This window comes from Artemia franciscana, chromosome 2, assembly GCF_032884065.1.
Source record: "Artemia franciscana chromosome 2, ASM3288406v1, whole genome shotgun sequence".
NCBI lineage: Eukaryota > Metazoa > Arthropoda > Branchiopoda > Anostraca > Artemiidae > Artemia > Artemia franciscana.
Window position 1 is genome coordinate 44486795 of NC_088864.1, and position 109321 is coordinate 44596115.

Consider the following 109321-nt stretch of genomic DNA (forward strand, 5'->3'; position numbering starts at 1 on the left):
CCATTTGATACCTTGAAAATCATTTTCAAATTCCCAGTGTCGGCTGACCCTTTGTCTCAAAGACAAAGGGCCCATTAGCAAATTTCCTAACACCACATGGAACTCCCAAATCGATTCGGTAGATAAAGGATCTTAAATGTGTCAACAGTTCAAAAAGCTAATCAAGAGACAATTTAAAATAAAAGAATACAATCTTTTACTAATTGTTAAGTAAAGCGCTGTCTATTCGATACAAATATAGCAAAAATAACACGTCTCCTGTGTCGACCAGGTTTTCAATCAAAGCGGCAAACACCAGAGGGAACTCCCAAAGCTGTCAAATTACTCAAAAGATACTTTTTTGAACTTATTTTTAATGTTCTTCAAGCAAGTATGTCCAAATGTTTTTCAGGAATGCCGTTTTCTTAAATTTAAAAAGAAAATTCAACTCCATTTCATCAAAAAAAAATTTACACTTTATAATGATCTAAGTTTCATCAAATCTAAATACTTCATCTCCAGCACAAAACGTGGGGAGTCGAAGGGTTTTTCTAAGTTTTCTGAGATAGTAGGTGTCAGCTTTTAGTTTATTTTGATCCGTCATTCAAGCTCTACAAGTAATGGCAAGACAAACGCCCAATCAATTATAAAAAGTTTGGCCACACAAACTAAAAAAAATGATAATGGACGAGATGGTGCGATTCTTGAACGTACCAGATCCTCTTAATATTTTTTACCGCACTCATAAACTAAGTTCAAGTTTGTGCATTGGCCAATAAGTATATTTTAACAGACATGCTCTAAAATATATGAATTAAATTTATACCAGATTCACTTGCCTTTGTTTTGTTTACTTTTCTCAAGTTTTGCCCTCTTTAGTTTCAATGCAAATCATCGATAGTCACTTAAATTTCTAGCAAAACTATTGCTGAAAATGAGGATTTCAGACTATTGATCATATAGTGATAATAATTTTTGCTATTTCAGAAAGTTACTAAACTGTTAAACATAAGAGTTCTATTATAGAAGATTCATCGACTATTTTTTATCGAAATCTTTTTACTTCTCCAAGATAAATAAATCAATTTTCATCCGTCATGTGGACTTCCTTGTACAATCTTGACTATATTAGAACAATTGAAACTGATGAATAATTATAATAAGTTTAACTATGAATTTGTTCCCGAGCTTCAATTTTTCCATTGGGCTTGATACAAGTTGTTCTATGATTTTTAGGTGAGATGACTATATAAAAACTTAACTAATAATTGCAAAAGTAAGTTATTGCGTTGCATTATTCTTTATAATTGTTGTGCAGCCACGTGTATGAGGACAAATTTTCATGTTCTAAAACACGTTAAAAACAAATGAAAGGTACACAAAATTAGCAGGAGTATGTAAGTTCCCACCCCCTAAAGACGGAAATGGTCTATGATTTTTATTAGAAGTCACTACGTGATAGAAATGGAATATAATTTTCTTGTCGTCAAATATGTTTAGCCAACCCATAATAGACACTTAGTAGGACTGTCCCAGCTGTCCCACCTAAAGGTGAAAGTGCCTCTTTGCTTACAAGTGACTCTTTATGCTTGAGAAAAAGCCTTCAAACTACGGAACTTGAAAACCTGCTAGAAATTTAGGCAAAATTTTTAATTCTCAGAGAAAATATTCCACTCTTCTCTATTGAAAGATCCTTCTATCAACCTTCGCTCATGTTACATCTTTTCAAGAAAGGAAATTTGGGAAATATTTTTCTCTACTTTCCTACCTGACGTATGATTATCTAACGACCCTTGTTTTCTTCATTGAAACTTGAGAAAGCGGTCTTTCCAATCTTTAGGGCTATGTAACTTTATCTCGTATTCTATTTTTTATCTCTCGATTTTTATTTATTATATTGGTGAAGTTCACTGCAGTTTCAGTTACGCTCAATTCTGCCAATGCGCTTTCGCAGGTTGTTTCGTTATATACTATAATTGTCTATTAAATACTGTCAATGTCTAAGTATTTACTTTAATTGAGACTTATTATGCTGTAAGATGTATTGATTGGAAATTAAGGAGCATAATTTAATGACCAGGTCACGTTTTACGATTACACATTGCCAGAGATTACGCTTCTAAGCCATCCATGTGTGTTCCAAACGAAAATATGTTGTTCTAAATAGGTGGAAAGAGGTCTAAGGAAGTATTTAACGGTCTAACAGTCTAGGGAAGGATTGTTTTTGATTGTCGTTTTTATATCCCAGTTCTGTCGACGAACAAAGAGCATAACAAAGAGTATGAGTAACTTACAACACTTGAAACTGGCGTGAAACTGTGTTTGTTGGCATTTTTTCGGTATAATAATAAGGCAAACTAGCGTAATTGGCAAAATGAGTGCAAAAATAAATGTTTGATCTTAGTTTCTAAAAAAAACACAATTACAAAGCTCGAATAAAACCACCAAGACACGCCAAATGCTGGATGGTGCTAGTAGATTTTCGACATTACTGCCAGTTTCCACTATTATAAGTTGTCAATGCTCTTTGGGCGTAATCAAAACGATCATAATATACAAGAAAAGGAAAATGAAATTATCTGAGCAAGATTTTTCTTTGAGGGTTGATCTAATTGCGAAAAAAAATTTAGGTTATGGAGTATAGCTGCACAATGTGACTTCAGTTTATTATGTTGTACAACACATAGTTCTTTGTTATCTCTCAGCTCAATGCATACTTGTGTCCAAATGATGGACGGTTCTTCTTATCTCAGACAATCCTATACAATCCAATGACGTATGGACGAATGATAGATAGACTTATATAACAACAAATGAAATGGCATCATTTTTATACAATCCTAAAAAGGGCTTATGCCAGATTTGCCTCTCACTCACTCGGACTATCTGTCTTGGTTTTTTCTACAATTAGCCATGGCTTGATGCCTACAACTACTTGATTTTAATTTAAAATCAACGAACTCAGTCCACTCAGTTTTTAGTTGTGTCCAGGTATTTTGGACATAATATTCTATCGCTTGGTTCCTTAAAAGTCAGAATTTTTGTACCACCCTCTATGCCCTGTTGTGCCTTTCTTACAATGTCATATTAAAATAATTAATTTTATTTATGATTTGTAATAATGCATTTTTTGTAATTGAGTTCATTTCGACTTTCTTAAATTTCAATATAAGGTAAATTCAAAAGTTGAAAGGCTTCAGCGTAGGTTTGAAGCAAATTTAAGTTTCCCAAATATAAGCTACAACAAACGGATAAGGTTTCTTTTTCAAATAATTCGTATATAAGTATTTTTGTCTTCTGTAAGAGAAAGAGAAACACGTTTTTGTCACACAGTAAATGCCATTTCCATTTCCAACCGTATACTGGCATGAAGCAATTTTCTAGATTGGCTGATTCTGAGGTGGTTAGCTTAGGAATATCTTATCATAGCCTTTTGTGCTATAGATTTTTCATCACCGTCATAAGAGTCACAAAGAAATGTCTCTGTTTTTACTGTCATGAGACAGAGCGTCATTGTTTTATTTGTCATTGAAAAATGTAATCATTTTTCTTTCAGCAGAGAAAAAGTCATTGCAAAATGTGTCAATACGTCATTTGCTGGATGTTTCCCGGAGATATTGCCTACGGATTGTCTTGGGTACCTGGCTGACTGACCGTATTTCAAATAGTAGGCTCTATGAAAAGTGGGGTTCAATCCTGCTTTCTAGGGCTATAATGAGATAAAGGTTGAAATGGCTAGGGCAAGTTCTAAGGACGACAGATTAACAAAGACTGTCCTTTTTGGCAAAACATCTAGGGCTACACGGAAAGCAGGTTGTCCGCGGTTGGGGTGGGAGGATTTCAAAAAGAAAGAAGTTCATGGGAGGGTGTAAAGAGGGAGGCTTTGTATAGATTAGGATGGAGGAGGAGCGTCCGTAACTGTGCTGGCCTCAGGCGGCTTGGTGCTGCGGTGAGTTGATAGTAGTAGTAGCAGTACCATTTTTAGCCCCAATCTTAAGGCTCAACTTATTGCAACAGTAAGCAAAATATTTAAGGCTTTATGTGTCCAAATACATCCACAAAGATTGCATCAAACGAGACACTTGATTGCAGAAAATTATTGAACCCATAAAGGAGACATTTGGGAGGAGCTGTACGATGTAATGTTATACCTAAGTCATAGATTTTATTTATACATTTAAAAATATTTAAAAGCACAGATTTTGCAATGGCATGTAAAATTGAATAGTCCTCTTCAGATTACATAAAAAAAAAAAACCAGCAACACTTTCAAAAATGTCATTTGTCCAATCAAACAGTTCGTGGTAATGGCGAACTATGGCGAACTATAAGGAGCGACCCGGCTCAGTAGCAAGCAAAACTCTAAAAAACAGAATTTTGATGCTAATAGCTACGACAAAAGAATCGGATGTTTATGTTGATTTTAAATATATAAGTTTAATCAAATTTAGTCTTACCCATCAAAAGTTACGAGCCTGAGAAAATTTATCTTATTTTGGAAAATAGGGGAACCCCCCCCCTAACAGTCATAGAATCTGAACGAAAATCACACCACCGCATTAAGCGTATTAGAGAACCCTACTGTAGAAGTTGTAAGCTCCTATCTACAAAAATGTGGAATTTCGTATTTTTTGCCAGAAGACCGATCACGGGTGCGTGTTTATTTGTTTTCTTTTTTTCCAGGGGTGATCGTATCAACCCAGTGGTCCTAGAATATCACGAAAGGGCTCATTCTAACGGAAATTAAAAGTTCTAGTGCCCTTTTTAAGTGACCCAAAAAATTGGAGGGCACCAAGGCCCCCTCCCAAGCTCATTTTTTCCCAAGTCAACGGATAAAAATTTTGAGATAGCCATTTTGTTCAGCATAGTCAAAAACAACCTAATAAAAATGTCTTTGGGGACGAATTACTCCCTCACAGTCCCCGGGGGAGGGGCTGCAAGTTACTAACTTTGACCAGTGTTTACGTTTAGTAATAGTTATTGGGAAGTGTACAGATGCTTTCAAGGGGAATTTTGTGTTTGGAGGGGGGGATAAAGGGGAGGGAGTCACATAGAAGGATCTTTGCATGGAAGGATTTGTCGTGGGGGAAGAGAATTTCCATGAAGGGGGCGCAGGATATTCTAGCATTATTTAAAGCAAAAACAATGAAAAAATAAATATTAAAAAGTTTTTTCAACTGACAGTAAGGAGCAGCATTAAAACTTAAAATGAAAAGAAATTATTATGCATATGAGGGGTCATCTCCTCCTAAATACCTCGCTCTTTACGCTAAAGTATTTTTAGCCAAAGCTCTTTACGCTAAAGTATATTAGTATTCAACTATTTATTCTACGGCCTTTGTGATTCAGCGGTCATTCTTAAAGAATTGGGATAAAATTTAAGCTTTAGCATAAAGAGCGAGGTATTAACGAGGGGGCAAACCTCCTCATATATACGTTATGAAAATATACAAATATAGAAGTTCGTTACGTAAGTTAATTCGTAAGTTACGTATATTTTCTACTAAAAAAAACTTTCGTACAAAATTAAAAGTTCTAGTTGACTTTTTAAGTAACCAAAAGATTGGAGGGCTACCAGGCCTCCCCCTCCCCCTTTTTCTCAAAATCGTCCGATAAAAACTAAGAGAAAGTCCATTTAGCCAAAAAAATTAATGCACAAATTTCGTTTTAATTATTCATGTGTGGAGAGCCAAAATCAAAACAAGCATTAATTCAAAACGTTCAGAAATTAAATGAAAAAAAAAGTTTTAACTGAAGGTAAGGAGCGACATTAAAACTTAAAACGAACAGAAATTACTCCGTATATGAAAGGGGCTGTTCCCTCCTCAACGCTCCGCTCTTTACGCTAAAGTATTTACTGTTTCAAAAAGTAAAGTTGAGAGAAAGAGTCAAACTTTAGCGTAAAAAGCGGGGCGTTGAGGAGGGAAAAGCCCCTTTCATATACAGAGTAATTTCTGTTCGTTTTAAGTTTTTAATGTTTCTCCTTACTTACAGTTAAAATAAAACTTTTTTTTTCATTTAATAACAGATAAGAACCATGACACTTTCTACTTATACTTTCAACTATTCTAGTGGTAAAATGTCTTAAAACCGTAATGAAGTACCAAAATACTTAGAATGGATGGGAGAGAGGTATGTTTGGCTTTTTGTCCCTGGTTAAATTAGCACAAACCTCGGGGAGAGGACGTCCTCTGAAAATGGCAAAATCACTAAATGCAATGAATATGGACTTTCTAGTCTAAAATCTTACCTTTTCTCAACAATAAAAAATTATTCAAAACCAAAATTTTGCTGTCTGTTGTCGCCGAAGTTAAACTTGGTACTACGTCGTGGTAAAAAAAAATAGTTAAGTTACGAATACATAAAGTATAGTCAATAATTGTTCCTTGGACACACCATTTCTCTGTCCCCTATGCTAACTCCTACTGCTACCAACAGCTCACTGCAGCACTAAACTGTTTGAGGCCAACACAGCTGCATACGCTCCTCCTTCACCTCAAACTTTTCAAAGCTTCTTTTTTACCCCTCACATGAAGTTCTAATTTCCTTCAATCCTTACTTGTGACTTCCTCCCTCGATCAAAACCCAAAGGAATCGTAAAGATTCAATAAATCCAAACTAGAGAAATATTACCAAATTGACGTAGCAAGTTGGTTGTCCTTTAGTTAAGTTTATACGTGGATTTAGTTACGTTTCGGATTTAGAAACGAGTAATCCAATTGTATTTTGGTCTTGACCTTGATTTGCACCTTGGTTCTGCTTCTATGTTACAGTTTCTATTAGTTCTTATACTTTTACATGCAAGCATTTGAACAGTGTAGGTTGTAGCTCCTGGAAGCTGATAGAGCATGAACAGGTTCCCTGACAGTACCGAAGAAGGGCCAGTATGACTTTCTGAGTAGACTCGCATATATAAATGTATATACATTCGTTAAAGAGGATCTGTTGCTAATTGTTTTATTTTTCTTTTAGCTTGAAACGCAGATTCAGCTCTTTGTAGCTTGTGACGTTTGACCTTCAGTCTCACATCATGTTTTGTCACTATGCGATCTTAGACCAAAAGGCAAGGAGTTGTTGCACAAATCACTCCCGACATATTAGTAACCGTAATTTTAGGGAGGATAAAGTGACTAACAAAACACAGAATCCTTCCAGTAATGCATGACTGCATCTGCCTTTAGCTTTCAATTCAGAATACTTTCTTCTAAAGATTACAAATTACTCCCTTCGTCTAAACTTAGACATTTGGATAAAAAAAGGTCCTTTAAATTCCAGGATTGTTCCGGGTAAAATTTCTGTACGATCCGAATTCTAACAATGTATTAAATAAAAAAACAAGTTTTTTCTACTGAAAGTAAGGAGCGACATTAAAACTTAAAACGAACAGAAAATATTCCGTATATGAAAAGGGCTGTACCCTCCTCAACGCCTCGCTCTTTATGCTAATGTTTTTTATTGTTTTAAAAAACAGAGCTGTGAGAAAGAGTCAAACTTTAGCGTAAAGAGCGAGGCCTTGAGGAGGGGACAGCCCCTTTCATAAACGGAGTAATTTCTGTTCGTTTTAAGTTTTAATGTCGCTCCTTACTTTCAGTAGGGAAAAACTTGTTTTTTATTTAATTTCTGATTGTTTTTTAAATAATGCCAGGAAATCTGACCCCACGTCCATGGAAAAACCCACTCACCATGGATATATCTTCTAGACAATTCAATCTCAGTGAAAATTTACCCCACTCCGCGCGTAAAATTGAGACGGGAAAGAGAAAGCAAGACATACAAAAATAATTTTGTTTAAGAATTCAGGCAAATTCTCGCAGTGTATAATTTCCCCCTGACAATTTCACTCCCCGGAAACTTTCGTCCCCATGGAAAATTCCCCCGTGGATAACCCCCAGCAGAAAATTTGTCCTCCCTCCCGAAAATATATGTATGCATCCCAATAACAATACTATGCGTAAACAATAGGGACATTTTATAATATAAAGACCCTTCCCCTGGGGCTTTGGGGGGAGGATCATGTATACCCAAAGGCATAGTTATTGGGCCTTTCAACTGGGAAGAATAAAATGGCCATCTCAAAATTTTGGGGAGAAGCGTTGGGGGAGGTGGCCTAGTTGTCCTCCAATTTTTTTGGTCACTTAAAAAGGGCACTAGAACTTTAATTTCCGTTCAAATGAGCCCTCTTCTGATATTCCAGGACCACTGGGTTGATACGATCCCTCCTGGACAAAAAAGAAACACGCATACCTGATCTTTCTTCTGGCAAAAAATACAAAATTCCACATATTTGCAGATAGGAGCGTGAAACCTATACAGTAGGGTTCTTTGATATGCCGAATCTGACGGTGTGATTTCATTAAGATCACTTGACTTTTAGGGTGTGTTTTCCCCTTTTTTCGAAAATCAGGAAAATTGTTCTCTGGCTCATAGCCTTTGATGGGTAAGACTAAACTTAATGAAATTTACATATTCGAATTCAGCATAAAAAGCCGACTCTTTTAACACATCTATTGGTATCAAAGTTCTTTTTTTTAAACCGTCTTTTTAGAGTTTCGATTACTATTGAGCCGGGTCGCTCCTTACTTACAGTTCGTTACCACGAACTGTTCGAACCGCAATTTTCTCAGATGATTGTTTTGGTTGTTATTACGTATATGAGGGAGTTGCCCCTTTTTCAGCTACGCTAAAATGTTTGTGATTTTTCAAAAAGCTTAATATTCTAATTAAACGGTCCTTGTGAGTCAAGAGTCATTCTTAAATAATTGGAACAGAAAGTCAAACATAGCGTAAAGATTGAGGTACTGAGAAGGGGGCAACCCCTTACATACGTAATAATTTCTGTTCGTTTAAAGTTTTAATGTTGTTCCTTACTTTTAATTGGAAAAAACTTGTTTTTTTTTATTTACTAAAAACCACAAGCCGAAAACATATAATATCTTTTGTTTATCATCACATAAAAATCACAGTTAAGAAGCTGCTTAAGATAATATTAAATGCTAAGATTGGCCGAAAAACAGCACAGTCAAATTATTGTTTATATCGGTCATTATTTGACAAAATTCTAACTTTAGTGTAAAAAGCGAGGTACCGATGAGGGGAAGAAACTCCTTCATATACGGAATATGAGGGGGTCCACCCCCTCGGCAATACCTTGCTCTTTACGCCACTGTTTGAATTTTGTTCCAATTCTTTAAGAATGCCCCCTGAATCCCAAAAGCCATTTATTTAGAATAAATAGCTCTTTTGAAATTACTAACAATACTTTAGCGTAAAGAGTGAGATATTGACGAGGGGGCGAACCCCCTCATATACGTAATAATTTCTGTTCGTTTAAGTTTTAATATCGCTCCTTACTTTCAGCTGAAAAACTTGTTTTTTTTTAAATTTAATTTCTGATTGTTTTTTAAATAATGCTAGGAAATCCAGGACCCCCTTCATGGAAAGATCTCCCACGTAACCCTCTCCCCGAAAACCCCCACCAGAAAAAATCCCCCTTGAAAATGTCTGTATACTTCCCGATAATCAATACTATATGTAAAAAACGGACTAAGTTCATAACTTGAAGTCCTTCCCCCGAGGACAGTGGGGGATTAAGTCGTCATCAAAGACATTGTTATCAGATATTTTGACTATGTTGAAAAATGAATATCTCAAAATTTTGATCCGGTGACTTTGGGAAAAATGAACGTGGGAGGGAGCCTAGTTGCCCTCCAATTTTTTTGGTCACTTAAAAAGGGCACTAGAAATTTCAATTTCCGTTCGAATGAGCCCTCTCGCGACATTCTCTGGGTCGATACGACCTGAGAAAAAACAAAACAAATTAACACGCATCCGTGATCTTTCTTCTTCCGGGTCGCTCCTTACTTACAGTTCGTTACCACGAGCTGTTTAAAAGAGCGGGGCGTTGAAGAGGGGACAGCCCCTTTCATATACGGAAAAATTTCTGTTCGTTTTAAGTTTTAATGTCGATCCTTACTTTCAGTAAAAAAGAGCTTGTTTTTTATTTAATTTCTGAACGTTTTGGAATAAATGCAGGTCTAGAATTTGGTTCACCGTACTAAAACAAAATTTAAATATTAAATTTACTTTTTCCAAACTAATAATAACCTTATAATAACCTAAGTTTGATTTTTGTTTCAGTTGTTTAAGAATGACTCCTGAATTACAAAGGCTATTTAGTTAGTATAATAGCCTCTTTTAAAAGTTAAAAAAGAAACTTTATCGTAAGAGCGAGCTACTGCAGAGAGGCAACCCGTCTCATATACGTAATATTTTCTGTTCGTTTTAATTTTTAATGTTGCTTCTTACTTTCAGTTGAAAAACTTGTTTTTTATTTAATTACTGATCGTTTGTTAAATAGTGTCAGGAAATCCAGCCCCCCCTCCATGGAAAATTCCCTTCCCCCACGAGAAATTTCCCCATGGAAAGATTCTCCAAAGTAACTTAGATTAGTCTTATTTGTGGAACTAATTTTGTAAGGCATATAATAAAACGACCAAAGAGGTCGAAACTATTTTTATGAAAATGAGAGTCACAAGTTGAGTAATTCTCAAATGACAGAAATGAATGAAAGAAACGATATTTAACAGATATACGTAATAATTTATGTTCGTTTTAAGTTTTAAAGCTATTCCGTACTTTCAGTTGGCAAAAACTTGCTTTTTCTTATTCAATAACAAACACAAGACGAACACATACAATATCTTTGGTTTATTATCACATAACAAGAGCTAAGAGCTCATATGGCACTTGTGACGAGGCGAGAAGAGTTAAGAGCCAAGAGATCATATGGTATGAGCTCTAACAAAATTCTATGAATCAATAGATTGATTTAAAAAGGAAAATAAGATGCTTAATGCCGGTCAGGATTTAAAATAAGAGCTCTGAGTCACGATGTCCTTCTAAATATCAAAATTTATTAAGATCCGATCACCCACTCATAAGCTATAAATACCTAATTTTTTCTAATTTTTCCTCTCCCTTTAGCCCCCCAGATGGTAGAATCTGGGAAAACGACTTTATCAAGTCAAATTGTGCAGCTCCCTGACACGCCTATCAATTTTCATCGTCCTAGCACGTCCAGAAGCACAAAACTCGCCAAATCACTGAACCCCTCCCCCCAACTCCCCCAAAGAGAGCGAATCCAGTACGATTCTGTCAATCACGTATCAAGGACATTTGTTTATTCTATCCACCAAGCTTCATCCCGATTCCTACACTCCAAGTGTTTTTCCAAGATTTCCCCCTCCAACTCCCCCCAATGTCAAACGATCTGGTCGGGATTTGAAATAAGAGCTCTGAGACATGGATTCTTTCTAAAAATCAAATTTCATTAAGATCCGATCATCTATTCGTAAGATAAAAATACCCCAATTTTCACGTTTTCCAAGAATTCCGGTTTCCCCCTCCAACTCCCCCCAACGTCACAGGATCTGGTCGGAATTTAAAATAAAACTTTAAAGCACAAGATCCTTCTAAATATCAAATTTCATTAAGATCTGGTCACCCTTTCGTAAGTTACAAATACCTCAATTTTCAAAATTAACCCCCCTCCAATTCCACCAAAGAGAGCAGATCCGGTCCGGTTATGTCAGTCACGTATCTTAGACAGGTTTTTATTCTTCCCATCCAGTTTCATCCTGATCTCACCGCTTTAAGAATTTTCTAAGATTTCCGCCCCCCCCCCAATTACACTTGATCCGGTTGAGATTTAAAATAAGAGATCTGAGTTACGAGGTCCTTCTAAATATGAAGTTTCATGAAGATCCGATCACTCCTTCGTAAGTTAAAAATACGTCTTTTTTTCTTATTTTTCAGAATTACCCCCCCCCCCCCCCCCAATAGATCGGATCCGTTCCAATTATGTAAATCAAGTATGTAAGACTTCTGCTTATTATATCTGCTTATACTATCCCAAAGAGAGCGGATCCGTTCCGTTTATGTCAATCATGTATCTAGCACTTGTGTTTATTTTTCCCACCAAGTTTCATCCCGATCCCTCCACTCTAAGTGTTTTCTAAGTATTAGGTTTCCCCCTCCCAACTCCCCCCCCCCCCCAGTGTCACCAGATCCGGTCGGGATTTAAAATAAGAGCTCTAAGACACGATATCCTTCTAAACATCAAATTTCATTGAGATCCGATCACCCGTTCGTAAGTTAAAAATACCTCATTTTTTCTAATTTTTCAGAATTACCCCCCCCCCCCCAACTACCCCAAAGAGAGCGGATCCGTTCCGATTATGTCAATCATGTATCTGGAACTTGTGCTTATTTTTCCCATCAAGTTTCATCCCGATCCCTCCACTCTAAGTGTTTTCCAAGATTTTAGGTTTTCCCCCTCCAACTCCCCCCAGTGTCATCAGATCCGGTCGGGATTTAAAATAAGAGCTCTGAGACACAATATCATTCCAAACATCAAATTTCATTAAGATCCCATCACCCATTCATAAGTTAAAAATACTTCATTTTTTCTATTTTTTCCGAATTAACCGGCCCCCCACTCCCCCCCAGATGGTCAAATTGGGAAAAAAACTATTTCTAATTTAAGCTGGTCCCGTCCCTGATACGCCTGCCAAATTTCATCGTCCTAGCTTACCTGGAAGTGCCTAAAGTAGCAAAACCGGGACCAACAGACAGACAGACAGACCTACAGAATTGGCGATTGCTATATGTCACTTGGTTAATACCAAGTGCCATAAAAATCATAGTTATGAAGCTGTTTAAGGTAAAATTAAATGCTAAGATTAAACAGAAAATAACACAAACAAATTATTGCTTATATAGGCCATTATTTTACAAAATTCAAACTTTAGCGTAAAGAGCGAGGAATTAATGAGGGGGCGAACTTTTTCAAACACGAAATATGAGGGGGTTCACCCCCCTCGTCAATACCTTGCTCTTTACGCTAAAGTTCGAAATTTGTTCCAATTCTTTAAAAATGACCCCTGAATCACAAAGGCCGTTTAATTAGAATAAATAGCTCTTTTGAAATTACTCAAAATACTTTAGCGTAAACAGCGAGGTATTGACGAGGGGACGAACCCCCTCATATACGTAATACTGGCAATTCTTGGTCAACTCTTGGCCTGAGACTCAAGGCAGGCATGACTTGCTTAAAGACAACCAACAAGAATTGATCCAATAAGAGAGACACACTTACTCTCGCCGCTTACCCGCGCCATTTAACCATACACTTGGAAAACTATAGGTTCTATCACTATCTTAGCTCTATTACTATCTAACTTAGTTCTACTGCCCCAGGAATGACGCATGGACGGATAATAGATAGACATATTTATTAACAAATGAACTAACAACATTTTTATACAATCTTCCTCAAACACGTAATATGAGGGGGTTAGCCCCCTCGTCAATACCTTGCTCTTTACGATAAAGTTCGAAATTTGTTCCAATACTTTAAGAATGACCCCTGAATCGCAAAGGCCGTTTAATTAGAATAAATAGCTCTTTTGAAAACGAGGTATTGACGAGGGGACAAACCCCCTCATATACGTAACAATTTCTGTTCGTTTTAAGTTTTAATGTTACTCTTTACTTTCAGTTGAAAAAACTCGTTTTTTTTTATTTTATTTCTGAATCATTTTTTAAATAATGCTGAGATATCCAGCGCCCCCTTCATAGAAATTATCTCCCCCATGGAAAGATCCTCCCACGTAACCCAGTCCCTCCCCCCAACACCAGAAAAAATCCCCCGTGATAACGTCTGCATACTTACCAATAACGAATACTATATGTAAACAATGGGCAAAGTTCATAACTTGCACCCCTTCCCTCGGGGACTGTTGGGGGATTAAGTCGTCCTCAAAGACATAATTATCACATATTTCGACTAAGCTGAACAAAATGGCTATCTCAAAATTTTCGTCCGGTGACTTTGGGAAAAAATGAGCGTGGGAGGGGGCCTAGTTGCCCTACAAATTTTTGGTCACTTACAAAGGGCACTATAAATTTAATTTCCGTTCGAACGAGCCCTCTCGCAAAACTCTAGGACCACTGGGTCGATGCAATCACCTCTAGGAAAAAAAAAATGCATCCGTGATCTTTCTTCTGGCAAAATATACAAAATTCCACATTTGTACATATGTGGAATTTTGATGTGGAACTCTGATACGCTGAATCTGACGGTGTGATTCTTATTAAGATTCTATGACTTTTTTTTCAAAAATAAGGCACATTTTCTCAGGCTCGTAACTTTTGATGGGTAGGACTAACTTGATGGAACTTATATATTTAAAATCAGCATAAAAGTCGATTCTTTTGATGTATCTATTGGTATCAAAATGCCATTTTTTAGAGTTTCGCTTACTATTGAGCCGGGTCGCTCCTTATTTGCAGTTCGTTACCACGAACTGTTTGACAACATTCTCACTTTTCTTATGCGTTCCACCAATAAAATTTTTGATCTGAAATAAGTCATTTGCATAACGTGGGGTCATTCCTCCAAAATTTCATAGAAAACCTAAAATAATATCGTCAAAATATCCATAAGATACTCATTTTAACAATTTTTAACAATCCAACCTTTACTTGATTATTTATTTATAAATCATTTTACTGAAAACGAGCAACTTTCACAGTTATGGGCCACTGCTAGAGTCTGCATGGGTCATACTACCTTCAGAGATATATTTTTTTTCTCATTTCGACATTTATGATTAAAATTGCTTCCTTAAAATTTTGACGTGACACCATGCTTGGCTATGAAGTCCCCTGTGCAAGAAAAATTGCACGGGAGGTGGTCTACAAATCAGCTCTATGACACAATAAAATATGAAACTTCGCATTTCTAGGAGGTTCTTGATCATCCAGAATCTAATGATACAATGCTAATCAATACCGGGTAATTTTGGTTTATTGTTTCATCCCTTTTCTGAAACTGATAAATTTACTTATGCTAAAAACTTCTAGTGCGTATCTTTAAACTGTGAGTACCTTATCACTTTGGTTATGGTAACCAAGACTCGAATCTTGAATTAGACAATTTTTTGGAATAAACATTCTCTTTTAAGTGCAAATTCACTCCCAACTTAATTCTGTACCGAAAATTGGCACGTCTGTCAAATTCAGTCGATAACAAGAAGTTTACTGAGCTACAATTAGCCTTGACATCAACGGCAAAAAAGCTCTTAATGAAGGGATACCTAATTTTCCTTAGCAACAGAAAAGTAATAGAACATATATCCAACATATGAAAGACTTCATTTATATATAAGCAATATAAAACTTTTAAAAACAAATAGGAAACCTAGCTTTTCAAGCCTGATTTGGCTGTTGCATTTGCCACAGTGTTGGAGCCCCCAATTCGGATCTGAGGGGTAATATTCATAGACTGAAGTTCTTGCAAAAGCAACTTGCAGGCATAGGGCATTGTAGTTTCTGTGAGATGCTTACTAGTTTTACAGGTCCAGCAGAGTTTCTTGTGAGAAAGGTAACCGCAATTCGAACAGATGAAAACATTGAAGGCATCAGCGGAGATCATCAAACGTTCCTTCAATAAATTCCTACAAGGGAAATAGGGAGATGATTTGCGAGAACAATGCTGGCCAGACACGGCAAATAGTAACTGATTAACGACGCTTGTTGGCTAATAAGGTCCTTACGTCAGCCCGTAGTATGTTGTTACAGCTGGGTTTGAGCTCTGAGACCCGTACTACCTAGCTCAGGTCAAACCCACTGCGCCAGCTCAGGATACGCAAATAGTAATATCAACGAGAATTAAATACAATCAACTACAAACGACAGCTCAGGCTCTACTCACGACGACTCAGTCATTCAAGAAATAGAAAAAAGGCAGAAGGGGCAAAAACATTAAAAGTGTAAAAACGAAAGATGAAAAATCAAAATTTTATTGAAAAGTTTAAATTAAAACTAAGGCGTTTAAGTGTACAGTAGAAAAAAAAAAAGAGAAAAAAACCAACACAACCATTCAGAGTAAATTCATATATTCCACTTTTTCTGAGCTAAAACAATGGTCTCAGATCGATTGGATGATGCTTTGATCAAATTTTCTACTAACCTTTACATGTTTTTCTTCTTTATTTTATCGGTTTTAGACAATCACCTCATTATAAATCATTACAGAAATAATTTTGATCCCCATTATATCATCATTTCCAGTTATTGTCTTTATTATGAGTGATTAAATAGCATAATTCAGTGAATCTTTTTAAATAAACAAAGAATATTAGACCATGTTTAAGCTAAAGTTAATTTTAATAAATCTACGTTCTAAAGCTAAGCTCAGAACTAAAGCTGCAAATTTATCAAGCGAATACGACAAGCGATATTCTTAAAACTCTCTAGTAGGTATATTATATCGAAAGCGAAATTTCTCAAACCGAAAATTCAAATTAAAAGAAATAATAAGAATAAAAGAAAAAACAGTGATTAAGTTCTTAGGACTACCTGGTAATGGTATATACGATTTCAAAAGATTTTTTCCCTGAAAAATTCCTCTAAAAGAGAAAAAAAAACCTTGAATATCTATCTATACGAAAACATCACCAATAATTTTTTTGAAAGCCATTTGACCAAGCCCATATCAAAATACACTCAAGCGAATTTTTTATACTCAACCAAATCAGCAAATACCAGCCCCATGTTCAACAGAGCTTACTAACAATTTATTGCGATTAATTGCAACAACTTATTGAAGAAGCGCAAACCAAAAAATCAAAAATTCAAACCAAAAATTTGAAAATCAAAATGGATTTCTTAAAAAAAAAAAAACAACAGCAACAACAAAAAAAAAAACAAAAAAACGACAGAATCTAGAACTGTAAGTAAGGAGAGATTCGGCCAAATAGTAACCAAAATTCTAAAAAATAGAAGTTTAATAAAAAATAGCAATATTAAAAGAATTAGCTTTTTATGCCGATTACAAATATATAAAGTTGACTAAGTTTAATTTTACCCATCAAAAGCTATGAGCCAGAGAAAATTCACTTTTGAAAAGGGGGAAAACACTCCCAAAAATTCAAGCAATCTCAATGAAAATCACACAACAAGATTGAAAATATTATAGAAACCTACTGTAGAGGTTTCAAGCTCATATCTACAAAAATGTGCAGTTTGTATTTTTGGCCAAAAGAAAGATCACAAATGCGTATTTATTTATTATTATAATTATTACTATTTATCCCCAGGGGCGATCGCATCGAACCAAAGGTCCTAGAAGGTCGAGAGAGAGCTCATTCGAATGGACATCAAAATTATAGTGCCCTTTTTAAGTGAACAAAAAGATTGGAAGGAAACATGTCCCCATTTTTCCCCAGATATCCGATTTTATGGCCCCCCTCATATATGGAATTATTTTTGTTCGTTTTAAGTTTTATTGTTACTTTTTATTTTCATTGTAAAAAAGTTCTTTCTCTTTGTTTAATCTGTAAAAGGACGAATTACAGCTTATTGAGCTCTGAAGAACAAGAAGCAAATAATCCATTGTAATAAGTAGTTTTGAACGCAATTCCAAAATTTAACTGGCTATTGAACGCAAAAAAAAGTTGTAAAAATCAATTACAATAATTATATCGAATACGGGGTCAGAAATTCTTTCTACAGATAAAAGAGTAATTAAATATGCCATAACTAATACTCACGTTGAATCATAAGAAATAAGACAATCTCGTTTCATTTCACCAGCGCGAATTATTTCGGCGAATCATTTAGATAATAAAATATTATTAAATAATTTTAAAAAGAAACTTGATTTGACTGAATCCCTGCTCTAAACCTAAGCTCAAAGCGGCAAATTTGATAAGCAAATATGAAAAACCAATATTTCTATCACAGCTCTCTGGCTGGTATATTACATTGGGAGCAAAATTGTCATAAGCTTCCCATGAAAATGCGTAAAAAAAACACTCCCAGCGATATTACTATTAGAACTGTATCTGGTATTTATGATAAAAAAATGAATGTATCTGTATAGTTTCTAAAAAAAATCCGAAAAATTTATCAAAACAAAGATAGAAAGGAAAAAACACCCTTGAATACCTATCTAAAAGAAATACCAAAATTTCTTTAGAAAAATTCGTTTCGATCAAGCCCATACTAAAATACACTTGAGAGTATTTCTTATGCTAAACCAAATGAGTAAATACTAAGAAATCCCTTTCCCTGGTAAAATAGTACTTAAATATATCCTAGCTAATACTCACGTGGAGCCATAAGCAATGAGACAATCACGTTCCATTTCACCAACACGTAGTCCTCCTTCTTTAGCTCTACCTTCGACTGGTTGACGGGTCAGTGGTTTCACAGGACCAGAACTTCGAGCATGCATTTTATCTTGAACCATGTGCTTCAATTTTTGATAATAAACAGGTCCAAAATAAATATAGCCAGTTAAGGGTTCGCCAGTTAAACCACAAGTCAGAACTTCTTTCCCAAGATAGTTGTAGCCGTGGCGTATCAAGTCATCACTTACATCTTTTACCTGTGATTTAAATATAAGTTTATGAAAGTCAAACTGAATCCACTTCAGAAAAAGATAAATAAACACTATACCACAGCATTCATGGACACAAAAGGAGAAATTTTTAATTTCTTGCTGTTTTCCATATTCTATCTGTTCTTTTACTTTGTTAGTTGCTCATTACTACAATGCCTTTCGACAAATATTGCACTGTGAATGTCATGGTAAACAAAAGTGAAGAATCTAAAAAGAGTTAAGACAGTTTTAAAAGAAATTAAGAAACCTTCATGGTTATTCCCATAAGGCATTACTTTTTAGATCTATGGGAAAAACAATTTTATCTTAAGATGTTTGTTGTATGTCCTTATCAAAATTTCTAGGCCTTCAAACTTTGAAGGAAATTAGCATTAAAATCCGATACTAGCTGCCTAGTTTGCATAAGTCGCAGAAGCACGTGTTAACCAAAAGTTGTACCCATCAAGTTCTACATCATCAAAACCTACGTAAGTCTTCAATATTTAGGGAGGCGCACACCCCTCACCCTCCCTTCACAGACAACGAGTAGTCTCATTTTTTCTAATAGTGACTCGCATGAAATTTCACACATTTGAAACTTAAAATGAAAAGGACTGAAATCGGCCCAATATCGTTTACGGAATAATGCTCTTATAGAAGTTTATTAGCACTTGAAGATTAAACTAAAAGCATTTCAACCTGAGTGCAAAAGCCAAGTAGCCTCCAAAAAATTTTCAACTACTTTTGCCACGTAGATCCAAATTGTTTAGCATTCTCAGGAGTATCATTTGAAAATCAGAGGTAATTCTCCGCTCTTCCCTGAAAGTAGGATGCTCACCTCTTAATCACTATATTATTATCTTTACTCCTTTAATGAAAATTTACCACAACGGCTGCATTAAAAATACTCACCTTTTTAGATACCAAGCATTGTCAAAATAAAAAACCCTTTACATTATCTAAATAGTTTATACATCACCCGATTTTTTTTTTGCCGAATTTCAGTCTTTTGGGGCCGTAAACGCATAAAACTTGACAAAGACAAGTTTTATTCACATAAGTATTCAGCTTCAAAAATTATCTCTAGAGTACAGTGAAATGGAGAGGAACTGCTTGCCAAGGTGATGGCCTCAGATGGCTTACCGCTACGACAAGTTTCTAGTAATGGTAGCAGCAATACATGGAACTATTCAAAATGAAATCACTGCTCAAAGTTTCAAATACTACCCGTAAATTCAAGCATATACCTGAAAACTACCAAGCAGGTCTACTACGAGGACTGTCAAATCCTCGGTAAAAAAAAAGGACTGTCAAAAAAAAAACCGCCTAAAAATAGCCTCATTGAAAATAATATTCATTTTTGGAGACAAGATAAGCAGAATTGAAGAGACATGAAGAAAAAAAAACGACTGCTCGATTTGTTAAACATTAATTTTAACATAGTTTCACTACCCCAAAATATCCATTACTATTCCGCCAGATTAGATATGTATACTTACCATATTTTATGCACTAAAGTTCACTTACCTTGGATCCTCCGAAACAGGTACCATAGTGCTGTTTTCCGTCAAGCAGGCCGGCCTTTCCAGCAAGCAGTTCAATCAGCTTCGCAACGGTCATTCGAGAAGGAAAACCATGAGGATTCATGATCATATCAGGAACAACTCCATAGCAACTAAATGGCATATTCTCTTGAGGAACTATAATGGCTATAAAATATTAACTGAATAAATTCCAATATCCAAACTACAAACTAATGAATACAATTTGATTGAAAAAGCAATATAGCAAAATATCATCTAGAATTAAAAGAACAAAAAATGAATAAAAAAAAAACGCTTCTGCTAGCATAAAAATTGTAAATATAAAAAAAAAGCAATCTAACAAAGAAAAGAATCACGGACCGTATTATTATTATTATAGTGCAAGTTCAGAGGAGGTGGGAAACTGACGGAACACTTCCGGGGAATTTGATAAAAAAGTGTTCTAATAAAACTGTGCAAAAAGGACTTGTCTGATTTTTCTTTCACCTCATAATCAGTAAATCTGAATGAAAAATAACACTTTATTATGAAAATGAGAAAACATTCGTAAAACCAAGAACTAAGTTTAGAATGTGGGAGCTTTCGTATTTTCATATCCTATTCAAGCCACGTCAAATCGCATAAGACAAAACAATAGTATTCATAATGTTTTCAATAGCGTCAATTCACGATTTCTTTTCTCTTTTTTTTGGGGGGGGGGGGGCGTGTGCAAATTTTTCTTTTTTAAATATTTCTAATCACAATTTTTTGTATAAAAATGTTTCAATGAAAATATTCAATAAGAAGGAACTTTTCATTATCTAGAAGGGGGCTTTGCCCCTCCCCCATTAACGTCACTGAATGTTGCCTGTTCTTAAGTTGCTTCATTTTCTTTATTGGACATTTCACCTTGATTTTCAAATAAATTAAAAAAATCAGAAAAACCAGGTGAAATACACAACAGGAGACAATCTCACAAAAAACACAAAAATATAATGGCGCAGTGACACCTTAACACAAGAGCTTAAACCGAAGAATCTCAACAAATACATTCAACATGAAATATCCGGAAGTCTTAAAACAGCCCTATTACCATTGATTCTAGACAAAGTCTTTGTCAATCGCAAAATAGTTGCATTCCTACAAGAAACAAACGGCTATTTTTTGTTTTAAAGAAATACATAAAAAACTTAAATGTCTAAACTTCTAATACCCAGCGATTATATATTTTCAAAAAAATACACACCCTAAAATAAGACTCGAATACATTTCAAGCCGGAAATTCAAACGTTCCATTTACTTCCTAATCTAAATTAAATAAAAAAAAACAAGTTTTTTTAACTGAAAGTAAGGAGCGACATTAAAACTTAAAACGAACAGAAATTACCCCGTATATGAAAGGGACTGCTCCTTCTTCAACGCCCTGCTCTTTACGCTAAAGTTTTTACTGTTTTAAAAAGTAGAGTTGAGAGAAAGAGTCAAAGTTTAGTGCAAAGAGCAAGGCGTTGAAGAAGGAGCAGTCCTTTCATATACGGGGTAATTTCTGTTCGTTTTAAGTTTTAATGTCGCTCCTTACTTTCAGTTAAAAAAAACTTGTTTTTTTTATTTAATTTCTGAACGTTTTTTTAGTTAATCCATGTTTTGATTTCGGCTCTCCGCAGATGAATAATTAAAGCGAAATTTGCATATTTATTTATTTGGCTAAATGGCTTTCCCAAAGTTTTGATCGAATGATTTTGCGAAAAAAGGAGGGGAAGGAGGCCCAGTTGCTCTCCAATTTTTGGGTACTTAAAAAAGCAACTAGAACTTTTAGTTTTTACGAACGTTTTCATTAGTAAAAGATATACGTAACTTACGAATTAGCTTACGTAACAAACTTCTATGTTCGTATGTTTTATTACGTATATGAGAAGGTTCGCCCACTCGTCAATACCTCGTCAATAACTCTTTGCATTAAAGCTTAAATTTAGTTGAAATTACTAAAAATCCTTTAGCGTAAAGAGTGAGGTATTAGGAGGAGGTGAATCCCTTATATGCGTAATATTTTCTGTTCGTTTTAAGTTTTAATGCTACTCCATACTTCCAGTTGAAAAAAACTTTTTCATATTTATTTTCTCATTGTTTTTTTAAATAATGCTAGAAAATGCTGCGCCCCCTTTATGGAAATCTTCTTCCCCCATGACAAATTCCTCCATGGAAAATTTCCCCCACATAGCCCCCTCTTCTCAACCCTCCCCCTCCCAACCAAAAATCCCCCTGAAAACGTCTCTACATTTCCCAATAACCATTAATATATCCAAACACTGGTCAAAATTTGCAACTTGCAGCCCCTCCCACGGGGACTGTGGGGGAGTAAGTCGTCCCCAAAGACATAGTTATAAGGTTTTTCGACTATGCTGAATAAATGGCTATCTCAGAATTTTGATCCGACTACTTTGGGAAAAAAATGAGCGTGGGAGGGGTCCTAGGTGCCCTCCGATTTTTTTGGTCACTTAAAAAGGTCACTAGAACTTTTCATTTCCATTCGAATGAGCCGTCTCTCAAAATTCTAGGACCACTGGGTCGATACAATCACCCCTGGAAAAAAAAAACAACAAACAAATAAACACGCATCCGTGATTTGTCTTCTGGCAAAAAATACAAAATTCAACATTTTTGTAGATAGGATCTTGGAACTTGTACAATAGGGTTCTCTGATACGCTGAATCTGATGGTGTGATTTTCATTAAGATTCTATGACTTTTAGGGGGTGTTTCACCCTATTTTCTAAAATAGGGCAGATTTTCTCAGGCTAGTAACTTTTGATGGGTAAGACTAAACTTGATGAAACTTATATATTTAAAATCAGCATTAAAATGCGATTCTTTTGATGCAGCTATTGGTATCAAAATTCTGTTTTTCAGAGTTTTGGTTACTATTGAGCCGGGTCGCTCCTTACTACAGTTCGTTACCACGAACTGTTTGATGGCAGTCCAGATTGTGTTTTCGCATCCATTTATGTAAACAGGTATCGTAGCACTAAAAAATGAGCGCTAAATTAAGCTATTTTTACAATAGCAAAGAAAACACAAAAAAGCTAAGTGCATTCAGAATTTTCTTTTATTCATAATGGGGTTAAAGCTCGGAATAATTTTGATGATGAAACGAAAAGTCTTATTAATTTGGCCAAGAAAAACGTTAGAGATTTATTACATTCAGAATTTGAGTTTTAGTTCTGTTGGTTTTCCGTTTCGCTAAAACTCAGGTTTCGCGTTTGGACAACAGCAAGGAGCTATTTCTCGCTCTTTCCTATTTTTTTATTACGTTAACGAAGCATTTCCCACCTCATCGACAAGCTCTGCTTCTTGGTGGTTTATTTATTATGTTGAATGTTTGATTTAAATAAAAAATTCCACAACAACTTGCAGTGTCCTTTGTTTTATAAAGACTATCGCATTGGCACAATAAAATGGTTATCAATTAGGTAAATAAGACAAACTATCATTTTCACTCTTCACTTTCTTTTTTATTATCAAAATCATATGTTGAAACACAGAGGGAAGTGGCAGACTCGCGAGAAAATAGCATATTTTTTCTTTTCTTTTAGAAGTTACTTTTTGGGCTAGCAATTGATTAAAAATGGGAAGGGATGGGAAGAAGCTAACTACTGATTAAACACGGGAAGGGATAGAAAGGAGCTAACTACTGGTTATTCCTACACAATTCTCATTGATCCCCATAAAAGCAACGATGCATTATTAGTACTAACCAGTGACACCCTTTTGTCCGTGTCTGGAGCTGAATTTGTCCCCAAGTTCTGGTCTTCTAACCTGACGTAAACTTATTTTGACTAGCATACTTGACTCTTTATTTGATGATAACAACACTTGTTCTGCAAAAGACTCAACATCGTGCTTATACCTGCAAAGCACAACTGATGTGAATATTGAATTAAAAAATGACCTAAAAAAAAAAAAATTCACAGCTCAAAAAATAAACTTTGATATGGTCTCCCCACGAGGCTTAATCTTCTTCTTTTCGATCGTGCAGCAAGACCACGCGTTTTCTAGCTCACCTGGCATCTGAAATTAGATTTCTTTTTGGAATTTGTTTACATGTAAGCTGCCCGGGAAACAACAGGAGAGACAAAATACCAAAGAAAAAAGAAATGCAACATACTAAACACAAAAATACAAAGCGCACTTATCTCAAGAATCCCTAACATCACAAGCAATGCAGGATAGTATCCCATTATTAGCCCAATGCATACATCAACACCAGGGAAAACCAGAAAAAAACTCAAGTATTGGTTAGAAATTTCCTAATATTCTCTTTAAGATGCCGAACGATTGGCAGCTTCGTGCAGACTCTGGAAGCGTATTCCAGATCACGTTAGAAGCTATCAGAGTATCGAACTCAGACCGCATTAATGGAGGATGAGGAAACCCAATTAAAATATGTTTTTATTGGACAGCATGACGTTCCACTTAACGAAATAAAGTAGGAGAGTTGGCTATTATTAAAATTTGTTATACAGTACCTGAATGCTCATAGTACGGCTTTGTCCCTAATCGCAAAGAAAATTTTCTAGAAAAAAGTTAGACGAATGGCAGTTGTTTTTTTATAAAAAAAAAAAAAAAAAAAAAATGTCGACTTTCACCAGCAACTGGCCTAGTACCACCAACAAAACGAGACGTCCAAGACTAATTCTGCTGCAACATTTGCATTTCGTTTTCGAATAAAAACTCATACGCGCCAGTTTTAGCTCAATCACATGCAAACAGCAAGAAACAAGAAAGAAAAGAAGTAAAGCTAATAAATGAAGAGCCCAAGTGAGTAAAGAGAAGAAAGCACGAGAGTTTCCTAAGAATATATATATATATATATATATATATATATATATATATATATATATATATATATATATATATATATATTATATTATATATATATATATATATATATATATATATATATATATATATATATATATATATATATATATATATATATATATAACGAAAAGAGAAATCACCAATGCAACAGCACAAATACATTAAAAAAAAAAAAAAAAAAAAAAAAAAAAAAAAAAAAAAAAAAAAAAAAAAAAAAAAAAAAAAAAGACAGAAGGAGAAAAAGAAGACTTTTCTGAAATTAGTGACTAATATAGACCAGCACTTGAATGAGGCCTTAACCCTACTCATCCATACAATCCCATAGGTCAAACAGCATAGCCATACACAATCAACCATAAAGAATAACCCACGGACAGGCAGTCATGTCGTCAATAAGTATAAGTCGTCATTTACCCTCTATGTCTCCGGATCCGATTCGAATTGAAAATGGAGCATCTGAGACATGAGTTTCTTCTATATATCAAGTTTCATTAAGATCCGATCGTAATTCGTAAGATCCCATTCGTAAGATACCTCGATTTTCACGTTTTCCAAGAATTCCGGTTTCCCCCTCCAACTCCCCCCAATGTCACCGGATCTGGTCAGGATTTAAAATGAGAGTTCTAAAGCAAAAGACCCTTCTAAATATCATATTTCAGTAAGATCTGATAACCGGTTCGTAAGTTACAAATACCTAATTGTTTTCTAATTTTCTGAATTACCCCCCTCCACCCCCCCCCCCAAACTCCACCAAATAGAGCGGATCTGGTCTGGTTATGTCAGTCATGTATCTTGGACTTTTGCTTATTCTTCCCACCAAGTTTCATCCCGATCTCTCCACTTTAAGCGTTTTCCAAGATTCCCCCCCCCAATGACACTGGATCCGGTGCGGATTTAAAATAAGAAATATGAGTTACGAGGTCCTTCTAAATATGAAATTTCATTAATAATAACTCCTTCGTAAGTTAAAAATACCTCATTTTTTCCAATTTTTCAGAATTAATCCTCCCCTCAACTCCCCCAAAGACAGCGGATCCGTTCTAGTTATGTCAATCACGTAGTCAATCACCAAGTCCGGTCGGAATTTAAAATAAGAGGTTCTGAGACAAGACATCCTTCCAAACATCAAATTTCATTCAGATCCAATCACTCCTCCGTAAGTTAAAAATAACCCATTTTTTCAAATTTTTCAGAATTAACCCCCCCCCCCCAACTCCCCCAAAAAGAGCGGATGCGTTACGGTTATATCAATCACGTATCTAGGACTTGTGCTTATTTTTCCAACCATGTTTCATCCCGATCCCTCCACTCTAACCGTTTTCCACGATTTTAGGTTCCCCCCCCCCCCCAACTCCCCCCAATGTCACCAGATCCAGTCGGGATTTAAAATAAGAGCTCCAAGACACGATATCCTTCCAAACATCAATTTTCATTGAGATCCGATCACCCATTCGTAAGTTAAAAATACCCCATTTTTCTAATTTTTTCGATTTAACCGTCCCCCCCAGATGGTCGAATCGAGGAAACGACAATTTTTAATTTAATCTGGTCTGGGTCCTGATAGGCCTGCCAAATTTCACCGTCCTAGCTTACCTGGAAGTGCCTAAAGTAGCAAAACCATGACAGACAGACATACCGACAGAATTTGCGATCGCTAATACCAAGTGCCATAAAAACCGGTCAAATTAGGTTACGCCTTTACGAGCATCAAATTTCCATCCCATCGAACTTAATATATTTCTTTTAAACCTTCGCTAATCTGGAAATTCAAGAAGAAGAAAACAAAAATATCAAAATAAAGTTTAACAGTTGGGCGAGTAATTATCGATGACGATATCACTATTCTTAAGCGTCCCAGCCTGGGTTTGTATCGTATTAGATCTCCTATTAGTATCAAATTCGTATGTAGCGATTGACAATTTTTTAATTAATTAGCCACTTGGTGGGTCAACTGAACTTTGCAGGTGAACAAAACAGGTCAATTGAACTTTGAGACTGATCTTAGAAAGATATTAAACTAAAAATATTGTTACTTTTGACTGAACTTTAGTTTTTTTTTGTATGGTTCAGAGAGTTTTTTTTTTGTATGCATCAATTCGCAAACTGACGAAGCAAAAAAAAAAAAAAAAAAAAAAAAAAAATGTAAATACAACAAAGTCTAGAAAAGTTATTCATGAAAGTTTTTCTTGTGTGAAGCAGGGTATGAGGGGATTGAATTTCCACAGGGGAGGGGGAAATAGGGAAGACACAGTTTTTATGTCTAAAAACCCCGAGCAAAGCTCGCTCCCTTAGCACTGCCAAGTAAAACTAGGTAAAGGTAAAAAAGGAAATCACACTAGACTCTTATAGTCCAAACCGGCAGTGCTGATCTCTGTTTCAAGGTCCTTCAGCCAGGGAGTATAGTTGGGGTTGGGGACCAGCCACCCCCTGCTTTCGCATACCCTTCCTCCTTACCTTCCCCGGATTTTTCCAGTTACCTATTTTGAGCTAGGTCGACTCTGGCTGAGCTTATAGTCAAATATTTGCTACATATTTGCTCTCTAGATGATTTCAAGTTGCAAAGAAATAAAAATATATCTATATGTATTTCTATGAAATGTTACTACATTGTCATTTTGCATCCTACTAGTTGGACTGAAATTGAAATGAAAGAAAAAAAATATACTTACGAAACTGGGACATCTTGATACCTCGCTAGATGGGCTTCAGACAAGGATAAATTCAAGGAGCTGGCCAAAGGGACCTTCTTGTTCACAAGCACCTTAAAGTAAATAATCAAGTTAATATGACCTGTTGAAAAGGAATAACAAGCCAATAATACAAAAGAAACAAATACCATGAAAAGAAATTATACTGAAGAATAATAAACAAATTTCAAAACGAAAGACAATCCAAGTCTCGTGAATGCAAGCAGTTTTTTTGAGCGTTCTTTTTATTGAAGTTTTGGGACTTAATGCAAGTTTTATATGACACAGGAATTCACATGTGAATTCTTTCTTCTAACATTTATACCTAATCCCTAAATGCCCCTTACTCCATTTGTCATTATTCCCTCCTCCTTGGACCTGGTTTTTCAATAATATTTTGGAAAAGTGATGCAAAAAGATTACATCAAAGACAATGGGTCAATATTTCATTATTTTAGACACCAAAGGTTATCAGTAATCAACACAACTAGTATTTGTAACAGATAATAAAAATTAATACATAAAAAAGATAAATAAATAGATACAACCCATACTGATAAAAATTAATTATCTAAGTAGTGCCCATCAAAATCCTTTGGCATTAGAAAAGAAAAATCAAGTCCCATAAAACGCTATCTAAGAGGCATTCACTAAGCAATCTCAGATTTTTACCGAAGCAGCCAAGCACATCTTACGATGGTTTGGACACCTGGTGCGAATGCCTTCACAACTACCCGCTAAGACGATCTACCACTTCGACCCCTAAAAAAGCCTACTCGAAGCGACCCCGCGGCCGACCAATGAAGCGATCGTTTGACAGTCTGTCCGAGTTTCTGATGATGGCAAACATCAGACTGAACGAGCCGCAAACGATCACCATGGACCGAAGTGGACAGAGGAGGCAGACATCACTCCTTACGCCAATGAGTTCCAAACAGGAGACATAAATCAAATCAGGTATGAGGCATTGCCATAAATTCTAATTGAAATTAACATTGACGGCAACCCTAGGATGGACTCATTTCCGTAGTTAATTATGATTTTTTTTTATACAGAAATATCAAGTAATAATAACATGACATGGATTATTACTAATCTCCGTTTATACATTGGTATAAATTTATTTAAAATTAAATTCTTTTAAAGTTAGAGTTGAACAGGCAACGGTTGGTTTTTAGAGAAGTCGTGGCGCATGGTACCACGAGAAATGCAATTCTTTTCTGTTTTTTTTTTTGATTAATTGGGCTGGTATTTGGATTGTTTTACTTAAAAATCAATTTAAGGTGCGTGTAGTTATTTGTAATTATTTCTTAAACAACAAATTTTCAACTGTATTCGGAAATTCACTTGACGGGAATAGTAATTTAAAAATAAAAAAGGCTATCGACTGCAGTAACTCGGCGTTTTGGGTTTAATTTTAAATAAACATAAAAGGGAATTCTCATACAATATTTAAAGGGACAGCACACTATAGTGGATTAGCCGAATAGTCTACAAGCTGGATAGTATTTTGAGATTTTTTTTGCACTATATAAATCACAAATATTTTATGGTTGGCAACACTTTTTATCAAAAATAAATCTGAAAAAAAAACGTTTTTTAAAATAGAAAAAAACAGAAAGTCCCGTTTTGAGTTAAAATGGCCGACAACACTTTTAATAAAAAAAAAAATTCTTAAAAAAAATTTATCGTTTTAAAAATAGAAAAGGAGAAAGCCATCCCCTTCCTTTTTAAAGAAACTTTTAGACACTGTTTGACGTAATTGACTGATGTGAAAGAAACACTGATAAAGGTTAAATAGAAATGTAAAGTGATTAAGATATGATTAATGCAATTTTTTAGTATTTTCCACTTAAGCACTCCAAGTCAATCACTTAGGATTGACTTAGAGTGATTAAGGGGCAATATTTACCATGAGGAGAACAAATTCAATTGCATTCTTGTATCAAATAAAAAATCTTTGAGTCACAACTTGTTTGTTTTTTCCCATATTTTTCTGTCTGCCATTAGTCAGCAATACTACTCGGCAAAAAAAAAAAAAAAAAAAAAAAAAAAAAAAAAAAAAAAATAGTTATTGGATAATCTAGTTATTCAATTTTAAAATTAAGTTAAAGGATTTACAATTGAGATAATTAGAGCCCAGAAAATAAATGGAAGACCCTGCATACGATACCCAATCTCTGCCCTCCCGCAAAAGAAAAAGAATGATGGAGCAAAGCTAGTTGTAAATTATGATTTTTAAATAGAGAATCAGATTGAGCAAGCAACTAAATTCGACGAAGATGGAGGACGATAACCAAAAAATTTCTTTATGTTCTTAACAAGGGCTTACATTTCCCTGTTGTATACGAGAGCCAGGCTCGACAATTCCATCTTTTCCGAGTATAACATGTCTCCTATCAGGCTCTCTAGTCACTTTATCAACAAGAGGTCCGTCAATTTTGTCACACAGTCCTTTATCATAGCTACGAAGTTGTATCACTTCATTTTTGTAAACTATACACCTTCCATATCCTGTAAAAAGAGTAAGTTCAGTATCTAATATTTAAAACAATTAAAACATTCACTTTTGATCAAAATTAGCATCAACGAACAAAATTGTTTACATAATTAAGTTCTCTTAATATCGGAGCACGGAGGAGGGAACCCCAAAGAAGCAATCGCACATCAATAAAAATCACACCCATCAAATCGCTATGTAAACAAACTCCATGTTCAAAATTACTGTACGGTCTCTCACACCAGTGTGAAGCTCTTTCAAATATAAAATCTCATTTTTTTTTTGCACTCTATTGCCTTTTTTAAATAACACCTGAGATTACACAACAGCAAAGTGTCGTTCGACCATTTTGTGTCGTAAAACAGCAATTTCAGCACCAAAAGGGCCAAACTTACGGAGAAAAAAGGAAAAGAAAAGAGCTAATTTAAAATTACTAGAAAGCTCACACCATCAATCATATTCACTATGTCTAAGAAACAAAAAACGGAGCTTTCATCCACTATTTACAAAAATACGAAACTTCGTATTTCCTCCATAAGGACGGTCCAATTACTCACGAATGCATGCTTAGTATATTCGTTACTTTTTTTTCCAATGGTGACCGCATGAAGTCGCTAACCGTGGAAAACCGGGAGAGGGCTGATTGGAATAAAAATTTTGAGGTGAAGTGGCCTTTTTAAGTAACCAAAGCATCAAGCAAAATAAAAATAGTGCTTTAAGCCATTCTTTGTCACAAATCGCCAGTTTTTTCAAATATAAAGCAATAAGGCAACCAAATGGTGGACTCTCAGCTTCCAGTAGCGTACTTCTACAAAGTGGAATATGTCACTCCAAACAATGACTTGAAAATTTCACTCGTATGTGGGAATATCTGTATACAACTATCGAGGCTGTATCCACGCGCGAGGGAGGTTCCCCTCCCCCCAATCTTGCCCGACTTGTGAAAAAGTGACAAAATGGAAAAAACAAATTTCTGGCAGTTTTTGTGAAGTTTTCTTGTACCCCCCTCCTCTCTCTGAATAAAAACCCTGGACACGGTCTTGAAAACGATTACACATCGTAATTTTTGCTGCGCAATTGCACATCAGCGTGTGATGGGAATATCAGAAAGAGTAAATGAAAGGGGGGGGGGGGGGTTCAAAGTTTCAGAAAGTATATTTGTACGCTAAAATTTCCCTACTTTTGTTGGAAAGTCTCCTCTTTCGAACGATCGCAAATTAAGAATAAACACAATTAATATTTGAAAATTTTTATTTTTCTTAGATTTGGAATTTTTTTCACATGAAAATAAAGAACGATGTTAAACTAAAAAGAAGACAATTTACCTAATATACAGACAAACCTGATGTTACGCCATTTACGGTAGTACCTTTCAACATATTTGTCCCCTCGTCAGTTGAAAAAAAAAAACATGTTTGTAAATGGGAATTTTCACATTATTCTTAGTAAAAGGTAGATTTTATCGTTAAGAGCAGAGATACTCTGTCATATGGGATAATTACTGTCCATTTCAAGTCTTAAGATTGATGTTTATAATCAGAAGAAACAAAACTAGAATTTTAACTTACATCTTATTCTATGAAGACCTAGCTTTTTTTTAACAGACTTGACACAAAATACACTCAAAAACATTTTGTCTTTGTACTCTACGCCGAGATATATTCTTGAAGAACAAAGCTAAAACGAAAAGTGCGTTATCATTTACCAAGATGCATTCAGAAGCATCACGTATATTCTACAAGGGCTCAGGAGAAACAGTTTTCATGATATTCATGTTCAACCCAACGGCGATTTGAAGCGTTTTCATCTCGCGTGTCCGAAGCACAGTGAATATAGGTTCTTCAGAATTAGGACAAACTTAATAGCAATTTTTGGCACAGGCTCAAGAAATACTGGCAAAAAAATTAAAAAAGACGAATTTTACAGGAAAGGATTTTGAAGGTGCAAGTTTTAGCCATTAAATAAAAAAAGCCAATTATAATCTAATTTTACTATTGTTTTTCATTTTGGTTTTCGTACGCATCGACACAAAATTTCGTTTGTCAAAGTACTTCTAAAATATTTCACATTTATTGGTTTACTAAATGAATTTATTTACAAATTAATACATATCCCAAATATAAAGTTAGAAGCATAAATAATCAGTTATTAATCCTTTTCTCTTTTCTTTAAATAATGCTTACTGAGACTGCGCACGGAGGTCTAAATCGTTTTGGATTTCCCAACTTTCCAAAATTCATACTCCAATAAGCGAATGCTAGTAGCACAAGAGAATACACTTCAAGATAGGGAGAAATAAAGAATGATGCACAACCTTCTGCTCCTCACAAAAAGATAATAAATCAAACAAGAGGTATTATTATTCGTAATTACAAATACCTCTGTCAACAGATGCCTGGTTTAAGACAATGGCATCTTCAATGTCATATCCAGAGTAGCTCATGACAGCAACAATGGCGTTCTGTCCAGCAGGGAGCTGTTCAAAATTTATCAAGTCGATTGTCCTTGATTTCACCATTGGCTTCATAGGGTAAACTATATTATACTGTAGACTATCGATCCGCATTCTTTGATTTAGTCCTATTACACCTAAAAAGAGAATTTCATAAATATCTGCAGGTTTTGCACGGCATCTGCAGAGTTTGACCTTGGAAAGTTCTAGTCTTCAACAGTCTAAAGTAATAAATATTTCATCATCATTTTTTTCTCTCTAATTATTTCTTTTTGCCGGCTGTTAATTAAAAAGTTCTACTTGAAAACAATACGAATGAAACCCCCCAAAAGACTGATTTATCAATTTAAATTTTTAAAATTATAATTTTTATTCAGAATTCTCGTAGTAAGCCAAATTTCGGATTTCAGAGTTAAAACATCAATCGCATCTACGAAAACTATTTTAAGAAAAAAAATTTACGAAAATAAGCACAAAAAACTATTTAGATCATGGGATACTTTATTATATAGCTAGCAGCGGTCCCTACTAGACAATAGGCATGGAAAAAAATCACAAAGAACCTCTAATGCTAAGAGATTATTCCATTACTAAAAGGCAATAGAATATCATCTGCAAAATAAACATTGCAAATTTACACTCCCCATATCTAATAGACAAAAAGAGATCCTACTGTGAATAGTGACAGCTAGATCTCCGAAATTCTAATACCTATAATAAATACAGCCGAAAAAACTTGAGTTTTTGCAGCTTTCCAAATTTCGGGCATTTTAATAGAATATTATGCAACGCCATTGAGACCACCCACGTAGTCCATAATTAAGTCAAACGCATTTTTAGAGGGACATAACTTGGATAACTTGGGGGCTTAATGGCTATAATTCCAATCCACAAATACAACCCTATTAAAAAACAAAACAGACTGACAATTTAATACTGACTATCAAATAAACCGCATTCATTTGGTACCATTAAAAGCTATCTAAAGAGCCTATAGCCTACAGGACAAAAAAAAAAAAAAAAAAAAAAAAGCATATTCATTCTAACGTTAAAAGCTTCCAAGGATCATACAGCCTGTAGGACAAAAAAAAAAAAAAAAACTAAAAACACGCATTCATTCTAACATTAAAAGCTAGATAAAGAGCATATAGCCTGTAGGACAAGAAATAATAAAAAAAAAACGTATTCATTCTAACATTAAAACCAGCTAAAACTAATTATAGCCTGTAGGACAAAAACACTAAAAAATGTATGCAATTTAACATTAAAAGCAGGCTAAAGCGAGATTATGGAAGTGACATAAGTAATTACAAGGACTCCATCTCGTCTTTCAATAAAGTCTCCCTTTCAGTCGTAACTGAGTTTCCTTGGATTGATAATATTAAGGCTCCTTTAAATTGGTTTTTATCACACAGTTTTTGATTCTGTTATTTCAATGCTGTTTTTGGTGTTTATTTTTATATTCATTCTGTTTTTAGCTGTTTCTTTATATTTATTCTTATTGTGGATGGCTAGGTCTATTAGTTATGTAACCAATATATTTGCATATACTTGCCTTGAGGTTTCGTGGGAGGTTCCCAAATGAGATAGTTTAAAAAACGCCGAGATGAAAGAGAGATGTTAAAGAGCCTGGGGAATTTAAGGGTTTAACAAGACATGAATCAGTCGTAGTAATAAATAGCGATTTTTAACTCCAAATTCCATATTTTTTGTATTTATACCACAAACTAAATAAAAACAAAGAAATTTACTATTGTTACAGGAATAGTTAGTGAGTAATAGGCCCAAAATAGTTTTCAATTTTTTTTAAGCATTAAAAAGCACTAGCAAGTCGATTTTCTAACCATTTAAGTTTAAACACATGAAATAGTAAAGAGAATAATAATAAAAGGTAAATTAATAACACCACGACACAACGGATCCTGGAGCAGAAATGGCAAATTATTGAAAGTTGGAGTTGATTGTCACGGATATAACAAAGAGCTAACGCCGTCTAACATTTCCTAGTAAAGCCCGAGGAATTCCCAACTCATATTCGGTTTTGCTCTGCATCCACCATAGAGCAAATTACAATATTATTACAGATGTACAACAACTGCTTGGGGTACCAATACACTGCAAATGGGAAACTTAATTCTGAATGATGAGTATTCTTAAAAGAATAATAAAGTAAATTTTATTTTTTTCGTGTATACTTGCTTATCTTTAATATTTTCCCCAAAAGAAATTTTCAAAAGAAAACACCCCATTATGCTCAGACTTATATGCCCTTACTGCTGACTTTATTACTAATTAGTGACAAATTATTAATTATTGGCAAACTTCAAACAAAAAAAAAAAAAACTGTTCTTTTAGGATACTTACCCATAGCTTGTTTACCCATGGCACATTGGTAAGTATTTCTGGGGGACTGATTATGATGTGGGAAGGGAATGAGACCAGCAACGACACCTAATATAGTATAAGGTTCAATTTCCATGTGAGTATGAGAAGGAGTCACTTCAAACTCTGAAACGGCGACTAGTGACAGATTCTCTTCGTTGACATCTAGATATTCAACTAACCCTCCGTCAACAAAGTCCTAGAAAATATGAGTCAGTTCAGGTAAAAATTTATCTTTTAAAGTGTATTCAATAGAATTAGAAAGCACAAAGCCAAAACTGCCAACATAGCCTAAAGATATTTTCCTTTTGTTATACAGATATTTGTATAAAATAAATACTTATTTATAATAAATATGAATTTTCCACTAATTATTTTCATTACGTAACATCGCAGCATTACTGTCATAAATTCGACCTCAAAACTGCACAGTGCATAAATTCCCTGCACAGTCCATTCTGTTGAATTTTCAGCTGCTCTCCATCCCCGTAAATTCCAAAGCGATTAACCCAAGATTGATAGTGGACTCTTTTTATTTATGGCTTACCAAAAACTCGCGAAATATCAGTACCCAATTTATCTGCTAACCTCACACGAGTCTCCGCCTGAACTGGAAGTTCATCATCTTTTGACGATCTGTTCTGCAGGAAGTTATCACACTTTTTATTTTCTGGAAAACTGCTACTTCCCTAAAGAAAATGTTGAAGTTTTACTGCCTAAAGCCAAACGTCCTGCTGCAAGTCGCACCGCATAAGTCCCCAATATTTTCAAAGTACCAGTGCTCTACATCTAGAAAAGGGTGGTTGTGCTATGATTGAGCAATTCACCCTTCTTCGACTCTCTCCCAAAGGAACCTCCACTGGACTGTCTTTCAAAAGGTTTGATGTGCTCTCTTCCACCCTATTACTGTTTCTACTACACTCTGCAAACTTTCTAAATTATTATATACTGATGAGTTAGAGCAGAATTATCACACTCCTTCACACCAGTTTGGGTTTCAACAACGCATTGAATGTGTATATGTTTCAGCAGCAGTACCTAATAAACTAATTGAAACAAATGTCTCTAGTTCTCTATAGAACCAGGGAGGAAACACCGTAAAGCGTGCTTTCAATTCCCTTATTCATGCCACTAAGTTGTGAACAATGTTGCTCAATCCTGCAAACCGCTAAAAAATATGTACCAGAGTGCTAATATTTTCACCACGATTTCTCAGCCCATCAATAGCCCTCCTGTTGCTAAAGGACAAATTTCTGTTTGTAAGGAAATCAAGCAGGTGGCTGTCACTGCACTTACCCTCTTAACAATTCCGTTTTTGAAACAAAGGGTAAATGCCCAACACTTTTCCTATTCTTCAAAGCATCACCATGCCTTTTGTCTCATATGCCAATGATATCCTCAACTTCACCGTCTCATGCACGAGTTCAACTTACTACTACTACTACTACTAAAAACTCACCGCAGCATCAAACCACCTGAGGCCAACACAGCTACGTTTGCTCCTCCTGCAGCCAAATCTATCTAAAGGAAGTTCCCATTTCCTTTAAATCTTTCTTTATGACCTCCTCCCACCCCAACCACGGACGACCTGCTTTCCGTTTAGCCCTAGACGGTTGGCCGAAAAGGACAATATCCGGCAATCTGTCATCCTTCATCCGCAGAATGTGCCCTAGCCATCTCAACCTTTCTCACATTATAGCCCTAGAGAGTAGAATAGGACCGAACTTTTCGTGCAGCCTACTGTTTGAAATACGGTCAGTCAGCCGGGTACCCAGAATAATCCGTAGGCAATTTCTCAGGCAAATGTCTAGCAAATCTTTATCCGCTTTTCGGAGCGCCCATGCTTCAGAGCCATAATTGACCACTGTCATCACTGTAGCTTCCAAAATTCTAATCTTGGTCTACAGACTTATCTTCCTATTCTTCCAACCTTTTTTTTAACTGTGTAAAAACACCCTCAGCCTTGGCTATTCTACTTTTAACATCTTCACTGCTTTCACCGTCTTTACTAATAATACTACCAAGGTAAGTGAAGCTATCCGCCTGATAAATTTTTTCGTTACCCAACGTCACCTTTTCATCTTCACTTATTCCTAGCCTTAGTGACTTAGTCTACTTAACATTAATTTTTAAACCTATTCTAGCACCTTGAACTCACAAAAGCTCTAAAAGTTCATTCATTTTGCTCATACTTTCATCTAGGAAGCTTAAATCGTCAGTATAATTTAATTCCAAGAGAGTGTTTCCTCCCCATTTGATTCCTTGGTCTCCCATTGCCATTCCTGTGTTCCTTAAGAACACAAAATGTTCCTTAAGGGATAGAACACACGCCTGATTAAATCTTGAGTTAATAGGAAACCCGCTACTAACCTCATTTCCTACCTTAACCGCAGCAGTGTTATTCTCGTACATAGCACTAATAACTTTAATGTGTTTGTCTGGTATACTATACAAGGATAAGACCTTCGCTAAAGCTCTTCTATTAACAGAATCGAACGCTTGGTCATAATCTATAAAACTGAGGACCAAAGGTGTTTCATAACTCAGGCACTTGTCAATTATTAACGTAAGAGTAAAAATTTGTTCGACACATCCTCTACCTTTTTCAAAAACCGCACTGTCCTTCTCTTGTAACATTGTCTACAGCATCTCTCAGCCTAAAAAGCATCAAATTACAAAGCAATTTGCTACCTATAGAGACCAGGCTAATGCCTCGATAACTACCACACTCACTCTTATCACATTTCTTGCACAGCGGTTTGATTAGGTTTTTTTTTTAAATCGCCAGGTACTTCCGGTTTTTCAAAAATTGTATACATAATCTTCAGTAGCCTATTTCTAACACCAGAGCCACTATATTTAAGAAACTCATTTACCACACTATCAGCACCGGGAGCCTTGTTATTTTCAATCCTTTTGCTGTCGCTTATTCTTCCTCACAAAAAAAATCTTCCTTCACATACAAAGTATCACAAACTTTTTCATTTTCCTCTACATCTTTTCCTGCCACTCTATCTCGATTTAGCACATTCTCAAAATATTCTGCTCATCTCTCTTTAACTCTTTCCTTATCATTAATTGTGGCCCCATTCCTATCTTTAACTGGCACATGTTCGGATTGACTATTCCTTCTCAATTTATTAACAAGCCAGTACACTATTTTATTATCATGCCGTCTAAGTGCATCTTCCATATCCTCGGCAATTTTATCCATGGCCTCTACTTCACACCTCCTTAGTTCATGTTTTAATGCTTTCTCCACTTTATTTACATTCCGTTTGTTTTAATATGATATATCACTCATATAATTCTTGTAGAAGCTTCTTCTCCTGTCTATTAGACATAAAGCTTTTTCACTAATATTCCTAGCTGCGCTCCTAACTTTTTTTTACCTAAGACACCATCAGCAACTTCACAAATTGTTTCCTATATTATTCCATCCATTTTCCACATAGTCAAATCTTAAACTCTCCAGTTTAGTATTGGTTATAACTACATTGTTATACCTACAAAATTGCAGCAGTTTGCAGCCATTACTGTTTTCTTTTCCTACACCAAATTTACCTAGGCTAGGATACCATCTAACTCTATTACTACCAACTTGGGCATTGTACTCTCTTAATAAAAACACCATATTTCTAACTAGACCCTGTCTATTTGCTCCAGTAACTGTAAGTAAAATTCATCTGAGTCATTAGTATTTCCGTCAGTTGGTTCTACAAGGGTACATACTACTATGACTGATACCCTGAACTTTTTAGTCATAAAATGAGCGATTAGTATACTATTATTAATGCCTTCCAAGCAAAACCAGACTTGGCAGCTTCCTTATTCATCATGAGCCCTACTCCCTGTCTGTGTATACCATCCTTCCTGCCTGAGTGGACAAATTATAAATCACCTGGTTTCATGCTTCCTACCTCCTGGGATATTCGTTTCTGAAACTCCTAATAAGTCCAGTTCGAATTACCTGAATTCGTCAGTCAAAATGTCGATACAATAGTTATTTTTTAGCGTCGTAGCATTCCAATTTTCAAATCAATGAAATTATTTTGGCCTCATGAAAAGCAATGGTCCGGGATACCAGTGCAGGGCAGGGACCAGCACATCTCCTCAAGTCTACAGTGAAACCCTTAAGCCGGCTTAGAACCGGGCAGCAAGAAGTTCTTGGGACCTCTAGTTGACTTGACAAATTAGAACTTCGACAAACTTAGACAAATCAGAAGTAATTCATTTTGACTGCCACGTCCCTTGCTATCTCCGTTACTAAGAAAGTTGACTGTATTGGTAGGCCTGTTGGTATCTCTTTCCTCCACCCTCGCAGTCTTCTGATCGTTCACATTTGTCTTCCTCTTCTGTTTCAGCAAAAGAGGGCTTTTCAGTCGAGATTATAGAGCCCTTTTCCTTTTGATTCACTGTGTAAGATGAACAAAGCTACTGAATTGATTGCTTCTTATTTATCCTAAATCTGCTCAAATTTCTTTCAGTAAACCTTTTGATTCTAGGAGTTGGAATATAATAAAATAAACATTGAGTTCTGAGCTCTATGTGCAGGTATAATCAGATAGACTCTTATTTGATAGTGAGGTTTTGTGGTGCTTGAAGCACTTTAACAGTTTACAGTGCAGGATATACTGTGCAGACGTCAGCATATTACATTCAAATAGGCAATGGTCAATTGTTTAATTTTTTTTTAAATTACAATACCTGGAATGAGAGGAAGAGGGAACTGAGCCACTTGATGAGCCACTGATATGAAAATGCCTGAAATTTAGCCCATTCGAGCCAGACCGAATTCTATGGTAAATTTAATTAAGCTTACTGGGGATGGGAGATAAAATTGGATTATTCTTATTTAACAATACTTCTGATATCTCCAACAGTATATGTCTCAAATGGGGATTAGTCTTCCACTTGGATGGTCAATATCTAAAAAAAAAATTGAAATTTTATCCGCCTGATGGTTACCAGTTATACCTGAGTGACCTGGACCATACTGAAGGTAAGTTCTTATGCCTCTTGAAGCAAGAATATCAATAATGCTAAGACGATGAAATGTGTGTATATTCATCTTATACTGAGAAGCTGAAGACAGCAGCTCTAGGCTTGACAGAGTCAGAATAAACTGTAATATTTTGTAAATTACTAATCAAAGGTTGATTATTCATGAGGTGCTCTAATGCGATGATCATGGCATTTAGCTCTGCAGACGTTACAGATACATTCTCTCACACATTGCAATATCAAGGGGTAAAAGAAAAGCTTATTAAGTAGTATGTCTGCTGATTTAGAATCTCAGAGAGCTATTAGCAAATATCCATCACGGTTAATGTTTAAAGAAAGCATCGATTTGAACAATTTGAAGATTGCAACCCTTATTAGCGTTATCTTATTTACCTCAAAGAGGTTATCAGGAGAAATTTTAAGTATATTCTGAGGTTTTGTGAACGAGGAGTTGGCGCAAGGGGAGGGGAATTATTTTTGATTGGGGAGGTTTTTTCCTTTTTTGGAGCTCCTAGAAAGGACCTCTTGAAAATCATTTTCCTTTTCATCATGGATAGTGACTAACGTCCCAACTTCCACCATTGAATTTTACCCATCATGTGAGCTTTGAGATAGTGAGCTCTACCAACCAAGACGCAGAACATTTTCGGTAGTATTTGGGGTAGAGTCCGGGGGGACTTTTTTTTGGGGGGGGGGTGTTCTATGCATTGCCTATTGGAATAAGCTTTAATACTACCAAAAAGAGATTATAATACCAGACCGTCTGCATTCTTGTGAAGGGAGGACTTTACCATCCACAAAAAAAAAACCACCAGTGTGGTCCAGAAGATGGTTTGGTGCACGATTGATTGGATTGACTGCTGATAAATCGAGATAAATATTCACAAGAACTTTTATTATAAATTCCTTAAAGTGTTGCTGTTCTTCAATGCTGTTCTTGAATCTTCTTGAATGTAAATCTTATATTTCGTCTTCTTTGTCGCCGAATATATGCCTCCTCAGCTTAAAATGCTTCCAATGAACTTCATTTAAAATGTTGTCACCTCGCCAGTTGTGGCAACACTGTGACGTTTTACACGCTCTCATATTCTGTAGATTACACCTTTCTGGAAGGTATTCACTAAAACTGATAAAGAAAAATCCGTTGCACTTTTTATCTTTCACTAAATATTTGCTCCTCACATCACTATGGACATGCAACTCAAGATTAGTCACTAAATATAGCACTGAATACTCAGAAATCGCAGTTTCGAAACTTTGTGAAAAATATAAAAGCAAACAGCAAGTCACCTACGGTTTATTGGTTCTGTCCAACTTACAAGTGATTTTTTTTATCTCTCGTGGAGCCTCCACGTACATGCTTGGGCCGCCTTTTCATTAATATAAATGTTCATTTTGTTTTTGTCGTTTTTTCTATTTACCCCTGGTCATTTTTAGGTTTTTCTTGACGGGTTTTTAAATAAGTAAAATTAATTAAGTATGGTTGTGAATCTTTTGAAAATCTGAAAATATACAGTAGAGTTTCAAGAGGAGCTGTCCACGAATAGTTTTAGGCAATCGCTTGAACGACTGAGCTCTTTAAAAAGCTACAGCGATTAAGCTCTAAAAAGCAGTTCGATCGAACTCTCTAGTGCCATAATGAAAAAGAGAAATCCAGACGATTAAGTAATCCTTTACCAATGAAGGATGAAAGATTACCAAAAACCATATGTTTCGATAATCCGGCTATTGCAAGACGAAAAACAAAACATCTTCAAATGGGGTGGGAAGCGGTCATAAGAAAAGATTTAATGGGAATGGATACTTCATAAAAAGGAATATAGAGCGAAGCTCTGAAGAGTGGGGGAGGAGGAAGAGCGTAGCTCAGCTTTGTTGACCTCAGGTGGCTTTGTGCTGTGATCGCATGAAGTAGCACCAATGCATCTACAGCTTCTTCGGCCAAAGTTCACCAAGGGATGTTCTTGAGAGCGTTGCGTCTTTTTCTAGACATCGTCAAACTGTAGCCTTCTGTCGCCTGCACCATCAAAATAATGGAGGAGTCCAAAAACAAACATCATGACGCAGGCGATTGCTGCCCAATCGTCTTTTATTCCTTGCAAGTAGGGAAAGGGGCGAAGCTTAAGAAACAAACGTCGGAGCCTAATTTGTGCTGTTAGTCTACTCCTGAGAACTTCATACACCTAAAGAACAGTTTGTCCAACACACATTCTTGAGAAGCCACTTTTACCATGCTATTATCATATATTGAAATCCTTGTTATAATGTTCAGTTTAATATTCTATGAACGGACACAACTTTAGAATACCACGTAAACCTTTAAAAAATAAATAATAGTCAAAATAATAGTCAGATAAAAAAAAGTGACAGGGACTTAACAAAACAAAAAACTGAATTTGACATTTGGGTTTCGATAGGTCGAATCAACTGGCCCGAAATGCAGGGGATGTGGTGAGTCCAGACTACTACTACTACTACTGCATATATCTCACTGAAGCACCAAGCCGCCTGAGGCCAACACAGCTACGCACGCTCCTCCTTCAACCTAGCCTATACAAGGCCTCCCACTTTACACTCTCCCAGGAAGTTCCCATTTCCTTTAAATCTTTATTTATGACATCCTCTCAACCCAGCCGAGGATGACCTGCTTTCCATGTAGCCCCAGATGGTTGGCCAAAAAGGACAATCTTCGGCAATCTGTCATCCTTCATCCGCAGAACGTGGCCTAGCCTTCTCAACCTTTCTTTCATTATAGCCCTAGAAAGCAGGATTGACCCACATTTTTCGTACAACCGACTGTTTAAAATACGGTCAGTCTGTCGGGTACCCAGAACAACCCGTAGGCAATTTCTCTGAAAAATATCTAGTAAATTTTGTCTGCTTTTCGGAGCACCCATGCTACAGAGCCATATTTGACCACTGTCATCACTGTAGCTTCCAATATTCTAATCTTGGTTTGCAGACTTATATTCCCATTCTTCCAAACCTTTTTTAACTGTGAAAAAATACCCTGAGCCTTAGCTATTCTACTTTTAACATCTTCACTGCTCCAACCGTCTTTACTAATAATACTACCAAGGTAAGTGAAGCTGCCAACCTGATCAATTTTTTCGTTACCCGACGTCACCTTTTCATCTTCACTTATTCCTAGCGTTAGTGACTCAGTCTTCTTAACATTAATTTTCAAATATATTCTATCACCCTGAACTCGCAAAACCTCTAAAAATTCATTCATTTTGCTAACACTTTCAACTAATATGCTTAAATCATCAGCATGTTAGTCGAGACTACCCTAGTTAAAGACGGGAATGGCTGATATGTGTGGTTAATTAGTCATAAAGTAGCATTAAATGGAAATGGCCTGAAAAATACAAAAAGAGAGATGGGCTGAAAATTTGAGGATGTTAAAATATGATCGTGTTGCAAGAAATGATTTAGAAAATAACGAGATAATCATTGAACACTTGGAACGGTTGTTAGAAAGGGCACTATAATCTCAAAGGATTGGAAAAATAATAAGGCTACAAGTCCTGATACTGTGGTAAGTGAGCTTTGTAATATAGCACTACCTAAGTTAAAGGTGAGATTAAAGAGTATGGGTAACTTACAAGAGTGGAAACCGGCACTAGTGTCGCGAAAAAAAAACAAAAAAAACAACTTAAGTGCCTAATCTCAGCTCCAAGGCTGAGCTGCGAAGAAAACAGCTGTGAAGCTTGACAAAAATAAGAAGAAATGAAAAACACTAGATTGCGAAGACACTAGCGCCAGTTTCTGCTCTTGTAAGTTACAAATACACTTCGGGTGAGATACTGATAAAGGGGTGTAACTAAAGATTTTAAGAAAACTTTAGTAAAGACCCTTTATAAAGTGATACGAGTCATTGTAATAAATTTAGACATCAAATAAATTTTGGTTGGAAGCAAAATATTCATAGAGTGATGATATATAAGGCTACAGAATACTGAAGACGAAAAATTTAAGGGAAGAACAGTGATAATTGGGAGAGGATTACTTGATTAAACTGCATTTCATGACAACCGGGACAGCAATGAAATTTTTTTTCTTTCGGATAGAGGACAATGATAGAGAAAATTCCGGACATGTGTAATGTCCCCCAATTGGTTCAATTGAGCCGTTATAATAAACACCCAGAGAGTAGTTGCTGCTTGGAACATCTAAGTCAGCACGGCAGCTTTGAAATTAACGGTCCGGGCGTTCAAGCGACTTAACATTTTTTTTTTACTTATTCAAGCTAATCACAGAATAGAATAGAGTATGATAATTCACTGCAATAAACTTTAAGCTAAAAAAAACTAATGTCAACAGAGAATCGTAAAACTCAATAAAAAAAGTAAAACAAAATATTGCGACACAAAATCAAGATTACTAAGTGGTATTTTCAAGGTCAACATGCTTAGTAAACAGAAATGTCGAGCAGTGAAGTCGCTAGCCACCAATGACGAATAAAATGCTCTACAAAGGGAATTTACATCTTTCCGTCATAAATGTGGATTTTTTGGTAACAACCCTTAAGTCAAATAATTGTCTTTTTAAGGACTTGTTGTTAGTTAATATTAGTACTTATTAAGCAAAATATTTATCTCTAAACGAAACATCCTGTTTTAACGTAGAAATTTCTGATTAATCTGAAAAATTACCTAGTTCTTATAATTGCAGCAACAATCTTGAATCATTTACCAATGATCAGTGATTAGAAAATATATTCAAGCAAAGCATAAAAAAGAAAACAACCTGAAATGTAATCTTTCCGTTTGACAAGTCTTGAATATGTTGAGTAGTAACTTTGGGTTTTCCATTTTCTACAATTATATAAGGACGACAAAGACGGCCACCATCAGTTGCAATGTAAACACATCGATGTCTGTTCTCCAAATAGACGGACACAAACGGCGAACCATAGCCTTTTCGTCGAAGATGTCGAATTGCTCTCACCAAAGCTGCAGGTTTATCTGTAGCTGCTACTAACGATCCTAAAAAGATATGAATTTTGAAGAACCAAATATACACAAAAGTTGAATCCCGCGATTACTCAAATATAGTACGGAATCGTACATACCTCTCCAGGCAGCACCTGTCAGTTCTATTCAAGCAACGCCAAGATTCTCTAGTTATTACTTGTGAAACCACAAATAGTTCCTAAGTTCAAGTTAAATATTAATCTACAAATATAGAAAATGGACGATAGTAAACAAAAAACTATAAGATTTTTCTTATTAGGCGAAACTTAAGAAACTTCGTAATGAAGTTTATCCATATACTTAACAGTAAATCTAACTTGATCAAATAATTACTCACAAAGAACACAGAATATCAAAATGTCCATTATTATAAACGGTAAGTCTAGAGTGACTCTTTTCTGTAGTAAGATAAACTATATAGACTCTGAAAGTACCAAAATAATAGGTACATTAATAGTTAACTTTCATGCTTATTCTAAACACGCAAAACACATTATTTTCGCAGTTATGCCGAAGAAGTTATTAAAACACAAATGTCTGCTTAAATTCAGATAAAAGGAAAATACCCACAAAACGAGAGCAATATTAATTGAAATTACGCCACAAAATTCAGCACGTTTAAGAACACTAGAGTGGAGCTTTCAAGCCTTTATCTACAAAAAAGGAAAGAAAAAAGGTTTATATTTGAACGAAAGATCACGGATATATGTTTGTTTATGTTTCTTTTTTTTTTTCCAATGATGGTAGAATCGAAATAGTTATTTTAGAATATTTGGAGAAAGGCTCATTCGAGCGATAATATGACGTTCTAGGGTCCTTTTGAAGCAACAAAATATCACGCCCCAAAATGGTGCCGCTTTTACAATTTTGTGCTATAAAATATCAGTTTTGGGTAGAACAGCAGCAAAATGCTACCAAACAAAACAGCCAACCAGTTCCAGGGCAAAACAGATATTGTCTTATACATAAGAAGGAATGCTGTCAACCTTTTTCTCTACTCCTTTTGCTGAAGTTTTTATGTCAGTACCGAAAGAATGAAGGCTCTAACTAAAAAAAAAAAATTTAGTCAGAAGGCTTTGAAACTTAAAGATTTTCGAGTTTATATGTTCTCAAAGGTAAAACAGCAAATAAAGTACTTGCAATTACAAACAAGTTATATCTACAGCATTCAAAGTACTTTCAAAAAGTCAGCAGAGAGTTGAGAGGGGTATTTATAAATATGATTATTTTTATTCGTGTTTAAATTTAAGCGTCACTCTTTACTGTCATTTGAAAAAAATAATTGTTTTTTCTACTGAAAACATAGGAAACATGGTTTTTTGTTCTATACTTTAAAGTCATCACCCATGTGAGTGTTCTTAAATATGTTCATTGTACATGCTAGTGTAACAATAGTGTTAATAAATGAATTGATTTTTCAACATTAATAAAGACTTTTAATCTCAAACCACATTTACGTAGATTTTTTTAAAATTGCTTTTAAGAAACATAAAACAAAGCTTTCTTATTTACAGTTCATTTTAGCAATCGAATTAAAATTTAAAATTAAATAGAGAAAATTAATCAGTCAGTTCATTGCTTCTTAAACTCTAGCAAGGGCCCTTATTAGGTCCCAAGAAAATTATATCTTACAACCCCTCAACCTGGAGAGCCCATTCCAGTGATTGTTACTGTGTAACAGAGCCTGGTTAATATACATTTTTGTTATCGACTTTAGACCCATAACTCTACTAGAGATCCTGAGGCCACTCGTTCGAGTTGAGTTTTGTCTCCTGTGTACCAAATTTATCACCTGGTTATAATTCTGGTTAAAAATAAGCAATTAAAACCATTCGGCTTTGTACTCTGTGCGGCAGGATATGCTTCACGGCTCGGCTGTGGGATCTTTGTTTTTCCCTGCAAAAAATACTCTGCTACTCAATATGTTGATATCAACCAGAACATTATTGTTGCTATAAAATTTTAGCAGGGCTACACCACCTCAAAGCAACATCCAGACAAACAAAAAAAAAAAAATTATATAAGCAAGTCCAAATTATAAATAAAGGTATTGAACAAACCTAAGACTACAGTAAAAATACTTCATTTACACACCAAAAATATTTTCTGCGTCAAAGTAAAATGTGAAAAGAAGAGTCACTTCTTAAGAAAAAAAATGCCAAAGGAAAAACTATTTGCGCCAACAACCCTAGTTCGTTACACCTTGTTAACCTGCTGCTTGGATCACCTTCGAAAAGAAAAACCTTTTTTTGCATTTTCATTCTTAGCCATTTTAGTATTCTCGTCCAAACTCAAAAATGACTTTTTTGTAGAATGTTTATTAAGCCTAACCATGGGCCACTGTCTTTGTGTATACTACGGATAAGTCCGAGCCCCTTAAGCTACTCTTCCATGAATTAAATTTCAGGCATATACTAAGTACTTGATTAGATACGATATCATAGGCAGCGCAATAGCGCTGCCTACGTAAAGATCGATGTGGGCACAATGTATTATTACTATTATTGTTTTTTGTTTGTTTAGACCAGGGCATTTCGTATCAAAGAAGTTAACATAGAAACTTCGATTGAAAATTGAAAGGGCTAGTGCCCTTTTTAATAGTCAAAAGTGATTGGAGGGCAACTAGCCCCCCTCCCACGCCCAGCATTTCCCCAAATCCATTCAATCAATATTTTGAGATAGCCATTTGTTTAACGTAGTTGAAAGATCCGGAAACTATGTCTTTGAGGATGACGAACCCCCCCCCCCCCCCCCCACAGCCCTCTGGACAAGGGTTTTAAACTATGCGCTAGGGGAATTAAAGCTTTACATAGAAAGGCGATCATATAAACTTCATAAAGGACTCATTTGATTGCTAATCAGAAGTCTAAGTGCCTTTTTTTGAGATTTAGAGTGATTGGAGGTTGGATACCCCCCCCCCCCACACACACACACCTCGCATTTTCCCGAAATTCACCTGATAAATTTTTTTTAAGATGGTCATTTGTTGTCGTAATAACTTCAAAAAGAGCTCAATCGGTTGAAAATCGAATTGGCTAGTGCTCTTTTTAATAGTCAAAACCGATTGGAGGGCAACTAAACCCCCTCCCAGGCCTGTATTTCCCCAGACACATCCAATCAAAATTTTGAAATGGTCATTTTGTTCAACGTAATTGAAAGGTCTGGAAATTACGTCTTTAAGAATGGCAATCCCCCAGAGCCCCCAGGGCAAGGGTTATAAGTTATGCCCTAGGGGCATATAAGGTATATACAGAACGGATGATCGTAAAAACTCTGGAATGGGTTCGTTTGATTGGAAATCAGATGTTCCAGTGCCTTTTTTAAGATTCAGAGTGATCGGAGGGTGGATACCCCCCCCCCAACCTCGCATTTTCCCGAAATGCATCTGTTAGAAATTTTGAGATGTGTTGCCATTTTGAGATTTTGTTGCCAAATTTGCCATTTGTTGTCGTAAAAAATTCAAAGCGAGCTCATTCGATTGGAAATTGAAGCAGCAAGAGCTCTTTTTCATAGTCAAAAGTGATTGGTGGGCCACTAAACTCCCTCCCACGCCCTCCATTTCCCCAAACACATCCAATCAAGATTTTGAAATAGCCATCTTGTTCAACGTAGTTGAAGGATCAGGAAATTATGTCTTTGAGGATGACAACCCCCTACAGCCCTCAGAGCAAGGGTTGTAATTTATGCCTTGGGGCATATAAGATATATACAGAAAGAGTGATCGTATAAACTTCGGAGGCGTTCGTTGGATTAATAGTCCCGAAGTTCTAGAGCTCTTTTTAAGATTCAGAGTGATCGGAGGGTGAATAGACCCCCCCAGACACCTCGTATTTTCCCGAAATTCATCTGATAGATATTTTGAGATAGCCATTTGTTGTCGCAGAAACTTCAAAACAGCTCATTTAATTGAAAATTGAAAGGACCGGTGCCCCCTTTAATAGTCAAAAGTAATTGGAGGACATCTAACCCCCCTCCCACGTCCACCATGTCCCCAGACACATCCAATAAAAATTTTAAGATAGTCATTTTGTTCAACGTAATTGAAAGGTCCGGAAATTATGTCTTGAGGATGACAGCCCCTACAGAGCTCTCAGGGTAAGAGTTGTAAGTTATGTCCCGGGGGCATATAAAGCATATATAGAAAGTGTTATAGTATAAACTTCGGAGGGGGCTCATTGAATTTGTAATCAGAACTTTTCAGAGTGATCGGAGGATGAATACCCCCCCCCCTACACATCGCATTTTCCCGAAATATATCTAACAGAAATTTTGAACAGTGCCCTTTTTAATAGTCGAAAGTGATTGGAGGACAACAAACATCCCCTCTCATGCCCACCGTTTCTCCGAACACATCCAATCAAATTTTTGAGATAGCTATTTCGTTCAACACAGTTGAAAGGACCAGAAATTATTAATTTGAGGATGACAACCCCCACACCACAAGGTAAGTTATGCCCTTAGGGCACATAAGGTATATATCTTTGACAACCCCCATACCTTCTCAAAACCAAAACATAATTTGCACTTTACTGAAAAAAAAAATAGCTGTGGATTGTCAGTTTAGTATACATATGCTGATATATATATTCGTTAGAGTTTTAATAATTTCTAATTTATTAAAGTTCAAAAAGTCAAAAAACTTTAAAAGTATTTTTTTTTTTATTTAAATCATACAATAAATAACCGAGTCAAACTCAAAACAAGCAAAAATTAATATGAGTAGGGCTGACAAACCCCATGCCTTCTCAAGACCAGAACATAGTTTGCACTTTACTGAAAACAACTTACATTTAAAATGTTTTCACTTATTTAAAATGTCTTCACTAGATATATGAAGAGGGAAGCCCTCTCCCTTGCACTCCAATTACAGCACGAGTCTCAGGTATCTTTTTTAAGAGTAATAAGAAATTGGAGGGTAAGCAGCACTTCTCTCAAGCCCATTCATTTTCGAAACGCATCCAGTCAAAATTTTGTGACAACCATTTTGTTTAGCATAGTAGAAAGGTATTCCAGCAACTATGTCTTTAGGATATTAGACATGTCCACCCCCCACAATTATGCAATTGATCCATTATGATTTAAAATTAAGTGCTGCTTTAAAATGAATAAAAAGGCGGTGAAACTTTTGGAGATACTACTATTACTTCTTCTGCTCTTACAATTTAAATAAATAAAAAGAGTGTAAGTTTATCAAGGTTGTCAAAGAGCATAGATAGAATCTTTTGGGAATGATATTAAGTTTATTTTTCAGGTAGTTTTCAGAAGCTATAAAATGGAATTTAAAAATACTGTTTGTGGCAGGATTAAAAATTGTTGAAAAGTTTCTCCAACATACAAATAGAAACCCATGTTAAGGATTCTTATTGAAGAAAACTGAAAAGATATACAATATAATTTGTCAATGAAAAAGAATATGTCAATAAAAAGCGAACGGAAATTAATTGAAAAGCTTTTTCCATAAGACAAGTTTTTCAAGAAAAAAAAAATAAAGAGCTCCATTAAGCCAAGAATGAGTAAAACTAAAGTCAAATAATCTTCCAAGCATAAAACTATCTATCACAAATCTCTATCAACAAATAAACGAAACTCAAAAGGAACAGAAATTAAAACAAATAACCGAGTCAAACTCAAAATGAACAAAAATTAACATGAGTAGAGCTGATAATTCCTGTGCCTTCCCAAGACCAGAACAAAAGTTGCGCTTTACTGAAAACAACATACGTTTGAAATGTTTTTCGCTTTCTTACTTTCATAAATGAAAAATTATCAAAACCATAAGGAAGAAATGTTAGTATATGTAATTAAACTGACAATCCTCGGTCATTTTGTTTGTTTCTTTTTCCAGTGAAGCACGAGTTTTGTTCTGGTCTTGAGAAAGGCAAAGGAGTTATCAGCCGTACTCATGTTGATTTTTGCTCGTTTTGAGTTTGACTTGGCTATTTATTTTAATTTCTGTTTGTTTGAGTTTCATTTATTTATTGATAGGGGTTTGTGATAGTTTTACGCTTAGAAGATTATCTGACAATAGACCAAAATTGTCACTATGGTCTCGAGCACCTTAGGAACAGCCAGCAGATACAATGGGAAAGATATGGTTAAAATGGTAGGCGCAAACCCAAAATTTAAACACAGGTATAGTGCCGTATTCAGAGGTGGGGGTAAGGGGTTTCAACCCCCCCCTGAAGTATTTTCCTAAATAATAAAAATACATACAAACATATTTTTGATGAGTTTTTAAGGGCTTTTTTGTATCCCCCCAACTAAAAATCATGGATAAGGCCCTGCATAGGTGGCTACAAACATAGATTTCGAATTGGAAAGAGGATAAATAGGAAATAAAAGAATATAGTTGATGAAGATGTACCATTCACAAGGACCATATAAGTTTTGCCAAGTTTGCTCAAGTCAACACATTGAATGTCTTCGGCTCCAAGACTCTTAACCAAGCTTCTATGCTCCTTATCGTCAGATGGGGTTGTAATATGAGCTAAAAGAGCAAGGTTTTTCACCAAGCCACATCCCTAAAATAGAAAAAGACGAAACTTTTAATAGTAATCATCATCAACTTAATCAACTTATCCCCCCCCCCACTTTTTTTAATTATGCATAATAACATTACAATCACCAACAAAAGAGCCACAAAAAGAATTTTAACGGTTTAGATGAAGTTTAAAACATTAAACAGTTCGATTAGACATAATTTAAACTTACTAGACCACTAAGAACTTTGAAGGTTTTACTCAGATATTATACCTCTTTCATGAAGCTAATGTAGTCATAAATGGCAAAATATTTCAAATCTTAAAAAAAAAATAACTAAAAGGTATAGACAATATCTGTTATCACGGGGCAATATGCCATGCATTGGACCCAAACAAATATTCGGTATCAGTGTAGATTTAGGGCTGTTGAAAAGGAAACACTGTAAAGTTCTGAAAACAACTTTGAATAATTCTAAGATACTTACTTATATCATTCCTATAAGCCACTTCAGTTTCCTCCGCTCCTATAATGTATAATCATACCGTCTAAATTATTTATTTTCCATATATTTTTTGGTCCTTGATTTCGTCAACGTTAATTCAACTTACAGTTATTAATTTGAAAAGAGTGATATATGGCAAAATGTATGGGAAATATAAAATTTGGGCTATATATTTGCACATTAGGGGGGGGGGTAAATTGAAGGGCATTTAGGAGTGATATAATTAAGTATTTTAAGGTTTTTTAAAGTGTTTTCCAGGTTTTCATAGCGTTTCCTTCTCAACTGCCCCAACTGTACACTAGTACCGAATATTCTTTTTAATTTGATTGATCTAAACGGCAAAGATGATAGTATGACTTGTCAATAGTGCATATGCCTCGTTAATGGGGCACTAAGGGCAATTTAAAAATTTCAAATAGCAGCCCCAGCAAAAGGTTAAGTTCCTGGGATTTACAGGGAATAAGTAACACGTTTTGAATGAAAATATATTCGGGGAATCGTCCATAAGAATGTATCCAAACATTCAGACCATAAGAGTAAAGTAGCTTGAAAATTCACCGAAGTAACTTTACAAACCAAAAATGGGTTATGTCCTCAAATGTACTCGGTATACAACCCAAAATTTATCTATTACCAAACAGGCCAAGTCAAAACTCCGTCTAATTCTAGAACAGACAGAGGCACATGTCAATAATTTGGGAGGGAGGAGGTCACGAGAGAAACCTCAAAATTTCAAGTACTAACCCCTATTACATTTGTTACTTTTGAAAACTCCCAGAGCCTATATTTGATGTTACATACTTGAATCATAAACGTTGCGTATTTAAAGTTTCAGCATTATGAATCTGAATATTTATTTCAACAAAGCGGCTATCACAAGCCCAAAAGGGCCGAATTCGTTACATGTTGAATCCTCAACGTTACACGTTAGTAATTAATATGGAAAACAAACATGCCTATAATTTTAAATATATGTAAAGAAAACGATGAGCCAAGGTTTTTTTAAGAACAAAAATTCTTCAAAAAGAGTCTTAAAGCATTTAATGGTCAAATAGAAGTAATTACCACCTTAAGGCAAATCGAGTAGGTTCCTTAACTTTATACCACTTACAACTTTGTGAGGAGCGGCTATCTTATTTAATGAATGCTTAACTCGCTTTCTAGCTTGTATGTCTAACTCTTATTGAAACTCGACGACAGTTTACTCCATGGTTTGATTGCTCGAAACCTCAATAGGAATATTTCCCAAACAACACATTTTCACGCAAATTGCTCCTGACATGTTAAATGTGTAACATTTTAGAAGGCTTGCTATCTGAGAATTCTGAGTTGTCTTTCAATACCCCCCCCCCCCCCAACTCAGTGACGAAGAACTCACCCAGAACCAAAAATAGATTTTCATTATTACTTCATTTTATTTAAATTATTTCATTTGATTATTCCCCCTCCCCATTATCCAATCAGCATTAAATAGAATTGGCTAACTCATGGTTACTGGATTATTGACTTCTCACCCTCTTCAGTGGACATCCTGAATAAATGAAAATAGCGTACACAGATAGTAAAAATAAAAAGGAAATAAAGTAAAAACAAGTAAATGTCTTTGAAAATCCGAACCATATAATTAATGTGTTGCAGATTATACTTAATAATTAATCTCTTTGTACACCAGAATACAAAGGTAATTTCTATAGTGGACACAATATGGCCTGACAACACAACTAAGGGCAAAAGAAAAGACAATGAAACGTGCAACTTTTAGGTACATGCAATAGGGTAGATATGAAAAAATGAAATGGCAATCGGCTTGGTGCTGTGGTGAGTTGTTAGTAGTAGTAGTAATAATGATAAATATATTCGCAAGGAGATCAACAAAATTATTCAGAATACAGGGCGACAAAATAGACATTCGAAATCCAACATACGATCCTGATACGGAAGTAACTCACCAAGTCGGCGTCAAAGTAAGACCTAAATATCCCACTGCTTTCTTTAATACAAAGATTTATAATCCCGTGAATTACTTCATAATTAAAAAACATTTCCATAGAGACAATATTCCTAACAAAACGACCAATTATGTTATATCCAACCTTCAATAATCAGGCTGGACTCAGAAACTATCAGTATTTTCAGCATAGACTTACTTCTCCTTCTGGTGTATCTGAGGGACAAAGAACACCCCATTGTGACCCGACAAGGGATCTGACACCTCCAACTTTTCGAGTTTTTTCAAACTGTGAATTGACACGCGTCAACATTCCAAGCATAGATATGTAAGAAAATCTTGACAATACTTGGCTTACACCTTTTCTGTGCATACCAAATCGCCCAATAATCCAATTACCCTATAAAAAGAAATAAAATAAATATTTGATATAAGAAACGATACATAATAATTATAAGTGTAAGAGGAAGTACATTAATTTATCATTAATGTATAATAATTTATTATATATATATATATATATATATATCAATAATATTAATAATTTATTGGGTCGCTTCGGGCATGTTTTTTTATGAATTTTAAAAATCAAAGTTTTTGGAATGGAGGGGGGGGATATCTAGTTATGGATCTGGTTAATCAAATTGTAAATCGAAATGAAATTTTACAAAAAATTGTCACAAACGAATCACTATCACGATGACCGTGCTGCACAGATCTAAGAAACACAAAAGAAACTTTTTTGCTGTTTCAAAATTACTCAATTACTATTATTTGTTAATTGAGATATTATAAGTTATCTATAATATCTGTTAATATATGCAAAAAAAGGAGATTGAATAAACAAACCTCAGACGCCAAAGTTAGTAACCAGTACACAAAGGCTAGACTTTTTTAACTGTTCATATTTTGAAGGTTAAAATGTTTAGTTTTATGTTGTTTTTTTTTCATTGTACTATCTCTTTTTAAAGTTAATCAGGAAAATCAGATGATTTTTTTTTTCAAAATTACCAAGAATGGCTCTGAATCCTCGTATAATTTTTCGCATAATCTGATTCAGCGTATAATTTTATACGCTAGCTTATGAACGTTTTAATTTTAAATTTGCTCTCCACTTTTCATAGATTTATTCTCTTTTTTTATTCAATTACTAAAATGATAGTTAAATGGGTATTTTTTGCTGGCCTATTATATGACCAAATGATTTACCCCTAAAAGGAAATTCTTTATATAGTCCTCCTGGTAACTACATTTTTTACGATGAGACAGCTGAGCTACGATTATTGTTAGGGAATTCTCCCTAAGCCCGAAAAACCATATAAAATTTAACTCCCTATCCCCTACCGGTCCAAAAGCAGCTCCCCCCACTTCCCTCGTTAAAAAAGGAGCAATAACAGTTTGTCCCAAAATGGAATCACAGGCATGCCACTTCCATCAGTCTTAAGCAAAATTAGATCGTTAAAAAGAAGAAGAAACATGAGAAAAAAAAAATAAAACAGTAGGATTATAAAATAAACAACACAACCAGAAAAAGTAGAAAACTAACATAATGTTATAAAAAGGGAGTTTCCCCTGTCAAAAATCGAACAGCCTAACTCCCCTGAATTAAGAGCAAAAATAGAAATAGCAAAAATAGCGACAAAGACCACAATGCCTTTCCATAACAAACAAACATAATTCAGAAACAACAGCGAAATTTTCTCAAAACAGTGGAATTCAATGAAACGAATATTTCGGCCTTATGTCCAAGGGCCTTTTTCAGCACAACACCAATATATATGTATAATATATATATATATATATATATATATATATATATATATATATATATATATATATATATATATATATATATATATATATATAAGAACTTACATTAGAATGCAAACTTTAAAACTAAAAATGTTTTTTTTAAACTTTGTCTATGTCTTCTTTATGCTGGTGTAGCCGTTAAATACCATGCGATGGTGTCAATTACTATGTTGGCAGAACTCATTAGAATCTAAAAAAATGGCTACACCAGCATAAAGAAGACACAGACAAAGCATTAATTTCTAATAGTTCTAATAACTCATATGATTCTGCTTTAGCTTGCTATATATCTAATAATCCCAGCCACACAATACTTTTTGAAAATTTTTCTCTCATTAGTAATGATTTGGGAATAAAACAGGTGATTCGGGAATCAATCGTAATTAGTCTCAAAATAAATAATAGTGTTTCCTTAAATAGGGACTTAGGGGAATATTCACTAAATTCTTTATACTGAAATTTAATTGAAAATGATCTAACAAAATATTTTACTAAACCAATTTACAATAGTATTGAACCCGTTACTAGAAGGCCTTTTAGGCTATCTGCCAATAAAGGAAGATTAGCTTTGAAATCTTGTATTCAACTGTTTTATTTTATTTCATTTGAATGAATTTATCATCTCACAACATTTTATTTATCAGTCCTACTAGAAATTTGTTGAACTAAACATTGAACTGAAACAAAACATTTTTATTTTTAAAGTTTGCATTTTAATGTAAGTTCATATATATATATATATATATATATATATATATATATATATATATATATATATATATATATATATATATATACATACATATATATGTATGTATATATATATATATATATAAATATATATATATATATATATATATATATATATATATATATATATATATATGTATGGTATATATACATATGGTGTTTTTTTGTGTGTGTGTTGTGCTTAAGACGGCCCTTACACATAGGGCCAAAATATTCACTGAATTGAATTCCACTGTCTTGAGAAAATTTCTCTATTGTTTCTAAGTTGTGTTTGTTTGTTAAGAACCAAAATCAGACTTTCCAACTCCAACGATGTCAGAACCATAGTTCTTTACCGTACAAATTTAGTTAAAAAACACACACTGACTGAAATCTGATCCATAGTATTTGGAGTATTTACACATATTTTCTTCACTTCAGCCTCTATTTACATTATGCGTTTCAATCATAACACAGCCAAAATTAAGCCTTGTTCCACAGCTCAGCCTTGCATGCACGAATATTTATATCATCTACGAAATTGGAAGTTTTATATGCTTTTTTGCAATTACAGCGAAACCTAAAAGTTAATTACTGAGCTACATAATATAAGCAGCATATATAAGACCTTGAGATACTGTCTTAAGGAAACCGTTTTATTTTGTTGTTTTTTTCATTAGAATAAATCTGGAAGTTAATTATTGAGCTTTATAATTAAAAATACATTTTATTCTAAAAAAAAGACGCATATCAAAAAACCTAAAAAAAAAAATCGTAATTAACTTTTATAACCATCTTACAAAGTTTTTGTAACGTTCTGAGGCTTTTAGATATTGTCTTAATGAAATTGGGTGTTTTTCATGCTTATTTTTGTAATTAGAATAAACCTAGAAACTTTTTAATATCATGTTATAACGATATTATAACAGTATCGGTCAACATAATAGCACTCACTCAGATTACCTAAAATTAAAGAAATAAAATCGTTCGCTAGAACTTAGTTTTGACAGTTCTCGTCTAGAAATAGAGGGAGAATTAATGAAACACTTTCGATTTGCCCTTAGATATATGAGGCCAATTACTAAGCTTCATAATATAGCTGCACTTCATTTTATTTGAATTTTTTTGTTGTTGTTTAACCCCGCCTCTACTCCTTCTCAGTGACGACATCTTTAATAAAATTTACTGTTAACCTTAGAAGTCACCTATATTCCTTTTTAAAAAGATTAAATAGCCGCCGAACCAAAACCACCGGATGCTACAAAAAAAGTAATCCATAAAAAAAAAAAAAATGCCTTTCGCGTAATAAAGGGCGTCCTCCCACCACAGGTCTTCGTCGCTATTTATATTTTCCAAATAGTGGCCCATCATGTCTCCCACACTAGAAAAAGAAAAATCTATTTATTCTCAAAAAGGAAAATAATGAAAAGTAATAGTCAATCAGGAAACATGTATCATCACTGCACTTCATTCTTTAAAAAAAAGACAAATATCAAATACTGCCAAAAAATCAAAAGTAAGTTTTTATAACCATCTTATAATAGTTTTATAACCGCTTTGTTCAACATAATAGCACCCACTGATACCACAGACAGTATCCCGTCTAGGAAAAGAGAGAAAATGAAAGAAACACTCATGATCATTTAAGTTGATTACCGTTCCTATAGCAAATATAAGGCCTTGAGATACTGTCTGTTTGGTAATGAACTCAGACACATCAAAAGAAGTTGCCATAGTTGCACCCGAAACTTTTTCCGCGTGCATTGCAATGTCCTGACACAGTCGCTTGAACAAATCCTCAAAAACTAGCGCAATTAAAGAGCCAGCCAACTCCACTCTTTTGTTACCAATATAGTCCCGATCATCAATAAAACTTGGATCTAGCTGGGCTTTAATGATTCGTCGCACCATCATACCTATAATAAAAGTATTGTCGTGCATTTAACTGTGGAAAAGTGAAAGAACAAAACACCAACATCTTAAAGATACTAGTTGCAAAGCACAGAAAGCTGCCTTATAGTGCTAGTTTATTATCTGTTGTACAGTATCGTGCTTAATATATGCTTAATTAATACACTATAAACTTATATATGTAGTATAATATACAGTGTATATATACTATACATATGCATGTAGTATTACATAGCATATAAATATGCATTCGAAACACGCGGCTAAGGAATAGGCTGGCAACAGAAAGTCAGTAACTCTGGCATCCACAGTAGAATGGGCCATTCCCTCAATACTGCTCAAAGGAAGAAGAGGTGGATATATTTAGAATATATACTCCGGATGAAAGGAGGCTTCCTTCCTAGGACAGCATGCCATTGGAAACCAAGCGGCAGAGCATGACGTCGTGCAAAGAACACCTTACCGCGAACTCTTGGCTGAGATCAGAGGACAGCTGAAACATCGTTAGTACCTGAATAGAAGACATTACCACTGCAGCACCGCTTTAGTACGACTGGAGAGGCTTCATCGATGCCCTATGAGCGACCAGTGGCTCCGGAAAAACTAAGGTCCAAGGTAATACACAGCATACTATACAGTATACTATACATACACAATGCGTATTATACTATATATTTAATGTTATAATAAACTGCGCAGCATATAAACTGCCTATTAGTGTTAGCTTATTAGTTAAAAGGTACTGTACTTAAACTGAAAAAAGGAAACATGAACAATTTTATGGTTTTTATAGGTTAAAAATGATTATCTCTAAGATTAGCCATACCAAATTATCTTTTGTCGTAGGTCTACCATACAGGTTATCCACAAACAAACGTTTATTTTAATAAAGGCTTTTCTTTCTGAAAGGTTTACTTGACTGAGTTTTCTTCATCGAATCAAGATTAAAATAAACAAGGCACGCACGCTAGAGAATGCGACCTTTGGACTATTTCCACCACTCAGCACAATTTCCATGATTATTCACATAACTCGGCGTTTCTTAACTTTCAAGTTCCCATACCTCATCCAAAATTATGTGCCCCCCCCTCCAAATAACAATACATTCCTGTGTAGGCTATGTACTTATCATGAGGTGTGTTGAATAGCAGCTTAACTTAAGAACAGAGAAAGTCCCATTTATTTTGAAATATAAATGCAATAAAGGTATAAAAACCAACAAAAGCAACCGGGATTGCACTGTTGGTACAGCATCATACTTCTAATATCAGAGTCATGGGTTCGAGCTCGAACGTTAGGCGATTTTTCTTCATCGGTAAAAGTATAAATATTGAAAATATTTCCCATTTGGATGAGAATTACATTCGTGGAATAAAAATCAATGTTAAATTAAAATCCACACGCAGACTTATATTGAATCCGATTGAAGGCGAAGGGGTTCTTTTCTCATCATAAATGAGCATTGCAGAATTTATTTGATTTTATGTATAACGAGCTACTATCTCTTAAATGTCCAGATCCAATTTAATAATTAAATCTAAGTTATATTAAATTCTTTTTTGATTTATATTTAACTGGATTGATTTTTTTTTCTTCGTTGTCTTGTCTCTTTTAAGTATACAATTTAACAAAGTTTTTCTTACTGCTTTAAGTGTAATTGCTCTTTTTTCTTTTGTATATGGATTTTCAATTAAATTAGAGGTAAAGAGAAAAAGACAAAAGTGATTGCGCCTTTACGTAGTTTAAAACAACGCCATCAGGAAATTTCGGCACACATTTTTTCGTGAAGATTCAGACACATTGTCTATGGGAAGCGATAGTCAACTGCAAGGGCCACAGGCAAAAGCCCCGGATCCAAAAAAGTGGGGGCCATACATGAGGGCCGAAGGGCCGAGCTAGCCTAGGAAGGCTACAAAAAGGCGGTATGGCCAACTTCTTACTAGGCAAAAACTCTGCAACCTCTTCGGTTTGCAAAGTAATTGGCTATGTCTGTAAGCTCAAAGCTGTACGGATTGTATGACATCACACGCCAATGTTTGTCTCGTTAAACAATTAGGTAACATTTGGCATTTGTTTTAGTTATAATAACAGAAATTTAGGTGTGTTTGTTTTTACGACTTCAATTTATACAAGTTGAAAAGATATTCTCTTTTAAATGGTCCAAAGCACCGAGTGAAGGGTATATTAACGTCACGATAACAAGCGTGAAGCGGAGAGAGATGAAAAAACGCCAACGAAGCGGGCCTTTTTGGCTAGCAATAATAATTAAAGGAGAAAGAAAGAACACGACAAAATTTTCTAAAAGTGAATAGCAGCATAAAAACTATTTGTAACTATAAAGATCTGTAAACCGAAAAGATCTACGAAAGTCATAAAGGCATTACCTAGGTAGATCGCTCTTGCATGAAAATTATCATTTTCTGCAGGAATGTGGGACAGGATCATCCTGCAAGCCTCCAAACCTCTTTCTTCATCGCTCTTCCCTTGAATGCCAGACGTCTTAATTTTGCTACCTAAAAATCTAACACAATACCCTTTTAATTTAAGAGTTAAAGATAGTAAAAAAAATAATATATATATATATATATATATATATATATATATATATATATATATATATATATATATATATATATAGATATATGTAAATAAACAAAAAACAACTAAAAACTTAAAAGAGAAAGAAGAGAGAGAGAGAGAGAGAGAGAGAGAGAGAGAGAGAGAATGAAAGAGAGGGGGAGCCGAAATAACAAAGCGTAAATTGCAAATATTGAAAGTTTTAGAGCCCAAAGAGTACTAATAGTAGGAGAAAAATAAGTTTTGACCAGGAAAAAATTGGTACAGAAATGGTTTCTTCACCATCCGGACCGAAAAAAATGCTTAACAACATATCAAAAATCTAAATCTCTAGCTCGATGCGAAATTGTTTTTTTTATGTTTTTTTTTATTTATTTTCTCAAAAACCAGGAAAAAAATTTAAAAACGTAAACTATAATGTTCTACACATCTTTTTAGATCAGCTTTTGGCTCTGAATTCATTTCTGATACTCATTTTGTTACCTGACCAAAAGAAAAATATTTATCAGCAAAAAAAAAAAAAAAAATGGGGAAAAAAACTGTGTCTTTGGGGAAAAAAAAATCTTACCAGCGTTTTAGTCTATTTGGCTATGTATACGAAAGGCTTAGAAAAAAAAAAGACTAAACAACAATAAACAGGAATGACGAAACACCTCAGCGCCAAACACCATGAAACAAGGTAGGTTCTAACTTAATGTGTTCAGAGAAAAGCTTTTATCTTATTTTTCAAATATATAAAAATTGCACATCATCAAAATATAGGAACTAGATTTTTCAACATCACAGTTAACTGTTATTCTTCTTCACTAAGTTCTTCTTCTTGAAACTTCGAATTGTTGCACGAGCTTCCCTTACAGGTACGGCAGGCTATAGTACACTCAAGTCCGTTTTTCTTACAGGTACACTTTTCACTATCACAGCCGTCAATACGACACGAGCATTTGATAATTTTCAGCAGCTGAGACGGAGCGGCAGGGAGATCTGTTTTTATTGGCGCAAAAACTTCGTTATCCTGCAGTTTCCATCCCAGGCGTAAAGGGTCTACTGGGTTCCCGAGCGAGATTTGAACTTGGCAGTAGACACGTAGCGAGTGGTACTTCGCTGCTGCCTGAGTCGGTGGCAGTTCTTGTAGATGCACGAAAGTGGTGGCAGTGCTCACTTTTCTGTGAAAGATTAGCTTTCTGGCAGTTTCCAGGTTCGAAACATCAGGGCAACCGTACAGTATCAACAATTCTCGCTCTCCTGCTGCCACAATATCGTCAAGCGATGCGAGCTTGTCGCCAAATATAGCAGCGCTGTCCCTGAAACTCTTGTTGGAAAGTAGCAGCTGAACGGCTTTGCCCTTTCCTATTCCGTAAAGGTGAGAGGTTGTGTCACAACCCAGCACGGCATGACAGAACGGTATCAGATTGCTGACATCTGTTCCTAGCTTCTGCTTCATCTCACTAATATCCCAAGCTGAACTAGTACCGCCAAACTTAGCTTCAGGTGAGAAATATAAACGCCCGGAACGCGAATCTGATCGACTGATCAGAAGAACCAAGATGTCAGTATCGTCAGCAACCACGATTGTGTCTGTAAGACTAGCAGCTTCTACGGCTTTTTCTACAATCAGAACGTCGGCGTCTCCTTCCGAGTGGAAAATTCGGAAACCAACGGCTTCCAAATGGTTGCCGAGCAGCTTCAGGAAACGTCCTTTGTTTGTCTTACATGAAAGAAACTCTTCTTTCTTCATGCAGAGGGTCATCTCTTCGGTGAAAAAGACTTGGCGGCCAACCATCCTTGCTCGACGTAAATGGGTAGCATCTTTGATTGCTGGACCACCTTCATATCCGTCAAACACAACGATCGCACTAGGGTACCTTGCTTGTACGTAATGGACGTATGAAGCAAAGATGACTTTGAAGGTTGACCCTACCTTCCCTGGAACTCGATGTAGAAGAGAACCACCATCCAAGACGATGTTACACGCAGAAGCAGGTCTTGAGGGTGACTGAGTCTCAATCCCGCAAGCCAGAAAGATCGCTTTTGCAAGCTCTGGCTTATTTGCTTTTCTCATAAGGCCATCGCTTTCGAAAAGAGAAGGAGGAATCGTACAAAGTTCGTACTTGAAGTATTCTTCTCGGAGGTCAGTTCGTTGGGCTACTATTATAAACCGCTGGAAAAGGAGCGCCGGATCTATGTGCGCTACCACAGAGGACCCCGCCTTTTTGGCATTCATTAGGGTCACTTGGTCTTTTTTCTTGAAGACTTGCTCCTTCAAGGTTTTTCCCGTCATCTTACTTAGAATCAACTTTCGAGCCACATCGGCCTCGTCAACATTAACATCTTGGGAAGAAGTTATGCCGTTGGCATTGTTTCTAAGCTGATTGTCACCTCTGAACGGAGAAGATTCTCCGAAGTATCCGACGAGCTTCTGGGTATCGTCGAAGTCACGCTCCTTTCTACTGGAACTCATGTCGCGGTGCTGCTCACTTGTCGAGTAACCAATTTTTGTCAAATTTTGCATCAAGAGGTTGATCTCCAGGCATGCTGGTCTTGACAGAACCCAAATGGCTCTCTGCTGTTCTGTCATCCCACCTCCAGTTGTAAGACCGCCCGATGTTTTCAGACTTCTCATATACTCCTGCTCGATGACAAGATCTGCCGAGAGCCCAGACCAGCGTCGCTCTGATCTTCTAATAATGTGACCTCCCTGTTTAAATGCTTCGAAGATTGGTGGGTGACTAGTTTGAAGCTTAGCCATCTCTTGCTGGTATATCCAGACCGACTTGACATAGAGGTTATGTCCAGATGCTGCTAGAAACGGAAGCATCTCTACTGCAGATTGTAGGTGCAAATCCCACAGGCCTAGTCTCTCGGCACGTATGAACTTAAGCAGTATCCCAACCATGTCAAGATACTGAAACCAGAGATTCGCAGTTCTCTGAGTCAGCAGGTCTTGGCGTCTCTGCTTGAGAAAGTTTTCAAGTTGCTTGAGCTGGGGATCATGACTGAGATCTTCGGGTGGGAGGTATCCATCCAGTACGTTAGCGAAGACAGTAGACATGTCTAGAGACGTCAGCGTCGCTTGCTCTTCTTCGAGGAGATGAGCATATATGGCCGAGCTCACCAGAATGTGAGCTCGAACAGCTCTAGAAATCGCTTTTCCAGAAAGAATGTGCGGCACTGCACCAGTCGCGTATACCAATTCCAGAACCTCTTTCAGACCAGAACCTTCCATGAGGTGTCCTATGCATCCGACGAAACTCATCATCAAATGAAAACCGCCTAACTTGAGAACAATACTACTCAGCTCATTCGTCGTGTCGGACTTGAGGATCTTCATAGACTTCCACCAGAGTGGCTGGTCAAATGTGAGAACGGGTGTGAATCCGTAGGTTCTGCCTTGTGAAGCTACAAAGCGCAAGGTTGAGTAAAGGCAGGATTCGCTGCTAGACGGGAGGTCAATCACGGGCAAAAATAAGACGCTTGCCTTGCTGCGAAGGTTTCCCGTTTCATGATGTATTTGGTTAGAGAAAACTGACTGCATGAATCCATTCCAGCTCGACCTTGGGACATTCAGGAACCCGGTAGCTAACCAGAGCTGATCGAGTGAGGCATACGGGTCGTTGAAATTTTTGCCAGGGATCTTCTCATATTGCACCTTTGAAAGCACTGTCTCACTTAAGCGGTAAGGGTAGATGGGAATTTTTCCTTTTTGGGCTACTTCATCTAATGAAACTTCAACTCTCGGAATGGGCGATCGGCTGTTAATGAGAAGAGGCGTGACTGTTGCTAGCAGAGCCATCCCATGGAAAGTGTTTCTTCCGTCCATCGTGCAAACATCGCGATCTGCATTATCAGCTACATGCTGCACAGCATGTGCGGAGGTAACTCCTGCAAGGCTAGATTCATCATGGACTGATGCACAGCGTTTAAATTTCTGGACTTCAGCATAGGAGGAGCAGAATCCATGGCTGTGTAAAGTGTCAATAAGAAATCTGGACATGAAATGGTAATCCAGTTGCACTGCTAAGCCTTGTTGCAGTTGACAAATGAGGGCACGTGGGCGAGCTGCTCGAACGATGGAATTGCCAATGGCAAGCACTTTGAAGGAAATATCGGTTCCAACGAATATTTCATCTAAGAACACCATTAGGCTATCAGGTAGAGAGCATTCCAGCTGTTCTCCAGAAGAAATCCGCTTTGCGGTCATATATGATTCCTTCTGTGCTGGAAGTCCTTTCATATCACTTTTGATAATCTTTGCTGCTGCTCTAATAAGCTTGATTTTCTCACTCTCTTCGTTATCGGTTTTGTCCAAGTAATAAAAATTCTGGAGTATCGCTGATGCTTTTTCTTTGAATGTCACCACGTCAGCCTTACCGTCAATAGTTGCAAATACTAGCTGGTCACTGAAATATTCCAGAAGCTTGCTCTTCAAGTACTTGTTACGGTACGGTTCAAGGTCTGTCCCATTCAAAAGCTCTCCCATTTTAACAACAAGTTCACTGACTGTATACTGTTCTTCGTCATTTTCTTCGAAAAAAGTAGCCAGCTTCAAAAACGCCTGATATCTTTCATCGTGACCTGGCCTCCCCCTTTTTGGACGTTTTTTATCTGGCTCAGTATCTTCGAGTATTCCAAAAAGTTCTTGCGTCGCAAATCTGGCTGGAAGAATCGAAACATGGAAGAACAGGCTGCGTGATAAATTGTGTCAACTGCGTGCAGGTCTGACACTGCACATATTCGGCGGAAAACGTTATTTGACCAATCATCATCACGGATTTTGCACACTGCCTTTATACTCTCTTCAAAGTCTTTAGTCTAAACCTTGTACCACTCGTGTCCTTTTCTGTGGGTAGTGTGGAGATTTATCCTTGTAGTGCAGAAAAAGCAACACTCTTGGAAGTTGAAACTTGGAGTCCGTGATCGGAGTACCACTTTTTCTGCTTCCGTCTTTTCTTGCAAGGTTCGTCGTCTCTCATTCTCAATTTTCGACAGGTATATTTTGTTTGTGAAAGTCTTTCTGCAAGCAACATGGACTTGGTTCCCTGCCTCGACAGAGATGCTGGTACCTCTCGTTTTGCTAGCTTCATTGATCGCCGTAGCTCCTTTTTCTGCCAGTACCGACGATTCTGAGGTGTCTATTGAACGTTCACAAAGGGGACATAAAACTGCGGTCTCAGCCATCTAAAAAAGAGAACTGGGAATAAGTGAGCTGTCGGTGAATGTTACAACGAAAACCCTCATTCTGAACCGAAAAATTCGTGCTCCTCTTCGAAAAATACCCCGTGATCGTGTGTTGCTTGGTTTATTTATTGTTTTTTTTTTTTTTACTTCATACAAAAACAAAAAAAAACATAAAAAAGAATTAAATGATTAAACGTGATGTTACTGTCTAATAAAAGAGCACAAAAACAATCGTTTCTTAAAAGGGAAACCATCAATAAACTACTTTTCTTTTCACGGTTCCTCATTCTCGGATTCTGGAAATATCTAAAAAATAGGCGCAAAAAACGTGAAAAAAAGGGAATTTCGCAACGGGATGGCGATTTAGATTTTTGATATGTTGTAGAGCTCTCTTTTCGGAACACAGTGGTGCAAAAATAATTTCTGTACCAATTTTTTCCTGGTTCGACCATTTTTTTCTGTATCTTTCCCCTACTATAAGTTAGAACGTCTACAAGTTTTTTAGAACAAATTTATCCATTAGGTCGACTTTGAACGGGACTAATTCAGATCAACGCTACAAGCAGGAGTTTCAATAATTTGAACATAATTGAACATTTTTTTAACTTACTGAAGGGCTTCCTTTTGAGATCTGATATAAGTGTGTCCTTTGGCAGTTGTATAACAGTCATCAAGAGCTTCAGAGAACATCCTTAAACAATCATCGTCGGTTCCGACAGCAAACTGAATTTTCTGTTCTTCTTCAAAGCCATAAGCTTTAAATAATATGGCCTAAAACATATATTATAGCTCAATAAAGAGATGTGATACTGTAGAAAAAATCTATGCATAATTTTTCTTTAAGGGACATGACAGCGGAAGCCTCGTAAAAGAAAAAAAAACATCTACAAAAGGTTCAGGACAATGCGAGTACGCAGGAGGGGAGCCTTCGGATTACCTATAACCCCTCATGAAATCTCAATGTTTTTTTTCGTATTTTCCTGTAATTTCTTGCTTGTTCTGAAGGAAAGATAACCAAACAGTTATACAAGCTGAATAAGCATTTAAAAAATCAAAAACCAGATGTAGTGCTAATTCTAAATCATGGCCGGGCTTTCAACTGTTCAAACTGCTTTATTTATACTTAACAAAACAATAACATTACCATAGGCTGAAGGTTATATTTGGGTAAGTCGAATTTTGTCATTATCCTATTTGTATCCTCGGATTCAAGAAACTGTAACAAACTTTGTGGGATTTTAAATTCTACAGCGTGCCTCTCCGACTAAATACCTGGGGTTTGCATTGATGAAATTTTCATTCAAGTACCATGTGCAATCAGTTTGTAAAATTTTATCTCATAAAACGGGTACAATCAGAAAACTTAACCATTTTCCCCTCTATTTGTTAGGCCATCTTTATTTTTCCCTTATCCATTCATATATGCAGTACTACAGTAGCGTCTGTCTCGATACATTTTCTTCCATTATATGACATGTACTACAAAACAACGCTGTTCAATTGTTTATTGGCCTACCCAGGAATTCGGTACGGAACGCCTAAGAGCAAGCAAGGATACTGTTAGCTTCTGGATTAAGAAAGTTTATTTAAGACGGGTTTTTAATAGAATATTTTTTTTTTTAGTTTTAGGCTATTTTGATAGTTCAGCAAATCTGAGATCTTCAGTCCCTGGTCATGGCAACCGATCTTCTATAGAGATTAACGCTCTACCAATTACCCACTACACCAAGGGGTAATAGATAAATTAATAATTATGAACTATATGGGTATTAATAAAATATAATATACGATGAGGATATAAGTTATGAACTTTTTTTTTTTTGCCTACCTCTCGGCCAAGTATTTTACTTCTTGGGGTGGCCGTTAGACTGTAGTTGTTGCTTGTTTGTTATAATAAATTTCCCTCTCTCTCTCTCTCTCTAATCCCCCAACGAAGAGCAGAGGTCGTAAAGCAGGGCATACAGACAAAATACATATTAAAATCTATAACGGAACTACTACAACTACTAATAATAATAACTCACCGCAGCACCAAGCCACCAGAGGCCAACACAGCTACGCACGCTCCTCCTCCAACCCAACCTATTCAAGGCCTTCCTCTTTACACCCTCCCAGGAAGTTCCCATTTCCTTTAAATCTTTATTTATGACATCCTACCATCCCAGAATAGGACGACCTGCTTTCCGTATAGCCCCAGAGGGTTGGCCAAAAAGGACAATCTTCGGCAATCTGTCATCCTTCATCCGCAGAACGTGGCCTAGCCATCTCAACCTTCTTTCATTATAGCCCTAGAAAGCGGGATTGAACAAGATTTTTCGCATAGCCTACTGTTTGAAATACAGTAGGCTATGCGATATATATATATATATATATTTCAATCCTCATGTTCCGCCATAAGAAATCAAATAATCTTTAATATTTCTTTTCAAACATCTTCCAGAGATTGCCGAGGTGGCCCAACCAGAATTCTATCTTTTCACTTATAAATGTTTTAAATTTATGATAATTGCCATCTAATTAAAAATTAAACACCGTTCAGAACTAACAACTAACCGAACACAGAACTAACCTTGATATGTTCTAGAATGTCTAAGAGCTGAAAATCTATGGGCAGAATCAGTAAATCTATATATATATAAAAATAAGTTATCTGTGGGTTATGTCTGTCGAGTGACGTCATGTTATCATGTCGTCATGAAGTTAGTTGTCGTCATGTTTGTTATGACGATGACGTCATTAAAAGTATTTAAGAAAATCGTTCAAAGACAAATTTTTAATTGTAAGAAGATCGTGGACGCAAAAATGTTTAATTGTAAAATGACTGAAGAACCTACAATGGCAACAGCAAAGGAAGCTGCTCAAAAAGTCTATGCCAAACAACTTGCGGCTGATAGAGAAAGTAAGAAAAGAAAGCGTGCCGAGGAAACACAAGAACAGCAAGAAAACAGGCTTGCGGCTGATAGAGAAAGTTAGAACAGAAAGCGTGCCGAGGAATCACAATATATATATATGTATATATATATATATATATATATATATATATATATATATATATATATATATATATATATATATATATATATATAATTATATTATCTATATATATAAAGATAAGTTGTCTGTCTGTGTGTGTGTGTCGAGTGACGTCATGTTTGTGTGTCGACTGACGTCATGAAATTAGTTTTCTTCATGTTTGTTATGACTATGAGTCGACTGACGTCATGTTTGTCAACTGACGTCTATATCTATCTATCTATCTATCTATCTATCTATCTATCTATGATGATAATTTTATTATATTACTAGCTGTTGGGGTGGCGCTTCGCGCCACCCCAACACCTAGTTGGTGGGGGCGCTTCGCGCCACCCCAACACCTAGTTGGGGGGGGGGGGCGCTTCGCGCCCCCCCCCCAAGCCCCCCCGCGCGCGTAAGTCGTTACGCGCCATATTAGTTACGCGCCATTGTAGTTGTGTCCCTATGTCCCACCTGTGAATATAGATAGATATATATCTATCTATATATATAAAAATAAGTTGTCTGTCTGTCTGTGGATGGATCAGGTGACGTCACCTGAAAAAACTGGATCAGGTGACGTCAAAACTGAAAAAACTAAAAAAAGGCAAAAACTACAAAAAAAACTAAAAACTAATAAAAAAATAAAAAAGCTAAAAAACTAAAAACTAATAAAAAAAATGAAAAAGCTAAAAAACTAAAAAAAACTAAAAAAACTAAAAAAAGGTAAAAAACTAAAAAAAACTAAAAACTAAAAAAAAACTAAAAAAAAAGGAAAAAACTGAAAAATAAGCTAAAATAAAGGTAAAAACCAATAAAAAACTAAAAAAAAACTGAAAAAACTAAAAAAAGGCAAAAACTACAAAAAAAACTAAAAACTAATAAAAAAAGTAAAAAAGCTAAAAAACTAAAAAAACTAAAAAAACTAAAAAAAGGTAAAAAACTAAAAAAAATAAAAAAAAAAAAAAACTAAAAAAAAGGAAAGAACTGAAAAATAAGCTAAAATAAAGGTAAAAACCAATAAAAAACTAAAAAGAAAAAAAGGATAAAACTAAAAAAAATTTTCATCTAAAAAACTAAAAAAAACTAAAAAAGGTAAAAACTAAAAGAACTAAAAAAGAAAAAAATAAATGACGAAACTCAAAGAGAAAGCGACCAGGACAAAAGGAATGTTCGATTAGCAATCAACAAAGCACCGGGACACAGGGAGTATAAATGACGACCAGGACACAAGTAAAAAAAAACAAACTATCTATATATATAAAAATAAGTTGTCTGTGGATCTGTGGATCGTGGATCAGGTGACGTCACCTGAAAAAACTGGATCAGGTGACGTCAAAACTGAAAAAACTAAAAAAAAAGGCAAAAACTACAAAAAAAAACTAAAAACTAATAAAAAAAAATAAAAAAGCTAAAAAACTAAAAAAACTAAAAAAAGGCAAAAACTACAAAAAAAACTAAAAACTAATAAAAAAGCTAAAAAACTAAAAAAACTAAAAAAAAAGGCAAAAACTACAAAAAAAAACTAAAAACTAATAAAAGAAATAAAAAAGCTAAAAAACTAAAAAAACTAAAAAAACTAAAAAAAGGTAAAAAACTAAAAAAACTAAAAACTAAAAAAAACTAAAAAAGGAAAAAACTGAAAAATAAGCTAAAATAAAGGTAAAAACCAATAAAAAACTAAAAAAAAACTGAAAAAACTAAAAAAAGGCAAAAACTACAAAAAAACTAAAAACTAATAAAAAAAAGTAAAAAAGCTAAAAAACTAAAAAAACTAAAAAAACTAAAAAAAGGTAAAAAACTAAAAAAATAAAAAATAAAAAAAAAATAAAAAAAAGGAAAAAACTGAAAAATAAGCTAACATAAAGGTAAAAACCAATAAAAAAGTAAAAAGAAAAAAAGGAAAAAACTAAAAAAAATTTTCATCTAAAAAACTAAAAAAACTAAAAAAGGTAAAAACTAAAAGAACTAAAAAATAAAAAAATAAATGACGACACTCAAAGAGAAAGCGACCAGGACAAAAGGAATGTTCGATTAGCAATCAACAAAGCACCGGGACACAGGGAGTATAAATGACGACCAGGACATAAGTAAAAAAAAAATTAACAAAACTAAAAAGAAGGTAAAAACTACAAAAAAACTAAAAAGAAAAAAAAACTAAAAACTAATAAAAAAACTAAAAAATCTAAAAATCTAAATAAACTAAAAAAGAAAAAAAAAGGAAAAAAAAAAAGGAGAAAAACAAAACTAAAAAACGAATGTATATACAGACCGGTACACCGGGATACAAATGACGACCGGGACACAGGGAATATAAATGACGACCGGGACACAGGGACACAACTACAACGGGGACACCGGGGGAAACAGGGGGATATAAATGACGACCGGGACAAAAAAACTAAAAAGAAAAAAAACTAAAAACTAATAAAAAAACTGAAAAATCTAAAAATCTAAATAAGCTAAAAAAGAAAAAAAAAGGAAAAAAATAAAGGAGAAAAACAAAACTAAAAAACGAATGTATATACAGACCGGGACACCGGGATACAAATGACGACCGGGACACAGGGAATATAAATGACGACCGGGACACAGGGACACAACTACAACGGGGACACCGGGGGAAACAGGGGGATGTAAATGACGACCGGGACACCGGGACAGGGAATGGTCGATTAGCAATCACCATCAACAAAGCTCAAGGGCAATCATTAGAATCATGAGGTATAGATCTGAATACAGATTGTTTTCCCATGGACCATTATATGTTGCATGTTCAAGAGTCGGTAAACCTGACAATCTATTTATGTGCAAAGACAATGGGACAGCAAAGAATGTTGTATATTCGCAAGTTTTACGTAGTTAAAACCATATATATATATATATATATATATATATATATATATATATATATATATATATATATATATATATATATATATATATATATATATATATATATATATATATATATATATATATATATATATATTCACAGGTGGGACATAGGGACACAACTACAATGGCGCGTAACTATTATGGCGCGTAACGACTTACGCGCGCGGGGGGGCTTGGGGGGGGCGCGAAGCGCCCCCACCAACTAGGTGTTGGGGTGGCGCGAAGCGCCACCCCAACAGCTAGTATATATATATATATATATATATATATATATATATATATATATATATATATATATATATATATATATATATATATATATATATATATATATATGTTTTTAACTACGTAAAACTTGCGAATATACAACATTCTTTGCTGTCCCATTGTCTGTGCATATAAATAGATTGTCAGGTTTACCGACTCTTGAACATGCAACATATAATGGTCCATGGGAAAACAATCCGTATTCAGATCTATACCTCATGATTCTAATGATTGCCCTTGAGCTTTGTTGATGGTGATTGCTAATCGACCATTCCCTGAGTCGCCATCGTCATTTATATATCCCCATGTGCACCCCGGCGTCCCCTTTGTAGTTATGTCCCTGTGTCCCGGTCGTCATTTATATTCCCTGTGTCCCGGTCGTCATTTGTGTCCCGGTGTTCCAGTCTTTGATTTCTCTTTGAGTGTCCCGGGCGTCATTTATATTCCTTGTGTCCCGGTGTCCCGGTCGTCATTTATATCCCCCTGTGCCCCCCGGCGTCCCCATTGTAGTTGTGTCCCGGTCGTCATTTATATTCCCTGTGTCCCGGTCGTCATTTGTATCCCGGTGTCCCGGTCTGTATATACATTCGTTTTTTAGTTTTGTTTTTCTCCTTTATTTTTTTCCTTTTTTCTTTTTTTCTTTTTTAGTTTATTTAGATTTTTTAGTTTTTTTATTAGTTTTTAGTTTTTTGTAGTTTTTACCATTTTTTTAGTTTTTTTAGTTTTTTTTTACTTATGTCCTGGTCGTCATTTATACTCCCTGTGTCCCGGTCGTCATTTGTGTCTCGGTGCTTTGTTGATTGCTAATTTATATTATATTTATATTTATATTTTTTATATTTATTAATATTTTTTAGTTTTCTTTTTCTCTTATTTTTCAGTTTTTTCCTTTTTTTTAGTTTTTTCTTTTTTAGTTTTTAGTTTTTTTTTGTTTTTTACCTTTTTTTAGTTTTTTTAGTTTTTTTAGTTTTTTAGCTTTTTTATTAGTTTTTAGTTTTTTTTTAGTTTTTGCCTTTTTTTAGTTTTTTCAGTTTTTTTTAGTTTTTAGTTTTTTACCTTTTTTTAGTTTTTTTTAGTTTTTTAGCTTTTTTAGTTTTTTTCTTTTTAGTTTTTTTTTGTAGTTTTTACCTTTTTTAGTTTTTTTTCTTCTTTTGTATTAGTGTGAAATAATTCAGACGTCATATGCGGACAAACACGACGTCACTCGACAGACAGACAGACAGACATAACCCACAAACAACTTATTTTTATATATATTTATTCATATTTTTTTAGTTTTTTTTTTCTCTTTTATTTTTCAGTTTTTTCCTTTTTTTTAGTTTTTTTCTTTTTTAGTTTTTAGTTTTTTTTAGTTTTTTACCTTTTTTTAGTTTTTTTTAGTTTTTTTAGTTTTTTAGCTTTTTTAGTTTTTTTATTAGTTTTTATTTTTTTTGTAGTTTTTGCCTTTTTTTTATTTTTTTCAGTTTTTTTTTAGTTATTAGATTTTTACTTTTTTTTAGTTTTTTTTAGTTTTTTTTTCTTTTTAGTTTTTTTTGTAGTTTTTACCTTTTTTAGTTTTTTTCTTCTTTTGTATTAGTGTGAAATAATTCAGACGTCATATGCGGACAAACATGACGTCACCTGATCCACAGATCCACAGACAACTTATTTTTATATATATAGATACACAGATGGTTCTTTCAAGTTGAATGAAGGAAGTGGATGTTCAATTGCCATTCCTTGCCGTAAACAAGTAATATGCATAAGAACAGAAAGTAAAAGTTCAACCCAAGCCGAATATGAAGGAATATTGATAGCATTATAGGTAATTTTAAGCCTGAAATGGGGATCTCAAGATTCGGTATTTATTTGTATTGACTGTTTGAGCTGCTTGGACTCTATAGTAAGCTTTAGAATGACGACCGGGACACAGGGAAACAACAACAACGGGGACGCCGGGGGGCACAGGGGGATATATAAATGACGACAGGGACACAGGGAATGTTCAATTAACAATCATCATCAACAAAGCTCAAGGGCAATCATTAGAATAATGAGGTATAGATCTGAATACAGATTGTTTTTCACATGGACAATTATATGTTGCATGTTCAAGAGTCCCGCGCGAGAGTCAAAAGATATCAAAACTGAAAATGATAGCGATGATGATTGGGTTTGGGATTTTGACTTGGATAAGGTCATCAATGCCTACCAGATTTAAGTTAAAAAAAAAAAAGGTTCGACGATATGTACTTCATAGTGACGCTGAAAAATAAAGAAGAAAAAGAAAACTGAAAAAAGAAAAAAGGTAAAAAACTAAAAAAAACTAAAAAGAAAAAACACTCAAAGAGAAATTACAGACCGGGACACAAATGACGACCGAGACAGAGGGAATATAAATGACGACCGGGAACTTCAAAGAGAAATTACAGACTGGGACACCCGGACACAAATCACGACCGGGACACAGGGACACAGCTACAACGGGGACGCCGGGATATATAAATGACGACCGTGACACAGGGATTGCTCGAATAGAAATTACAGACCGGGACACCGGGACACAAATGACGACCGGGACACAGGGAATATAAATGACGACCGGGACACTCAAAGAGAAATTACAAACTGGGACACCGGGACACAGGGAATATAAATGACGACCGGGACACAGGGACACATCATTAGAATAATGAGGTATAGATCTGAATACGGATTGTTTTTCCCATGGACAATTATATGTTGCATGGTCAAGAGTCAGTAAACCTGACAATCTATTTATATGCACCGACAATGGGACAGCGAAGAATGTTGTATGTTCGCATATTCTACGTAGTTAAAAACATATATTTATATCTATCTCTATTCACAGGTGGGACACATGGACACAACTACAATGGCACGTAACTAATATGGCGCGTAACGACTTACGCGCGCGGGGGGGCTTGGGGGGCGCGAAGCGCCACCCCAACAGCTTGTATATATATAAAAATAAGTTGTCTGTCTGTCGAGTAACGTCATTATATAACGTCTGAATTATTTCATCATATACCAATTCAAAAACGAATGTATTCAAGCCGAAGTAGCTGAGTTGGTAAAGCGTTATGTTCCAGGTTCCAGGTCCGAGAGGTTCCAGGCTCGAACCTTGGCTTTAGCATTAATACAAAAGAAGAAAAAAACTAAAAAAAGTAAAAACTACAAAAAAAACTAAAAAGAAAATACTAAAAAACTGAAAAAGCTAAAAAACTAAAAAAAGGTAAAAAACTAAAAACTAAAAAAGAAAAAAAACTAAAAAAAAACTTAAAAAAAAGGTAAAAACTACAAAAAAAAACAAAAAAGAAAAAAAAAACTAGTAAAAAAAAACTAAAAACTGAAAAAGAAAAAAAACTAAAAAAAGGAAAAAAACTGAAAAATAAAGGAGAAAAAAAAAACTAAAAACCGAGACACAGGGAATATAAATGACAACCGGGACACTCAAAGAGAAATGACAGACTGGGACACTGGGACACAAATAACGACCGGGAGATATTATTTTTCATAAAAATATGTATCAAAATATTTTCATATTGGAAAATGCTATATCGAAATACTAGCTTCTTACATAATTTCAGTTCCAATAAATTCACAAAAAAAAAAAAAAATGTTTCTGTTTCTGATGCTTTTTCAAATTTTGACGTATTTCCAAGTATTCTCACTGCAATATCTTAAAGTATCTGTTGTGGTTTTAAGTACACCTGAAAAGTATTAAGACAAAAAAAAAATGAACAATAAATCAAATAAGAAGCTTAAGTAAAAAATGATAAATTAATTTTAAATTGAAAATGATAGATAAATTTCCTTTTAAATTTAAAAGGAAAACACACGAATTCGTTCAATCATTCTGGTTTTTTCTTATGCAATCAAAGTTTGTGTACCTTTTCAGGGTACATTTTTTATATTTCTCATTTTTTATTCGTAATAAAAATGTTTTTAATTTGATCAGGACAACAATTTTCTCATACTGTCTTTATTCTAAATTTAGAATAAAAATATTACGAAAATCTAAATAAAATAATCTAAATAAATAAAAAACAATAAAAAATGTAAATCGAGTACATTAATTACATTAATCCAGCCAATGTATTAAACTGAATGCATCATTTGAATACTTCAATCATTCATTACTAATGTGGATTGGAATTCGCTGATGGATGAATCCAATCAACTCATTATTCTAAATACATGAGGTAAAAATGCACACTAATTTCAATTAGATGCAACCAGTACATTAATCCAGCCAATGCATTAAACTGAACGCATCATTTGAATACATCAATCATTCATTACTAATGTGGATTGGAATTGTGCTCATGCATTAATACAACCAGTACATCAGTCTGAATACAAAAACTTAAATACACAAACATTTGAATTAGACACAATCAACACATCAGTCCAACCAATCCATTGAACTAAGAATAGGTACACTAATTTAAATGCATGCCCATTTGAACTAATGTAAATTGAAATTCGCATGCATCAATCATTGATCTGATTTAATTTTAATGCAAAAATTATTAGATGGAATAGTAACCCCGCTCTTTTGGTATCTACTTAAGTGCTTGAGCATGTAATACATTGCTAGGTATGTTTTAGAATAGGACAACTAGGCATTAAAAAAAGAAAAAGAACTCCATATTAACTATGAAAAAAGGAATACGTCCTTTTTTGGTATTTGCCCAGTCTTAGTCAATATCTATGTGACTGCATAAAGTGAATAGTCAAGGGCTTCGACGCTAAAACCTCAGATAACCCAACGAATAGACCTAGTCAGGTTCTCTTCATATACACTCAGCTCAAAATACTATATTACTGAACATTAACGAGACTAGTAATTTAAGCCTCCCTATATTCGTGGAGTACCTTACAATTCATCCCTGGCACGCTAGCAGTGCCCTAATCTTTATGATCACATCAGTGGAGTCGACCAACAGAAAACATGGATGGAAGACTTCAAAGCAAATGACTCTATTTTAAGGGGTCTCTCTTGCATCATTTATAAATGCTATTGAGCTGAATTATTAATATATGGACTGTAAGCTGGATTACTGGTAATTTAATATATTGAGCGTAAAAGGCACTTGACATTAAGATGAACAATAAAAATGAGAAAATTATGAACCACAAGGAATCTAGTTCATCTTTGGTTGCTTAAGGTGAACTAACTGATATTTGGAGTCTAGTTAATATTAGCTATTTGGTTCTATGGAATGAATAGCGGAAAACCTCAAACGGAGAATGAAGAAGCCAATACAGAATTCAGTCTTATCGCGTGGAACCACAGCCAAATTCACGTAATGGGGGTAAATAAAACGCGATCTGAATTAAAAGACGTCAAATAAACAACTGCTAAGTTATAGGTGTTTAAGTTGTTTACTTTTTACTTCTTAAGGGGGCTGAGAGGAGGAGTACGCAAGTGGGAATTTTAAATCTTCGATCAAGGACTGTTGGCCATGGATATTTTAATTTTACCCTTATTATGCTTCCCTACCCTTTCCATTCCAGAAGACAAAAGAAAAGAAAAGCATTATGGGTTTTAAAGGACAACGAAAATACCAGATGCGACAAAACGGATATTTCGCGAACACAACTGCTTCCCTTCTTCAGCAATATTGGAAAGTGTCCAAAAATCCTGTTCTCATTTTCTGAGGGAAATACGAACGATTTAGACCAGGAAAATAAACATAAAAAGGTAAAAATAAACAACGTGCAGATCAAGATGATACAAAACCCAAATTCGGAGAAATAAAGAGCAAACAACGTGGAAGAAAATAGTAGGTAAAATAAAAATAAACGAAATAAAAACAATAAACCCGAATAAAAAAAAGGTAAGAAACTCAAACAAAATCTAAAGACCAACAATGTTCTCATTTTCATTGTCGCTAGACAAGTGACAAGGATTATTTCAAGTGAAATAAAATAACAGAGAGAACTACGTCACATTTATCTAATTTTAAATAAAGCTTGTTTAGCATAAAAAGTTTTTAATCTGAGGAGTCGGGAATTTTGTAAATGTTTCGTGGCATTCCGGAAGGTCCGCCGGTGTCATATGCGGCTATTAAGAGGAACTTATTGGAGGCACTTAGAGAGACCATGCCAAAAAAGAAAGAGAGTAACAGACGTAATAACTGCACACCACTATCATTTTTGCCACAAAAATCTCAACAAATTTTGAATTAAAGACATGGTAAAATCTGTAAACACTAAAATTATAATTCTAAGATCCAAAACCACTTCTTCTTTAATATCTAAAAGGAGCACATACAGCTCCTTAGTTTATATCTTACAAAGAATAAGGACAAGCCACATTATGCCACACCACACTCGCATCTGTCGATGAAAAAGTCAAGCTTTATAAATGGCATAAAGTTTTTTTTCTTTTTATTTTAACATCACACTTGCGTTTCACAAGCAAACATTAAAAAAGGCAAGAATATGATTTGAAAAGCATGTATTGACACTAATTTCTTCTCACTAATACTGCATCATCTTATCTTTTGTCAGATTCCTGTTACAGATGAAGAAAACGGGTGTTCCAACCATCCACCTTTCCTAGATTCAAAAAATTATGCTCAAACTCTTGACTCTGATTGGTAAATCAAAATTTTTATGCTTGAAGGTTGAAAACACTGTTCAATTCGCAAAGTGTGACCAGTGTATATACTTTGCGCTATAGACATACGCAAGTTTGATTTCATCGACAAGTTTGACTATAATTTGACCTCAGCCTTGGTCTTCACTTATGAAATTTGTCCTGTATCTTGATTTTTTTTTAAGTTTATGATTTTCTCCCGAGGCAATCAATAAAGTATCTAAGTACTAACAATATTAAAGTGCTGGTCATTGTTCAATATCGTGCATATTTTGCCAAAATTTTAATGCCGAATTGTCTTACGCAAAGTCAACATAAAAAAACAAACAGTTCTTACAGGTTGGGGGTGAAAATTATTTGTTTCCCATAAAGTTCGTTTTGGAGGTGCTATTGCAATATATGTCAATAAACCTCTCGTGGTTTGAAATATATATTGCGTATATTTGAAGCTGGAAAGACTTTCCAGCTTCAAACTGGAAAGTCAGACCGCCCATAACGCTATAAATGATGTTGCAGTATGAGGGTTTCTCAGTACATGCCACCGGAATACTGTTGCTTGTATTTCAGGATTCCAATACTGTTGCTACATACCACTGGAATGATGTTGCTAGCATGAGTATCTCTCAGTACATGTCCCTGAAATACTGTTGCTACTAGATACGACTGGAAAGATGTTGGTAACATAAGGATTTCTAATGCCTACATACCACTGGAATAGGTGTTCCAAAGAGTTTAATATCCAAGTAATATTTATTTTTCATGCCAGCCACAGTTATTTTCATACGTCGCTCTAAAGTTGACGTTTGGACGTCACATACAATTCCCTTCGGTCCTTTCAGGACAAGCATTCGATTAGCGACTGGTTGCTCATGCATCATTACAGTCTGAAACAGATTTTGAAATGAATAATAGCGTTGATAAATAATAAGACTTGCTTAAGAAAGGAGTTAAAGAACAGGATAGAAACCAAGTAAGTATGAAGAAAAAAGGGTTAAATGAGGAACTAATCAGACCAATCAAATTATTCAATTACACAAGGTTGTCTTCACCCTTAGCATTATTTAAAAAAACATTTTTCACATAATACAAAAAGCGAAGTTGAAAACTTAAAACGCAAACATATTAACTAATATTTTAGGGGGTGGATGTGAAGGAAGATTTGTTTAGTGAGGAAGAATTAGCGACAGTACTAAAAGGATTAAAAAATAATAAGGCCCCAGGTGCTATTAGTATGATTAATGAGTTTCATAAATATGGTGGCTCTGAGGTTAGGAATAAGCTACTGAAGATTATGAACATGATTTTTGAAAAAGGGGAAGTACCCAGTGATTTTAGGAAAACCTTAATTAAACCACTGTATAAGAAAGGTGACAAGAGTGAGTGTCGTAATTATCGAGGCATTAGTCTGGTCTCTGTAGGTAGCAAATTACTGAGTAATATGATACTTTTTATACTAAGACATGCTGTAGACAAAGTTTTAAGGGAAGAACAATGCGGTTTTAGAAAAGGTAGAGGATGTGTCGAGCATGTTTTCACTCTTAGGTTAATAATTGAGAAGTCCCTTCGTTGTCAAACACCTTTGGTCCTCAGTTTTATCAATTATGAGCAAGCTTTCGACTCTGTTGATAGAAGAGCGTTAACAAAGGTCTTATCGTTATATGGTATACCAGAAAAATACATTAAAGTGATTTGTGCTATGTACGAGAATAATACTGCTGCGGTTAAGGTAGGATATAAGGTTGGCAACTGGTTTTGTATTAAATCAGGAGTTAAGCAGGGTTGTGTTCTATCCCCCTTTATATGGATCATTTTGATGGATTTCGTCTTAAGGAGCACAGGAAAGGCAATTGGAGACCATGGAATCAAATGGAGAGGAAGAACGCTCCTGGACTTAGATTATACTGATGATTTAAGCATATTAGATGAAAGTGTGAGCAAAATGAATGAATTTTTGGAGGTTTTGCGAGTTCAGGGTGCTAAAATAGGCTTGAAAATTAATGTTCAGAAGACTAAGTCACCAAGGCTAGGAATAAGTGAAGATGAACAGGTGACATTAGGTAACGAAAAGATTGATCAGGTTGGGAGCTTCAGTTACCTTGGTAGCATTATTAGTAAAGATGGTGGGAGCAGTGAAGATGTTAAAAGTAGAATAGCTAAGGCTCAGGGTGTTTTTTCACAGTTAAAAAAAGTTTGGAAGAATAGAAAGATAAGTCTACAAACCAAGATTAGAATATTGGAAGCTACGGTGATGACAGTGGTCAAATATGGCTCTGAAGCATGGGCACTCCGAAAAGCAGATGAAAATTTACTAGATGTTTTCCAGAGAAATTGCCTACGGATTGTTCTGGGTACCCGGCTGACTGACCGTATTTCAAACAGTAGGTTGTACGAAAAGTGTGGTTCAATCCCGCTTTCTAGGGCTATTGAAAGAAAGGTTGAGATGGCTAGACCCCGTTCTACGGATGAAGGATGACAGATTACCGAAGATTGTCCTTTTTGGCCAACCGTCTGGGGCTACACGGAAAGCAGATCGTCCTTGTCTGGGTTGGGAGGATGTCATAAATAAAGATTTGAAGGAAATGGGAACTTCCTGGGAGGGTGTAAAGAGGGAGGCTTAAAATAGATTAGGTTGGAGGAGGAGCGTGCGTAGCTGTGTTGGCCTCAGGCGGCTTGGTGCTGCAGTGAGTTATTAGTAGTAATAGCAGTAGTAGTAGTAGAAGGGAGCTGCCACCCACCCTCAACCCCTATCTTTTCAAGATAGGACCACATGTAAGTAAAATATTGGCGACCACCAATGAACTGGCTATATCTATTACTTAATATATTTGAGGCGAGTCTTGAGCTCAAATTTGTCTTTAGGAGTGGGGATCACAGGCTTGCACATACTTTTTCTTTTTTTAGACTTCCGTTTAAAAACGATTTAAATAATTGTTTGTTCGTTTTAATTCCACTAGTCGATTAAAATCAATACGGAAAAGAAGAAACTACGAAATATATAAAATACTCAATAAACTACATAAGTCAGTCAAAGAAAAAAAAAGTCTTTCAAAATGAACTAAAAATAAGAGAGAATATGGATTTAAAAGAGAATAAAAACAAATTAGAAAACGATAAAAAAATCAGACATAATAAAATCTATCCTCTAACATTCCATACTCCCCTCTTCTAAAAAAGGGCTAGGTTGGTAAAGCTTGAGTACAGGAGAGTTACGTTGTGCATCCATTCATAGGCAACGCAACAGCGCTGCCTAAGTAAAGAGCAATTTGGGGACGATGAATGTTTTTTTTCCGTTTAGACCAGGGCACTTCGTATAGAAGGAGTTGTCGTAGGAACTTCAAAAAAGAGCTCATTCGATTAGAAATTGAGAGGGCTAGTGCCCTTTTTAATAGTCAAAAGTGATTGGAGGGCAACCAGCCCCCCCCCCCCCCACACACACCAATAATTTCCCCAAACACATCCAACAAAATTTTGAGGTAGCAATTTTGTTCAGCATAGTTAAAAGGTCCATAAATTAGACCATTGACGATGACACTCCCCAGCAGCCCTTAGGGCAAGGGTTGTAGGTTATGCCTTGGGGGCATATAAGGTTTTTATAGAAGGGATGGTCGTATAAGCTTCGAAAGGGGCTAATTGGATTGGTAATCAGAAGTTCTAGTGCTCTTTTTAAGAGTCAAAGAGATCAGAGGGCAGCAACACCACGCCCATCATTTCCCAAACACATCCAATCAAAATTTTGAGATAGCTATTTTGCTCAGCGTAGTTGAAAGGTCGAGTAATTGTGCATTTGAAAATGATTCCCCCCGTGCCCTCAGGGTAAGGGCTGTAAGTTATGCCCAGGAACATATAAGGTTTCAATGGAAAGGATGGCGGTATAAACTTCGGAGGGAGCCGATAGGATTGGAAATCAGAAATTCTAGTACCCTTTTTAAGAGACATAATGATCGGAATGCAGATAGCGCACCCCCCCCCCTCACACACACCCCCTTCGTATTTTCTTGAAATAAATCTGATAGAAATTTTAAGATGCCTATTTGTTGTCATAGAAACTTCGAAAAGGGCTCATTCGATTGAAAGGGCAAATCCCCTCTTTAATTGTCAAGAGTGAATGGAGGGGAACCAGCCTCCCTCCTCGCCCATCATTTCTCCAAACGCTTCCAATCAAAATATAGAGATAGCTATTTTTTACACAGTTTAAAGGTCCGGAAATACGTATTTAAGGATGAGAGCCCCCCCCCCCCCCCCCCGCCAACAGGCCAAGGGTAGTAATTTATGGCCCGAGGGCATATAAGGTTTTATGGCAAGCGTGGTCGTATAGACTTTGAAGGGGGCTCATTGGGTTAGAATTTGGAATCTAAGGGCAACTAGCCCCCCCCCCCCTTTTACCTAGCCCACCCTTTTTTACCAAAATAAATCTGATAAAAAATTTTTTAGATTACTATTTTGTTAAAAATAGCTAAAAGACCAGATAATAAAAGCTCTGATGTCGGCACGACCCCACAGAGTCCCAATTTTCACGGAAAAGGTGGTCGTATAAACTTCGGAGGGGACTAAAATGATTAGAAATTGAAAGTTCTAGTTCCCTATCTAAGGTTCAATAGTGGTCCGATGCCAACAAGCCTCATCCCACCAATCCCAAGGCCATAAGGCTCCAAAAACGCTACCCCACCCCACGTAATATTTCTCCAAATGTATGAGAAGGCATGGGGTTATCAGCCCTACTAATGTTAATTTTTGCTCATTTTGAGTTTGACTCGTCTTTTTACTGTAATTTCTGCTTGTTTTAAGTTTCATTTATTTATTGATAGTGATTTGTGGTAGTTTTACGCTTGTAAGATTATTTGACTTTATTTATACTTCTTGGCTCAATGGAGCTCTTTACTTTTCTTTGAAAAACCTGTTTTGTGGAATTTTTTTTTTTAAATAGCCACTAAAACATTCAATAACAAACCCTCACACGGAAAACATTCTCCACAAAATCTGGTGGAAAACATTCTCCACAAAATCTCCAACAAGATCTGGGCGGGGTACTCCCCGCCCAGATCCGGTCCCCTTCGGGTTGTTTCTGAACCGGGTCCTCTCTTATTCCCCATTCGCTCTTTTATTTTCAGAGATGGAAAAACTTTTTGGCCTCTGCATCACTGAAAAAATTAGCAAAAAATCGACAGTTTCTCTTTTTATTACTTGTGTATAAGATTTTTATTTCAAAAATCACTATAACAAGCCCTAAGGGCCGAATTCAAATTTCGGAATCAAAAATATCATGAAAAAAAAACATAAAAAAACAATCATAAAAAAAAAACTGGCAAAGAATGCGAGAACGAAAAAAGAAAAATCAGAATGAATGATCATTCGTCAGTCAATAATTTAACTAAAGAATGTCAATCAAAAAGTTAAAAAGATAAAAACTGCACAAACTAAACTAAAAAAAAAATAAATTCATATATAAAATATGAAAAGGGACACTAAAAAAAGGGGGGAACAAGCAGATATATACAAAAGCCTGGGCAGCACCACTATCCAATAAAAAGGAAAACTAGAGGAATATTTTGTTTATTTTTTTCAGTAATGAAGGGGACAAAGGTTTTTTCATATCTGGAGGTAAAGCAGGGAATGAGGGACAATATAGAAATGGGTTCAGAAACAGCCCAAGGCAGTCGGAACCTGGACGGGAGTGACGTTTGAGGAAAATACTTTCCGTACGAGGGTTTGTTATTGCATTTTTTGCAAAACGGAGGCAAAGCGTAACCCTCCTACGCTCAAGGGTTTCCAACCTATCTTTTCTTAGAAGCAAAGAGTATGTCACCTTGCCTTCTTTGAAAATTATTCGCAGGGCTCTATTGTATGGATCCTGGCCGAGTGGTTGGCGCGCTGGCGTGGGAATTCTGTGTCCAAGGGGCACGGGTTCAATCCCAGTTGTGACAAGTTATTTAGTTTGGGACGGGAGTCAGTGGCATGACTCTGTAAGCTTAGCCAGAGTCGACCCAGCTCTAAATGGGTACCTGGAGAAATCTGGGGAAGGTAAGCAGGAAGGGTGTGTGAAAGCACAGGATGGTTGGCCCCCAACCTCCCATTGGACTTCCTGGCTGAAGGGCCATGAAACGGAGATCAGCACCGCCGATTTGGACCTTAAGGGTCTAGTGCTGTCTTACTTACTTACCTTTTTTGTATGGATTCATTTTTTCTGACTCTTCACAAGAGTAAACATTAGAGAAAACGCATTAAGCTTGGTACAAGGCTGGGTGTACCGTAAGATTGAAAAAAAATGTACAAGAAGTTTTCAAGTGATATATCTAACGAGAATAAGGGGAAAGTAAGGAAAATAGAGAAAACATTAAAGTGGGAATTAAGAAGTAGTAATTCAGTGAAGATTTGAGTTGGAGGTCATGGATAAAATTGCAGAACATCTGGAAGACGCAGCGCGAAAATATAATAGCAAGATATTGTGATGACATGCTTAAAAAAAATTTGGAGGAAGTACTCAGCCTGGGCTTATCTCTATAAGGGGAGTGTTAAGGAGAGATGGCTAAAGCGTTTTGAGAATTTGTTTTAAACCATGTCAAGTTGAAGGAAATGATATAGAAAAGACTAAAAACATTTCCGACAATTTGAAAGTGAAGGAAGACTTGAGTTCACAAGGAAGAGTCAGAGACAGTGCTAAAAGCAGTGGGAACAATAAGCCATCAGGTGCCGATAGCGTGGTAAACAATTTTTTAAATAAGGTCATTGCAAAAATAGATATAAGTAGCAGAAGATTAGAAATATGGAGAGGATACACCGACCAAATTTTCACTCTTAGATTATAATTGAAAAGCATCTGCATTATCAGACCTCTTTAGTCCTCAGTTATATAGATAATGAATAGGAGGTTGGTTCAATATATAGTAAAGCTTTAGTGAAGGTCCTATCCTTGTATGGTCTAAAACGTAAGTAGACAAAAGTGATTAGTCCTATTGGTACTGCAGTTAAGGTAGTAAGTGACTTTAGTAGTAATTAAGGTGTTGAATCAAGAGTTATGTAAGGTTGAGTCCCATTTCCGTTTATATCAATTTTTTTTATAGAATTTGTCTTAAGGAACATGGCGAATACTATGGAGACATGGAATAAAATGGGAAGATAAAGCTCTCTTAGAATTAGACAATGCAGATGATTTGAAAGCCATAGATAAAAATAAAAATGCAGCCGAAAGTATAGAATTTTCGTAGGTTTTGAGAACTCCAGGTACAAGAGTAGATTTGAAAATTAATTATCAGAAAACTAAGCTACCTAAGATAGAAATAAATGAAGGTGACCACGTGATGTTAGGTTACGAGAAAATCAGTCAAATAGACGGTTTCACTTACTTGGGTGGTATTATTAGTACAGATGGTTGATGCAGTGTAGATGTAAAAAGTAGAAATGTAAGGCACAGAGTATTTTTTAGAGATTGAAAGAAGTTTAAAAGAATAGGAGGACAAGTCCGTAACCAAGATTAGAATATAGGAAGCCGAGACAATAACAGTGGTCAAGTGTGTCTCTAAAACGCAGGCACTTTGATAGGGAGAGGATGATTTAGTAAATATTTTCTTTTGAGAAATTCTCTTTTGGTATTTGACAGTGAGCAACTAATTGAATTCAAGCCAGATTAACTCTGTACCTGTTCGGAATAAATAACGAGTGAAATACTAGACTGAATTCTTTTCTCTGTTTATCGTTTTGTTTATTTATAATACTCTGAACTTTGTGTTTTTATACTTTTACGGGTAATAAAGTTCATTCATTCGTTCGTTAATTATCTAGGGATTGTTTTAGGTACACATTTGAACGACTGTATATCAAACAATAATATTACGAAAAACTTGATTTGATCCTATTTTCTAGGGGCCAATCTGAAAGGAAGGCTAAGATGGCTAGACTGGTTTTGGGCATCCATCTGCGAACAAACAAAATTTGGGGACGACAAAACAAGGTCATCCCCGAATGGGGTGGGCAGAGATGGCAAGAAAGAATTTAAAGGAAATTGCAACTTCACAAGAGGGTCTAAAGAGTGAAGCTTTGAACGGATTGAGGGACGAGGATCATGTGCAGCTGTGCTGGCCTCAGTTGGCTAGATGCTGGAGTTACTTGTCAGTAGGAGTAGCAGTAATTGTTTTGAAATATACATTGATCTTAACAACACAAATATGAAAAGAGTACGACTGTATTCAATACTACCTTCTCACTTCCATTGACTATGAAATATCCACCAGGATCATAATAGCATTCACCTTTTTGTGCTAGCTCAGAAAAGGTCTTCTGGTGAAGGTTACATCGCTCACTTCGCAACATGATTGGCAATTGACCAATAGCAACACCGCTTCTAAATACTTTCTGTAATAAGAGGAAAACTATAAATAGCCCGACTTACAGGAATAAATATACATGCGGAAAGAGACAAAATTTGCAAAACTAGATGAGAAAATCTGAATTATAGCAAAACGAAGGAGAATACTACTGCAGAATCCTCTACTTCATAACTACTGTAGTAAATCCATAGGCACATCCAGAAATCCGAGAAGAACAGGCAGATAATCCAAATCACAGACTGGTGAATCAGTAGGTGGAGGAGGGGGGTGTATAAAATTTTAGCGTCATCTTCTTTTACTTCAATTTGTCAGAATAAGCTGCAAAAAGCCTTGTACCAAATTAAGAGACTACAGATCATGCGAAAAACATCAAAATAGGTTGTTTTTTTTTAACAAACGCAAAAAAAACTAAAAAGATATAGCCCTTTATTTTTCTATTAAGCAACAAAATCCTACATTGGTTGTGTTTTCAGTAAAGCAGTAACAAGCATGAACAAAGTTCCAAAGCTGCGAATAGCAAAATTCGAATGAATTCCAAAAGCTACCGACAGCTTAGCAGCACAACTTGTGTTTTGATAGCCTTTCTTTGACCAAAAATTATTCTTATATATAAAAATGGTGTTTTCAGACAAAATATGCCAACAAATCTGAAAATGCCAAGTAGCATTGCTACTTTGATCCCCCAATTTTTCCATGACGGAGCAGTAGCTTAGCATATTCCGAGAAAAATAAAGAAATATTGTCATCCGTCAATATTTTTTGTATTTTAGAAACAACAAATTTAAATTTTACTCTTACCTCCACAAGAAAAGTGTTTTTTTATTATTAATATTTGCTCGTTTTATTATTTGGAAAATACAAAACAAACCTGGCGCTTAGGTAAGAATACAAAAAAAAGGTGTACCAGGGATTTACTAAAATTTTGCATTTAAAATACGCTTTACTTTTGACTTCATTGAAACTTTTCGATGAATATATTTTGAGTTGACCCTTACACAATAATTATGCAAGGCTAATGCACAAAAATCCCAAGGTATTAGCTCCATATTATCAGCAAAATCTCTCTGAGACGCAAAAAAACGCAGGGAATCAGACTATATTATATATTACATTGATCATATCTAACGATTAAACGAATACTCTTTCTTCTTTTTTTGCATTATATTCAACTGAATTAATCTGTTAGCTATTAGTCAACTATATAACTCTAACATAAAATCCTTTAATGCTTCATTATTTTTGTAACAGCTCACGGTTAAATTTAAATTGTTTTGGATGATTACAACCAATTATTTACTGAGGAAAAATGTATTATACTTCAATTCGTGTCCCTAAAATAAGATTTTGTTTGTTATCTATTGATAGGTACAGTAAAGTTCTAGCTTATGGGCTCCTTAGAAGAAAACATCTTAATAAAATGAAAATGGAACCACTAAATTCCTTATTTTATACTTTTGGGTATCGTGTTCACGTTTCTGACAATAATCCCCCCCCCCTCTGTACGTTCCATAATATTATATTTCTTCGTTGTTTTTCATCTCGTAATATGTCACCTAATGGATAGCTCCAGTCTTGGCTCGATGAAATCCACTTTCGCCTGTGATTTCAATTGAATTATTGGACAGAATATCCCTTAGCTTATCCCAACTTAAAATGTGAATAGCAATGGAAGAAAACATGACCATCTGATTAATAGGAACGTGCTATATACTATAAAGTAAGGATTTCCCTGTTTTCGTGCTTTCTTTTAGTTTTGTATTATCCTAGGGCTATATATTGGACCATCCGGAATGAGGGTGGGATGCATTGTGAGATACACAAATATGATATTCGAAAAGAGCATAAGCCAATGAATCTAATGGCACTACTCTAATTTTATTAAGGTGTTTTCTACTGAGGAGCTCATAATCTAGAATGTCACCAATATGTACCGACACCCACACCTTTGATTTCATACTTTCGCTCCGAAAAAAAAAAGAAAAGTAATGATCAACAAAATCAATCCATAGATCACTTGCATACTAAGCAAGCTCGCGAACATAAACTGGAATGTCAGGTAGTGCTGCCTCAACTGGCACTTTATTCAAGTTCCTTTTAGGGCACTAAATTTTGTTAGAGCACATTTTTAAGACACTTATTTTCTGGAATTTCATTTTATACAGTCGTCAATTTTAGCAATTCCACCAAATAACACATTTCCTAAGAGTATCTAAAGCTTTCATTCATGAAATACCCCCAAACGTGGTGCTTTTTGCCAGGACAAGGCTAGTAAACATGCTATTGTCAGTGCATTTTCCAGATTAGCATTAATTGAGAATTTTTTTTCGTATAGTTTCTTTGAGATCGTGCTTTGAAAATTTCAACTACCATGAAGCATGGTTTACTCTTAACTAGATGGCAACTAAGCATTGGCACTGTTTCTGTTTCTATTTTATCAAGTCTGTTCCTGTTTTTCAAAAAAAAAAAAAAAAAAAAAAAAAAAAAAAAAAAAAAAAAAAAAAAAAAAAAAAAAAAAAAAAAAAAAAAAAAAACAGAAACAGGATATCTGTTTTTGTTGGAACTGTTTCTGTTCTGTATTTTGTTAACCTGTTTTTTTTCATTTCTGTTTTTTTTTTGTCCACCTGTTTTCTGGTTGTTTTTTTTTTTTTTCGTTTAACAAAGTGCTTACGTTTACGCTACTCTCAAAATTTGCTACCTTGGGGGATTGAAAGGTCTTCATGCTTTGACTACCTCCTTCACCATTGTGCAACCAATGCTCTCAAGTTCTGGGGAGAAACTGATGTAGAACAAGTTGTTGAATGTGAACCTGATGACAATGATGATGAACTGGAAGAAGGCGCAAGTAGAGAGCAAGAGATTGATGCAGACAAAGATGATCTACCCCATGTCATAGATGAGGATATTGCTAATACCGCATCTGATATGGATGACCCTGACTAGTTGGATCAAGAAAGTGCATGTGATGAGTTTGCTGAAACTACATCTGACTCTGGAGGTAGCACTAGAGACATAGTTTTTATTTTATTTTATTTAGCTAGCTCTTGTAATTAATGCTTCTTCAGCCAAGAAGCTCTAGTCTAACTACAAGACATCCTAAGGGGATTGAGAACCTGTAGCTCAATATTAACTTTAAAGCTGGTCCAAAACAGAGCTAGAAGCTTGCAGTACTGTTACCTTAGATCTTAGAACAAAATAAGTACGGTTGGGCAGTTTGCAAATAAGTGTAAAGGGCTTTATAGTACAAGTCAGCAGAAAAGGTGGCTCTGGTAATTTATCAGTGTTGGTATTCAGTGCATTTTAAACACCATGGATGGATCAGTAGCTCTAACCCAATAAAGAGGGAATCCTAGCCTATAGTAAACGAAGATTAAAAAAAAAAAAAAAATTCAGAAAAACCATTCTATACAAAAAATTATTTGATGCTGATTCAGAAATGTTAATTATTACCTCCATTAGACTTCAATGTCAATCTTAGCACAAAAACAAATTTCCTTTATTTTCAAGAAAAAAAGCCCGAACCTTCTCTGGCACTGAATCGAAATAAAAAGTACACCATTGAAATTGGCATGGTCAAAAACCCCTAACCAGAGGTATACAGTCCCCACCCCAAAAACCAAGGCAATTCATATTTTAGCATGGATAGTGCGAGCAATCCAATGTGCAAGAACAACTGATCAAATACTCCAAAAAAGAATGTTTCTAAGTGACAAGTTCAATGTTTTAACTTCAGTTTGTTTTCCATTTGATTCAAAGCTGTTGTGCTTTTGTATATGAAAGAAAAATTTGTTCTTTTATTTCATACTCTGTTGTGCAACATCTTTAGGTGGCAAGAACAAAATTGTGCTATGCCCAGGTCCTCTAGTAGGCTTTAGAATCACCTGTCCAGTTGGGGTCATATTGTATGTACATGTAGTTGATTAAAAACAAGATGGATTAGCGGATTTGGGACAGTTTCAAGGTGGTTTCTTTATGCAAGCTTGTGAATTAAAGCATATAACTCGCCCAGTATAGACGACATGGTGCATCATCTTAAAAAAGAAGAAGATAAACAAAAAAACAGCTGCTCTGTTTTTTTCACAACAAAAAGACAGAACAGAAAGTAGAAACAGGTCACCTGTTTTTGACAGACCTGTTTCTTTTGTGTTTTATTTTTCATCTATTTTTCTGAAAAACAGACAGTGCCAATACTTAATTTCAGCTACTGCTACAACAGTCATAGAAAACTGGGTTTTTGTTATATGTGATTTCAATCGCATACCTTTTATGTTTCCTAACCTTCTCTAGTCTGAAAATGCCACCAAAAAGTCCCATTTTCGGAACCATATGGCATTCTCCTCTGGTTATATAAGACAAATTTATTAACCACACAGGTAAGAGCATTAGCTTTTAAATGAATCATTAAAGTCTTGCCAAGTCCCTCCAGCAGCTGGTCAGCACTGGTGGAAAAAAGACACCACTACTGCAAAAGAAAATAATAAGAAGAAAGAAAAGCCATATTCTTTGTTTTTTATAATGGGGGGGGGGGTGGTCTGTAAATCATTGGTTGATGTTTTTGGACAATGGAGATTTTAATATTTTACTGTTTATTTCAGTTTGATGAGTTTGAAAGTTTGAAAATTTGTTTTCATAATTACAAAATATTACTCACTTGAATCCAAAGCAATAGATTCATGTAAATTAAGAAACTTTGAATAATCTATTCAAAGTTAATAATATATAAAGTTAAAAATTTGAATAATCTATCAAAAACAATACTTGCCTGGAAAGTATTCCCTTGTCCCTTAGTGTATTCAATGTCAACAACAATGTCTCCTGCATATGTAAGGCCTCTTAATCTTGCTTGTTGAGGGTACATTTCAACTGATACTCCAATGTCATCATCAAGCTGTGGATTCAAAACCCGAACGTCCACAAATTTGAGATACCAATTTGCGTTGCTTTGAGAATAGACAGTGGAATTGGCAGCCACAATATTTTTCATTTCTTCGTTAACAAACTGATTAAAGGAAGATATATGGTGTCCAATTATTCCCTTTGTCTCAACAAAGGCATTCACTAGCTTCCATTTATCCTAAAAAAGAAAATATGGCTACATTGCTTAGACAACATGAAGCAGTTACCTTTGGTCATTTTTGCTGACAAAGGTATTGTAAAAGCAACACTTTTCTTATCAATCATTTAATCTTTTAAATGGTATGAACGTTTTAGTTCGTTAAAACAAAATGATGACAGATCCCTTAAGGACAGTTTTGAAAAAGACTATTTCTACTTGAAACAGACTTTATTCTTTATTTTATAACCCAACAGTTTTTTTAATATACCATGCAAAGAAACTAATACTGTGTAACTATGACTAAAAACATAAGACATATATGAATATTGGCTGTTATACCTGAAAATGCAAAATATACAAGCTAAGGCAACAGCAGCCTAATTTGGCTCCTTACAAAATCACCTTATCAATCATCAAGTGATTACCATACAAACTATGCACTAATAAGTGTGAAACTTTGCAATTGTGTTAAACTATCACTTATAATTGCAGTATAACTACTTCAACAAAGACAAATTTTCCTCTTTTAATATGTATTGGAACTGAATAGATGTTTGAGTAATCAGCACAAACGCCACAAACATATTATCCTTACACCTGAAGGTAAAGATGATGTGTGATTCTTTCTCACAAGCAACTCTCTGCAGCAGACGAGAAATCCCTAAATAATGAGGTCTTGAATCATACTAGGTCCTGGCCTGTAAAAATAAATGATCTTCAATATCAAGACCTTAGCTGTAGGTACCTGCCTACCACATTTAAAGTGAATCTAGATACTTAAGGTATATGTTCCCTCTGAAATATGCAACTTAATGACAATCCTGCAGCTGTACCTTGCACACAAATAACGATTTACTTTCATCATTGAATTTACTAGTCTTAGATCTAACCAGTAACCAAGAGAGAATTGTGGTAGTATTTAGACTTTTTCTTGGGGAAGACTTTAATCTTCCTTAAGAAATTGTCCTTTTTTCAACAATTTTCGAAGTATTTTCAGTCTAAAGAATCATATCCACCTAATTTCAAAAATGTAATTCAGCAGATGGATGAAGTTGAATACCAGAAATGAAATGATATCTCAATCGTTGATTTTCATTGACATTTGAAAACCATAGGAGAGCAGAAAAACACCATACTAAAATCATGCATAGAACATAAGCCTTAAGCATATGATTTATAGTAGACCACCAACACAGGGCATTCAAATCATCCTAAAGCAATGAAATCTCATGGTCATTTGTAACCAGCTTGTATACCTTCAGGTCATTTAAAAATACTTTTATAGTTGAAACTTTCACAACATGTAAAAATCATTGACAAAAAAAGAAGAGTACTGCCCCAAGACAACAGCCTTGCAGAACTCCACTTTTCACCAGCATAGGGGATGACAAGGCATCTCCTATTGCAACTTCTTTTGTTCTATTTGTAAGCTAATATGTCAACCAAGCTTTAGTCTATAGGCAGATAACATATAAATGACAATTCTTGATCAGAAGTTGGGTGGAACTTTTGTCAAATGCTAGGGAAAAATCAATAAGTACAATCACATTAAACTCCATTATCTGCCATTGACTAAAAAATACTAACCACTTTCGAAATTTGCATATTGCATGAATGTCATTTGCTGAACCTATGTTGAGCTGTGTGTCATAAATCTTATTCTTCAAAATGGGCCAGGGTTTTGCTTGCCAGAACTTTCTCCATTATGCAGGAAGAAATGAATGTGTTTGAAATTGGTCTATGTTTCTTAAAATTATACTTTGAACCATTACTGAACAATGGTCTAATGAATATCTGGGCAAGAGCCCTCAACTCATTCAAGGCAGGTATTGATAAAGATGGAAAGGAAGCTGAACCTAATTTGAACTGGGGTGCCATGCAAATATGATGAAGCCACCCAAAAAGCAACTTGTCTATAAGAAGTTTTATCTTGCTGGGAAGCAGAATAGGATAATGACACAACAACTCTTTAACTAAAATGATAGGAATCTTATCTTCACCTGATTTTGCTAGCCATATCCAAAAATTGAGTCACTCCTGGTGCTAAAACAGAGAATGCCAACACTTCTTTGCTGTTTCCTTTGGAACAGTCTCATATAGCATCTATTCAGAAACCCTCACCTCACTTAAGACAGGTATTAAGAAGGGTAGGGAAGAAGCTGGGTGGAGGTTAAACTAGGATGTTATCTGAATATGTTGAAACCATACCACTGGTGAAATATCTATTGATGGTCTCTGATGCTTTAAATTGCTAGTAAGCATAATTTAAGGTATATATGTATTGTGTTTTTTTCTCCTTTAGTCACTCAGTGCTCAAAAGAAATATTTTTCTTTTTTGGTAAAGCTCTAGTTCATGGACTTCTTGTTATCTTGGAAAGTAGCTGAATTAGGTGAATGAAACTACCAGGAATGGATCCAAAGCCTAGAATATACCCTGAGAAGGGGTTATTAAGTTAGCATCTCTACCCTTCCCTTATTTCAGGGGCTTAAAAGATTACATAGATGACACGTTTTGTACTTGTCATGTATTTCCTAACATTTGAGCAAGATTTTAAGCCATATTGGCTTTTTTTCTGAATTTAGGAAGCATATTTCAGATCTTTAAAACCTCATAATGAGGGTTGAGCCAAGGTATAATGCTCAAAATAGTTTCCTTGGGCCTCATTAGAGCTTTAGATCTTTTCCTCAAGGCTTCACTTTTATAACATAAATATTGCAAAAGATCATCAAAGGTCAGTAGCCTTATGGTGGGGAAGGGGTGAAGGTAGGTACTTTAAAATATCTTCCCAGGGGATCATTGAGGGTCTAGATTCCTTCCTGAGAGCCTTATTCAACTTCCACAATTACTATCCGAGATAGAACATACATGTGAAATGAAGAATTCAATGACTACTAGGCTAGTTTTCTACTATTATTGTGTTCCCATCCCACAGCTAGTTTTCATGCAGGATTACCAAAAATACCAATATAGCTTAAATCTAACTCTAATCATTAGTATTGTATTTTCAAAACCTAGTAATGGAAAAGTAGATTCAAATCAAAATTAAAAATTAAGAGATTGTTCCCAAAATTGGGTCTCTCTTCTGTAAAATCTTTGAAAATATTCAGAAATAGAGGGATTTATTCAGTGGTAACTGTCTCCAGAAGGAAAAAATGCTTGTCAAATAAAAGAAGTACCATTAATTTCTTTATGTTATTCTATTAAGTAAAGAAAGTTTTTCAACTGAAAGTAAGGAGTAACATTATAACTTAAAACAAACAGAAGTTATTCCTTATCTGAAAAGGACCACCCCCTCCAACTTCTTGTTCATTATGCTAAAGTTTTTTTAAAGCTTTGAAAAAGCTTCTTATTCCAATTCAATATCCCTTGTATTCGAGCAGTTATTCTTAAAGAATTGGAGCAAAAAGTCAAACTTTATTGTAAGGAGGAAGGGGTTGAAGAAGGGGCGACCCCCCTCATGTATGGAATAACTTCTGTCTGTTTCAAGTTTTAATGTTGCTCCTTACTTTTAGTGGAGGCCTTTTTTTTATTGTTTTTTCAAGTGATGTATTGGCTGTAAAATTGAATATATCAATAGCTGTAAATTGACTAATAGCATCCTGGGTAGCATAAATTTGCAATAGCAATAAAATTTGCAAGATTGTTGCAATGACACGGGGACTATTACACCCCTCAGTACCAATAATAAGGGCATAAATAAAATGCATTTGCTGGAATCAAGAAGCATGAGATATCAATTTCTACCCCTTCCCTTCTCAAAACTTATTCTAAATTCATCTGTAGCCTATAATTCACTCTTTAGAGCATCTAATACCCCCTCCTGCCAACACAATGACCCACCACCCCTCCAATAGCTCATATGCACTTGGGAATAACAGTATTTAATTTTTTGGAATATGAACCAAACCAGTTTAGTTCAATGAATATTTAAAATAAATGTCACAAATGCTTTTGTGTAATAAGAAAGGAGGTATAATACTGTCTAAATAAAGAGATATGAGAAATTAATTCCTATCACCCCCCATACACACTCTTCTTTCTATATTTATTTGAAGGCTCATTGTGAGTTAGAGAACTTTAGCATTAAAATGGGTTCTTTCAGGCATATGACACCCCCTTCCCCTGCCAACACAATGATACACCATTCCTCCATAATATCACCCATTACTATCAGTAGAGCAGACCTGGAAAACTGTCTTAAAAACCTGAAATCAAATAAATAGTTAATCCAGATGGCATACACACTCAACTTCTAAAAGTGGGACATATTGAACTGTATCTTTCATTTACCTGGGTTTTCCAGAAGTCTCTATATCAAAGTGTATACCTGTCAACATCTGATTTAAGGTAAGCTGTTGCTCCACTTGATCAGTTGAGACCAACCAACCTAGTTGATGCATGTGAATATGTCACAGTAAATAGTGGAATGCCTCAAGGCACAGTCCTGGCCTTGACTCTATTCAATATCTTCATTAGTGATGCACTTTCAAACATCAAAACCTAAATCTGCCTTATTCCAGGCAATTCAAAAGTAATTGGCTCAGTCAATTGGAAGTAATTGGTTCTGTTGGAAGTCCAGATAAGACAGAAGCCACTTAAGCAGACCTGGACTTATTTCCTGGCTGGGTGGAGACTTGGGAGCTAGAGTTCAATAACCAGAAATGCAAAGCAATCCACTTTGGTAAAAAAGAAAAGAAAAAAAGACACCAACACTCATTGGAGTTCATGTATGGAATTAGGTAGCCCATTGTTGGTAGTCATGCCAAACAAGACCTGGGTGTATTAGTTGACAAAAAGTTAAAATTTAATTTACATACTCAGACTGATGCTGCAAAGGCTAGTCAGACTCTTGGCATAGTTAATAGAACCTTCAGTAGTTGTTCTCCTAAGATGTTTCCAAGCTTTTTTAAAAATGTAATTTTACCTAAGCTAGAGTTTGGTATCTGCATTGCTAACCCAATTAATAAATCAGACTAAGAAACAAACCATGGCCGATAGTTTCAGACTCGCCTGATCAGTTGGCACACTATCTTCATTGACTGGCAACTACAGGTCCATCCCACCGCTGGCAAGTGAGATTTAAGGTAATAATACCTGATAAATAGTTACAGATCACTCTGCATAATTTCATAACAAATCAAAAATTAAAAAATCTTATCTTTTTATGGTCTTTCTAAATATGATAATTTCTTTCACTTGAAAATACAATCAACCCCCTCATGATCCCATATATAGCCCTAGGATACAGGTTTGTACATAGCTAAAAACAAAGCTAACCAACAAAAATTCCTTCTTTATGATATGCAGCATGTTTTTACTAGTCACATTATAATGTTTACATTCAATATTATCTGTATTCGTAAATTCTTTTCTAAATAATATTGAATACCAACAAATCTGAAATTCTTTTACAATCAGATATATGAAGCATCAAAAACACAAAACAACAGAAATATTTAATTAGGGCTACAGCCTATATGAGAACATCAGGAGGAATGAGATACATTTGCTAGAGAAATGATCATTATATTTAGAAAGAGCATAAAAAAAGACAGCCAATGCATACAAGATTATATAAATGACATAGAGTCAAGTTGAGCACACTGCTCAATTCCTTTTTTATGCTTTTCCAAATATACTGATCAATTCACTTGTTAACAGCCCCCCCCCCCACTCTTGATGGTACCACTTATAGCCCTAATAATGCATTTTTCTGTTACATCAATGCAGTCATATATTATAGCTCCCATATTAAACCTGATACTTTTTCAGTCTGTGATTTATCTTATGTGTGATTAAGTGTACAGTTCACCAAAATATTATTTACCTTAATTATCTTAATTCGCACTTCAGAGCGATAAGGTCCAATGGATCTGTTTTATGCTGTGAGTGATGATGACTGACATCTGTTACTGATCTAGATCTTGCCAGCAGTATTTCCAGTTCCTGCATGACCACTCACTATCCAATTTGAAACAATGTTAAAAGTACAATGTGTTGGGCTTTTTATGGGACCATCAGGGTAGGGCTGTATTTGTAAGTGAATTGATTATTATATTTGGAATGGGCTTAAAAAAGCATCAAGTAGTGTGTTTACATTGTCTCTATATCATTTATAGAACCTTGTATATACAGACAAAAAGGCACAATAAATTTGGATATTTTCATTGTTGAGCAACAAATTAGATGAACATATGACTTGATGTCTTTTTTATGCTCTTTTAGAATATAATAATCATTTTACTTGGGAATTCAATTTTAAGCCCTTTATGGACCCTCAAAGATGACACATTTTTGGCTATACAAAAGGGTTAAAAACAACAATTCTTCCTTCATAATATGTAGAATTATGGTAGATAACATATTTTGACTGTAGATCCACTATACTTTACCCCCAACCCCTCTAATATGCAAATATATAGCATGAATTACATATTTCCCATGTACTTTCTGGTTCTTGGTTTTGTCAGAGTCAATTCAATTTATGGGTACACACTACATGGATTTAAACAGGAGTAACACTAATAACTTAAAGTAAACACAGTAATCTTTAAAAGGTCTATCAATTATTTATTCAATTGGATCATGTTCAATCAATGCCCATGGATCATATAACTTTAAAGGAACTATATTATATGGCACCATTTTCAAGGGTTCAATAAAAGGCTTAAAATTGAATTTCTAAGTAGCCTAAAAAACCATTATATATAGAAAGAGCACAAAAAAGGCATCAAGTGGTATGTTCACCTAGGCTAATTCACAGCTCAGAAATGGAAATATTTCCAAATTGGTAAAATTCTAGAGAAGCTACTTTTTGGAAAGGGGATAAGTTAGGAAATTTTTAGCAATGAATCTAGTGCCCAAAACATATTCTGGGAAGGTATTGCCAAGCTACTTAGGTAATCCTAGGCTAATCTGATTTCTGAGTCTTAGAAATGTGCCTACTTGACAGGTATATACCCATTAGAATTTAGACAAAACAACATTATACCTTAGTTGTCAAGGTTTTCTCTCTAGTTTTAGTTCTGAAAATTCAATTCTTGTTATTTGGGTAAACTTTTATGCAATACAGCAGTTACAGGAAGTTATAAAACCTCTTCATTAGGGGGGGGGGGACTAAGGTCAGATTTTAGTAACATTCACCCAATTTCAAACACTTCAATGTTTATAGGATTATGGAAAAAGTAATTGCTGATTGGGTCTAAAATTATTTTGAAAAACATAACTGAAGGCATAATGATGGCAGACATAGGCCTAGGTCAAAAGATTGATTGTGTTTATGTTGATTTTTGTAAGACATTTGCCAAGGTTTCAATACCTCTACTGTTGAAAAAATGCCAAAATTATGGGATTAGATTGAAAATTCTGGGCCGGGTTATAGATTACCTCACATAATGTTAAGGTTGCCAAGGTCTTATCTAACTAGTGCAGTGTTTTGAGTGGAGTCCCTTAGGGCAGTTACTTGGGACCAGGTTTATTTTGTATATTTATAAATAATTTGCCATATTTAATTCAGCATAGCCTAGTAAAATCAAAATCTTCATGGATACATAAAGCTTTATAGGTACACATCTTCCCAAGACAATGTGGCTCTTCTATGGGATGATTTAAATGCCTTGGCTAATTGGTGTAAATTAAATACAACAATTATTAATAAGGGAAAATGTCATGTGGTGAATTATCTAGTGAATGCAGTAGCATTTTTTAGCCTACATATTTACTCAAAGAAGAATAGGCTAACATCATCACAATAATGAAATATATTATTAGGTTTATATATTATTCGGAATTCATTAGAAGGAGGAGAAATGCCATAAGAGTAGCTAATATGTTTGGAAATAACATAAAATAAGGAATCTACTAGTAGTCAGCTACTTTGACTTGTTTAGAATGTTTCCTTCTGGATACAGTAATCAATAACCAAGTACTTAAGTAGAGAAGAAGTAGATATCATTAGAGATAGTTAACATCTTCCTAGGTACAAATTACGCTATGACTTCATTTCACTAGCACTACCTCTTTCCAAAATAGTCCTAGCAAAAAAAAATATCTAAAACCTTAGCCTATTGGAAAATCTTGCAACAAGGCTAACTTATAATTAATTACTGATTATTTTAAATGTCACCTCAATAGCTTGAACAGGTTCATGTAAATTCCAATCTTCCATTTTTTTAAGATAATAATATAAGGAACCTTTAGGCTGAAAAGGCCTCCTTAGAGCTTATTCTGTTTCTTCTATTGAGAACCTTTACTCTTCACGGCTTTTTTATTTGGTAGTTAAAATCATTCCCATCTTAATCCCAGAAATATTCATATTCCGTTAGCGCCGTTTTTTTTCGGCTTCATAAAAGAGCAAATGTCTTACATTTAAGATATTAATTCTTTCTGCTGAAAATATCCATTTTTTCTAATCTGAATATACATGGCATCTTTTCGATTGAGTTCAGCATCAACCTGAACATTCTCTGAAAGTTTCAAATTAACATCCTTGGCCGTTCGTGCAATGCTGTCGATACGCCCTATTGACAATCTGGATTAACCATAGGGTACTTCAATCAGTCCCAGAAGCCGCGCCGAAAGTCGGCGACCCGTTGCCGAAAACATCTCGGCACACCGGCGCGCCACCGTGAGGTTCGGCGGCGGCTGTCCGCCGATGAATAACTGTCGCTGATTTTTATTTAGTCATATATAGCTTATCCAAGAGAGTACAGCTGTAACTACGGACGTTCTATTGTCTGTGCCATCTGTGGGCGATTTTCAGCGATTTTACGCTGAATCTAGCGATTAGTCACTGCCAAACGTTCGATGTTAGCTCCACATCGCGTGAACAAGCTCATTATTATATGTGATGGTTACAAGGTAGTCAAAGCTTTCAAAGGAATAATTTAAGCTTTTGCACTCAGCTACAATGGATCTTTTCTTTGTTATTATTGTATACATTTAGCATTAAAAAGTATTTGGTATTTGAACACGGATTCGAAACTCTCAATCTTATGAATAGCCCTACACTCATATTTTCTAGTCTACCGCTTGCTGAGTTAAGCGTAAATCTCACGATCTAGAAACTTCAACTAGTTTTTGCAAAGTCATGTTGCAAGGCGAATATTGTAGATCTAAGTAGCCTATGTATAAACACTGCCTAAACACTCGGACAAGATATTATATAACTAGGTAACGATGAAAGAATGAGAATTCAGGGCTTATAAATATTGTGAAAAACGCTAAGAATTCCTCTAAAGAAAGTATTAAGAATTCCAAAGAAAATTAAAAAAGTTACTGAAAAATGCCTTAAAAATTGCGAAAACGCCAAAATATAGGTGGCGCGCCGCCGATAGTTTTTTGGCGGCACGCCGCTGCCGACATCAATTCTCTACGCCGCCGCCGAATTTCGATTCGGCGCGGCGTCGGGGACTAATTTGAATTGAGTTTATTTCTGCTTTCAATATGCCCTAAATTTTCAACGTACTTCACTTAGTCGTTTTCGATATATTACAATTACGCCCTTTCAGCAATTTGAATTAACATTTTTTTTTTTAATTTATCAGCATCCTCCTCAGCATACCCTGAAAGTTTAAACTTAGTGCTCTCAGCCATCCATGAGATATCACAGAAGCACCCTTTGGACAACCTCAATGCATATATTGCCTTAAGATGTAATTAAAAATCCTAATTTTTACTCTCTGAGCGTTTTTAACTAAATACTCTTGGCTGTTACCGAGATATCTTAATATAACGGGCTACAAGCACATCAAGTTTCTGTTGCAGTCTTACATTAGAAAGGCACAAATTCAAAGAATAACAGAGTTTCAAGAGCGTTTCTTTTCTTAGTAAGATTGGCAACGAATCAAATCTAATTGGAAACGAAATAGCGGAACTGTTACTTCGATCCTGAAAAAAAGGAAAAATTCCAATTGAGTGTGCATCTTACAGGAAAATAACAATTTCTTGCAATATAAGCAAAATTTTTGAGTATCTTCTCCTCCCATCAGTTAATTCTTCGGCATATTTTGGTGAAAATCAGACTGGGTTTTCAGCTGGGGTAGGTTGCCAGCAGGCCCAACAAATTTTGGCTAATGTTCTTACTGAGGCTACTAAAAAGGGATTTCAGTTACATTTATGTGCTTAGGATCTCTCCAAAGCCTTTGACACCGTTACGCATCCCTAAGCTATCTTTCCCCTTTTTAATCACGGTATCAACATATCGGTAATTTTTCTTCTTAGATATTGGTATTCAAATACCTTTTTGCGGATTAAAACGGAAATGATGGTTTCAGACAGTAAAATTCCAGTACGACGTTGGGTCCGGCAAGGTGTTGTCATCTCCCCTCTATTTTCAAACTTTGTATATAATCTGTCCTTTCTTCTATCCCACCAACTTGCATCCTTAATTCTGCAAATATTTCTTATCTTGCCTACGCGAATGATATTCTTTTGATCAGTAGGACTAAAAAAGGGCTTTCTTTGTCTGTTTCAACAGTAATATCTAAACTTCATGAGATTGGACTTTCTCTTAATTTTTCAAAGTGTGAATATCTTTCATTTAATAGTAATACCACTACTCCTCTAATCTGTGGATCTTTTTCTATCCCGTAGGTTTCTTCATTTCGGTGGCTAGGAATTGATGTTAGTATAACACTAAAATCCTTACGGACTCTTGCCGTTGCTGATTGCAAAAAGAAAATCCAATTAAGTTACTCTAAAATTGTTGCTACCCGAGGAAGATACAATAGAAAGTCACTTGCTAAATTATATTCAGTTTTTACAGATCATTCGGTTTTGTTTCTTTCTGGTATTTACCCTATTTTCATAAAAAAAGATATCAGTTCAATTTCATTATTAGTTCAATCAAGTTCAAATCATTATTTCCGGTTTTCCCGTTTTCTATTGTATCTGCCTCCATGGTACAGAAAGAGGATCCTCATATCTGTTTAAAGTTTCCCGGATATCGGGTCGAAACTCATGGAGCTTGCTGGCAAAATACCCCAGTCTACTTATAAGTATCTGCCCGCCAACAGTGGCCTTACTCGTTTGCTTTAGTTTCTTGTTCTTTCTGTTTTGTGTAGTGTTTGTTTTGCTTCTTTTATTGATTAAATAAAAAAAACTAATTTTTTTAGCTGAAAGTAAGGAGCGACATTAAAACTTAAAACGAACAGAAATTACTCCGTATATGAAATGGATTGTCCCCTCCGCAATCCTTCGCTCTTTACGCTAAAGCTTTAAATTGTTTTAAAAAATATAATTGTGGCAAAGAGTCAAACTTTAGCGTAAAGAGCGAGGGACTGCGGAGGGGACAACCCATTTCATATACGGAGTAATTTCTGTTCGTTTTAAGTTTTAATATCGCTCCTTACTTTCAGCTAAAACAATTTGTTTTTTTTTTATTTAATTTCTGAACGTTTTTGAATTAATACATGTTTGGTTTTGGCTCTCCGCACATAAATTATTAAAATGAAATTTGTATATTAATTCTTTGTTTGGCTAAATGGCTTTCTCTTAGTTTCGATTAGACGATTTTGAGAAATAAAGGGTGGAGAAGGAGGTCTAGTTGCCCTCCAATTTTTCGGTTACTTAAGAATGCAACTAGAACTTTTAACTTTTAACGAATGTTTTTATTAGTAAAAAATATACGTAACTTAAAAATTAACTTACATAACAAACTTTCATAATCTTATCTTTTTATTATGTATACGAGGGGGTTTGTACCCTCGTTAATGCCTCGCTCTTTACACTAAATCGTAAGTTTTGTCCCAATTCTTTAAGAATGACCCCTGAATTAGAAAGACCGTAGAATAAATAGTTTAAATTACTAAAAATACTTTAACATAAAGAGCGAGGTATTTATCTCCTCCTAAATACCTCGCTCTTTATGCTAAAGTATTTTTAGAACCCCTCATTTGCGTAATAATCTCTGTTCGTTTTAAGTTTCAATGCTACCCCTTCCTTTCATTCGAAAAAACGTTTTCATATTTATTTTTCATTGTTTTCTTATAGTAATGCTAGAAAATCCTGTGCCCTTTTCATTGAATTTTTCTTCCTCCATGACAGATTCCTCCAAGGAAAGATCCTCGACATAGCCCCCTCCCCCAAACAAAATAAAATCCCCCTGAAAACGTCTGTACACTTCCCAATAACCATTATTATATGTAAACACTGGTCAAAGTTTGTAACTTGCAGCCCCTCCCCCAGGGATTGTGGGGGAGTAAGTCATCTCCAAAGACATAGTTATTATGGTTTTCGACTATGCTGAACAAAATGGCTATCTCAAAATTTTGATTTGTTGACTTTGGGAAAAAAATGAGCGTGGGAGGGGGCCAAGATGCCCTCCAATTTTTTTGGTCACTTAAAAAGGGCACTAGAACTTTTCATTTCCGTTAGGATGAGCCCTATTGCGACATTCTAGGACCACTTGGTCGATACGATGACCCCTGGGAAAAAGAAAAAAGAAAAACAAAACTAACAAATAAACACGCACCCGTGATTTGTCTTCTGGCAAAAAATACAAAATTCCACATTTTTGTAGATAGGAGCTTGAAACTTCTACAGTAGGGTTTTCTGATACGCTGAATCTGATAGTGTCATTTTCGTTAATATTCTACCACTTTTAGGGGGTGTTTCCCCCTATTTTCTTAAATAAAGAAAATTTTCTCAGGCTCGTAACTTTTGATGGGTAAGACTAAACTTGATTAAACTTGTATATTTAAAATCAGCATTAAAATGCGATTCTTTTGATGTAGCTATTGATATCAAAATTGAAATTTTTAGAGTTTTGGTTACTATTGAGCCGGGTCGCTCCTTACTACAGTTCGTTACCACGAACTTTTTACAGTTCGTTACCACGAAATTCGCCATTAATTACTGTCGTATTTTCCCAATAATTATGGTTTACTCGCCAGAGAAAAAATACTCTTTAGTACGGCCTTGTAATACGTCAAAAAAAAATATCCAACAGTTTATTTAAAAAGGGTTCTTTCTGAAATATATGACTAGAGGTGTTTCCAGAGACTCTTCGGATTATAAATTAATAATCTCGAACGTGAAAATTGTACTGTATTGACTACGGTGCGTTTGGCCATTTTCGGGGCGAAATCTGCTTGATCATAACTTTTTTAAGCGACACTTTTATTTTGAGTTGAACATTTTCCAGTACAATACTTGTTTTAACGCAAATAAAACGAAGCCCATCTGGATTTTTATTCAAAAGTATAAGCAATAAAATAAATAGCAGGAATTCAATGACTAGTAGGAATGAAGAATATTCTATTCTCCTTTCTTAACAACAGCAGCAGCATCCGTGTCACTATTATTCTTCCAGACATAATAATTCAGTGCAGTTGCAACTGATAGCCAGGCAAGGTAGGGAGCCAGAATCCAGCCTGCTGTAGAATTTACTTTGAAAAAGCTGTAAGCCGTGGCTGCAGCAGCTGCATCAAGCAGGAGTATATCAATAAGACCCTAAAAGAAGGAATGAAATGCATGTAATCAGGAATTTTGACAGTTTTTTTCTTCCTAAAGATAGGGACTGTTACTTAAACTGGCCGTTAATTGAGAATATAAATATTAGAAAAGCTAAGCACATGCTATAGCCTGTGCCCTCACTGCTCCTCCCTTCCTTAAAAAAATCTGGATGAGCATTTCAAAGTGTACCACAACATATAAAGAGAAACAAGCCACATACAGTCGCATTGTTTTGTGTTACGTAGATCCTAGGATGTAAACATACCTGTACTCAAGGAGGGCAGGGGATCCCTCCTTCAAATTCATCGGAAGGACCCCCCCCCCCAAGCCATTACTGGTCTGAATCTTCGTATTTGTATCCCCCCATACCCCCCTTTATACACATACAATAGAAGAAATCCTCTGAAACACTAGTCTCCCTTTTCCGGTAAGGGGGCGATGAAATGGAGAATAAAACTTCTGAATTTCAATACAATATCCAGTAACTTTCCAGAGGGAAAACAAATCATGTTTTTTATTTATTTTTTTTTGGGCCTAAAACATCGTATAGAAATAAAAACGAAATGTTTCTAGCTTTGGACGCAAGCTTCTCAGGGACCATGTAATGTCAGGCTTGGGTTGAAAAATAAATAAAACAAACAAATTTTTTCAACTAAAAGTAAGTAGCGACATTAAAACTTAAAACGAACAGAAAGTAATCCTTATATGAAAGTGGATGTCCCCTCCTCAACGTCCCACTCTTTACGCTAAAGTTTGACTTTTTGTCACAGTTCTACTTTTTAAAAACAGGAAAAAACTTTAGCGTAAAGAGCGGGACGTTGAGGAGGGGACAGCCCTTCATAATTTTTTTTAGCTCGTAACTTTTGGCGGGTAAAATTAAACCTGATGAAACTTATATATTTAAAATCAGCATAAAAATACAATTCTTTTGATGTAACTGTTGGTATCAACATTTCGCTTTTTGGAGTCTCGGTTACTATTGCGCCATGTCGCTCCTTACTACAGTTCGTTACCACGAACTGCTTGATATAATTATATCTATCTTAGTACTATGGATTTTTATGAATAATAAAGCTTCAGCCCAGATATGGACTAATAAAAATCCGGCTACAATGCAATTGAGACATCCCGAAGGTGGGATAGAGGACATGGATAAATGTGGTTTCTCAGATTATTGTCTACATATTTACGAGAAGGGCTCATTGGATCAAAACGAACACAAAGTAAGAGCTGGTTTACCAGTTGTGCCTGTTGAGTACCAAAAAACAATCTAACCTCATTGAAGGGTCTCCAAAATTTTGTTATCAGGGCATCTAGCAGAATGGGTTATCAGATCTTAAATAATCTCGGGGAGACAAGAGAGCTAGTGTCAAGTTCTATCTCTGGGGACTGGATCTTGACTCAAAATTGGTGTTTTTGTAGGGGGGTCGGGTATTTAGCCTTCACATTTTTACTTGAGGGAGCAGAGAAAGATTAATCATGTTTTGTCTCAAATACGCCTAGAAGTTTTTTCCTTTAAGCCTCTGCGGGACTAGAGTCTTTTCATGCTGAAGTAGTAAGATGAATCGCAAAACATCACACTAACAAAAAACTAACCAACTATGGCATCGACAATATCTCAGTTTGGCATCGATTCTGTATCTCAGTCCCAACAGTGCCTGAATGTTTCAACTTTAACCCATAAACCGTTCCCAAGATAACGAATATGCTATTTCGAAGACCTGGACGAACAAAATGTTTTTTTTGTCGACCTCTCCCGCTCCCAAAACAGAATTTGAGATTGGCTTGACGAGGCCCCTCCAAAACTCCATAAATTTTTCAAACTAAGCCATTCCTAAAACTCATAATTTAAAAATAAGGCATTGTCATGCCTTATATTTCTTATGGTTATGCGATATGGACTGGTGGATTTTATACAAATTTCAAACGTGTTCAGGTTTTACAAGACAAAGTTATTAGACTATTAGGAAATTATGTCCATGGTGAAAATGATACAGTTAATTGTTATAGAAAACTCATGATTCTTAATGTTAGCCAACTTCATGATTATCAACTTGCTATTTTTGTATTTCAGAGTATTTGTGGTTTGCCCCCTGAAGTTTTTCGTCAAATGTTTACAAGGAATTCTTCATACCACAGTTATGAGACTAGCAATATGGATGATTTGGTATATGAGTGCCACAGCTCTCAGAGGGCAAGTTTTAGTCCCAGGTTTGCTGGACCAGTAGTATGGAATTTTTTACCAACAAGCATAAGGTTACCTGAAAATGTTAACCAGTTATGAGTAGACTGAAGAATCACCTTCTGGGAAGAGATTAAGTAAATAATTTAAATGGGATGGCTTTTTGTTTTGCTTTTTAAGTTGGGGGATTTTTTCTCTATCTTCTTCTTTATTTTCCTTTTGTTTTCTTTTTCCCACTTTTTAGTCTCATTTCATTTTTTTGTTTTGTTATTGTTGTCGGTATTGTTGTTCATTGAATGTTTATCAGCCACTACTAACAAGTCTTTGACTTTCTAAAGTGGCTGATGTGGTTCTTTTGTATATTGATGATACATATAATGAAAGTGTCTCTCTCTAAAAACTCAGGGGTACAGTGTCTTGTGTCGTTTCTAGATTATACTCATGTGAAACTCTGGGAGTCTTGGCCTAGTTGAAAATCCCTACGAGCTTTTCTACTAAAACCTATCTGTGCAAAATTCAGATCATTTAGGGCATTTTCCCCAAGGCTGTGGGATTTATGTCGACTCAAGGGCCGAATTACTAGATCTTTCAGCGTTTCTGAACAAAATAACTATCTCAAACGTGGGATCTAATATAACTGGAGTTAGGAGGTGGGAAGAGTAGAAGAGAAGAGAAAAAGAAACTGATTAACCTCAAATGAATTTCAATCCTTAAAAAAGAATTAGAACTTTCATCAAATGAGCCCCTTATCAAAATTCTACGATAATCTTTCCGTTAGAAGTGGCCGGGAAAAAGTTTTAGCCTTTTTCCGGGCCGTTTTAGGTAACAGATACCTTTTTTGATTTCTACTTTTGCATTGGAGTTCCCGTACCCAAAGGACTAAAGGATGTAAGTTACAAGCCCATTGCCCCATTTTTTTCATGAGGGCTTGAAATTCTTTTTTGGACATTAGGTTTCCCTTGGGTCAAGACTTACGGGTATAACTTTCAAAATATTAGAGACAAAAAAAAATTGTAAACCTATTCCCAGGCCTTCCACAGCAAAACGTTTGATCCCTTCGACCCACAAAATGACATCTGAAAGTTTCTAGTCAATCGATACACACCCAATATAAATCCCCCCTCTTCCATTGAAGTACCAATATTTAAATCATTAATATTTGCATTGTTTATAGCCCTTGTTCCAAGGGTTCTATGGGTCATGTCATTCGCAGAGACTTTCTTTTATTGAACTTTTCAACTATACTAGACTAAATGACCATTACAAATTTTCATCTGGTGTTTTTGAGGGCTTAAAGGATAGCCGAGACACAAGAAAAAGAAACGAGAAGGGGGCTGATTATCATTCAATCGCTTTCGCCTCTTAAAAAGGGAACTAAGATTTTCAACTTCCAGTCAAATACCGCTCTTAATATTCTACGGCCACCCGTTCTAAAAGGAGTGGCCAGGGAAAGACCCAATAATGCATTTATTCACAACGCTAGTGGCTCTTTACTTAGGTAACGTAACTGTGCTGCCTATGATATTCAATTTTACTCACCATTAAGAAAAAGCAACCACG

The 109321-nt window shown here is 35.3% G+C and overlaps 2 protein-coding genes across 2 annotated transcripts in view; both read right to left on the reverse strand.

Moving 5' to 3' along the window:
* Nucleotides 1-15176: 15176 nt before the first annotated feature.
* LOC136042476 (DNA-directed RNA polymerase III subunit RPC2-like) lies at nucleotides 15177-100377 on the reverse strand. The gene is made up of 18 exons (XM_065727435.1): nucleotides 100250-100377; nucleotides 91830-92141; nucleotides 86940-87095; nucleotides 79457-79633; nucleotides 66573-66733; nucleotides 60595-60731; nucleotides 57956-58215; nucleotides 53958-54158; nucleotides 51190-51346; nucleotides 44599-44837; nucleotides 34828-35044; nucleotides 32391-32600; nucleotides 29844-30025; nucleotides 27494-27585; nucleotides 23699-23850; nucleotides 19955-20136; nucleotides 18156-18433; nucleotides 15177-15497 (listed from the first exon to the last, which is right to left on the reverse strand). The coding sequence occupies exons 1-18, from the start codon at nucleotides 100289-100291 to the stop codon at nucleotides 15242-15244; spliced, it is 3411 nt and encodes a 1136-aa protein (XP_065583507.1). The 5' UTR covers nucleotides 100292-100377; the 3' UTR covers nucleotides 15177-15241.
* A 4914-nt stretch (nucleotides 100378-105291) lies between these two features.
* The window catches only part of LOC136042487 (translocator protein-like), a gene marked incomplete in the record, with an annotated part of 31908 nt that continues 27878 nt past the window's right edge, over nucleotides 105292-109321 (reverse strand). Inside the window, 1 exon segment of the mRNA XM_065727456.1 lies at nucleotides 105292-105576. Within this exon segment, the coding sequence (XP_065583528.1) occupies nucleotides 105382-105576 (195 nt within the window).

Excerpts from the sequence above, each read along its gene's own strand:
- LOC136042476 (XM_065727435.1), bottom strand. The coding sequence starts at position 100,291 with ATGGAAGATTGGAATTTACATGAACCTGTTCAAGCTATTGAG. Across the intron at positions 35,045-44,598 it reads ACGGAAAGATTACATTTCAG|GACTTTGTTGACGGAGGGTT; the intron begins GTTGTTTTCTTT and ends CATATTTTCTAG. Across the intron at positions 20,137-23,698 it reads CGGACAAAAGGGTGTCACTG|CCATTATAGTTCCTCAAGAG; the intron begins GTTAGTACTAAT and ends AATATTTTATAG.